The 144179-nt window shown below is 45.7% G+C and overlaps 1 long non-coding RNA gene across 1 annotated transcript; it reads left to right on the forward strand.

Annotated features, from left to right (window-relative positions):
• Positions 1-21034: 21034 nt before the first annotated feature.
• On the forward strand, positions 21035-84553 carry LOC140485506 (uncharacterized). The gene is made up of 6 exons (XR_011962369.1): positions 21035-21183; positions 22137-22252; positions 45592-45789; positions 65053-65265; positions 72956-73083; positions 84454-84553. It is a non-coding gene; the product is annotated as an uncharacterized lncRNA (long non-coding RNA).
• The last annotated feature ends 59626 nt before the right edge of the window (positions 84554-144179 follow it).

Genomic DNA, 144179 nt, shown 5'->3' on the forward strand with positions numbered 1-144179 from the left:
CCCTGCCAGACTAGTTACAAACTCACCAACAGAACTGGCAAAAGCCCCCACCAGATTTGTCTCAGCTCTGCCCGGGGTAACCGATCAGGCTGGTATAGGTCCCACCCTGAAACAGTCCCAGTGCCTGAAGAATCAAAACCCTTCTGTGGTACACCATTACCCCAGCCACACATCCAGCTGATCTACCTTCTCATTCCTGCTCTCATTAGCACATGGCACTGGGAGTAAGTCTGACATTATTACATTTCAGGAGCTACATTTTAATGTATCTCTGCTCTCCCTATGTCCAGCTTTCAGGCCCTCATCCCTCTGTTTAGCGATGTCGTTGGTATCTGTGTGTTGCACCACCACGGCCTGTTTACCCTCCAGCTCCAGAATGTCCTGCAGCCACTCCATGATATCATGGATCTTGGCACCAGGGAGATTACACACCATCCTGGATTCATGTCTGTGGGCACAGCAGTGCCTGGCTGTACCCCTGATTATTGAATCCCCTGTCACTATAGCCCTGCCACTCTCATTCCTCTTGTTCTGATCAGCAGAGCTCTCTGTGGTGTCATGAACCTGGCTGTTGCTGATTTCCCGAGAAGCCACCCCACCCATTCCCGCCCTTACAGAATCCCAAGTGGTATACAGTATCTGTATGAGAAGGGGATAACAACGGGGGACTCCTGTACTCACTTCCTGAGCCTTTTACTAGATCTGATGATCACCCATTCCCTTTCTGCCTGTGTAACCCTCACCTGCAGTGTGACTAACTCACTAAACGTGCTGTCCATAACATTCTCAGTATTGCAGATACTCCACAGTGAGTCCACTCCCAGCTCCAGCTCTGAAAAGCAGTTTCCCAGTAGCTGCAGATGGGAACCCTTGCTGCACAAATAGCCGTCAGGGACAATGGAAGCGGCCCTTATTTCCCACATTGTGCAAGAGGAGCACACCACGGGTCTGAGGGCTCCTGTCACAACGTCTCGCTACATTCATCTAGTTACTTCCATTAAGAGAATTTAAATGAGTGAGCAACCTTCCTACACTTCAAACATATCCATTATAATAACAAAAAATAACTTTACTTAAGCTGATATGTCATACTTTAAACACTTAAATACTCCACAGGTATCACTGACAAATTGGCTGTTCCCACTGGGACTGTGAATTTCTAAAAGGCCTGAATTAAAACGGAGTTTCAGCTTCACCTTCTCCCTGTCTCACCTCACTATTTACACCCAACTCCAAAACACTCTCATGGAGCCAAGCAGCACTCACAGTGTAGCCCTGTCATTTTCATTGTCTGCTCACACCTACACTTCCCTCAGCCTCCTGTACTGTTCCAATACAACACATTGGGAGCTCAGGGACAGCAAATCATCTTTCAATTCAGCCCTTTGTAACCCCAGAGTCAAAATGGACTTCAGCAGTTTCTGAATGAACAGACAGTTGTCAGAATCTGGAACATTCCACCTGAAATGGTGCTGGAATTTGAGTCCACAAGGAATTTCAATGAGAAATTTGCAGAGAATTGGAAGTAGGGAGTTTACAGTTTCACATTATAAAGTGGATGATTGAGACTAAATCTGACAGTTCCTGCAAAAAGACGAGGTGTAATTTGGATAAATCTGTGCTCTCTCTCAGGCCAATACCTCCTTCCACAGCTACAGGGCCAAGATTTGAACACATACCCCAAGGGGGATCCAACCATGAACTTGAACATCTTTCTGCTTTTGGCTAGACAAAAATATTGAAGATATGTTCCCACAGACAGAACAGACAAACCTTTCTCGTTCCACAGTTAAATGCCAATGATATTCAGATCCTGATGACTCCGCTGACTGTAGAAACATGTTTTTTGAGATCCCAGTCTCAATTATTCTCAATTAATATTCTATAAAATGAATTTACAAAACAAAGCTCACAGTCAGTGCAAGATGAACAGTGAAGGTAAACACTTCTCTTGGTATGTGTTGGATGTGTAAATGCTCCTCTTCAAATCACCCCGCCTCCACCCAGGAAGAGGACAAGTACATGCTCCTTACTGTACTTTGCCCCAAATAAAGATGGTGGCCATAACCCAGGACCTCTCACTGCCTGAGGCCCAAGCCATCTTCCCCTTTGCTGCAAATGTGGGACCAAGAGTTTCTAATTCAGACTAACTACCTGCACAGAGTGTAACTAAACCCACTCAGTCTACACTGATACATTTCATCCGGTTTCTGCTGCCACTCTCCCCTTTCCGCCTCCTGCACACACCATGGGTTATCGCGGGTCCAGTGACCCTTCCTCAGAACAGATGACAGCTGGGAAAATTAGAATCCCTTCAGGAAACAGGCCCTTTGGCCCAACAATTCCACACCCACCCTCCGAAGTTTATCCCACCCAGACCCATTCTCCTACTCTATTACTCTACATTTCCCCCGAACTAATGCACATCCCTGAACACTACGGTAAACTTAGCTGGGCCAATTCACCGAACCTACAGATCTTTGGGCTACAGGAGATAGGGGTTAAAGAGTAAATAATAGGTGGGCACAGAGCCCAAAGAGAGACAGGAACATTTGGAAAGATAAGGGAGTGGGAAGTTGGAAAGTTGTTAATGGAGGAGACAGGAAACTTCTAGCATTTCAGTGGCAGTGGTGGAAATGGTAGCTACATTGTGCCTGCAAAAAATACCTTGAGCTTCCAGTTGCCTGCTCTTTAACACACAAGACTGTTCCCTGTCCAACATCTCAGTCTCATGCTTACTGCAGTGTTCCAGTGAAGCTTGATGCAAGCTGGAAGAACACTTCAGAACATACCCAAATGGCTTCCTATTTCAAGGGTTGCAATCTCCCCTCACATGTTGTTAACAATGCCTTCCAGTGTATCTCCTCCACTTCCCACACCACTGCCCTTGAACTCCACCCCGTCAAATTCAACTAAGATGGAACCCCACCATCCTCACCTTCCACCATCAGATCCAAACACCTGAGATATATTTCCCTCCCCACCCCTTTCATACCTTCTGTGACTTCCACTTTAGATCCACACTCCCCACCAACCCACTCTTCACTCCAGGCACCTTTGCTTGCCACTGCAAGAGATGGAAAATCTTTGCCCAAACCCTCCCTTTAACTCCATCCAAGGCACCACTGGATCCTCCCACATCCAGCAGACATTTCCCTGCCCACCCAAACATCTCACCTAGTGTGTCCCTTGCTCTCGGGACGCCAAATTGTGGAATATTTCAGGGAACATATCTGGGACACATGCACCAACCAACCCCACCGCCCTGTGGCCGACCATTTCGGCTACCCCCCACTCCCTCCGCCACCATGCTGCCAAGGACATGCAAGTCCTCCATCCCCAAATCCGAGCCACCCAACATCTGGAGGAAGAACACCTCATCTTTGCCCCCTACCCCACATACCAGGCCTTGTTATTACGTAGCCTACCATTACACATTACCTATGGTTAGCCACTAACAGTCCCCATAAACAGCTATTCACCTTCCCCCCCCCCCCCCCCCAATATCCGATCATTATTCACTCCTTTGTCCAACTGCTCCTATCTCTCTCTTTGGACTCTATCCCCACCTATCATTTACTCCTTAACCCCTACCTTCTGCATAAAAACAGACTTTTTTTCTCAGTAACGTCAGTTCCTGAGGAAGCGTCACTGGATCGAAAATGTGGACTGATTTCTTTTCACAAATGCTGCCAGATCTGCTGAGCATTTCCAGCACCTTCTGGTTGTTGTGTGTGATTTACAGCATCCGCAGTTCTTTTGGTTCTAATTTACCCGGAGTATCTAATTCAGGTCCAGCAGACGGAAACAGTGTTTATCAACCTTCCCAGTCCACACTAACTCCATCTCTCTCCCAGTATCTGCTGTCTCTCCCACTCCTTCACATTCAGTCCCCCCCTCACAGTGACACTGCACCTGCTGGACCCACCCCTCATTCACTCCCATTGGCTGGAGGATCATGCCAACTCTCCTATTGGTCTGAAGCTGTGTCAATCAGCCAGGCCCCATTGTGACCTGAGTGGTGGGATCCTCCCAGGTGCATCAGAGGCTGAGGGGTGACCTCATGGAGGTTTATAAAACCATGAGGGGCAATGGGTAGGATAAATAGACAAGGTCATTTCCCTGGGGTCGGGGAGTACAGAATGAGAGGGCATAGGTTTAAGGTGAGAGGGGAAGAATTTAAAATGGATCTGAGGGGCAATTCTTTTCCCACTGAGGTTGGTGCGTGTATGGAATCTTCTGTCAGGAAGTGGAGGATGTTGGTACAATTAAACCATTTGGCATCTGGATGGGTATATGAATAGGAAAGGTGTAGAGTGATATGTGCCAAGTGTTGGCAAATGGGACTAGATTAGGTTGGGATATCTGGTCAGCATGGACCAGTTTAACCAAAGGGTTTATTTTCATGCTGTACATCTCTACAGCTCTGCCCTGTGATGAGCTTCATCATTCACACTGAATGGGTCAGTATCACAGAGCACAGGGACTGGAGGGTATTCAGCCCATTGGGGCTGTACTCTCTCTCTCTCTGGAGATGGTGCCAGTCAGTCCCAACTCACCTCCCATTTGGACAGAGCCCTCCAAATCCTTCCTTAAAAATGTTTAATTTCAAATTTGTTTTGACAATAACTACTGAATCTGCATCCAGCTGTCGGTCAAACTGTTCCAGATGCTCAGAACTTATTGAGTAAAATAATCTTCACATTTTTCTTTGCATTATTTGCCAGTTACCTGAAAATAGTTATTAAAAATTGTGACGTTAAAAATTTCTCACTCTGTCTCTCTGTAAATGAAATACCCTGGAAACAAATCAACTCCTGTTCGAAATCACTGCTTAACCTTCTCACCTCCAAGGAGAATTGTCTGACCTTCTGCTAACTCTCCATAAAAGAGAAACCTATCTTAATTTTAATTTATTAGTGCCATAGAGATGTACAGCACAGAAACAGACCCTTCAGTCCAACTTGTCCATGCCGACCAGATATCCTAAATTAATCTCGTCCCATATGCCAGCCCTTGGCCCATAGCCTTCGAAACCTTTCCCAATCACATATCCAGTGGGATGCCTTTTAAATGTTGTAACTGTACCAGCCTCCACACTTTCTCTGGCAGCTCATTCCATACACATACTACGTTCAGCTTGAAACTTTGCCCCTAATATCCCTTTTCAATCTTTTCCCTCACGCCTGTGCTTTCTAGTTTTAGACTCACCTAAACAGGAATAAGACCCTGGCTGTTTACCCTAGCCTTGCCCCTCACGATTTTATCAACCTCTATGGTCACCTCTCAGCATCCGATTCTCCAGTGAAAACAGCCTCAGTCTATTCAGCCTCTCCCTATAGCTCAATCCCTCAACCCTGGCAACATCTTTGCATCTTTTCTGAATCCTTTCAAGTTTCACAATATCATTCCAATAGCAGGGAGACCAGGACTGAAAGCAGAATTCCAGAAGTGGCTGAATGAATGTCCTGTACAGCCGCAAAATGATGTCACAACTCCTGTACTCAATGCACAGACCAATAAAGGCAAGTACACCAAATACTTTCTTAACTACCCTGCCTATCTATGATTCCACTTTCAAGGAACTATGAACCTGCACTCCAAGATCTCTTTGTTCAGCAACACTCCCCAGGACCTTCCCATTAAGTGTAGAAGTCCTGCCCTGATTTGCTTTTCCAAAATGCAGAACCTCACATTTATCTAAATCAAACTGCATCTGCCACTCCTCAGCGCATTTGATCGGAGTCTCATTGTACTCTCGGGTAACTTTGCTATCCATTGCACCTCCAATTTTGGTGTCTATTGTAAACCTAATAACCATAGCTCCTATATTCACATAGAAATCATTTATATAAATGGCAAAAAGCAGTGGACACAGCACCCAACCTGACAGCATATTGCTCATCACAGGCTTCCTGTCCAAAAAGCATCCTGCACTATGACACTGACTGCTCAGCAAGGTTAGAGCTCATGGCATACAGGGAGATCTAACCATTTGGATACAGAACTGGCTCAAAGACAGAAGACAGAGGGTGGTGATGGACGGTTGCTTTTCAGACTGGAGGCCGGTGACTAGTGGAGTGTTACAAGGATCACTGCTGGATCCACTACCTTTCGTCATTTATGTCAATGACTTGGATGTGAACATAGGAGGTATAGTTAGTGAGATGACACCAAAACTGGAGGTGCAGTAGACAGTGAAAAAGATTACCTCAGAGTACAATGGGATCTTGATCAGATGGGTAAATGGCTGAGGAGTGGTATTTTGGGAAAGCAAATCTTAGCAGGACATATACACTTAATGGTAAGGTCCAGAGGAGTGTTACTGAACAAAGAGTCCTTGGAGTGTGGATAGATAGGATAGTGAAGAGAGCATTTGGTATGCTTGCCTTTATCGGACAATGTATTGAGTACAGGAGTTATGAGATCATGCTGCAGCTGTACAGGACATTGGTTAGGCCACTTTTGGAACGTTGCGTACAAATCTGGTCACCCTCCTATTGGAAGGATGTTGTGAAACTTGAAAGGGTTCAGAAAAGATTTACAAGAACGTTGCCAGGGTTGGAGGATTTGAGCTAGGCTGGGGGTTGAATAGACTGGGGCAGTTTTCCCTGCAGAGTCGGAGGCTGAGAGGTGATCTTATCTATGTATATAAAAACATGAGGTGCATGGATAGGATAAATAGACAAGGGCTTTTCCTCGTGGGGGATCCCAGCACAAGAGGGCATAGGTTTATGGTAGATGGGGAAAGTCTTTAAAGAGACTTGAGAGGCAACGTTTTCACACAGAGGGTGGTCCGTGTATGGAATGAGCTGTCAGAGGAAGTGGTGGAGGCCATTACGATTGCAACATTTAAAAGGCATCTTCATGTGTATACGAATAGGAAGGATATGGGCCGGGTGCTGACAGGTGGGACTCGATTGCATTGGGATATCTGATCAGCATGTACTGGTTGGACCGACGGGTCTCTGTTTCTGTGCTGTCCATCTATGACTGACCTTCCAGCCAATTCCGTATCCAAACAGCTAGTTCCGCCAGAATTCTATGGTATTGAATCTGCTAACCAGTGTGTTATGTGAAACCTTGTGTCTTTCTCAAGTCCAAGTTAATGATTTCAATGCACAAAGCCATGCTGACTCTCCCGAATCCTTTCTTGCTTTTCCAATGACATGTAAATCCTGTCCCTGAGAATCCCTTCCAACAACTTCTCTGCCACTGACTTCAGGCTCACCCGTCTATAGTTCCCTGGCTTTTCCTTACCACCTTTCTCAAATAATGGCACCAATCTTCCAGCACCTCACCTGTGGCGATCGATGATACAAATATCGCAGCGAGAGGCCCAGCAAAAGCTTCCCTAATTACCCACAAAGTTCTGGGATACACCTGATCAGATTCAGGGATTTATCCACCTTTATGCATTTTAAGACATCCAGTACCTCCTCCTCTGTAATATATACACTTGCCAAGTTATTATTATTTATTTCTCCAACATCTCTAACTTCCATATCCCCTTTCAGTAAAAACTGACATGAAATACTTATAGAATCTCTCCCACCTCCTGCTGTTCCATAGACAGTCTTGTTGATCATTGAGGGTCGCTATTCTCTGCCTAGTTATTCTTTTGTCTTTAGTGTATTGTAGAATCTCTTTGGATTCTCCTTAAACCTATTTCCCAAAGCTATCTCATTTCCCCTTTTTTGCCACCTGGTTTCCCACGAGTATACTCCTACTGCCCTTACAGTCCCCTAGGGATTCACACAAACACAGTGATCTGTACCTGCCATATCCTCCCTTCATTTTCTTGACCAGAGCCTCAATTTTGCAGGTCATGCAGCATTCTCGACACCTCCCAGCCTTGGCCTTAACAGGAACATACTGTCTGTGTACTCTCATTGTCACAGGCCTATGGGGGCAATGGCAGATGAGGACAGAGAAAAAATCAATCATTATCAGTAAAGAGGTAGCGTTGGGAAGGCTAACAACTCATCCTTATCTCTATAATTCCTCTCTAGCCTCAGAACTATCACTATCTCTGCATCAAAAACATCTCAATCTCTGCAACATCCTCCAATTTCTAATCTCCTCCCGTCTCAACACCCTCCCTATCTTTAATCTTGTCCACCCTCACAAATCTCTGTGATATGCCTTTCTTTAATTCCAACCTTCAGTATAACCCATTTTTATTTCAGATTCCTGCACCCAGAGCTCCACAATGTCCCGCTTAATCTCTGTCACATTTTCCTCCAAAAAACCTTAATCAATCACGTATCATCTATTCTAATATCACCTTCTCTGACCTGGTTTCTATTGTGGCTGGTCATATTCCTATATTACGCGTCTGTGGTCTACGTGACAGAAAACGGTGTTGTGGTCCATCGGGTTTATGCTGTAAAGAAATCTCCCAGCTAACTATTTTAATCCCATTTTCCAGCACTGAGCCCATAGACCTGTCAGCCTTGGCCTTGCAAGTGTGTTCCTAAATAGATTTTAAATGCCATCGGGATTTTGGTCTCTCGGTCTCTTTCAGACAGTGAGGTTTAGTGCAACTGTTGCTCTATTCTATCATCCACAGGGTTCAGAGCAGCTGGGTCTGTGCGAACCACAGATCGCCCACACATCGTGAAGGATGGCAGGGTCCCTGAGAGGGGGCACAGGAGATTTACCAGGATGGTTCAAGGAATGGGGGATTTTAGTTGCAGAATTTGTGGGGCTTTTTTAACATTAATTGTTCACGTGACATGTGTGTTGCTAATACACATCAAGAATAACCATCCACAATTAATGGACTCTCCTTTTCAACCTCTCCCCTTGCCTGTGCTGTGGTAATATTCAGGTTAACCACTACCAGACATCTCTCTCTCATTAGAGAGCAGTCCTATGGTCAGGTAGGACAATGCTGACTTGATCTTTTACACAGTGATGCCACTGTGCCTCGAGGGAATGCTGAAGGTGGTGGATGGAAACTACTCAGGTACAGTGCTTTACCCTGGAGGATGTTCACTTTCTTTAATATTGTTGGGGGAGGGGGGGGGGCACTGATGCAGGCAAGTGGAGAATGTTCCAACACAACCCTGATGTGTACCTTATAGAGAGCAAACAGACATTGGGGAATCAGCGGTTTGGAAAAACTGAGATTGTTCTCCTTGTAGCAAAGGAAATTTGGGGAGCTGTGACAAAGCGGTTTACAAAAGTTACACGTTGTAATAATAAACCTTAGACCAATCAGCTCATTATACAAGGGTTACAGAACACATGTTGAAGATTTGGGAAGATCTATTGAAAGGATGGTTGGATTCAAAGGAGAACTTTTATTCAGCAAATGGTATTGATCTGGAACACAATACTCTCACACAATATGAATATCCATGTCCTGATGAATGGAGTAATTCTGTCAGAGTTTGGCGTTACAATGACTGAGATTACCATCTGAATATCTGCCTGTAATACAAGTTTATAAAATCCGTCACTGTCAGTTCAAGTTTGAAACTCATACAATCCCCTCCTCCTGGCCCAGGAGGACTGTACACATTACCCCTGGTGGAGGTCAGCAGGCACTTCAAGGGCAAATCTATGTGGGTTTCTATGAGTTTCCACATTGGGACTTCATGTGACTGAACATGAGACAGAATGTCCCAAGATTCAGTGAGATACGGAGAGCAGGATTTGCTTCCTTTTCTTTCCTTCCGTGCTGCCGCTGTGCCTCCTCAATAAGACATGGGGTGTGAAAGGCTCATGCAGCTTAAGGGTAAGATGTCTCCATTCTGACCAATGGGCAGCAAGCTCCTCCCAGTCATGAAACAGAGTATCCCTGAAAGATAGCCTGAAAGACTGCCCAATGCTCTCAGTACATGTTTCGAATAATGAGGGGGGAAATCTCCTAGAAAAGGCATAACAGGAAAGTTCCAAAAGGATTATAAACAGTTTACAGAGAGATATTCACAGGAAACCTGGGCAACAAGTTGGTAAATAGAGTATAACTTGGGATAAACTGTAGAAAGCTGCACCACAAAAGGGACTGGGGGAAAATGAGCAGGAAACACAAAGCTAGCACACAGTTACAACAGGGAATCAGGAAGGGGAATGGAATGCTGTCCCTTATTTCAAAGAGTTTGGAGTATATACCTTAGGGCAACTAAACAAATGACAAGTGAGACCACAACTGGAGTAAGCTGAACAGATTTGGTCACTTTAGTTCATGAAATAGAGCAGTTTATTGGAGGCATTTCAGAGAAGATCCATTGGGATGATCCCTGTTTTGAAGGGATTATGCTGTAAGCAAAGGCTGAACAAGTTGGGAATATACTCACTGGACTTTGGAAGAATGAGAGGTGATCTCTTTGAAACATACAGGATTCTGTCAAGGTTTGACAGGGTAAATATGGAGACGATGTGTCCCATTACGGGTGAGTCTTGAACCAGATTCTGGGTCAGTCGCGGAATCAAGGGTTCTGTTTCAGATTTCTCAAGTTAAAGGCAACACCGACACAGGTTAGGGTTTCAGTAGCAATGGAGCTGGAGTGAGAAGGAGACAAGCAACGTTTTAGAGATTGGAATTCGTGGTGTTTGTGATTGTGTAGATGTCTGATCAGGAGGTCACCTTGGGGTCAGATATGAGAGCAATATTGTGAAGAATGTAGTTCTGCCTCAGACACTTCCCAGTGAGAGGGAGGGACACAGCAGGAAGGGAAATGAATTTGGAATAGCAACTGAAGGCAATGGGTTTAACAATTACAGTGTTTCATTGGAGTGAATTGCAGCTAATCGAAGCGTGGTAAGCAGTTTGATAACTGAGTAATAGTGGAGTAATGGAGAGGGATGGTGGGGAGGGAGAGCTGGACATTGTCAGTGTACATGTGAAACCTAACACGGTGCTTTTGGGTGATGTCACCTCCTGGCAGTGTGGAGGTGAGAAACAGGAGGGACCAAGGAGAGATCCTTGAGGGACACCAAATACAATGAATTCAGAAAGGAAAGGGAGAGTGGAGATGGAGCAGGATTTTCCAACGATGGTGAGGTCAAATGTTAGGTTTTAGCCGAATGGGAGAGAAGTATATAACCAAAAAAGACAGACAGACAGAACAGGGAAAAATATCTGTGAATTGCAAGGGTGGGGGGTGGGGGGTGGGGTGGTGGGGGAAGGACGGACACAAGCAGGAGGATGAGACAGAGATTTGGAATGTCCATGATTTAGCTACACTAGGGTAAATGGTCAAGATGACCTCTAATAAGGCTTGACAAGGGACTCGAGGAAATGCAAGTTTAGGACTAAAATGAGGAGCACCCTTATGAGGCAGTGTGGCTCGGTGGGCTAGTGGAGAGGGAGGAAAGAAGCAGAGGCAGCTGATCGGATTGTCTCAATGTTATGGAGAGTGAAACTCCATGTGCTCCTCACTCTTGTTGTTGGAGGGGAGAATGGAGGAGACAGGATAATGGACATTCTTTTTATTTCCAAAACAATAAACAAAACCTGTGATAGTGATTCTAAAAATAAGTGAACAAACCTGTCGTATTTATCAAGAATATTAAAATATACAACTGAACTTCAGGTTTGAATCCCAAATTGGTAGAGGATGGCTCTGAATTCAAGAAAAAAAATAACTGGAATGAAGAATCTACTGTTTGCCATGGAACCATTGGGGATGTTTTTCTGCCATTGACAATGTCCTTGAGGGAAAGAAACCTGACAGTGGCCCATCAAATCACTCATTGTATTAATCACTGCACAGTCTCAACAAAGGAATGAAACTGGATGGACCACTTTACATCTCCAATGTACTGGAAAATACAACAACACAATCAGCCCTCTTGACCCTGCAACTTCCGCCTCACTGTGGACCGACAACAGCAGCAGAACTGTACTCCAGCCCAATCTGAAATCTCATGGCCTGATATCCCCCACTTAACCATTAACATCAAGCCAGGGGAATCAACCCTGGTTCAATGGTGAATGCAGGAGGGCATGCCAGGAGCAGTACCAGGCATACCTGGTGCAGCTACCAAACCTGCATGCCAAACACCACAAGCAACACCAAATAGAACTAAGTGATCCCATAGCCAATAGATTAGATCTGATTTCTGCAGTTCTGCCACACCTAGTCAAGAATAGTGATGGACAATTAAACAACTCACTGGAGGAAGCATCACAGATATCCCCACCCTTACCGATGGAGGGGTCTCACACATTCATGCAACAGATAAGAGGACAGCATTAGCAGCGATTTTCAGCCAGCAGTGCCAAGTGGATGAGCGTTCTCCATTGGTCCCTGACATCACAGATATGAATCGACTTGGTTGAAAACTCATTTCCAATCAGATCAAGAAATGAATAGGCAGTGTAAAGGTATGGGCCTTGCCAATATTCTGGCAATAATACTGATGGCTGTGCTTCAGAACCTGCTGCCCACCAAGGCAAGTACTGCTCCAGCACTGGCACCTACCGACTTTGTGGAACATTGCTCAAGGATGTTCCAACACAAAAACACAGGGCAGATCCAACTCGGGCAATTGCCCTCCATCAGTCCACACTCGCTCAGCAGTGAAGTGATGGAAGGTGTCATCAACAGTGCTGTCACGCAGCTGCTCAGCAATAACCTGCTCTGCGATGCCCAGTTTGGGTTCTGCCAGGGCCACTCAGTTCCTGAGCTTGTTACAGACTTGATTCACAAACGGACAAACAGCTGAATGAGGTGAGGATGACAGGCCAGACCCCCTCCAAGACCACTATTTTGACTTCATTGATATCACCTGACCTCACCACAGTCTCAGCTCATTTGCTGAAACTTTCATTCATTCCTTTTGTTGACTCTAGATTTCATTGTCTAAACCCACTCCTGGCCAGCATCCCACATTCACCCTCCCAATAATCTCAAGAATATTGAAAACTCTACTGCCGAAGTGCTCACTTGTACCAAAACTTGCTGATCAATCAAAAGACTCCCATTTGTAAGCAACAACAATTTACTTTCGCACCTTTGAATTAATTCCTGGCTGTAATCATTCCTCTCTCCCTGCACCACACACCCTTTCATATCTCAATAACTCATTTTAGTTCGGACTCTCAATGATGTGTTTATTTTTGAGTTCTCCTGTGTGAATGTTTCTATAGACTCCAAGGGAACATGGACTGGAATCCCCACTCTAAGCCTCTAAGATCTACTTTCTTCCTTTAAGGCATTCTTGAAAAACTGCTTATTTGGCAATGGTTTTGGTCACTGGATACAATATTCTCCATCTGCAGCCTTATGTCAAAACTTCCCAATAATATTTTTGTGAAATTAAAACCATGATGATTTGTACAGATATCTTCTACACTTCAATATCGCTGAGTGAATAATCTGTAATGTCTCTTACCCTACCACGTTGTGGGAGCACCTTCACCATACAAACTGCAGCAGTACAAGGAAGTCAAACATCACCCTCTCCACAGGCAACAAGGCTTTGGCATTGATCACTGGTTTCTGTGGAAGGAGAAATACACAGTTGATGTTTCAGGGAGTGCAATATGAATTACAGGGAATGAAAATGTTGCAGAATTTGACTGTCAGAAATTGAAGGAAAATGCACTCGCTTATTGGAAAAAAGAATTCTTGACTGTCAAAGATATTGTGGAAAAAATAACCTGATAATCGAACATCATACGGTCAGGAGCCGGGCAGCAGTGGACAATTCATTTACATTCCTGAAGAAGGGCTTATGCCCGAAACGTTGATCCTCCTGCTCCTCAGATGCTGCCTGGCCTGCTGTATTTTTCCAGCTCTACATTTTTCAATTCATTTACAAAACAGCTGTGAAAGTAATAGTAAAATACTATTTAGAGCAAAAATATACCCATGAGAGACTGAGGAAGCTAGATACTGAACAAGTGGACATCAGAGAACCCAGAGGTGAACCAGAGCAGAGTTCACTTTTATGATCCCACAGTCAAAGATGTCTAGCACAGAAACAGACTTCTTCGGTCCAACCTATACCAACCAGATATCCTAACCTAATCTACCTAAATTAAATCCTTTTTGCCACTCCTCCGCCCATTGGCCCATCTGATCAATATCCCACTGTACTCTGAAATAACCTTCTTCATTGTCCACAATACCTCCAATTTTGGTGTCACCTGCAAACTTACTAACTATACGGCCTCTATTCACATCCAAATCATTTAAATGAATGACGAAACAAATCCAGAAAAAAGATCAATTTCTGTGGGTTTGAATGTGCTCTGTGTAAATCCTGCCCTATGACTCTTTTTACCAGGGAAGGCTGTACAGACATCCCGCTGAACTTTGCCCCCTACAAAGCTGGCGGCCGCGCACGTGTCCAGTGACTCATTGCCCCGAATAAAGATGGCGGCGCTCACTCGGGCCGATTACTCAACGAGGCTTATTCCCATTTGCTGCAAAAACGGAGCTGTAAGTTTCGAATTTGTATTTTCCGATGTGTACCAAATGATTGTAAAACCTCTCAGCCCATACCAACACCATTTCCCTCCCGCTTCCTGCTGTTTATTTCTTTCCTTACCGACAGAACTCCGCACACACACATTCCAAACATCAGCGCCCACCGCGAGGATGATCACGTGGTACAGTCTAGTCCCGCCCTCATTCACTGATTGGTCGGAGGACCAACTGCCCAGACAGGTCCTCCAGCTCCGCCCCTGCCTTTCTATTGGTCCGTCGCTGACATCAATCACTTCTTCGGTCCAACCTGTCGATGATAACCAGCTATCCTAACCTAATCTCTCTAAATTAAACCCTATCTGCCACTCCTCAGCCCATTGGCCCATCTGATCAATATCCCATTGTATTCTGAGATAACCTTCTTCATTATCCACAATACCAACTGTTGGCTGGAGCATGCGCACTGCTTCGTGGCTTTTGTTGCCATTTCTCAGTTACAAGAGTGAGGGACAAAGTTAAAAATCACACAATCACCTGATGAAGGACCGGCAAAGTAGGGCTTCCAAATAAACCTGTTGGACTATAACCTGGTGTTCTGTGAATTTTAATTTTGTCCATCCTAATCCAACACCAGCATCTCCAAGTCACGAGTGATGGAGGCATGCAAAATACAAGAACAAAAGATCTAGGAAAAGGAGAAGGCCGTCCTGCCCTTCGAGCCTGCTCTACCATTCAATAAGATCATGGCTGATCATTTTGTGGACGCAGAACCATTTACCCACGTTCTTACCGTATTCCTTAATTAATTATTTCTCTTTTTAAAAAACTAACTTAGCTTTAAAAACATTTTCTGAACTAGCATCAACTATTTCGCTGGGCAATGCACTCCATAGAGGTCAAGAAGTTCCTTCTCAATTCAGTCCTAAATTTGCTGCCTCTACTCTTGTGGTGATGCCCTCTTGTCCTAGCTTCACCTGCCAGTGGAAACATTCTCTCTATTTCTATTTTATCCATTCCATTCATTATTTTATATCTTTCCATTCTTCTGAATTCCAATGAATATAATCCCAATCTACTCAGTCTCTGTTAAACCAAACTCCTCACCTCCGGAGTCAACATAGTTAACATCCTCTGCACTCCCTCTAGTGCCAGTACATCCTTGAGCAAGAAAGGAGATAAAAACTACATGCAGTACTCCAGGTGTGGGATCACCAGCACCCTCTATAGCCCACCTCTGCTTTTAAACACAATCCCTTCAGCAATGAAGGACAATATTCCATTTACCTTCTGAATTGTACCTGGTGACCAACCCTCATACAGAAGGATGTTCAGGTGCCTCTGCATAGCAAATAATGCATTTTTAAAAAATTCAAGTAGTAATCTTTTTACTAATATTACTCCAACCAAAGAGTATGACTTTACATTTATGAACATAATATTCCACTTGCCAAACCATTGCCCACTCACCCAATGTATCTCTGTTCCTCTGCAAAGTTTCCCAGTCCTCCACACACTTTGTTCTGCTACTCATCTTAGTCTCATATGCAAACTTTGACACCCTACATGTGGTCCCCAACTCCAAATCATCTGTATCAATTCTAAATAATTGCAGTCCCAACACTGATCCTAGAGGCACGCTACTAGTTACTGATTGCCAGCCAGAAAAAGGCTTATTTATCCCCACTCTTTGCTTCCTGTTAATCAACCAATCTTCTATCCATGCTAATACTCTATCCCATGCACCCTTATATAATACAACAGCCTCTTGCGTGGCACCTTGTTGAAGGCCTTTTGGAAATCCAGGCACGCCGCATCCACTGGGTCGCCGTTGTCCACCTTGCTCGAAATGTCTTCACAGAATTCCAAACGATTTGTCAAGCATGACCTGCCCTTCATGAATCCATGCTCTGTTTGCCCAATGGGACAATTTCTATCGAGATTCCCTGCTATTTCTTCCTTGATAATAGACCAAAGCATCTTTCCAACAACAGAGAATAAACTAACTGGTGTAGAATTCCCTATCTTTTGTCCACCACCTTTTCTTACAGTCCTTCCTTTTCACTGGAATATGTTTTTGCTGAGCACTTCCTTAAATGTCTTTAAAAATTTTTCACTGCTCATCAACTGTCCCACCTTAAAATCTTTGTTTCCAGTCGACTTTATCCAGGTTCTCCCTCATTCTATTTTAGTTCCCCGTGTTCAAGCACAGGACCAAGGTATTAGATTTTATCTTTACACTCTCCATTCTAACTGTTCTAACTTCAACCATACAGTGATCACTTCTTCCAAGAGGATCCCTAACTCTGAGGTCATTAATTATTCCTGTCTCATTGCACAGGGGCCAGATTTTGGATAGCTTGCTCCTTGTCAGTTCCATTTCATACTGTTCAAAAAAACTATCATGGATACACTTAATGAACTCCTCACGGCTACCCTGACTGAGCTGGTTCGACCAATCTACATGTAGATTCAAATCACCCATGGTAATAGACATACCATTTTTACAGGCATTAGTTATTTCTTTGTTTATTGTCCATCCCAACGTGACATTATTATTTGGCCTACACACTGTGCCTATCAGTGACTTTCTTGTTAACATTTTGAAAGCATCATTCTTGTTTCTCCTAATGCATGGCAATAAAAACAACTACTTGCATTGCATGGAATCTTTCACAACAGCAAATCTCCTAAGGTGCTTCATGGATGATCAAAACATTGATTAAAGAGAATGATTTTAAAATACATCTTAAAAGAGGAAAAAGAAGGATAGGGAGGGTCTTTCTGTCCTTGGCAGCTCCAATTGTGGAGTGATGCAGGTGGGTTGGGTTGGAAAGGGAATGTGCAAAGGGGAAATCGAGGAGTGCAGGCAGTACATAAGGTCTTAAGGACAGAGGAGGTTCTGGACTGAGTCTGTCTGTCATAGACAGTATGGCTGCCTCATGGAATTTGAAGCACCGCAATGGGCCCATGGATGTCATGTTAGTCAAGGATAGTATAACGGTGGCTGAGAGAACATTTGATGAGGACTTCTCCATTGAAGTAGTGTGGGCTGAGGTTAGAAACAGGAGAGGGGAGGTCATACTGCTTGCATTTTTTAATAGGCTGCTGCAGAGTTCCAGGGAGGGGGAAGAGAGGATTAGCAAAATTACACTGGGTAGGAGTGAAAGTAACATGGTGGTCATTATGGGGTCTTTAACTTCCCAAACATTGACTGAAAATGCTATAACTCTAGTATGTCGGATGGATCAGTTTTTGTCCAACGTGTACGGGAGGGTTTCCTGACACAGTATGTCGAAGGGCCGACAAGAGGGGATGCCACATTGGATCTGGCGCTTGGTCATGAACCGGACTAGGTGTTTGGTTCAGTTGTAGGTGAGCACTTTGGAGAGAGTGATTACAATTCAGTTATGTTTAGTTTAGCGATGGAAAGTGATAGGTACATGCCACAGGTGAAGACTTATCAATGGGGCTGTGGCAATTATAATGCGATTATGCAAGAATTAGGATGCATAGAATGGGGTAGCAAAATGCAGTGGATGCAGACAATGGAAATGTGGAGCTGGTTTAAGGAGCAGATATTGTGTGTCCTTGATAGGTATGTCCCTGTCAGGCAGGGAGGAAGTGATAAGGTAAGGGAACCTTGGTTTACTGCGGAAACTGCATCTCTTGTTAAGAAGAAGTAGGAGGCTTATGTGTTGATGAGGCAAATGGTACGAATGAGGCGATGGAGACTTACAGATCAGCTAGGAAGGATTTAAAGAGAGTTAAGAAGAGCAAAGAGAGGACACGAGCAGTCTTTAGCGAATAGAATAAAGGAGAACCCTAAAGCTTTCTATAGGTATGTGAGGAATAAACGATAGGGGAAGAATAGGGCCAATCAAAGACAGAAGTAGGAAGTTGAGTGTGGACACTGTGGAAATCGGAGAGGTGCTAAACAAACATTTCTCATTGGATTTCACTCAGGAAAATTAGAATATTGTAGATAATAATGAGGTAGAAGATGTTAGACTAGAAAGGATCGAGGTTAGTTATGAACAGGTGTTATCAATTCTAGAAGGATTGAAAGTAGACAAGTCCCCTGGGCTAGATGGAATTTATCCGTAGATTGTCTGGGAAGCTAGGGAGAAGTTAGCAAAGACTTCAGCTTTGATATTGAGTTGTCAATGCCTACAAGTTCAGTACCAGTGGACTGGATGATTGCAAATGTTATGCCGTTGATCAAGAAGGGCAGTAGAGATGACCCAGGTAATTATATACCAGTGAGCCTTACTTCTGTTGTAGGAATGGTTTTAGAAAGGATTATAAGAGACACTATTTGTAATCATCTGGCAAACAGCAATTTGATTTCAGATCGTCAATATGGTTTTGTCAAGGGCAGGTCGTGTCTCACAAACCTCATTGAGTTTTTTGAGATGGTGACCAAGCATATAGATGAGGGTAGGGCAGTTGACGTGGTATACATGGACTTCAGTAAAGCCTTTGATAAAGTTCCACATGGTAGACTGTTAGAGAAAATGCAGCGACATGGAATTGAGTGTGATTTAGCAGTTTGGATTAGAAACTGGCTTTCTGAAAAAAGGCAGCAAGTGGTGGATGATAGAAAATAATCAGCCTCCAGTGCGGCTATTAGTGGTGTGCCACAAGGATCTGTTTTGGGATCACTGCTGTTTGTCAGTTTTATAAAAGTCTTAGATGCAGGCATAGGTGGATGGATTAGTAAATTTGCAGACAACACAAAAGTCAGTGGAGTAGTGGACAGAGTGGAAGAATGTTGCAGGTTGCAGGGGGACTTGGATAAACTGTAGAATTGGGCTGAATGGTGGCAAATGGAGTTCAATGCAGCTAAATGTAGGGTGATGCACTTTGTGAAGAATAACAGGAAGGCAGAGTACTGGGTCAATGGAAAGATTCTTGGTGGTGTAGATGTGCAGAAGGATTTTGGAGGCCATTGCATAGATGCCTGAAAGTTGCCACCCAGGTGTACAGTACTGTTAAGGCAGCTTACAGTGTGTTAGGTTTCATTTGTAGATGGATTGAGTTCTGGAGCCGCAATATCATGCTGCAACTATACAAAACACTGGTGCGGCCATATTTGGAATATTGTATGCAGTTCTGGTGCCTATGTTTCTGGAAGGATGTGGAAGCATGGGAAAAGGCACAGAGGATATTTACCAGGATGTTGTGTGGTCTGGAGGGAAGGTCTTATGAGGAAAGGTTGAGAGACTTGAATGTGTTCTCATTGGTAAGAAGAAGGCTAAGAGAGGATTTGATAGAGACATACAAGATGATCAGTGGCTTAGATAGGGTAGACAGTGAAAGTCTTTTTCCTAGGATGATGACATTAGTGTGTATGAGGGGGTATATCTACAAATTGAGGGGTGATAGATTGAAGACAGATGTCAGAGGCAGGTTCTTTACTCAGAGTGGTTAGGGCATGGAATCCACTACCTACTAATGTAGTTAACTCAGCCACATTAGTGAGATTTAAACAAGCTTTTAGATAAGCACATGGGTGATTTCAGGATAGTGTAGGGGGACGAGCTGAGAATAGTTCACAGGTTGGCACAACTTCAAGGATCGAAGGGCCTGTTCTGCTGTATTGTTCTCTGACTATTGTGCTACAAGAGATTTTTATGGCTTAAACAGAGTGATGGATCTTGTATTGTGGGCTTACAAAGTGTCACTGATCTCTACCAAACATGTACGAGGTAGAGAATGCTGCCTGACCTGCTGCGCTTTTCCAGCAACACATTTTTCAGCTCTGATCTCCAGCATCTGCAGTCCTCACTTTCTCCATGTATGAGGTAGAGTTAGGGTAATAATAAGAGGCTGCAACCGGAGGGGGACAGTTAGCTCCATACAAAACCCGAATCCTTCTCAACTGTTTTCACCACAAAAACCGAGCGCCTTCCAGAAAAGCACCTCTATATCCCACCACTTTGCCCCACTATCGTAGTATCTGGCTGTGCACTAAGAGGAGTGCAACAGTCTGTACTGGGACCCTGAAACGCTTGGTAAAGAGTCAAATCATCTGAACATTGAAAGCCCCACCACATTTCATGCATTTTCTCTTGTTTTCACTCTGTTCCTGCCTTCCCTTGGTTTTCCTGATGAACCTGCTAAAAGTTGTGATTACATACATCTGCACAAGCTGTGAATTGAACCCAGGCCTCTCGGTCCAAGATTCGGGATATTTTCACCGCGTCAGAGAACATCGACTCGAACTTCCTTTGTCCCTTGCCTGCGAAGTCACGCCTGAATCAACTCTGCAATTGGGAGGAAGGGTCGGAACAGGAGGACGAGTAGCGACCGGTCCTTTAACCAGAGTGAATGAGGACAGAGCCCGGAGCATTCTCGGGAGTGAACGTTTCAACATTGGTCAGAGAGCAAACTATTTTGCAGGGATTTTTACATAGCTGGCCGGTATGGTTGATTTGGCCCAGACAATTTGCATGTTAGACATCTCTATGACTATAACTCGACAAAGCAATTGTTAATGACGAAAATTTTACCCATCAGTCTGTGCAGGTATGAATATTCTCTATGAACTCACTGATAACCTCAGACGCACGCGCAGTTTGGTTTCCATGCAGAGCATGCGCAGTGTCACATTGGTCAGGGCACAGAGAGAGAGAGACATGGAGCTGTTTTCTCCAGCTTCGGCTGCGATCGGCTTCAGAGAGCGGCGCTCAGAGCCGGTGTGCGGGAGCCTCGCTGGGAGAAAGGAGCGGAGAGAATTCACAAGTCCCGGATAAAGGTTAAAAATAACTCGAAAAAGACCCTCCAGGCCCGGGTAAGGAGGCGGCGGTCTCTGATCAGGGAAGGGGCCCAGGGTCACGGCCGCCATTTGTTTGAGGGAAGAGGGAGCGCGGGCCTGAGGGCCGCCATCTTGAGAAGGTCAAGGTGCAGGAGGGCGGGGTTATCGGGGTCTGTAGAACAATCAGAGGAAAGGGAAGACCCATTGTTATTGATTAATTCCACGAACACAGCTTCACTGGGCGATCCTGCAGGAATATCCTATCTCAGTCCTGCTGGGATGTTTCACCCCATCAGAACCAGCAGCTCTCCTCCTCTCTCAGCTCCCCTTCTGTCCTTCCTGCAGCATCTGTCCCCTGGAACATTGAGCTGCCTGTCCTGTCCCTCCCTCAGCTGTGTTTCTAAAATTCCTGTGATATCCCAGTCCCACCTTAGAGTATTTCACTAAAGACAGGAATGCACCCGATGGATTTTTCTTAACATCAGCAATTGTTTAATACTCACTTACAGGTTTTTAATTACATCGTTTTTGAAGCATTTACTTCACATTCTATCATTTGCAATGGTGGGATTTGAACCTGTGTCCAGAGAACATTTGCTGAGTTTCTTAATAAATTGTCACACAATAATACCACTAGGCCATCACTTCGCCTGCTCACAGTTTGTATATTCCAGAGCAACATGAATCAAAACCCTTTCTTCCTGCACAATTGTTTGAGCCGGAACTCTGGTGAAGTGACTCAGTACCTCTCCATGTGGTATCCCTCACTGTGTGGGTCTAATTGCTGCCTCTGTCAGCGTCTCTCACTTTTGAAGCTACTCCAGATCCTGAGCAAACAGAATTCTCCACTCCAGAGAGACGAGGCAGCACAGGTCAGGAATGTAGACTGGGATTTTCCAGATCTTTGTGGGCTCAGTGCCATTCTATATGTGTAACCCTCAAAGCATCAGTCTAATTTCCCATTCTGCCTATTTCTGTGTCTTCTACAGGTACTCATGGAGTTCCTGACTCAATAGACTTGCCAACTGCTAGTTGGGACAATGGTTGGTCAGCCAGAAAGACAACGTCAGGGAGGTCGGGAGTCTTCAATACATCCTGCTGCCAGGTAAGATCATTCCAGTGCACAGAGCAGACAGTAATAAGGGGGATCCAAACATCAGCTAACAAGACATGACATAGAGAAAGTGCTGGAGGGGGAGCACAGTACAGACACAACCCAGGCTCAATCACCACGCCTGCTGCAGGTTTTGTTGTAATGAGACAGCATCGCGAGTTCCCAGTTATCAGTCCAGGCCTGTGCTTTCTTAGGGAGCATCAGAACAACTGAGGGGAAAGCAGGCCTCCCACGAGAGGGTGGTAATGCTGGTTGGGATCTTTCTGTTCCCTGTTCCCTCTCCAACACTGTATCTATGGCTTGTATTGAGGACCAGTGTCTTCAATCATTCTAACTCCTATAACAGTTCCTATCTCTGTCATCTCCTCCCCTCTCACCAATTATTTCACATATTTGAAACCTCCAGTCCAGATGACCATCGTATCATTGTAACTTGCTTCAGTCTCTACAACATGCCTTGTCTCGATAGTCTCCTCCTCCAATAACTGGAGACATCAGGTCTGTTTCTGTGCGGTATGACTCTTCGGCCGAGGTTCCCTAAATGGAATGAGTTGCCTGTGTTTGGCTCATCTCCCTTCAAACCTTCTCCTCTCCATGTACCTGCCCGAGTGCCTTTTCCATGTTGTAATTGTACTTGTTTTCACCATTTCCTCTGGCAGTCCATTCCATCTTTGCACCATCCTCTGTGGATAATGTTGCCCCTCAGCTCCCTCTTTAAATCCTTGCTCTCACACCTTACGTTTATGCCTCCTGCTATGGACTCACCTACCCTTGGCAATTCACCTTACTTCGGCCCTACATGGTAAAAACAATGACTGCAGATGCTGAAAACCAAATACTGGATTAGTGGTGCTGGAAGAGCACAGCAGTTCAGGCTGCCTGAATTTCGGCCCTACATGGTTTCATAAACTTTTGTAAGGTCACCCCGTGGCCTCCTCTGCCCAGCAGAAATATGGACGACAGTGTTACCAATATCTCCAACTCATGGACTCAATGCTCTGACCAAAAAAGACAAGTGTGCCAATTGCTGCTTTCAACACCCTGTCACCCTGTGATGCCAGTCCAAGGTACAATGTAACTGCACCCCTTGGTCTCTCTCTTTTCTACAACACTCTCCAGGGCCCAATCATTACCTGTGTTAGTCCTCTCTGTCTTAACTAAATCCAACACCTGAATTAAATTCCATCTTTCATTCCTTGGCCCACTGGCCCAGTTGATTAAAATCCCCTTCGATAACTATATTCCCTGCCCACTCTTCCACTAATCTTGGTATCCATAAACATGCTAACAGGGATTGCTATCTTTTCACTCAGATTGTTTATGTAAATGGTGCACAACAGTGGTCCCAGCACCAATCCTTACAGCACACTGCTGGTCAGAGGCCTCAGACTGAACAACAACCCTCTCCCACCACCCTCTGTCTCCCACTGTCATCCCATTTTGTATCCAGTTGGCTAGCTCTAGATCCCTTGTGATCTCCCTTTACTAACCAATGTATCATGTTACTCCCTGACCAAGGGTTTGCGGAAGCCAGAAACAACGTCTGTTGCTCTGCCTTCGTCTATCTTTTTGGTCACATCTTGAGCAAACTCCAGTCAAGTTTGTGGGACATGTTATCCCATGCACAAAGCCATGCTGGCTGTCTGTAATCAGGCCTTATCTTTCCGAATGCATGTAAGGCCGACCTCTCAGAATGACCTCCAACAACTGACCCACCCTGATGTCTCACTCATCAGTCTGTAGTTTCCTGGCTTCCTCTTGCAGCCTTTCTTAATTAATGACGCAACATTATAATCATAGTCAGAGTCATACCACACTGTTCGGTTAATGCTAACCATACTCTAAAACGGATCTCATCCCACCTGCCTGTTCCTGGATCATATCCCTTCAAACCTTTCCTATTCCTGTACTAATCCAAATGTCTTTTCAACATTGTTATTGTCTCCATGCTCACCCCTTCCTTGGGAAGTTCATTCCACACACAACCCAGCCTCTGTGTAACAATGTGCCTCTCGTGTCTTTTTTTAAAAATGTCTTTCCTCTAAACTTAAAAATGTAGTGCCTTGTCTTGAAACTCCCCTGTCCATGGGAAAAGACAACTCCCATTAACTCTATCTATCCCCCTCATGATTTTATAAACTTCTATGAGGTCATCTGTCAACATTCAGGTTTCAGTGAAAAATACCAACCTATTCAGCCTTTCTTTATACTGAAGCCTTTCGTACCCAGCCACATCCCAGTAAATCTCCTCCCAACCCTTTCCAGCTGAATAATATCCTTCCTATAACTGGGCGACCAGAACTGGACACAGTATTCCAGAAGAGGACTCACCAATGGCCTGTATAATCTCAATGCGACTTCCCAACTCCTATATCCAAAGGACTGAGCAATGAAAGCAAGTGAGGCAAGCACCTTTTTTTAAACTATCCTGTCTCTCCATGTTGCAAACTTCAAAGAATTATGTAGCTGAACCCTGAGGTCCCTCTGTTCTACAACACTACCGAAGGTCTTGCCATTAGTTGTATAAGTCCTGCACGTGTTTGTTATTCCAAATGCATTACGTCGCATTTATTCAGATTGAACTCCATCTACTATTTTTCAGCCATTTCCACGTTTCATCAGGATCCCTTTGCAATCTTAGAAAATCTTCTTCACTGTCCACAATGCCACCCTCCAGTCTACCAGCCTATCACACATAGCTCTCTATGGTACAAATATCTCTGCTAGGGGCCCTACAATTTCTTCACCGGCTTCCCACAATGTCCTGAGATCCATTTGATCAGGTCCTGAGGATTTATCTACCTTTGTGTTTTAAAACCTCCAGCACCTCCTTTTCTATAATGTGGACTCATTTCAAGACATTGAGTCGTAGAGATGTACAGCACAGAAACAGGCCCTTCAGACCAACTCCTGCATGACGTTTCTAGTCACATTTGCCACAATTTTGCCAATATCCCTCTGAACCTTTGCGATTCATACACCCATCCACATGCCTTTTAAATGTATTTCTATCAGCCTCCACTATTTGCTCCGGCAGCTTATTCCATCCACTCTGTGGGAGCCAGTTGTCCTTTAGACCCCTTTGAAAAGTTTCCCTCGCCTGGGGAAATGACCTTGTCTATTGACCCTGTCGATGCCCACCATGATTTTAAACACCTTTTATCGGTTAACTCCTCAGCCTCCCATGTTCAAGTGAAAACAGCCCCAGCCTATTCAGGCTTTTCCCTGAAGCACAAACCCTCCAACCCTTGCACCATCTTTGGTCATTTCTTCTGAACCCTTTCAGGTTCCACGATATCCTTTCGATGGCATTGAGACCAGAATTGCACACAGTATTCCAATAGTGGTCAGGCCAAACATTGTTTAGTTCCCCGAGTGCCCCAGTCTTTATCCACAGTAAGTTCCAAAATGAAATATTTGTTTCGGATCTTGTCGTTTCACACATTGTTGGCTTCATTGATCATTAAGGAGACCGGGTTTGTCCCGAGCTCTTCTTTTGCTCTTAATACACTTGTAGAGTCTCTTTGGTTTCTCCTTAACGTTCTCTCCCAAAGCGATCTCGTGTCCCCTTTTTACATTCCTGATTTCCACCCTAAGTGTATTTCTACAGCCCCGATGCTCCTGAAGGGATTCCCTTGAGTCAGCCAGTTATATCTGAGATGTGACCCCTTTTTTCCTGACCACAGCCTCGAAACTCAGCCAGTGTTTCCTAATTCAGTCAGCATTGAGCTGCACACTAACAGGAACACACTGGCACTGAACGCTCCTTTTATCTCGGTTTTAAAATATTCCTACTTGCTAGACTTCCCTTTATCTGCAAATAGCCTCCCCAAATCTACTTTAAAAATTCCTGTCTAATACTATCTTGCTCCATTGAATAACTTTAACTTGTGGACCAGGCCTGTCCTGTTCCATAGCTATTTTCAAACTAATACAATTGTGGTAACTTTCCAAAGTGCTCCCCCACTAACACCTCAGTCCCGTTCCCGACCTTGTTTCCCAAGGGGAGGTCAGGTTTAGCCCCATTCTCCAGTTGGGCCACTTACATAATGACTGGGAGTTTTCAGAACACACTTAACAAATTCCTTCCATCCAAATGCTTAACTCAGTAGCAATCCCAGTCCAAGTTTGGAACGGTTATGATCCCCTACCCCTACAACCCTATTATTCTAACAGGTATCTGAGATTTCATGACACATTTGCTCGTTTATCTCCCATTGCCTATTGCTGTAGTATGACCGTAGCAAACTGATGAGCAATTTCTATTTCTCAGTTCCACCAACATCGCTTAACTGGGCGATCCTGCATGAATACTCCCTCTAGGTACTGCTGGGATCTTTCCCCCAATCAAAACCACCAGCTCTCCTCCTGTTTTGCCTCCTGTTCTATCTTTCCTGTAGCATCTGTCCCCTGGAATATTGAGCTGCTGGTCCTGTTGCTCCCTCATCTGTGTTTCTGTAATACCTACAACATCCCAGTCCCATGTTCCCATCCATGCTCTGCATTCATCTGCCTTATCTGTGCGGCCCTTTGCATTGAAATAACTGCAGTTTAATCCACCAGTTTTCCCTAATTGTCTGCTTGCCTTGTCTATTTATATTGCTCTCTTGAACATCTGTACCAGCCTCAAATTTCTTTCTGGCCTTACGACTGTTATGGGTCCCACACCCCTGCCAGATGAGTTTAAATCCTCTCGAGCAGCTCCAGCAACTCTCCCCACAAGGATATGGGTCCACATCCTGCTCCCAGTTCAGGTGTCTTCCCCACCCTGTCTACCTGTGCTGACACCTTCAGACATCCAGCGACTTGTCCACCAAGGTCGATGTGTTCCTCAGTATTCCAGGAGGACCTACAATTCATGATGGATATCGTTCACTTATTAACTTCCAACAGTGATCAGAAGTAAACTCAACCTGCCATTACTCTGCTCAGTTCATCATCTGATCAATATCAGACGACAGCCCGAGACAATGCTCCTCACTCTGGACAACACCCTTACATTTCATGTCATCTACAAACCTGCTAATGATACCTCCTCCTTTCACATCTGAGATATTAATGTACATATTAACCAGCAATGGTTCCTGTACAGATCCCTGTGGGACATCCGCTGGGAAAAGGTTTCCAATCGTGAACTACACGCTCTACCAATTGTGGAACCACTTTGCCAACTTGCCTTGGATCCCTTGTGCTCTTCCCTTTTTACCAGCCTTCCATGTGGGACCTTGTCAAAGACCTTAATAGACGCCATGTAAACCACATCATCTGCACTGCCCTCATCTTTATCAGAGGACAGTCTTCGACTAAATCCAAACAGACAATCCCTAATGTATTCCTGTCATTTTGAATATTGATTCATTGTGTCCCTCAGAATTGTTTTCAATAATTTTCTTCCCAATGCTGTCATACGATCTGTAATTACCTGGCCTGTCCCTGCTGCTCTTGAACAATGGAACCACATTCGCTATCCTCCAGTCATTTTGCACTTCACCTGTGGCCAGCAAAGTCTTAAATATATCCGCCAGGGCCCCAGCAATCTGCTCCCTTCCCTCCCATTACAGCCTGGGATATACTTTATTGTTACTGGAAATTTCTCCACCTTTTTGCCTGTGAATACATTTAACGCCTCCTTCTCATTGATCTTAACATATTCCAGAACCTCACCATCCCAACTGAAATCCCCAGCTACAATGCCTTTCACCTGTGTGAATGCAGATGGGAAGTATTCATTGAAGACTTCACCTACATCCTCTGGCTCCATGCACAGATTGTCCCTTTGGATTCTAACAGGCCCCACTGCTTAGTTGGGGATCCTCTTACTCTAACTGTACTTATTAAATGTCTTGTGCCTTATCCTTAACATTATCTGCTAAGGATAATTTGTGACCATTGTTTGCCTGTTGATTTTTAAGGTCCCCCCACCCTCACCCCCTGCGCTTTCTGTCTAAAGCCGTTTTTTACCTATTATTGTTAGCGTCGTCCATTTTGCCTGAGTTTTCACAAGGTTGTGAACCATTGAATGTTAATGTTCCACATTTTGTTTACCCTGTAACCATATCTCTCTGGTGTCTAAATCTCTTTCATCTGTGTCACAAATCCAGCTACCTTATTGAAGCGACTTTGTCTATGTGGAAAAAAAAAATCTTTACTTTTTCCCACAATTTCCTGTCAGAAACCAATTCGCTAACGTAGAGTTTTAGTTTAAACTTATCCCATCCTGTTCCTTTCTGCTTGTCTTCAGCCACATCTCCATCCTGTTCCGATGCATCACCTTTTCTATTTGGATTTGGAAAACACTTTGCTGTCGGTATGTCGTGCCGGCCACGTGAGGATGGGCAGATGTCCTTCTCGAAAGGACAAGTGTTTGGGATTTTTGTACATCAGCAATGGTTTCATACATATTTATGGATGGTTAATTATAATATTTGAATTTATTGATTTCAATTTCCACCATTTTAGACGGTGGGATTCAAACCTATCTCCCCTGAACATTAGCTGAGGTTTTGGTTACATGCTCTAGCAATAATAACACTAGGCCATCACTTCGCCTGTTCACAGGTTGCTCAATCCTTGACCAGTTATAGCAGTGCATCGTGAAGCTAAATCTATTCTTTTGTCAAAATTATTTGATCCGGACACCTTCCTGCACTCTGGTGATATCATTCAGTATCTCTCCATGTGGTATCCCTCACTGTGTGTGTCTAATTGCTGCCTCTGTCAGCGTCTCTCACTCTTGCAGCTACTCCAGATCCTGAGCTAGCAGAATTCTCCACTCCAGAGAGACGCAAAAGCACAGGCCAGGGTTGGACACTGGGATTTTCCAGACCTCTGTGGGACTCAGTGCCATGCTCCATGTGTAATCCTCATTGCATCAGTATAATTTTCCATTCCGTCTACTTGTCTGTCTCCTGTGGGTAATCATGAAGCTCCTGACTCAATTGACTTCCCAACTGCTGGGTGTCTCGTCCATAACCTCATTGAAGATGGTTGGTCAGAGAGAGAGAGACAAAGGGCAGGGAGATCTGGAGCCTTCAACTAACCCTGCAGTGAGGTAAGATCACTCTCAAAGCACAGAGCAGATTTCACTGAGAGGGCTTCAAACATCAGCTAACAAGACATGACATAGATACAATGCTGGAGGGGGAGCACAGCACGGACACAGCCCTGGCTCAATCACCATCCCTATTTTAACTTGTGTTATACTGAAACAGCAGAGAGAGTTCACAGTTATCAATCCAGGCCTGCACTTTCTTAGTGAGCATCAGTACAACAGAGATTAAAGCAGGCCTCCCACGAGAGGGTGGGAATGCTGCCTGGGATCTTTCTGTTCTGTGTTCCCTCTCCAACACTGTAGTTATTGTATGTCTTGTGGATCAGTGTCTTCAATATGTTTTAACTCCTATAACAGTTCCTATCTCTGTAAACTCCTTCATTCCATATAGGCCCTCCACATATTTGAAATGCAGTGCATTCCAGACTACCATCCCTATCACTATACCTTGCTTCAGTGTCTATAACATGCCTTATCTCCGTATTCTCCTCCTCTTTAACTGGGTACAGGGTCATGCTGCATGAAAACAGAACCTTCAGTCCAAGTCATCAATGCTGACCATTTTTCCAAAACTGAACGAGTCGCATTTGCCTGTGTTTGGCCCATACCCTTCAACCCTTTCCCTCTCTACGTGCCTGCCTAAATATTGTTTCCATGTTGTAATTGTTGTTGTTTCTCCCATGTGGCCCTGGCAGTCCATTCCGTCTATCCACCATCCTCTGTGGATAACGTTGCCCCTCAGCTCCCTCTTTAAATCCTTGGTCTCTCACCTCACGTTTATACCCTCTAGTTTTGTACTCACATACCCTTGGCTATTCTTCATTCTTACTCTCCGCATGGTTTTATAAACCTTCATAAATGACCCCTTTATAAGCCTCCTCTGTCCAAGGGAAATATTGAAGACAATGTTACAAATATCTCAACTCATGTATCAAAGTGCTGGCCAATGAGGGCAAGTGTTCCAAATGCCACTTTCCCCACCTTGGCAACCTGTGATGCCACTTCCAAGGAACAATGTAACTGCACCCCTCGGTCTGTCCCTATTCGACAACACTACCCAGGGTTGTACCATTAACTGTGTTAGTCCAAAACTCAATACCTGAATTAAAATCCATCTTTCATGCCTTGGTCCACTGGCCCAGTTGGTCGAGATCCCCTTTGATAACCGTATTCACTGCCCACTACACCATTAATTTGATCATCCACAAAATTACTAACAATGACTCCGATATTCTCAACCAAATCGTTTATGTAGATGGTGTACATCAGTGGACCCAGCCCCGATCCTTATAGCACCCCGATGGTCGCAGACCTCCAGTCTGAACAACAACCCTTTCCCACCACCCTCTGTCTCCTCCTGTCAAGCCAATTTTGTATCCAGTTGGCTCACACTCCCTGATCACATGTGATCTAATCATACGAACCAGTATATCATGCTAAATCCCGTCAAAGGTCCTCCTGACAGAAGTGTAAACAATATACGGTCACCACTAAACAAAAGCAATCAAGTTAGTGAGACCTGACTTTGTAAGCGCAAAGCCGCGCTGACTATCAATCATCAATCCTTTCCTAAGGTGTGTAACTCCTGACTGGCAGCATCATTTTGACAACTTACCCACCACTGACATTGGGCTAATTGGTCTTTAGTTCCCTGGGTTTCCATCGCAGTCATTCTTAAATAATGGAACAAACCCATATTGTTGTCAGAGCTGTACAGCATTAAACTGACCCTTTAGTTGATACTAAATATAATTTCAAAGTAAACCCGTCCCAGATGCCTGTTGCTGGCCCATAACCCTCCAACCCTTTCCTATCCACATACTTAACTAAATGTCTTTTAAACGTTGTAATTGTACCGACATCCACCTCAGAAATTTGATTCACAAATTTGATACACAAACCACCCTCTGTGTAACAATTTGCCTCTTATATTTTTTTTTAACATCCCTCTCTTCTAACTTGAAAAATGTGGCCCCTCCACTTGAGACTCCCTCATCCGAAGGAAAAGGCAATGACCATTAACTCTATCTATATCCCAACGTTTTTTTCTTAAGTTTCTATAAGATCACCTCTCAACGTCCAGGCTCCATTGAAAACAAACTCTGCGTATTCAGCCATTTTTCAGAACTCAAGCATTTCATACCCAGCAATGTCTTGGTAAATCTCTTCTGAACACCCTTCAGGTTAATAATATCCTCTCTATAACTGGGCGACCAGAACTGGGCAGAGTATTGCAGAAAAATCCTCACCAATGTCCTTACAATATCATAATCACATCCCATATCCTCCACTCAATGGACTGAGCAATAGTCAGGCATGCCAAGCACTGTCTTGTCCATCCTGTGATGCAAGCTTCAAGATGTATGTACCTGAACTTGAAGGTCCCTTTGCTTTAAAACACTAACGAGGCCCGAACATGAATTGTATAAGCTCTACCCTTGTTTGTTTTACCAAATGTATTACCTGGCATTTATTCAGATTGAATTCCATCGACAGTTTTTCAGCCCATTCACCCAAATCATCAAGATCCCTTTGTAATCACAGCAAACCTCATTCACTGTCCATGATTCCAACCTCCAGCCTTCCAGCAAATCACACATGGCTGTCAATGGTACAAATACCCTTGCTAGTAGCTTCACAATTTATTCCCTAGCATCCCACAATGTCCTGTGATACACTTAATCAATTCCTGGGGCATTCCATACCTTTGTGTTTGAAAACCACCAGCACCACCTCTTCTGTAACATGCCCTCTTTTCAAGTCATAGAAGTACAGCATGGAAACAGACCCTTCGGTCCGACTCATCCATGCTGACTAGATCTAAATAACACCATCACATTTATCAGCATTTGACCCATGTACCTCTGAACCCTTCCTATCCATTTACACATCCAGATACCTTTTAAGTGTTGTCATAGTGCTAGTCTCTGTTACCCTTTCTCTCAGCTCATTCCATGCACACATCGCCATGTGCATGAAAAGGCTGTCCCTTTTTTTAAGCCTTTCCTTAAACCTTTGCCCCCTAGTTTTGGACTTCCCAAACTCTGGGAAAAGACTAAATGTTTACCAATCCATGCCCCTCATGTTTATATAAACCTCTGTCAGGTCACCCCTCAGTCCCCGATGTTCCAGGGAAAATAACCCCAGCTTATTCAGCAACAACCCCGGCAACATCTTGTCAATGTTTTCTGAGCACTTTCAAGTTTCACAACATCCTTCCTATAGCAAGGAGACTAGAATTGCAGAGTACTCCGATTGTGGTCTAATGTATTACTCTTGTTCCCTTAGTTCTCCAGTCTTTGTCCACATTAAATTCAGGAGTGAAAAATTTGTTTCGGGTCTTAGCCATATCTGCGAATGAAAACCAACACACCATATGCCTTCTTAACACCCTCTCAACTTAGGTGGTAACATCAGGGACACAGGATCCCTCTGTTCGTGCACACTGCTAAGAATCCTGCCTTTAACCTTGTAAAGCTTTTCGACAGAATCCTCCAGTCTGAAACTATTCCTATCTATGTAACTTCCTACAGTCCCTACAACACAAACTATGAAACCTCCTCAAGTCCCTATATTCCTAATGCCTGCAAAATCCTCCAGTCGCGATATCCCTCCTTAACTCTGTAAATGCCACTGGGCTTCAGTGCCTTTCTGGGGAACATTGCAGCGGAAGGAACAGTTGTAGAAACTGGGCCATGTTACAGAGGCAGGAAGGGATGCAGAACCTGGAGGATGGTACTAATGTAGGAAGGGAAGTGGGACCTGCAGGAGTTTAGAGATAGCGGGACCCATACAGCCTGCATTGGGACCAAGAATGGGTTGTGGAAGCTGAAGGATGTTACGATTTGAACCACAAATCATCTTTGATTGGACCATTCAGCCGATCTTAGAGTCAAAGAGATTTACAGCATGGAAACAGACCCTTCTGTCCAACGCGTCCATGCCGACCAGATATTCCAACCCAATCTAGTCCCACCCACCAGCGTCTGGCCCATATTCTTGCAAACCCTTCCTATTCATATACCCATCCAGATATCTTTGTATCAGCCTCCACCACTTCCTCTGGCAGATGATTCCATACATGTACAACCCTCTGCACGAAACAAATTGCCCCTTAAGTCTCTTTTATATCTTTCCCCTCTAACCATAAACCTATGTCTTCCAGTTCTGGACTACCACACCTGAGGGTAAAGACTTTGTCTCTTTAGCCTCTCCATTCCCCTCATGATTTTATAACCCTCTCTAAGGTCACCCCTAATGATTTTATAAACCTCTATAAGGTCACCCCTCAGCCTTCGATGCTCCAGCGAAAACAGCCCCAGCCTATTCAATCTCTCTCTATAGCTCAAACCCTCCAATCCTGGCAACATCCTTGTAAATCTTTTCTGAACCCTTTCAGAGTTTCACAACATACTTCCGATAGGAAGGTGACCAGTATTGCACACAATATTCCAAAAGTGACCTAACCAATATCCTGTACAACCACAACATGACCTCCCAACTCCTGTACTCAGTATTCTGACTAATAAAGGAAAACATACCAAATGCCTCCTTCACTATCCTACCTACCTGTGACTCTGCTTTCAAGAAGCTATGAACCTGCACTCCAATATCTCTATATTCTGTCAGACCTGACCATTAAGTGTATAAGTCCAGCAAAGATTTGCTTTCGCAAGATGCAGCACCTCGCATACATCTGAACTAATCTCCATCTGCCACTTCTCAACTCATTGGCCCATCAGATCAAGATTCCATTGTAATTGGAAGTAACTTCTTTCGCTGACCACTACACTTCCAAGTTTGTTGTCATCTGCAGACTGACTAACTATACCTCTTATGCTCACATCAAAATCATTTATGTAAGCAATGCAAAATATTGGACCCAGCACTGGTCACAGCCTCCAGTTTGAAAACCAACCCTCCACCATCACTCTTTGTCTTCCATATTTGAGCCAGATCTGTACCAATTGACTAGTCATCCCTGTATTCCGTGAGATCTAACCTTGTTAACCAGTCTCCCATGGGGAACCTTGTTGAACGTCTTACTGAATTCCACATAGATCACATCTACTGCACTCCTCATCAATCCTCGATGTTACTTCTTCAAAAAACTCAATCAAGTTTGTGAGACATGATTTCCCACTCACAAAGCAATGTTGACCATCCCTAATCAGTCCTTACCTTTCCAAATACATGTACATTCTGTCCCTCAGGATTCCCTCTAACAACTTGCCCACCACCGAGGTCTGTCTCACCAGTCTATAGTTCCATGGCTTTTCCTTACTGCCTTCCTTAAATAGTAGCAAAACGATAGGCAAGCTCCGGTCTTCTGGCTATGATGTCCTGTTTCTGGATATCTTTACCGGAATGGGTGAGCACAGCTTCAGATTCTCAGGCTGGGAGATGTGAGTTCAGATGTGCATCTATTTGCCCATTCTATCTGTGTGCCTGACACTGACCTGGTGGTGCTCTGGTAGAAAGCACTCTCCTTGCATCTGGTACCATCCAGATCTAGAGACTGACCACAGCTCACCTCATCAAAGCCATCATTTAGAATGTTCTTTATTTTAATATTTTTAAATGGCAGTTTTGTGAGATGCAGGAATTGAGGAGTTGTCATTTTTGAAATAATGAAACTTTCATCATTGACCCTGACCCATGCAATGCGGATTCATGGATTCTGTTCTCTGCAGACTATCACTGAGAGGATTGTATCAACAGGGAATCTGAGTGCAGATCGTCTTTGCTTGGTAGAGTGTCAATTTACCAGTTTATGTCAGCTTGGACTCAGTGTTGCTGGAGAATGATTAACTGTGTAAATACCTCACTAACAGGTTTAGGGGTGAGTGCACTGGGCACTGAGAACAAGCAGTTAGTAAATCTCATCCTGATTGTATGTGGCAAAAGTGAGAATTGCAGATGCTGGAGATCAGAGTCGCGATTAGAGTGGTGCAAGAAAATACACTCACTTATTGGAAAAAAGAATTCTTGACTGTCAAAGATATTCTAGAAAAAAAAAATCTGACAATAGAGCAGCACATGGTCAGGGGCTGGACTGCAGTGTAAAGCTCATTTGCAAAGTGTCTATGAAAGTAATAGTAAAGTACTAAACAGATCAAAAATACACCCATTGTTCGAGACTGAGGAAGCTGGATATTGACAAAGTAGTCATGAGGGAGCCCAGAGGTGAATCAGAGCAGTGTTAGATTAGATTAGATTCTCTACAGTGTGGAAACAGGCCCTTCAGCCCAACCAGTCAGCACCGACCATCCGAAGAGTAGCACACCCAGGCCCACTTCGCTCTGACTAACGCACCTAACACTATGGGCAATTTAGCATGGCCTATTCACGTGACCTTAACATCTTTGGACTTAGGAAAATGGAGCACCCGGAGGAAACCCACGCAGACCTGGGGAGAATGTCTGTGTAGAGTTTGCACAGTCGCCAGAAGCTGGAACCAACTCATCCATGCCAACCAGATATCCTTCAACCGCAACAACATCCTTATAAATCTTTACTGAAACCTTTCAAGTTTCACAGCACCCTTCTGATAGGAGGCAGGCCAGAATTGCACACAATATTCCAAAAGTGGCCTAACGAATGCCTTGTACAGCAGCATGACCTCCCACATTCTATATTCAATGCTCTAATCAATAAAGAAAAATATACTGAACACCTTGTTCACCATCCTATCTACCTGCAGCTAGACTTGCAAGAAACTATGAACCTGAGTCCAAGGTCACTTTGTTCCGCAAGACTCTCCAGTGTCTTGCCATTCAGTATATAAGTCCTGCCCTGAATGCTTTTCCAAAATGCAGCACCCCACATTTATCTAAATTAAACCCCATCTGATCAATATCTCATTACACTCGGAGGTAACCTCCTTCGCTGTCCACAATACCTCCAATTTTGTATGACCCGCAAACTCATTTACGACACCAAACAATTTAAGTAAATGACGAAACAAATCCAGAAATAAGCATTCTTATTTCTGGGTTTGAATGTGCTTTGTGTAAATCCTGCCAAATGAGTCTGTACCAGAGAAAGGCTGCACATGCGCCTGGCTGCATCTTGCCCCCTAAAAGCTGGCGGCCAAGCACGTGTCCAGTGAATCGTTGCCCCGAATAAAGATGGCGGTGTTCACGCCGCGCTAACGGAATTCCCCATTTACTGCAAACACGGGACTGGGACGTTCAAATTTGTATTTTCTGATGTGCACATTTTGTTTGCAAAAAACTCTCCACTCATACAGTTTTTCTCCCGTTTCCCTCTGTTTATTTCTTACCTTACCGTCTCCTTTCACTTCATAACTTCTCGAGCATTCATTACAGCGATTCTGCGCCGGCGCAGGAGAGCGATCACGTGGATTAGATTAGTTCCGCCCTCATTCACTTTGGTTGGAGAACCACTCGCCCCTCCAGCTCCGCCCACCGTCCTTTCATTGGTCAGGTGCTGACATCAGTCACCCGGGGTCCCTTTGTTGGCTACAGCATGCGCAGTGCATCCTACTTTTGCTGATACATTGGGTAATGTGATGGGAGAAATCAACTCGGTAAAAACAATGACTGCAGATGCTGGAAACCAGATTCTGGAATAGTGGTGCTGGAAGAGCACAGCAGTTCAGGAAGCATCCAAGTAGCTTCGAAATCGACGTTTTGGGCAAAAGCCCTTCATCTTGATGAAGGGCTTTTGCCCGAAACGTCGATTTCAAAGCTACTTGGATGCTGCCTGAACTGTTGTGCTCTTCCAGCACCACTAATGCAGAATAATGTGATGGGAGAGTTTACTGAGGGTAAGGGCTTCTTTTGTGTGAGCTCTGCAGTAGATTTTCTTCATTCGTGGAGGGAATTTCTTTCTTACTCACGAGTCCATAGCTCTGAACGATGACACAATGCTGCCTGAATCAGTACATAAACACCCCATTTTCACTCCTTTTCACAACATCTGAGATCTTTAGCACATTGTATCACGCTCTTCTTTGGAGGCAAAAAAGTATGAAATGGAGCCTCAAAGAATTGGAGCAGGAGTAGGGCATTCATTCTATCAGATCATGGCTGGGCTAACCCAGGCCTCAACACCTCTTTTATGATTGATCCGCATAGCCCTCAACTGCTCAATATTTCAAAAGTCTTTCTGCCGTCTTTTAGAATAATTTGAGATAGAATCCTAAATTCCCTACTGTGTGGAAACAGGCCCTTCGGCCCAACAAGCCGCACTGACCCTCCGAAGAGTAACCCAACCAGACCCATTCCCCTCCCACATTTAACTTTCACAATTGTTTGGGCAAGAAAATTCTAGCCATTCACTGAGAGAAAAAAATCTTTACATTTTTTACAGAATGAATGTTCCCTTATGTAATGTCCTCTAGTTTGAGACTTCACTGGTGCTAGAAGATCTCGTCAACACCTACCCTGTCAAGCTCCTCAGAATCTTGTTTCTATAAAATCACTCCTTATAATATGTGGGTGGCACAGTGGTTAGCACTGATGTCTCACAGTGCCAGCGACCTGGGTTCAATTCCTGCTTCAGGTGACTCTGTGTTCGCACGTTGTCTGTGTGGGTTTCCTCCGGGTGCTACGGTATCCTCCCACAATCCAAAGAAAAGTGCAGGTTATGTGAATTGGCAATGCTAAGTTGCCTGTAGTGTTAGGTGTAGGGGAATGGGTCTGGGTGGGTTGTGCTTCGGTGGTTGGTGTGGACTTGTTGGGCCAAAGGGCCTGTTTCCACACTGGATGAAATCTGTTTGTCGAGATTCTATTGAATAATGACCTAACCTGTTTAGCTATTCTTGATAGGTCAAACTTTTAGTCCTCGAAGCAGCTAGCTGAATCTTTTTTTTTGAATGTTCTCCAATACTGGTTTATCCTTTATTAAATATGGGAGCTAACATTGTATACAGTACTCCAAGTGAGGTCTCAGCAACAGCCAGTGTGGTTAACCAATCCTCACTCCATGCCAATACGTCACCCCTGACACAGTGAGCTCCTGTATTATGGAATTAACTTTTCTGTAGCAACTTATCATTTGCATTTTTAAAATCTAAATACAGAACATCATTGGATTGCCCTTTATCAGCCCTGCTTGTTATCTCCTCAATGAACTGTCGCAAATTTGTCAGTGTCTCTTTCACAAAACCCAGTCTACCATGTTTAATGATAAGCTTTTCTAAATGTCCTGCTATTTATTACTTTAATATTTGACTGCTGTTTTACAAAACAGATATTAAACTAACTTGTCTATAGTTTCCTGATTTCTGTCTCCCTTCCCTTCTTGAACAGGTACATCAATCTGGAATATTCCAATCGATGCCTTGAATATCTCTGCAGTCAGTTGCCTTAAAAATGTTTGATCCAGGCCATTAGGTCCTGTCTGCCTTTAGTCCTATTAGTTGGTCAATAGTTTGTCCCTTGTGACAAAGACTGTTATAACATTTTTCTACTCATGATTAACTTGCTTATTTGCTACCTTTAGGATGATAACGGTATCCTCCTTCGTGAAGATCAATGTAAAATATAGGTTTAAATTATCTGCTGTTTCCTTGTACCCATTATCAATTCCACAGTCAGAACCTCCAAGGGTTCGATGCTGACTTTAGATACTCAATTTTTATATACCTGTACAACTCTTGCCATTCATTTTTGTTTCTTGTCAATTTAATTACATGATCAGTTTTCTCTCTTTTTAGTCATCCGCGGCTATGTCATTCTTTTCCTTGTGGGTACTGCTCTTGACTGCCTTTGTTAGCCACGGGCGGTTCACCTTTCTCTTCGCGTTCTCCTTTTTGCTTCAAATTAACTTTTGCTAAGAATTATGTAAAACAAAACTCATCATATTACAGTGACTGAGCATGTGATTTTTTTAAACATTGGATGCCTTAATGTTCTCATTGGGTTTTGCTGTTTCAAAGAAGAGCTGGGATCATCTGCAAAGGAGGTGGCAGCTGATTCACTGTTAATTTCCAAAATTAATTTGAATACTTGCTAAAAGAAATTATTTGCATTACTGTGAGAGCAGGGATCTAGCCAAATAGATATTTTAAAAAGGTGGCACAGTTGTGATGGGTTGAATAGGGGCCTCTGATTTCAAAAGCACAATGTGATCCAAGTTGTCTTCTAATCTGTGCTGTACTAATTCTTTCTGATTGAGATGATTGGGTTGGCATGTGTGCAGGTTGTAGCAGGATCTCTGACTGCCACAAACCGATCTGGGGGAACAGCTCCTGTGTCAGTGACAGTGCTGTTGGACTTATAGAGGCAACAACATTCAGACTTCATGAAGCAACTGTGAACCAGAGCTGCAAACCCACAATCCGAAGAACTGCAGGTTAGGTGAATTGATCATGCTAAATTTCCCATAGTGTCCAGTGATGCACAGTTTCGGTGCATTAGTCAGGGGCAAACATTGAGGAATAGGTTTGGTTGGGATACTCTTTGGAGGGTTGGTGTGAATTTGTTGGGCTGAAGGGTCTGTTTCTACAACGTAGGGATTCCATGCTCTGAGTAATTTTGGGGATCTAACAGAATCCTGGCATTCAGAGGGTTCTCTGTTAGTTAAAATAGTATTGCGCACTCAGCTTATGTTAACTTCTGAAGCAGTTTGAGGTAGACTGCTCTGTGCAATTTCACAACAGATGCTCTGGAACCAATCATGGAACAGCTATTTTTGACCTGATAATATGATTGATTAATGAGCTCAAAGTAAAAGACCCTTTTGGTAAGATGCAATGCAGCATGATAGAATCTAGCTGTAGGGTGAGGAATTTGGTTCTTCAATGAGTATCTAAACTTAAAGGCAATCACAAGGGGTTAAGGTAGTAGTTCACTAAACTGTAATGGGACTATAGTTAGAATGTTAAAGCAGAAGAATATATTCAGTTATTTTATAATTCTCAACAATATATATTAACTTGTAAAAGAAATGCACGATGAACAGCAGTGCATAGCTGAGGGAATTATGAGGGACATCAAGTTGAAAGAAAAGATGTACAAAACTGCAAAGATGATGGTAGACTAGAAAGTTTAAAAATTTCAAACTATCGAAGGATGAACAAAACAACAGATGGAAGATATGCTGTCCCTTGTCAGAAAGACTGTTGTAACATCTTTGTTCCCATTTAATACCTTGTTTATTTCCCAGCATTAGAGTGGTAACAGTCGCTTCTGGATTAGTAAGATAATTGGGCAAATTAACCCACCAGTTACTCAGCCTAAAACACAGTGCTCTTGTGATGCTGTGGTTGTGTTTCCAACTTTGAGCCAGAAGGCCTGGAACTGTCTCACCTGTTCCAGAGGTGTCATAATGCATTGAAATAGGTTGATTGGGAAAGCAATATGAGACAAACTTCAGTAATTGAATGGACAATCTTGATGGTCTCTGGGAATTCCAAACTTGACTGTTTTGTATCCTCACCTGAGACCTGATCTCAATTAATCTGCCTCATTTAAATGGAATTGCCTTTTCTTGTGTTGAATATAATTGAAGTTTGTCCTGTCTGCATGCCCCCTTGTGCAAAACATGTTGCAATCTGTCAAAGAATAAGATTGAAAACTCCGATCAACCTGTTCAAGGGCTTAAACCAGTGGCCTTTTGCACTGGGACAGTAGGCGCTACAGAATTGATCCCATTTCCCATTAAACTGAGACAGGTGGTGGTGAGCTTGCTGAAATGTCTTTCACTGAAACATTTTTGAATTAAAATAAATTACTTTGGTTGCGGTACAATTGAATTTAGACACTTAGTGGCGAGTATCGACTGTCATTTCTTTGTTTGTTTCATCGCAGAAGGAATGAGACCAGCCCAACGCCAGCCAGACCTGCGGAAAAACTGCCAGATATTAAAATGCATAACTCTGCTTCATTAGCCAGTCTGACTGAGTCATCCAGACTCAATCATCATGACTGGAGGTGGGCTTTTTGTGTTCACTGTGGATGCTTTTACAGAGTTCCAAATTAATGCATAACATATTTCTTGAGAACTGAAAACAACAAATACTGAAGATCACAGGAGGGAGCTGATGGCTGAGTGGTATTACTGCTAGACTGTTTATCCAAAGATCCAGGATGCATTCTGGAGAACCAGGTTCGAATTGTGTCACAGGAAATGGTGGAATTTGAATTCAGTGAATATCTGGAATTAAGAATCTCATGACCATGAATCCTTTGTCGGGTTACAGAAAACCCATCTGGTTCACTAACGTGCTTGAAGTAAGAAGCTACCATCCTTACCTCGTTTGTCCTACATGTGACTCCAGACATACAGCAATGAGCTTGACTTTTAACTGCCCATTGGGCAATTAGGGATGAGCAATGAATGCTGCTGCGCCAATGACACCCTCATCCCATGAACTTCTTTTTTAAAAAAAAAATTGATGGAGCGAGCAAGCTAACATTTTGAATCCAGATGATTCTACATCAGATCTCTGATCGAGTCATCGAGACACATCGTTAACTTGCTTAGTCTCCAGGGATGCTTTCTGACCTGCTGTCAGCTCCAGCATTTGCTGTTTTCAGTACAGATTCCACCATCTGTAGTAATTTCCTTCTATACTTCTTCATTATGTTGTTTATTAAATATCCACTAAATTGCAGCTACTACTCAACACCTTACCTACAGAGTACTGTGGCCCTGGTGTCAAAAGCCTCCATTAACTTGTTCAATTACACCATAGTTTAGGATAATTGCAAAATGCCACTGTGGCTGAAAAGAATAGAATCATAGTCACCAACATGGAAATGAACCCTTCGGTCCAACTCATCCATGTCAACCAAATTTCCCAAACTATGCCAGTGCAGTTTGCCAGCATTTGGCTTATATTCCTCAACCTATCCTATTCATGTACCTCCCCAAATGTCTTTTAAATGTTGTTACTGTTCTTGCATTTACCACTTCCACTGGCCGTTCATCCCGTGTCCCAACCAAACTCTTTGTGAAAATGTTAGCAACTGGTAGTTTCACTGTTGACTACGTTGCGTGAATCGCTGGGGATGATTGTTCGTTCAGGACCACCCCTGTCTGAGCACAGCTTGAATGTAGCTTGGGCCTCCTTGTGGGTTACCACATGCTGCTCAAGGCTTTGTGTTTGCGCAGCACAGCTGTCTATGGGTGGGGGTGTTGTGGAAGGAAGGAGGAGGCATGAAGGAATTAATGAATTTATGGAATGTGGGTGTCACTGGCTGTGCGAACATTTATTCCCTCATTCTAATGCCCTTGAGAAGGTGGTTGTGAGCTCCCTTTTTGAATCACTGCAGTCCGTGTGGGTTGTAGACCTATTGGTAGTGCTGTTGGGAGGGGATTCCAGAATTTTGGCTCAATGACACTTCAGGACTGCTGAAAGATTTTCAACTCCAGATGGTAGTGGCTTGGAAGGGAACCTGCAAGAGGTGATATTCCCATGAAACTGCTTCCCTTTTCCTTTTATTTGGTACTGGTCATAGGTTTGGAAGATGCTATTGAAGTGTTATGAATTGATGTAATGTATCTTGTAGATAGTACATAGTGCTGCTCTGGGCATCTGTGGAGGAGGGAGTGAATGTGGTGCCAATCAAGCAGTCTGCTTTTTCCTGACACTGTCAAGCTTCTTGAGTGTTCTTGGAGCTGCACCCAAACCTAGCCAAGTAGTGAATATCCTATTGCACTCCTGAGTTGATTCTTGTAGATGGTGGACAGGCTTCAGAGATTTGGAGGGTGGTTTACTTACCGTAATTATATGGAAAGTCCACTTCAATTTCTAGTCAATAGTAAACCCCCAGATTGTTGATGGTGGGGGATTCGGTGATGGTGGGTTTTAAGAAAGAGGCTGCAAGGTTTTTGGTCAAGGAGCTTCAGGCTGAAAGCTAGGGAGAGGGGAATAAGGTAGTGGCTAGAAACGGATAGGTGGGGAAAGATGCTTCAAAGGAGACATCACGGTCTTTTGTCTGTGCTGGGCCCAGACGGCCTGCTGACACTACTGTCGAGATATTGTGCCTCACCTCACCAAATCAAACAGCCTCTCACCATAGTCTTTCCAATACCATGCCCATTAAACACCTTGTATTAGTCCATTCCTCTTACTTCCTCCTTTTGAAATAAGAACATAAGAGCATCAGAATTAGGAGCAGGATTATTAATCCAGCCCCTTGTACCTGCTCTGCCATTTGATACAGACATGGTGAATCTCATCTTGGCCTGAACACCACTTTCCTGCCAGCTCTCCTTAACTCTTCAACCCATTACTAATTAAAAACCTGTGTGTCTCTTATTTAAATTTACTTCATGTCCCAGAATCCACATTGTTCTGAGGTAGTGAATTCCCGAGATTCACCATCCTCTGAGAGAAGTAATTCCTCCAACTTTCCCTTTATTGTAAACTTACGACAACTCATTGTAGATTGAATCATCCTCTCTGCATCTACTTGGTCAATCCCTTGACCATTTTATAGACCCTCAATGATACCACCTCTCATTCTTGGGCTCCAATGAATATGAATGCAAATAGTGGTTGGAGTTCAGCTTGTGACATTTTAATAATTGTGGCAGAGGATGTTTGTTCAAAACTGAGCTGGACAATTAGTGCTTTTCAAATAAGAAATAGTTGATGAGATTAAGTACATTAATATATTGGAGTTTTGTTTTTAGGAAGACTTACTGTTGGGAAGATTTGGTTAAGGGAATATTGCAGTCAAAGCTGTGGAAGATTAACCTCCACCCATGTGTGAGGTCGTACACTGTGATCAAAAGACTAAAGAGACCACTTCCTCTTTGGAAATATGTCCTTAAATAGGGCAGAGGGATCTGGAGATAGGAATGAGTCACTGGCAGCAAATGGCACCGGTTTGTGAGGTTAGATGGAGAAGTAGGTCATGGGTTTATTTCTGGGGTGACAGAATGGAAATGTGTTCGATATGTGTAGGACCATGGACAGATCACCCTTGGAGCACTGCACACTGTTCGGATCGGGGAAGGTAAAGAATAGTTACTGGAATTATATCCAAACTGAGTTTGAATTCAAGTAAGATTGGGCAGTCTTGTCTCATTGAAAAAGAGTGACATGGTCCAGTTACGTTTTATCGAGTAGACATGGAAAAGATGTTTCTGCTTGCGAATGACAGAATCTACTGGATCTGGGGATATAATTGTAATCACTATTAAATCTAATGGGGAATTTGCAGAGGGCGACAAAGTCTTTACCAAAAAGGGGTTTGAATGTAGAACTTACTTCATCAGGAATAATTGAAGCAAATAACAGATGAATTCAAGGAGGAGCTTGTGGGCGGCACGGTGGCACAGTGGTTAGCACTGCTGCCTCACAGCGCCAGAGACCCGGGTTCAATTCTCGCCTCAGGCGACTAACTGTGTGGAGTTTGCACGTTCTCCCCGTGTCTGCGTGGGTTTCCTCCGGGTGCTCTGGTTTCCACCCACAGTCCAAAGATGTGCAGGCCAGGTGAATTGGCTATGCTAAATTGCCCGTAGTGTTAGGTAAGGGGTAAATGAATGTGTGGGTTGCGCTTCGGCGTGGCGGTGTGGACTTGTTGGGCCGAAGGGCCTGTTTCCACACTGTAAGTAATCTAATCTAATACAAGAAATCGAAGAAAACTATGTTGATGGGTTTAGGTTGGGAAGGAAGCCTGTGTAAGTCACAAATACTGAGAACCTGTTTTTGTGTCCTGAAACTATACATCTGTGTTGTTCTGTGACATTTCTATAGGAGCAGCAGCGGCAGCAGTAAACAAGGCAGCTCACCCTTACCATTCTTGCAGAAAAGCAGAACCTCTGGTCACACAAAAGGGAAATAGCTCTATTGAGGAGGTGGTTCAAACAGTGACCAACGACTCGATCCGCAGAGACAGTGTGCCTTCATTAACCAGGAATGATGTTTTGTCCTTCCACTGATCTCATGACTTCAGCAGGGAAACGTGTCTCTTCAGTTAGATGATTTGAATCAATCAAATCTTTTGCTACGTGAGCACTCCTTCCCTACCCAAAGGATATGTTGGTCAAATAGGCACATGTCCTGCACTGATTTATTTCAAGATTCCTTCATTCAGTCATGTGCTTAAGCTATTCAATCCAACTTCCTTGTGTTTCCCTTGGATCTGTGGTTGTGCATAAGGAAACTTAAACAATGTCTGATTCAATATCAAAGTTGTGTTGAATCAATAATTGTAACCCAACTCTGCTCTTTGAGCAGATAATTAATCCAAAGATTCTAGCTCAGCCCCTAACTTCAAGTTCAAGTTCTAAACCTTTCAGTGAGCAATGGAAAATAACAAAGAACAATGTCAATCATTTATTGTCTCTCCAGACTCTGCTTCTGTTCCCACTGAGTACTCCCATGAGTTCGACAAGTCAATGACGAAAGATGAGATTGAAGAGAAATCCGTCCATTCCCTTCTGCCATCAGAGAGCCATCACCGCTTTAATATGGGGAAGGAACGCAGCCAGCAGCATGATTCAGATGAGGACATAGTGCGGGACCAATCGGCTTCTCCAATGGATTAGGGTGAGTGGTGGTACCAATTACTGGGATCTCGGTGCTTGGAATAGGTGCTCGTCTTCATGTTCGAGGGATCTTGCCATGAGATTCAGATGGAGAGGACGAGGACCATATGGTGTAACGGTTGGGCGGGGCCTGTGTTTTTGAAAAAAAAGCGAGTACCACTCGGTAACAATGTGCCCAGAGTTTATCAATCATGCAGGAGAATAAATATTTCACATTGTTAATCTTTGTGATCGAGTTCCCATGCAGTGAAGACAAAGATTAATATTTAATGGGATTCATTGCTCCCCCAATCAGATAAACACAAGGCAAATTTGATTGCGAAGAATGTCCCTGACTTTACATCTTTCCACTGTCCATTAAAGATAATAAGATGCAAAATATGTCCTTGCAGATGAATTTGATTTGAACAAGAAACATTTGTGTAGATAACAAGAGATATTCTAATTGGAAGGATATGGTTAGTGATATCCTGCACGGATCGATGTTGGAGCACTATTTATTCACTATTCATAATGAAAGGAAAGCCACATTCAAAATTTGGGGCCACTTTGCAGATTACTGCGATTCCAAGTGTAGATAGATGGAAGCATAGCATTAGAAAGCAATCTTGATAGATTCAGTAAATGAAAAAAAACGACAGATGAGTTTGTGTCGGCAAGTGAGAGGTTGGATCAAAAAAGGATATTTCTTGATTGTGAAAATAGAGAGAGAGTGATTTATCCAGCTGTATAGTTTATGAAAACGTAACAGACAGGTTCAGAAAAGTGATCAAATGGCCGGTAGAATGTTGACATTGATCTCAACAGAAGACGAGAAACCAAAGCATTAGAAGTCATGCTTCAGCAAATCCGAACCTTGTTAGACCAAGCTGTCAGGGCTGGGCACCATGGCTTCAGGAGAGTATCACTCTGAGTAGAAGGGCAGTGTAGATTTACTGAAGTGATATTTGGATTCCAAGGCTTAACGTAAGAAGAAAGATTAAACAGATAAAATGTTAGTGTCAGAACATTGAGTTGTGATAACGGGGAACACTTTTATACACAGAAATGGATAAAGTTCCACAAACAGCGATTGATTGGAAATCATTTGCAAATTTTAAATCTGAGATTGGTAGATTTTGAATGATTTTGATTATGGGACAAAGACAGGGATTTGTCATGATGAGGAAGATTACCATGATTTGGGTAAATGGTGGAATAGGCTCAAGAAGCTCAATAGCCTCCTCGTGCTCTGACTTTGATGTAACCATGGCACCCTTATTCTCTGCAAGTGCAACTCCTGTTATGTTTTTAGTTATTTATCAGAACCTGGCAGCAAGTTAGTGACTGGAGTCCTGACCAGAAAATCATCAGGATGAGGGACTTTGCCGGTCTTAATGTGTTTCACAGATGATGGAATGACACAGCCAGCACTCTCCTTCCCTCTCTCCCCCCTCTCCCACTCACTCCTCCCCTCCTAACCCCTCCCCAACCCTCTCGCGCGTCCCCAGCAACCCCCTCTTAACCCCCAACCCCTCTCCCTACCCCTCTCGCCCCCTCGCCCCCCTCTCGTCACCCCACCGGGCTACCCTTCCCGCCATTCACCGTCCCTCAACCCCCTCTCACCCCCCTGGCCCCCCGGGCCACCGTTCCCCCCATTCACCCCCCTCACCCCCCTTCTCCCACCTCCACCACTCTCGCCCGCACCATCGCCCCCTCGCGCCGTCCCCCCTCGCTGCCCCGCTCTTGGCCCTCCACCTTTCCGCCCCTTGCCCCTTCACCCCCTGCCCCCCTCGCACACATTCAACCCCATCGTCCCCCCTCACCACCCCCTCTCCCCCTCGCATCCCCTTCTCGCCCCGTTTCTCGCTGCCCTTCTCACCCCCTCGCCCTCTCCATCCCCCCTTGCCCTCCTCGACCACCTTGCCCCCACCCCTCGCATGCCTCATCCCCTTGCACCCCCCTCTCCCCCCTTGCCCCCCTCACGCCCCCTCTCGCTCCCCCCGTAACCCCCTCACACCCTGCCCCCCTCGCACCATCTCACATCCCCCTCTGGCCCCGCATCCCCCCTCTATCCCCTCCCTCTATCCCCCTCCCTCTATTCCCCCTTGCCTCTATTCCCCCTTGCCTCTATCACCCCTGCCCCATCCCCCCTCCCTCTACCCTCCTCCCTCTACCCCTCCTCCCTCTATCCCACTCCCTCTCTCCCCCTCCCTCTACACCCCTCCCTCCTCTCCCAACCCCCTTAACCCCCACCCTCCTCCCTCTACCCGCCCACCCGCTACCCCTCCCTCTACCCCCCTCCCTTTACCCCCCTCCCTCTACCCCCCCGCCTCCCTATATCCCCTAACTCTCCTCCCTCCATCTACCTCCCCTCCCTCTACCCTCCACCCTCTCCCTCTACCCCCCTCCCTCTACCCCCCTCCCTCTACACCCCTCCCTCTACACCCCTCGCTCTATCCCCTCCCTCGACATCCCCTACATGCCCTCCCTCTAAACCGTCCCTCTTCCCCCTCCCTCTCTCCCTCCCCCCTCCCTCTACACCCCCTCCCCCCTCCCTCCTCTATCCCCCTCCTTCTACACCCCTCCTTCTATCCTCCTCCTTCTACCGCCCTCTTTCTAGCCGCCCTCCCTCTCCCCCTCCCTCTGCCCCCCTCCCTCTACCCCCCATTTCCCCTTCCCATCTCTCTCACTCTCTTTCTTTGTTGCCACTCCCTCAATGCCACTCTGCCACTCTCACTCTTTCTCGCTCCCACGCTCCCTCGTTCCCACGCTTCCATGCTCCCACTCTGCCAATCTCGCTCTCGCTCTCTCTCGTATCTGCCCTCTCTCTCTTGCTCTTTCTTGCAGCTCTCTCTCGTGCTCTCTCTCTTGCTCGGGCTCTCTCTGTCTCTCAGCCCTCCCTCCCTCTCTCACACCCCTCCGTCTCTCATCCCTCTGTCTCTCACTCGCCCCCTCTTTCTCTTGCCCTCTCGCTGTCCCCATCTCTCTCTCTCTCTCACTCCTCTCTGTCGCTCTCCTTTCCCCCCTCTCTCTCACACCCCCTTTTACTCCTCTCCCTCCCCATCACTGTCACCCTCTCTCTCTCTTACACCCAATTTCGCCCCTGTCTCTTTCTATATCTCTCTCTTTGTTCCCCCTTCACCATCGCTCACTTCTCTCACTCTCTCTCTCTATCCTTCTTTCTATCACCTCTCCGTCTCGCTCCTTTCACTCTTACTCTCTCTGTCGCTCCTCTCTAACCCCTCCCTTGCTCTTTCTCGATCACTCTCTCCCTCACCCTCTCTCCCACACTCTCTCTCCCTCTCTCTTTCCCTCGCTCTCTCACTCTCTCTCTCGTATTTGCCCCCTCTTTCCCTCTTTCTTGCAACTGCAACTCTCTCCCTCTTTCTGTCATTCTCTCTCGCTCGTTCTCTCTCTCTTATTCACTCTTGGTCACTCTCTCCCTCTCTCTATATCACGCCCCCTCTCTCTCTCTCTCTTTCCGTCTCGCTCCTTTCTCTCTCTTCCCACTCTATCCCTCTCTCTCTCATGCTCCTCTCTCTCTCTTGCCCCTCTCTTTCTTTGGCACCTCTCTCTCTCTCTGTCTCGCCATCTCTCTCCCTCATTTGCTCTTGCCTCATTGCTCTCGCATCCTCTCTTCCCCTCTCACCCCTCTGTATCTGCCTCTCTGGGCCTTCCCTCTGTCTCTCGCCTCCACTCTCTCTCTTTCATCCGTCTCTCATTGCTCTAGCTCTCGCTCGTCCCGTCTCTCCATCTCACTATCCCTTCTTTCTCGCTTGTGCTCTCTCTCTCGCGGCTTCTCTCTCTCACTCTCACTCTCCCCCTCTTTATCTGTAGCCCTCTCTCTCTCTCTCTCTATCCTGCCCCCTTCTCTCTCTCTCTACCAATCCTCTCTATCTCTCGCGTGCACTCTCGCTGTCTCATTCTCTCTCTCTTGCCTCCTCTCTCTGGCACCTCTCTCTCTGTCTCTCTCTCTCTCTCTCGCCGCCTCATTCTCTCTTGCGCGCTCTCTCTCTTGCTCGCCCCCTTTGTTCATCTCTCTGTGTCTCTTGCTCTCATTCTGGCTCTCTCTCGCTGGCACCCTCATTCACCCTCCTCTCACTCGCCCTCCTCTCTCTCACCCCGCTCCCTGTCTCTCTCGCCACCTCGTTCTCTCGCTGTCTCTCTCTTGCTCGCCCCCTTTGTTCATCTCTCTGTGTCTCTTGCTCTCGTTCTGGCTCTCTCTTGCAAGCACCCTCACTCGCCCTTCTCTCACTCGGCCTCCTCTCTCTCACCCCGCTCCCTCTCTCTCTCGCCCCCCTCCCTCTCCATCTATCGCCCCCTCCCACTCTGTCTGGCCTCCTCCCTCTCTCTCTCGCGCACAACTTCTCTCTCTCGCCTGCCTCCCTCTCTCTCTCGCCCCCCGCCCTCTCACTCTCTTGCCCGCCCCCTCGCGGCCTCTTCATCTCTCTCTCGCCCCCATTCCTCCCTCTCTCTCTCACCACCCCTCTCTCTCTCCCTTGCCCCTCTCCCTCTCTCTATCTCGGACCGTCCCTCTCTCTCGACCCCCTCCCTATCTCTCGCCCCTCCCTCTTTCTCTTGCCACTCCCTCTTTCTCTCACCCCTTCCTTTCTCTCGCCCCTCCCTTTCTCTCTCTCGACCCTCGCTCTCTTTCTCTCCTCCCTGCCTCACTATCTCGCCCCCTCTCCCTCTCTCTCTCGCCCCCTCCCTCTCTCGCACCCTCCCATCTCTCTCGTGCCCCCTGCAATCTCTCTCTTGCCCCCTCTCTCTCTTGCCCCCTCCCTCACTCTCTCTCTCGCCACCTCCCTCTCTCTCACACCCCATCCCTCTCTCTCTCGCTCCCTCCCACTCTCTCTCTCGCACCACCTCCCTTTCTCTCTCTCACCCCCCTCCCTCCTTCGCGCTCTCACCCCCCCACTCTCTCTCACGACCCCCTCCCTCTCTCTCTCGCCACCCCTTCCTCCCTCTCTCACCCCTTCCCTCTCTCTCTTGCCCCCTCCCTCCCTCTCTCTCTTGCCCCCTCCAACCCTCTCTCTCGCCCCATCCCTCTCTCTCTCGCCCCCCTCTCTCTCGCACCCCCTCCCTCTCTCTCTAGCACTCGCTCCCTCGCCCCCTCGCTCTGTCTCGCGCCCCTCCCTCTCTCTCTCGACCCTCGTTCTCTCGCCTCCCTCCCTCTCTCTCTCTCTTGCCCCCTCCCTCCCTTGCTCTCTCACCCTTCTCCCTCTCTCTCTCTCGCCCCCTCTCCCTCTCTCTCTCGCTCCCCTCCTTCTCTCTCTCGTCCACCGCCCTCTCTCTTGACACCCTCCCTCTCTCTCTCGCCCCCTCCCTCTCTCGTAGACTCCCATCTCTCTCTTGCCCCCTCTCTCTCTCTCGCCCCCTCTCTCTCTCTCTCTCTCTCTCTCCACCTCCCCCTCTCTCTCTCTCGCTCCCCTCCCTCTCACTCACGGCCCCTCCCTCTTTCACTCGCCCCCTTTCTCTCTCGTCCCCTCCCTCTCTCTCTCGGCCCCCTCCATCTCTCTCTCGCTCCCTCCCTCCCACTCTCACCCCATCCCCCTCTCTCTCACCCCCTCTCTATCTCTCTCACCCCCCTCCCACTCTCTCTCTCTCGCCCCCTCCCTCTCTCTCTCGACCCTCCCTCTCTCGCTCGCCTCCCTCCCTTTCTCTCTCTTGCACCCCCTCTCTCTCTCACCCCCCTCCCTCTCTCTCTCACCCCTGCCCTCTCTCTCTCAACACCCTCCCGCTCTCTCGCGCCCCGCTTCCTCTCTCTCTCGCCCCCGCCCTCTCTCTCTCGCCCCCGCCCTCTCTCTCTCGACACCCTCCCTCTCTCTCTCGCCACCTCCCTCTCTTCACCCCTCCCATCTCTCTCTTGCCCCCTCCCATCTCTCTCGCCCCCTCCTTCTCTCTCTCGCCACATCCCCCTCTCTCTCTCTCTTTCTCTCGCCCCCTCCCTCTCTCTCTCTCTCTCTCTCTCGCCACCCTCCCTCTCTCTCTCACCCTCCACCCTCTCTCTTGCCCCCTCGCCATGTCTCTCAACTGCCTCCCTCTCTTTCTCTCGCGAACCCCTCCCTGTCTCTCTCGTCCCCTCCCTCACTCTCTCAACACCCCTCCCTCAAGCTCGCTCCCTCGCCCGCCATGCCTCTGTCTCTGTCACGCTCTCCCTCTCTTTCGCCCCATCCCTCTCTCTCTCGCCCCATCCCACTCTCCCGCCCCTCCCTCTCTCTCTCTCTCGCTCCCCTCTCTCTCTTGCTCCCCTCCCTCTCACTCCTTCGCTCCCCTCCCTCTCACTCTCTCGCCTCCTCCTTCTCTCTCTCGCCCCATCCCTCCCTCTGTCTCGCCAACTCCCCCTCTCTCTTGCCCCCTCGCTCACTCTCACCCCCTCCCTCTCTCTGTCTCTCACCCCCTTCCAATATCTCTCACCCCCTTGCTCTCGCCCCTCCCTCCCTCTCGCTCTCCCCCCTCCCTCTCTCTCTCGCCCCTCCCTCTCTCTCTCGCCCCCTCCCTCTCTCTCTGTCTCGCCCACTGCCTCTCTCTCTCACCCCCATCTGTCTCTCTCTCTCGCCCCCTTCTCTCTCGCCACCTCCCACTCTCTATCACCCGCCCCCTCCCTCTCTCTCATCCCCTCCCTCTCTATCTCGCCCCCTCCCTCCCCCTCTCGCCCCCTCCCTCCCTTCGCCCCCTCCATCTCTCTCTTGCCCCCTGCCATCTCTCTCTTTCCCCTCTCTCTCGCCCCCTCCCTTTCTCTCTCTCGCCGCCGTCCCTATCTCTCTCGCCCTCCACCCTCCCTCTCGCCCACCGCCGTATCTCTCTCGACCACATCCATCTCTCTCTCTCGCCTCCCTCCCCCTGTCTCTCATCCCCTCCCTCTCTCTCGCCCCCTCACATCTCTCTCTCGTCCCCTCCCTCTCTCTCTCTCAATCCCCGCCCTCACGCTCCGTCGCCTGTCCTACCTCTATCTCTCTCACGCTCTCCCTCTCTCTCTCAACCTCACTCTCTCTCTCGTCCCCTCCCTTTCTCTCTCGTCCCTCCCACTCCACTCGCCCCCTCCCTCCCTCTCTCTCTCTCTCGGTCCCCTCTCTCACTCTCTTGCTCCCCTCCCTCTCTCTGTCTCGCCCCCCTCCCTCTCTCTCTCACACCGTCCCCCTCTCTCTCGACCCCTCACTCTGTCTCTCTCGCCCCTCCCTCTCTCGCTCTCCCCTCCCTCTCTCTCTCTTGCCCCCACCCTTTCTCACTCTTGCTCCCTCCCACTCTCTCGCGCCCCCCTCCCAATCTTTCTCGCTCACCTCCTAATCGTTCTCGCCCCCTCCCTCTCTCTCGCACCCTCTCCCTCTCTCTCTCACCCCCCTCCCTCTCTCGCACCTGTCCCTCTCTCTCTCGGCCCCCCTCTCTCACTCGCCCTACTCCCTCTCTCTCTATCTCTCGCCCTACTCCCTCTCTTTCTCTCGCAACCCCCTCTCTCGCCCCATCCTTCTCTCTCTTGTCCGCTCCCCTCTCTCTCTTGCCCCATCTTTCTATCTCACACCCCTCCTTCACTCTCTCTCGCCCCCTCCCTCTCCCTCTCTCTCGCTCCTCCCTCTCTCTCTCGCACCCTCCATCTCTCGCCCCCACCCAATCTCTCTCGCCCCCTCCCAATCTCTCTCGCCCCTTCCTCTCTATCTCGCCCCCATCCCCCTCTCTCTTGCCCCCTCTCTCTCACCCCCTCCATCTCTCTCGCACCCCCTCCCTCTCTCGCCCCCTCCCCTCTCTCTCCCCCTCCCTCCCCCTCTCTCTCTTGCCCCCTCCTTCTCTCTCTCGCCCCCCTCGCCCCACCTCTCTCTCTCGGCCCCTTCCTCACTCTCTAGCCCCTCCTCCCCCTCGCCTCTTCCCTCTCTCTCTCACCTCCCTCCTCTCTCTCTCTCACCCGCTCCCTCTCTCTTTCACCCCCTCCGCTCAATCTCTCACTCCCTCCCGCTCTCTCTCGCCCCTGCCCTCTCTCTCTTGCCCCCTCCTTCTCTCTCTCTGTCACTCCCTCCTTCTCTCTCTCTCTCGCCCCCTTCCCGCTCTTTCTCTCGCCTCCTCCCTCTCTCTCTCTTGCTCCCTCCCTCTCTCTCTCTTGCCCCCTCCCTTTCTCTCTCTCTCACCCCCTCCCTCTCTCTCTCTCTCGGCCCCCCCTTGCCTCCCTCCCAATCTCTCTCGCCCGCTTCCTCTCTCTCTCGCCCCTATCCCCCTCTCTCTTGCCCCCTCTCTCTCTATCTTCCCCTCCCTCTCTCTCTCTCTCGCCACCTCCCTCTCGCCCTCTCGCTCTCTCGCTTCCCTCCATCTCTCACTCTCTCGCCACCTCGCTCTCGCCCTCTCGCTCTCTCGCTCCCCTCCATCTGTCTCTTGCCCCTCCCTCTTTTACTCTTGCTCCCACCCTCTCTCTCTCGCGCCCCCCCTCTCGCCCCATCCCAATCTCTCTCGCCCCCTCCCAATCTCTCTCGCCCCTTCCTCTCCATCTCGCCCCCATCCCCCTCTCTCTTGCCCCATCCCTCTCTCTCTCGCCCCCCTCTCTCTCGCACCCCCTCCCTCTCTCTCTAGCACTCGCTCCCTCGCCCCCTCGCTCTGTCTTGCGCCCCTCCCTCTCTCTCTCGACCCTCGTTTTCTCGCCTCCCTCCCTCTCTCTCTCTCTTGCCCCCTCCCTCCCTTGCTCTCTCACCCTTCTCCCTCTCTCTCTCGCCCCCTCTCCCTCTCTCTCTCTCGCCCCCTCTCCCTCTCTCTCTCGCTCCCCTCCTTCTCTCTCTCGTCCACCGCCCTCTCTCTTGACACCCTCCCTCTCTCTCTCGCCCCCTCCCTCTCTCGTAGACTCCCATCTCTCTCTTGCCCCCTCTCTCTCTCTCGCCCCCTCTCTCTCTCTCTCTCTCTCTCTCTCCACCTCCCCCCCTCTCTCTCTCGCTCCCCTCCCTCTCACTCACGGCCCCTCCCTCTTTCACTCGCCCCCTTTCTCTCTCGTCCCCTCCCTCTCTCTCTCGGCCCCCTCCATCTCTCTCTCGCTCCCTCCCTCCCACTCTCACCCCATCCCCCTCTCTCTCACCCCCTCTCTATCTCTCTCACCCCCCTCCCACTCTCTCTCTCTCGCCCCCTCCCTCTCTCTCTCGACCCTCCCTCTCTCGCTCGCCTCCCTCCCTTTCTCTCTCTTGCACCCCCCTCTCTCTCTCACCCCCCTCCCTCTCTCTCTCACCCCTGCCCTCTCTCTCTCAACACCCTCCCGCTCTCTCGCGCCCCGCTTCCTCTCTCTCTCGCCCCCGCCCTCTCTCTCTCGCCCCCGCCCTCTCTCTCTCGACACCCTCCCTCTCTCTCTCGCCACCTCCCTCTCTTCACCCCTCCCATCTCTCTCTTGCCCCCTCCCATCTCTCTCGCCCCCTCCTTCTCTCTCTCGCCACATCCCCCTCTCTCTCTCTCTTTCTCTCGCCCCCTCCCTCTCTCTCTCTCTCTCTCTCGCCACCCTCCCTCTCTCTCTCACCCTCCACCCTCTCTCTTGCCCCCTCGCCATGTCTCTCAACTGCCTCCCTCTCTTTCTCTCGCGAACCCCTCCCTGTCTCTCTCGTCCCCTCCCTCACTCTCTCAACACCCCTCCCTCAAGCTCGCTCCCTCGCCCGCCATGCCTCTGTCTCTGTCACGCTCTCCCTCTCTTTCGCCCCATCCCTCTCTCTCTCGCCCCATCCCACTCTCCCGCCCCTCCCTCTCTCTCTCTCTCTCGCTCCCCTCTCTCTCTTGCTCCCCTCCCTCTCACTCCTTCGCTCCCCTCCCTCTCACTCTCTCGCCTCCTCCTTCTCTCTCTCGCCCCATCCCTCCCTCTGTCTCGCCAACTCCCCCTCTCTCTTGCCCCCTCGCTCACTCTCACCCCCTCCCTCTCTCTGTCTCTCACCCCCTTCCAATATCTCTCACCCCCTTGCTCTCGCCCCTCCCTCCCTCTCGCTCTCCCCCCTCCCTCTCTCTCTCGCCCCTCCCTCTCTCTCTCGCCCCCTCCCTCTCTCTCTGTCTCGCCCACTGCCTCTCTCTCTCACCCCCATCTGTCTCTCTCTCTCGCCCCCTTCTCTCTCGCCACCTCCCACTCTCTATCACCCGCCCCCTCCCTCTCTCTCATCCCCTCCCTCTCTATCTCGCCCCCTCCCTCCCCCTCTCGCCCCCTCCCTCCCTTCGCCCCCTCCATCTCTCTCTTGCCCCCTGCCATCTCTCTCTTTCCCCTCTCTCTCGCCCCCTCCCTTTCTCTCTCTCGCCGCCGTCCCTATCTCTCTCGCCCTCCACCCTCCCTCTCGCCCACCGCCGTATCTCTCTCGACCACATCCATCTCTCTCTCTCGCCTCCCTCCCCCTGTCTCTCATCCCCTCCCTCTCTCTCGCCCCCTCACATCTCTCTCTCGTCCCCTCCCTCTCTCTCTCTCAATCCCCGCCCTCACGCTCCGTCGCCTGTCCTACCTCTATCTCTCTCACGCTCTCCCTCTCTCTCTCAACCTCACTCTCTCTCTCGTCCCCTCCCTTTCTCTCTCGTCCCTCCCACTCCACTCGCCCCCTCCCTCCCTCTCTCTCTCTCTCGGTCCCCTCTCTCACTCTCTTGCTCCCCTCCCTCTCTCTGTCTCGCCCCCCTCCCTCTCTCTCTCACACCGTCCCCCTCTCTCTCGACCCCTCACTCTGTCTCTCTCGCCCCTCCCTCTCTCGCTCTCCCCTCCCTCTCTCTCTCTTGCCCCCACCCTTTCTCACTCTTGCTCCCTCCCACTCTCTCGCGCCCCCCTCCCAATCTTTCTCGCTCACCTCCTAATCGTTCTCGCCCCCTCCCTCTCTCTCTCACCCTCTCCCTCTCTCTCTCACCCCCCTCCCTCTCTCGCACCTGTCCCTCTCTCTCTCGGCCCCCCTCTCTCTCTCGCCCTACTCCCTCTCTCTCTATCTCTCGCCCTACTCCCTCTCTTTCTCTCGCAACCCCCTCTCTCGCCCCATCCTTCTCTCTCTTGTCCGCTCCCCTCTCTCTCTTGCCCCATCTTTCTATCTCACACCCCTCCTTCACTCTCTCTCGCCCCCTCCCTCTCCCTCTCTCTCGCTCCTCCCTCTCTCTCTCGCACCCTCCATCTCTCGCCCCCACCCAATCTCTCTCGCCCCCTCCCAATCTCTCTCGCCCCTTCCTCTCTATCTCGCCCCCATCCCCCTCTCTCTTGCCCCCTCTCTCTCACCCCCTCCATCTCTCTCGCACCCCCTCCCTCTCTTGCCCCCTCCTTCTCTCTCTCGCCCCCCTCGCCCCACCTCTCTCTCTCGGCCCCTTCCTCACTCTCTAGCCCCTCCTCCCCCTCGCCTCTTCCCTCTCTCTCTCACCTCCCTCCTCTCTCTCTCTCACCCGCTCCCTCTCTCTTTCACCCCCTCCGCTCAATCTCTCACTCCCTCCCGCTCTCTCTCGCCCCTGCCCTCTCTCTCTTGCCCCCTCCTTCTCTCTCTCTGTCACTCCCTCCTTCTCTCTCTCTCTCGCCCCCTTCCCGCTCTTTCTCTCGCCTCCTCTCTCTCTCTCTATTGCTCCCTCCCTCTCTCTCTCTTGCCCCCTCCCTTTCTCTCTCTCTCACCCCCTCCCTCTCTCTCTCTCTCGGCCCCCCCTTGCCTCCCTCCCAATCTCTCTCGCCCGCTTCCTCTCTCTCTCGCCCCTATCCCCCTCTCTCTTGCCCCCTCTCTCTCTATCTTCCCCTCCCTCTCTCTCTCTCTCGCCACCTCCCTCTCGCCCTCTCGCTCTCTCGCTTCCCTCCATCTCTCTCTCTCTCGCCACCTCGCTCTCGCCCTCTCGCTCTCTCGCTCCCCTCCATCTGTCTCTTGCCCCTCCCTCTTTTACTCTTGCTCCCACCCTCTCTCTCTCGCGCCCCCCCTCTCGCCCCATCCCAATCTCTCTCGCCCCCTCCCAATCTCTCTCGCCCCTTCCTCTCCATCTCGCCCCCATCCCCCTCTCTCTTGCCCCATCCCTCTCTCTCTCGCCCCCCTCTCTCTCGCACCCCCTCCCTCTCTCTCTAGCACTCGCTCCCTCGCCCCCTCGCTCTGTCTCGCGCCCCTCCCTCTCTCTCTCGACCCTCGTTCTCTCGCCTCCCTCCCTCTCTCTCTCTCTTGCCCCCTCCCTCCCTTGCTCTCTCACCCTTCTCCCTCTCTCTCTCGCCCCCTCTCCCTCTCTCTCTCTCGCCCCCTCTCCCTCTCTCTCTCGCTCCCCTCCTTCTCTCTCTCGTCCACCGCCCTCTCTCTTGACACCCTCCCTCTCTCTGTCGACCCCTCCCCTCTCTCTCTCTCGCGCTCTGCCACTCTCTCTCACCCTCATCCGTCTCCCTCTCGGCCCCTCCCTCTCTCACCCCCTCCCACTCTCTATCACCTGCCCCCTCCCTCTCTCTCATCCCCCTCCCTCTCTATCACGCCCCTCCCTCTCTCTCTCTTACCCCCTCCCTCTCCCTCTCGCCCCCTCCCTCTCCTTTTCACCCCCTCTCGACTGCCTCCCTCTCTCTCTCGACGCCTCCCTCCCTCTCTCGCCTCACTCCCTCCTTCTTTCACACCATCCCTTTCTCATTCGCCCCCTCGTTCCCTCTCTTTCTCACCCACACCTTCACTCTCTCTCGCCCCTTCCTCTCCCTCTCTTTCGCCCCACCCATCTCTCTCCCGTCCCCCTCCCTCTCTCTCTCTCGCCCCTCCCTGTCTCTCCCATCCCCCTCCCTCTCTCTCTCTCACCTCCCCTCCCTCTCCCGCTCTGTCGCCCCCTTCCTCACTCTACCTCACCCGCCCTCCCTCTCTCTCACACCTTCTTCTCTCTCTCGCCCCTTCCCTCCCTCTCTACCACCCCATCATTCACTCTCTCTCGTCCCCTGCCTCTCCCTCTCTCTCTCGACCCCTCCCTCTCTCTCTCGCACCACCCTCTCTCTCTCATCCCCTCCCTCTCGCTCTTGCAGCCCTTCCCTCTCTCTCTCACCTCCCTTCCTCCCTCTCTCGCCCTCTTCCTCTCCCTCTCTCTCTTGTCCCTACCTCTCTCTCTTATCCCTACCTCTCTCTCTCACCCCCACCCTCTCTCTCTCGCCCCCACACTCTCTCTCTCTCGCCCCCTCCCTCTCACTCTCGCTCCCTTCCCTCTCTCGCTCTCGTTGCCCTCCCTCTCTCGCTCTCGCCACCTCTCTCCCTCTTTCTCTCGTCCCCTCCTTCCCTGTCTCTTCTTCGCCCCATCCCTCTCTCTCTCGCTCCCATCCCTCCTTCTCTCTCTCTCGCCCCCACCACCCTCTCTCTCTCGCATCCCTCCCACTCTCTCTCGCACCCCATCTTTCTCGCACCCTCCCTCTCTCTCTCTCGCCCCCTCCCTCTCTCACCCCCTCCCATTTCTCTCTCCCTCTCTCTCTCACCCCCCTCCCTCTCTTGCCCCCTCACTCTCTCGCCCCCTCCAATCTCTCTCTTGCACCCTCCCTCTCTCTCTCTCGTTCCCCCTCCCTCTCTCTCTCTCGGCCCCTTCCCTGATTCTCCCCCGGCCGCCCTCCCTCACGCTCTCGCCCCCTCCCTCTCTCTCTCTCTTTCGCCCTCTCTCACTCTCTCACTCACCCCACTCCCTCTCTCTCTCACCCCACTCCCTCCCTCTCTCACCCCACTCCCTCTCTCCCTCGCACTCTCATCGCCTCCCTCTCTCTCTCGCACCCCTCCCTCTCTCGCTTGCCCCCTCTCTCTCTCACTTGCCCCCTCCCTCTCTCACTCGCCCCTCCCTCTTTCTTTTGCCCCCTCCCTCTCTCTCTCTCACCCCCACCCTCTCTCTCTCTCAACCTTTCCCTCTCTCTCTAGCCCCCTTTTCTCTCTCTCGCACCCCCCCTCTCTCTCTCCTCCCCTCCCTCTCGCTCTCTCGCCCCCTTCCCTCTCTCTCATTCGCCCCCTCCCTTTCTCTCATCACCTCCCTCTCTCGCTCTCGCCCCCTCCCTCCCTCTCGCCCCCGTCACTCTCTTGCTCTTGCCCCCTCCCTCTCTCTCTCGCCCCCCACTCTCTCTTGCCCCTTTCTCTTTCCCACCCCTCCCTCTTTCTCTCTCTCGCTCCCCACCTCCCTCACACTCTCCCTCTCTGTCTCGCCACCTCCCCCTCTCTCTCTCTCACCCCATCCCTCTCTCTCTCAACCCCTCCCTCTCTCTCTCGGCCAGTCTCTCTCCCTCTCGCCCCCCTCTCTCTCTCTCTCCCACCTCCCTCTCTCTCTCGCCCCATCCCTCCCTCTCTCGCTCTCGCCCTCTGCCTCTCTCTCTTGCCTCCCCCTCCCTCTCTCTCTTGCCACCCTCCCTCTCTCTCTTGCCACCCTCCCTCTCTCTCGCTCCATTCCCACTCTCTCTCGCCCCCTCCATTTCTCTCTCACCCCCATCAGTCTCGACTAACTCTCTCTCGCGCGCCCCCTTTCTGTCTCGCACCTACCCCTCTTTATCTCGCCTCCCTCCATCTCTCTCTCTCTCGCCCCCTCCCACTCTCTCTCTCGCCTCCCCTCCCTCTCTCCCTTTCGCCTCCCTCCCCCTCTCTCTTGCCCACTCCCTCTCCGTCTCTTGCCCCCTCCCTCTCTCTCTCTCACCCCCTCTTTCTCGCATCCTCCCCCTCTCTCTCGACCCCCCCTCTCTCTCTCGCCCCATCCCTCTGTCTCTCGCCCCCTACCGTGCTCTCTCAACCACTCTCTCTATCGCCCCCCTCCCTCTTTCTCTCACCCCTAACTCTCTCTCACGCCCACTCCCTCTCTCTCTCGGCCCCTCCCTCTCTCTCTTGCCCTCTCCCTCTCTCTCTCTCACCCCCTCCGACTCGCTCTGTCGCCCCTATCCACTTTCTCATCCCCTCCTTCTCTCTCTCTCGCGCCTCTCACTCTCTCTCGCCTCCTCACTCTCTCTCGCTCCCCCTCTCTCTCTCACCCCTGTCTCTCTCTCTTGCCCTCTCCCTCTCTTGCCCCTCTATCCCTCTCTTGACCACTCCCTCTCTCTCTCGCCTCCCTCCCTCTCTCTCTCTAAACCTCTCCCTCTCTCTTTCTCAACTCCTCCCTCTGTCTCTCGGCCCGTCTCTCTCCCTCTCGCCGCCCTCCCCCTCTCTCTCTTGACCCCCCTCCCTCTCTCTCCCTCTCTCTCTCGCCCCCTCCCTCTCTCTCGTACCCTCCCTCTCTCTCACCCACTCCCTCTCTCATTCGCCCGTCCCTTCCCCCTCTCACTCGCTCGCTACCTCTCTCTCTTGCCCCCTCCTTCTCTCTCTCACCCCTCCCTCTCGCTTTCTCGCCCCCACCCTCTTTCTCACCCCCTCCCTCTCTCTCTCTCGCCCCCTCTCACTCGCCCCCCCTCTCTCTTGCCCCTCCCTCTCTCTCTTGCCCCCTCTCACTCGCATCCTCCCCCTCTCTCTCTCGCCCTTCCCACTCTCTCTCTCGCCTCCCTCCCCCTCTCTATTGCCCTTCTCCCTCTCAACCCCTTCCTCTCTCTCTCGGCCCGTGTCTCTCCCACTCGCCATCCTCCCTCTCTCTCTCTCGATCCCCTCCCTCTCTCTCTCTCTCGCCCCCCTCCCTTCCTCTCTCTCGCTCGCTCCACCTCTCTCTCGCCCCCTCACCCCCTCCTCCTCTCTCTCACCCAACTACCTCTCTCTCTCTCCCCCTCTCTCTCTCTCGAATCCCTCCCTCTCACCCCTCCTCTCTCTCGTCTCCCTCCCTCTCTCTCTCGCCCCTCCTCTCTCTCTCTCTCTTACTGCCCTCCCTCTCTCACTCCCTCTCTCGCTCTCTCTCGCCCTATTCCTCTCTCTCTCGCCCACTCCCTCTCTCGCCCCATCCCTTTCTCTCTCGCCCCCTCCCTCTCTCTCACCCCCTTCCTCTCTCTCACCCCCTTCCTCTCTCTCGCCCCTCCCTCTCGCCCCCTCCCTCTCTCTCTCGCCCCCTCCCTCTCTCTATCACCCCCTCCCGTCTCTCTCACCCCCTCCCTCTCTCTATCTCACTCCCCTCCCTCTCTCTCTCCCCCTCCCTCTCTCTCTCTCCCCCCCCTCTCTCTCACCCCCTCCCCTTTCTCTCTCGCCCCTCCCTCTCTCTCTCGACCCCTCCCCCCCTCTCTCTCTCGCCCTCCCTCTCTCTCTCGCCCCTCTCTATTGCCCTTCCTCTCTCTCTCTAACCCTTCCTCTCTCTCTCGGCCCGTGTCTCTCCCACTCGCCCTCCTCCCTCTCTCTCTCTCGATCCCCTCCCTTCCTCTCTCTCGCTCCCACCACCTCTCTCTCGCCCCCTCACTCTCACCCCTCCTCTCTCTCACCCCACTCCCCCTCTCTCTCTCTCCCCTCTCTCTCTCGAATCCCTCCCTCTCAGCCCTCCTCTCTCTCGTCTCCCTCCCTCTCTCTCTCGCCCCTCCCCCTCTCTCTCTCTCTTACCGCGCCCCCTCTCTCACTTCCTCTCTCGCTCTCTCTCGCCCCATCCCTTTCTCTCTCACCCCCTTCCTCTCTCTCGCCCCTTCCCTCCCTCTCTTGCCCCGTCCCTCTCTCTCGCCCCCCATCTATCTCGCCTCCCTCCCTCTCTCTCTCTCTCATTGGCCTCCCTCCCTCTCTCTCTCTCGCCCGCCCCCTCCCTCTCTCGCCCCCTCCCTCTCTCTCGCCCCCTCCCTCTCTCTCCTCCCCCTCGCTCTGTCTCGCCCCCTTCCTCTCACCCACCCTCCTTCTCTCTCTCAGCCCCCCCCCTTCCTTCTCTGTCTCGCCTGCTCCTTCTCTCTCGCCCCTTCCCTCTCTCTGTCTCCCCTTCCCTCTCTATCTCACCCCCTCAATCTCTCTCACCCCCTCCCTCCCTCTCTCACCCCCTCCCTGTCTCTCTCACCCCTCTCCCTCTCTCTGTCTCCCCTTCCCTCTCTCTCTCACCCCCTCCCTCTCTCTCGCCCCTCCCCCTCTCTCTCTCTCTAGCCCCCCTCCCTCTTTCGCACCCTCTCTCGCTCTCTCTCGCCCCCTCCCTCTCTCTCTCGCCCATTCCCTCTCTCTCTAGCCCCATCCCTTTCTCTCTCACCCCCTCGCACTCTCTCGCCCCTACCTCTCTCTGTCTCTCTCTCTCGCCCCCTCCCTGTCTCTCTCGCCCCCCTCTCTCTCTCTCACTCCCCTCCCTCTCTCTCCCCCCTCCTCTCTTTCTCTCCCCCTCCCTCTCTCTCTCTCACCCTCCCTCTCTCTCTCTTGCCCCCTCCCTCTCTCTCTCGCCCCCACCCTCTCTATCTCCCCCCTCCCTCTCTCTCGCCCCCACTCTCTCTCATGCCCCCTCCCTTTCTGTCGCCATTCCTCTCTCTCTCTCTCTCGCACCTTCCCTCTCTCTCTCACCCCCTCCCTCCCTCTCTCTCACCCCTCCCTCTCTCTCTCACCCCCTCCCTCTATCTCTCACTCGCCCCCACCCTCTCTCTTGCCCCCTCTCTCGCCCCCTCCCTCTCTCTCACCCCTCTTTCTCTCTCTCACCACTCCCTCCCTCTCTTGCCCTCTCACACACCCATCCCTCCTTTGTGCCCTTCCTCTCTCTCACCATCTCTCTCTCATCCAGTCTCTCTCTCCCTCTCTCTCTCACCTCCATCTCTCGACACAGTCTCTCTTCACACCTCTATCTAACTCTTTCTCTTCCCTCCTCTATCTCTCTAGCCATCCTACTTTCTCTTGCCTTCATCTCACAACCCCTGTCTCTCTCTCACCCCCTCATTCTCTCTCTCTGTCCTGTTCTTTTCTCTATCTCTCATCTCCCCTTCTCTCTTGCCCCCTTTATCTCTCTCGTCACCCCTCTGTCTCTGTCTCTATTTCTCTCTTGCCCCCTCCCTCGACCCTCTTCCAGTCTCACTCGCTCCTCTATCTCATTATCTACTCCCGTGTCTCTCTCTCTCTCCCTCACCCTAAATTTCTCTCCCCCTTCTTGCTCTCCACCTCCCTCGGTGTCTCTCTCTGCCCACCTCCCTCTTTCCCTCTGACTGAATGTCTCTCTCTTCTGTCCCTCCCTCCCTCCCTCTCTCTCGGACATATTCTCTCTCCCTTGTCCGTCCCTCTCCCTCTGACCCAGAGACTGGGGGTTTTTGGGGGTGAGGCTGCGTGTGGGGGGGTGGGGGTGAGATGTGGGGAAAATGGGGTAGAGATGGAATTGTGGGAGGGCGACAGAGACGGTATGAGAGAGGGGGGAGAGGGTAGAGTGGAGGCAGGTGGAGAAACCGTAGTTGGGTGGGTGGGTGTGTGTGTGAGAGAGAGAGAGGGGGACGAAGGAGAGGGTTGAAAAAGAAAGTGTGTGATGAAAGAGAGAGAGGGAGAATTGAGGAGAAAGAGTAGGGGAGAGGTAATGGCGAGGCCAGGCTGCAGTGGTGGGACAGAGGGAGTTAAACCCAGCTCCTGAGCTCAGGGCGCGGTGTACTCCCCTTCCCTGAGGACCAGGACTTGGGGCTGAGTCTGTCTCTCTCCAGCTCAGCTTCTCCAACACAAAGACACAAAACACCATCTGTCACTCTGCTGCTCGGCACGGTTTAATCAACATTTTTATTGGTTACAAATGGAAGTGATGGATACAGTCAGTGGGATGGTGCCTTTTCTCACTGGCCCCTGAGTTGTGAGAAATATTGAAATGTTTCCCTGTAACCCCCCTGTGGGATAAGGATGGACAAACCAGCGCTACCCTCAGTCTGTTACCAGAGCGACAGGCTGCTCCATCGCTGAAACACTGAACTGAAATGATAAAATCCCGGATGGATTGATTAATGAGGGAATTTGATGGATGGATGGATTTGGGTGAAGGGATATTTCAGCACATTCTTCAGCTGCTGCCTGAACTTAGTCTGAGTCATGGCAAAAATCGCGGTGTTTGTGCAGCAACTGAGGAGCTGCAGCATGAAGCCCAATTCCTGCACAAAGTAATGGAGATACACAGACCGATACCCAAACTCATACATCCGGAACCATATAGAATACAGCATGAACGTTGACCATAACAGGATGAAATTGGCCGAGATCACAAACAGTAAAATGATGGATTTTTTTCGGTGTCTCATTTCAGTGTCAAACTGAGCGTCCCCATTGGTGTGAGCGCGGAGTCTCCTGCGGGCTCTGCTGGTCACTAAAATGTGTCTGACGGTGAGAACATTGAGCAGCAGAATCAGGAGAAATGGGACACACGGGGTTAGAATGTGGTGGAGGAACTCGATTGTGACCCAGACAATGGAGAATAGAACAGCGTCTCTTACATCACAAAACCAGGGGTGGTTCACCAGGTAATACTGAGCCGTGAACATAAAATACCAGAAAATGTTCTTTAAACAGCTCAGCACAGTCACTGCTCCCAGAACCACAGCCGCCGTTTTCTCACTGCAATATTTACTTTTCAGCTTCTGGCAACAAATGGCCACAAACCGATCAAAGGTGAAAGTGACGGTGAACCAGACAGAGCAGTCAGTGGCTGCATAAAGGAGGACGGCGTGGATATTACACACGGGGACGGAGTCCAGGAAATAAAACTGTTCCCCATAAACAATGGGAATGTGTCTCAGGATCAGGTCGAGGATAATGACCAGGAGATCCGCCGCTGCCATGGCCCCCAGGTAACGTCTGACACATGGAGACAATCCACAATCTTGATAAAGCAGGACGTAGATGGTCACTACGTTAACTGTGAGAAGGAAAACAAACCCATTATCCATCAGCCTAGAGGCAAAGGGACCCGTTTGATCGGGGACCCAGTGAGATTTTCAAATGTGTCCCTGTATTCAGGGATTTATTAAAATAATTGGAGCTGGAATAACAAATGGGAAGATCGGAGTTACTGACAAAAATGTGACATAAACCACAAGAAGCCCTCCCTCCCCAAACACACAGAGACACATCCATAAGGACAGATGGTTTCTAGAACATTCCCACACTCTCGATCACTCAAGAGCAGACACAGGTCACTCCTTACCAGTTCCTAATACGGAGGGTGGGAACTTTGCTGTCCCGAAGGATTCTCTCCCAGTTTCCAGAAGACAAACGGAGTTTGGGAATTTCTGTATTTTGGTCTAAATTGTGGTCAATCCTGTGCCGTGAAGAAACGTAAATGCAGGGAAAACGTATTCACCCCTTTAATTGCCTGAGGGACCTTCGGAACAGTGTCTCCTTCTCCCTGGAACGGGATCTCTTCCCTCGGGATCTTATCATTTGTTCAATTCACTGACGTCCGTCCGTTCACAAACAATGTCAGGGACAGAACGTTCCGGGGAATGTCAGTTTTAGAATGTCAGGGACAGAACGTTCCGGGGAATGTCAGTTATAGAATGTCAGGGACAGAACGTTCCGGGGAATGTCAGTTATAGAATGTCAGGGACAGAACGTTCCGGGGAATGTCAGTTATAGAATGTCAGGGACAGAACGTTCCGGGGAATGTCAGTTATAGAATGTCAGGGACAGACCGTTCCAGGGAGTGTCAGTTATAGAATGTTTGGGGGAGAATGTTCTGTAGAGCTCCGTGACCTCTCCATCACCGTTACCCCGTACCCACCCCACCAACATGATGTACTGTGCACATGCTACATATCTGTCCAGCACCGGGAGTTGTGCAGACCACAGCAGAGCACTATTGTGTGAACCTGGAACAAAATATTCATCCAGCATGGGGAGCTGCACAGACCACATCATTGTATTATCTATAAACCTCAACCAGATAGTCTGACCAGCACAGCGACCCGTGCAGTGATCACCCGTGAATTAATCTGTAAACTTGGAGCAGTTACCCTCCCATCATGTAGGACTGTTTACACCACCCCAGTGCATTGATCGGTAAACCAGGAGCAGTTACCCTCCCATCATGTAGGACTGTGTACACCACCCCAGTGCATTGATCTGTAACCCAGGAGCAGTTACCCTCCCGGCATGTAGGACTGTGTACATCACCCCAGTGCATTGATCTGTAACCCAGGAGCAGTTACCCTCCCAGCATGTAGGACTGTGTACACCACCCCAGTGCATTGCTCAGTCACACTGTGTTAGATCCCTGCCCAGTGTGGGGGAAACTTGCAGCCCGGGCTGGAAGTGAAAGGACGTACAGCTCCCACCAATTTACCGCTCCATATCTCCATTGTATCATGACAAGGGGGTGCTGTGGGTGAGAACATCACTGCCAGGGAGAGATGCCTGGGGAATCAGTGTAAATATCACCACATGGGAGGGGTTTGGGGTATAGACAGAGAGGGGGAGACTGAGAGACAGTGTCATGGAAGGATGTGTTCCCAGGTTCAGAATGCTGAAATGTAGACACTTCGATAGCATTCTGTAACATGAGCCAGTCTACCCAGGAAAGATGGGAAAAAGGGTTATTGGTGTGAGGTGAAATGATGGAGCGTTTTGAATGAGCATTTGTTCTACAGCTTTGTAAATGGGAGTAGTTTCAACAGAATCTATGACTCACTGAGCTGATTCTAACAATAATTTGCCTCAGTGTCATTTTCATTGAGTGTGACAGAGAGATTATCTATATGAGGTCAAGCTAGATTCCTGGTGCTATCTTATCAAACTCAACTCATTGGATACCTCGCCCCCATGGTGTCCCTCTCATTGAATACCAGCCCGATTCTCCCACCCATCATGGCGGGTGGTACTCACCATTGCCCGGATGCCCCTGGATATTCTGTGATCAACTGACACTGGGGCCATCTTTGAAAGGCCAATGGGCACAGGGGTTGAGCATTCTCAGCTTGGAGCTGCGCCGCGCAGTTTACCCCGAGCATGGCAGATAAGGGGCGATGGCATCACGGTTTGTCGACAGGGGCACGGAGGTCCTGGTGGATGGGCTAGTACAGAGGGGGACCATTCTCTTTCCAGAGGCGGTCACACCACCAGACCCCCCGAGCATAGTCTGAGCTCCCCACCCAGCTCAGTGCAGTATCTGAAGTCTGAAGATATGTTCCGTAAAACAGGACAAACATCAATAACCTTACCCACTCTGTCAGGATAAGGGTCACTGCATTCTCTCTGCTCCCTCACACTCACTGTGTATCTGTTATTGCACCGACCCCCGAACAAGGCTCATGGTCCACCACACTCACTGCCGCATGCAGCACCTTCTCTCTCTCTCTCTCTCTCTCTCTCTGTCATTCTCTGTCTCTCTCTCTCTCTGTCACCCCGTCCACTTTACCCCCCATATCAATTACTCTGCATGGATACAACACTGTCGACAGACTCCCTCTGAAAACCTCACGATTAGCCATTATCCTCACCTGCACCATCACTAACAGCAGGGACACCCCTCCCCACCTTCCGTCCCTCATTCCCTTCCTCCCATTCCAGGAGAAACAGCCTGGAATAGGTCAGAAAGGGCCTATCCGGGTGGTGGAGTGCCCGATATCCATTCCCTTACCCCCCTCCCCCCGCCATGTGGGGAGGACACTGGTACGAGCCGGAAAGGACAGGGACACCTCGTGTGGAGATTCTGAACATCCACGTCCCACCGACTGAGTAAGGAGCAATGTTCAGTGAAGGACAGTTCTCACTTTGAACCCACTGGCAGCTCCGTTCCCCCCCCGGCACAACTTAGAAGCTGTGGCCCTGATGCCATCTCCCTTTTGTGTTGAGCTGATACAAATGGAATCCCCATGGTCTCGGTGGGCAGAAGGGTGGGCTCATAACACATCGTCACCACCACCTCCCAGGAAGGGAGCACGGAGACTCCCTCCTACACCTCCTCCTCTAAACAGCTCAGATACTGAAACTAATCTGTGATAGTTACTGTTCTACCCACTTGTCCAGACATCTTCAACAATCTGTGCTCATATACACCAAGCGCTCTCTGTTCCTGCAGCCCATTTATAATGGCATAGCCTGTTTTAAACTGTCTTTCTTTATCTTTCATACCAAAGTGCATCACCTCACACTGCTCTGCAATGATCCCCGTCTACCAGCGTATCACTGTCCTGTTAGAGTTCCAAACTGTCCTCCATAGACTTTACAATTCTTGCAGGTTTGGTACCATTTACAAACATTAAGATTGTCATAGTATCATAGTCCCCATGAAACAACTGAAATCCTGCCCCACACACAGGAGTGTGAGCAAGTGAAATACTGATATATTCCCATGGGCAGAGTCGAATAATGACATTCTGTCAATGGAGCAACAAAAATCCTGACATTTACTAGACAGAGTAGATGAAATATTGACAAACAGCAGACCAAGAGAAATCCGGATAGGTTCCACTTATCGACATTCATCAGGGTATAATGGGATGAAGTTGAAAGTGTGTACTGTACCTTTAAGAGAGAGTGAATGCTGCCCCGAAATGACAGCTTACAAGCACCTGTGATATGAGAGGATGGCAGACACAGTATATTGGTGTAGAGCTGGAGTCGGGTTATGAGTAGTTAAAGGATAGAGGGACTTTCAGTGTTAAAAAATACATTGTTGTTTTTATTTCAACAGTGGAATTTGGGAGTTCTCTCACTCATATTTTAATAGTTTACAAGGCGAATTGAGCATTTATTTATGTTTATTTTAAATTACCAGATGAGCTCTATGCCGTGTCCTAACAATTGCTGTGCGTCTATCTGTGTGTCTCTGTGTGGGGCAGGTCTGGGTGTCTCTGTGGTGCTGAAAGTGATGCAATGCCACCCTCTGATGGCCTCCCCATGCCACTGCACCGGCATTGGCAGAGGGTGAAAACCAACAGGGATTCATTCAGAGAGGGGGAGGGAGAGGGCAGCTGCTCACAGCACCATCCCAACTGATGTCTTATCCATGGACTGGTCTAAATGTCCTTTAAACGTTGCAACTGTCCCTGCTTTCACCACTTCCTCTGCACGTTTATTCCACACACAAAACAGATTCTGTCTAATATAATTCCCTCTCATGACTTTCGTTAATCTTTTTTCCTCGCACCTTATAATATCGCTCAGTTTTGAATCCCCACCTCTAGGGAAAGGACATCAGCCCTTCAGCTTATCTGTTCCCCTCATTATTTTATAAACCTCTGTAAAGTTACCCCTTAACCTCATACTCTCCAGTGAAAAATGTCCCAGCATACCCAACCTCTCCTTATCACTCAATCCCTCCATTTCCAGCAACATCCAGGTTAATCTCTTCTGAACACTCTCCAGCTGAATAATATCAAGATCAATAATATCAAAGTGAACAGTCAATATATTTTATAAGTGTAGGGGACTCCAAAACTAGAGGACATAGTTGAAAGGTAAGAGGGGAAGCATTTAAAAGTGTCCTAAGGGCAGCTTTTTCACCCAGAGGGTGGTGTGCCTATGGAATGCGAGGGCAGGATGTCCAAATTGGACACAGTATTCCGGGAGAGGTCTCACCAATATCCTGTACAACCACAACATGACATCCCAATTCCGATACTCAATGGTCTGACCATTGAAGACAAGTGTGCAAAACACCTTCTTAATCACATTATCGAAATGATATGCAACTGTTGAAGAATTATACATGATGGCCGAGGTCTCCGTTCTACAACACTGCCAAAGGCCCTACGTTTAATTGTGTAAGACCTACTTTTGTTTGATTTACCAAATCCAATACCTCGCATTAATCCAAACTAAAATCCATCTGCCACGCCTCGGCCAGTAAGTGATATTACCACCTCCTCTCCTTCCCCGTTTAATTTTAAAATGCCCACCCCTCTCCAGGAGGCCTGCAATTCCGGCCTTGATTTTCACAAAGGCTCTGAGCTTGGTTTCCCTTGTGTGGTTAGAGGGAGGAGGGACAGATTGCAGACACAGTCAGTGGGGAGGAGAGGAAGGACAGTAATCAGTGGCGTGGTCTCATTTCATGGTTTTAGGCAGAGGACAGACACATGTACGAGTTGGGTTATACTGATCGGTGTTTTGGGACCAGAAATTATGGTCTTTCTCCGTGTCTGGCATTCAGTAATTAATATCGACTTGAGACCCTTCATTGGGCAGAATATGTCTGCAGGATTTCTTTCCCAAATATTGCAGACTACAGATAATAGCAATTAACGATGTTCATAGTTAATTTCGATCTTGCACTTGTTTAACAATACAAAATGTTTTGTGTAGTTCGGTAATGGTAACCTGATTATAATAAATCCACACCGAACTGAACGCTGCCGCTTAAAATGTGACCCAAAATCTGGGTATAGTAGTGTAGTGGGTAGTGTCCCTGCCTCTGAGCCATGGCTCTGGGTTTGATTTCAATTCCTGAAATTGTTTGGTAGTGTTCCTAGCTCTGGACCAGAAGGTTTGGATTCATGTCCTGCCTGTTGCAAAGGTATGTCACAGCATGTCATAACAGGCTGATGAACAAACACACAGGAGAATAATGCTGCAGCCGTATGGGTATTGCCAAGTGATGCTCGTGTCCCTACCTCCGGGCACAAAGGTCTAGGTGTAAATCCCACAGAAGTGTCTCCGAATACATCTGAACAAACTGATTAAACTGGTTTTAGAATTGTGACTTGATGGAAAACGAACAGGTGTCGGTGTTGAATTTCAGCATTTAGGCCCAGGATGACTGAAAGTACAGCCATTCGTGTTGATTGGAGTCACATTTCGCAGTAGTAAAGGTTTATAAAATCAGAATGGCCACGAATAGGTTGAGTCGTCAGGGTTTTTCCCCAGGTTTGGGGTGTCCAAAACTAGAGGATATTGGTGGAAAGTGAGATGGGAAAGATTTTGAAGAGGCCTAAGGGGCACCTTTTCAGACAGAGGGTGGTGTGCGTATGGAATGAGCTGCCAGAGGAAGTGGTGGAGGCTGGTACAATTACAGCATGTAAAAGTCATCAGGATGCTGACAGACCTGCCGAGCTTTTCCAGCAATTTCTGCATTTGTTAAAACAAAACATTCATTTTAACACAGGTATCTGTGTTAGCTGTCTGGATACAGAATTGGCTGGCAAACAGAAGATAGTGAGTGGTAGTGGAAGGAAAATATTCTGCCTGGAAGCCAGTGGTGAGTGGTGTTCCACAGGGCTCTGTTCTTGGGCCTCTACTCTTTGTAATTTTTATTAATGACTTGGATGAGGGGATTGAAGGATGGGTTAGCAAGTTTGCAGATGACACAAAGGTTGCAGATATTGTTGACAGTATAGAAGCTGTTGTAGGCTGCAGCGGGACATTGACAGGATGCAGATATGGGCTGAAAGGTGGAAGATGGAGTTCAACCTGGACAAATGCGAGGTGATGCATTTTGGAAGGTCAAATTTGAAAGCTGAGTACAGGATAAAGGATAGGATTCTTGGCAGTGTGAAGGAACAGAGAGATCTTGGTGTGCAGGTACATAGATCCCTTAAAACGCCCATCCAAGTTGACAGGGTTGATAAGAAAGCATATGGTGTTTTGGCTTTCATTAACAGGGGGAATTGCGTTTAAGAGTCGTGAGATCTTGTTGCAGCTCTATAAAACTTTGATTCGAACGCACTTGGAATACTGCGTCCAGTTCTGGTCACCCAGAAAGGATGTGGATGTGGATGCTTTGGAGAGGGTTCAGAGGAGATTTACCAGGATGCTGCCTGGACTGGAGGGCTTATCTTATGAAGAGAGATTGACTGAGCTCGGACTTTTTTCATTGGAGAAAAGGAGGAGAAGAGGGTACCTAATTGAGGTATTCAAGATTATGAGAGGCATAGATAGAGTTGATGGCTAGAGGCTATTTCCCTGGGCAGAAATGGCTAACACGAGGGGTCATCGTTTTAAGCTGGTTGGAGGAAAGTATAGAGGGGATGTCAGAGGTGGGTTCTTTACACAGAGTTGTGAGAGCATGGAATGCGTTGCCAGCAGCAGTTGTCGAAGCAAGGTCATTGGGGATATTTAAGAGACTGCTGGATATGCATTAGGTCACAGAAATTTAAGGATGCATACATGAGGATCAATGGTCGGCACAATATCGTGGGCTGAAGGGCCTGTTCTAAGCTGGACTGTTCTATGTCCTGTGTTCTATGTATTCTGAATACATTAAACATTTTATGTTTTAATGACGCAGGGACATATAAACATATCTTCAAATCGACTGAGACCATTTTCTGCTCAGGGTATGGCTCTGTAAATGACAGCAGTAATGATGCACCTACATGGAACAGGAATTGTGATGGAGACATAGTTTGGACAATGTACAAGGAGACCTCACATGGTCCAGTTTGGGAGAGAATGTGATTATTGTGTGATTCAACTCAGAGAGGGAGAAAATGTCATCTGCCCGAGAAGAAATGCACTCTCTCTCCTTCATTATTCCTCATCACAGTAATGTGTACGAGCTAAAACAAAACTCTACTGTTATTATTACCATTCTTATTTTTATAGAATCCCTGCAGTGTGGAAACAAGCCCTTCGGCCCAACAAGTCCATACCTACCTTCCAAAGAGTAACCTTCCCATGCCCTTACCGTTACACTGACGAGTGCACAAAAGTAGAAATCGCTGAACAGCTGTGTGAGTAGAATATCTTCAGAAGCCGAATCACATTTTGGACAATCTCTCAATTTTTCCTTTAGTCATAACTAACAATGATATTTGGAAAAGGTTCTTTCAACTTGAAATTGCAGAGATTTTGTTTATTGTTGTGTGTGTGTGTGTGTGTGTGTGCGTGTGTTTAGAAAGGGAAATATCGGTACTTTATTTGCAATACCCAACAGTTGACCATTCATCTTTCCATCATAGTTTGAGTAACATTACTCTGGATCATAAACGTGCTATTTGAGCAGATTAAATAAACTAGCCTGACTTGTTCCTAAAACTGACCTTGACCTAGTCTGACACCAATATCATCGGCCATATCACCGACCCAGTTACATTTAACATTTGTTGTGAGCAGTGGAGCAGTGGAAAAGGAAACAGTGACCCCAAAAAGCCGGGGAACTATAGACCGGTGTGCCTGATATCAGTGGTGGGTAAGTTGTTGGAGGGGATTCTGAGGGATAGCATTTACATACATTTTCGAAGGATCAGAGTAGACAACGTGGCTTTCTGCTTGGGAAATCATGTCTCATTAATTTGGTTGAGTTTTATGTAGAGGTGACAAAGAAAATTGATGAAGGGAGTTTGGTTGACATTGTCAATATGGACCTCAGCAAGGTGTTCATAACATTCCGATTGGTAGGCTGATGAGTAAGGTTTGGTTACATGGGATACAGAAGAAGCTCGTCACAATTGACTTGAAGGAAGAGGGATATTTTTCAGACTGGAGGCTTGTGAGCAGCAGTGTGCTGTAAGAATCAGTACTGAGTTTACAGCATTTCATCATTTATGTAAAGGACTTAGATATGAATATTGGGGCCATAGTTCGTAAGGTTACAGACAACATCAGAAAGGTGGTGTAGTAGATTATCTCAGAGTACAAAGAGACCACAATTAGATTGGACAAAGGGGCAAGGAGTGACAGATGAAGTTTAATTTAGATAAATACGAGGTTACGCATTTTTGGAAGGCAAATCAGGGCAGAAATTATACACTGAATGGGAAGGTCCTGGGGAGTAATGTGAAACAAATGGACATAGGGCTGCAGGTACATTGTTCCTTGAAAGTGGAGTCGAATGCAGACAGTGCGGTACAGAACACATTTTACAAATTTGCCTTAATCAGTCAGAACGTTGAGTATAGGAGTTGTGGTGGCATGTTGTATCTATAAAGGATGTTGGTGAGGCCACTTTAAGAATACTGCATACAATTCGGTTGTCAGCAGAAAAGATTTACACAGATGTCCCAAGACTGGAGGTTTGAGCTTTAGGGAGAGGTTGATTAGTTTGAGGTGTTTCCCCCTGGAGTGTCAGAGGCTGAAGGGTGACATTATAGAAGTTTATAAAATCATCAGGGGCATGGATATTCTGAACAGCCACGTTCTGCTCCCCAGGGTAGGGGAGTCCAGAACAAGAGGGCATAGGTTGAAGGGGAGAGGACGAATGATTTAGAAGGGACCTGAAGATAAATATTTCACACAGAGAGTCGTGTGTGAATATAAAGCGCTGTCAGAGGAAGTGGTGAAGGCGGTTACAATCGCACATTTAAAAAGTATCTGAAAGAGAAGGGATATTGGCCAAATGCTGGCAAATGAGGCTAAACCAGATTTGGTATCTGATCGGAGTGAACAGATTGGACTAACGGGTCTGTTTCTATTCTGCATGACTCTGATTCTATAAGAAGGATGACGAATAATTCTGAAAGTACCTTTCAAATCAGAATCCTCTTCACTGGAGGTTTATCATGCCTCTATGTTCACATTGATTGAAAGTTGCGTTAGTGAAAAATTTGGCAGAGAACTGAGTCAATGATAATGGGACGCAGACAGGAAATTGGGACTGAGACCCCAACCTGATCAGCCACAATCTTAGTGCCTGGTGGAGAAGTGTCAACATATGTAATGACTCACTCCTATCCCTCAATCCCATGTTCCTGTGTTCCATTCAGGCCATTAAACCTGTTAGGCAGGAGCATTTAGAGGCTAATTACTTATATAACTTGGTGCACAGAAACAGAGGAGATCATTCGGCCCTTCAAGACTGTCCCACACGCTTTGAGGTGATTTGAGTAATGTAATTGTAAAATCCAGGCTGGGTATGAAAGAGGCCCCCCATCTATAGAACATAGAACATAGAAGAATACAGCGCAGTACAGGCCCTTCAGCCCTCGATGTTGCGCCGATCAAAGCCCACCTAACCTACACTAACCCACTATCCTCCATATACCTATCCAATGCCCGCTTAAATACCCATAAAGAGGGAGAGTCCACTACTGCTACTGGCAGGGCATTCCATGAACTTACGACTCGCTGAGTGAAGAACCTACCCCTAACATCAGTCCTATATCTACCCCCCCTTAATTTAAAGCTATGCCCCCTTGTAATAGCTGACTCCATACGTGGAAAAAGGTTCTCACTGTCAACCCTATCTAACCCCCTAATCATCTTGTACACCTCTATCAAATCACCCCTAAACCTTCTTTTCTACAATGAAAACAACCCCAAGTGCCTCAGCCTTTCCTCAGCTTCCCCTCTCTGAAATTTGTGCACCATTTGTTGGTCATGTTGTAGACCCAACTTCACTATGAATACAGCCCACATAACTCACCAATCAATGGCTCACAACATCCTCTTGTCTCCCTGACGGCAACATTCAATAACAGAACATCCATGAAAATAACACCCACTAACTTTCCAATAACAGAATGGGAGAACATCAGAAACAGGGGCATGTCGTTCACTCCCCAAGCCTGCCTTGCCCTTCTTTAAGATCATGACTGATCTGCTCTTGGTCTCAAATCCTCTTTCATACCCAATTCTTCATCGCCCTCAACTCTCTGAAAGGTCAATAGCGATCTACCTCCTCTTCAAATACTTTCAGTCATTTGGCTCCCCGAACACTCTTGAGAAGAGAAATCCTGACATTCAATCCCACCTGTTTGAAGAAAACACTTGCTGCTCCTATATCATGGTTTATTGATATGGTCAAAAGAGGTTGAGACAAGGGTTCAGGTAAAAATAACTGGCCCTGATATCAAGGCAGTGGTTGACTTCTGTTGATATCAAGGAGCTTAACAAAACTGGACTTAATGGGAATCAGAGTAAACTCTCCAGTGTTTGGAGTCAAACATGGCACAAAGGAAGGTGTTCATCATCTCAGTCCTGGGTCACCTCTGTGGGAGATCCTCAAGGCAGCTTCCTCTTCACAAACAGTTCCAGCTGCTTCATCAATGTCTCCCTCCCCCAACCTCCCCACCATAAGATCAGAAGTGGGGATGGTCACTGAGGATTCCACAATTTTCAGAATAATTTGACGCCCCCATCAGCTTCTGAAGTGGACTGTGTCCATGTGCAGCAAGACATGGACTCCATTGAGGCTTGTGCTTTTAAAGAGTCGGGAATATTCATATAAAGGACTGTCTGACACTGCACATTGCCACAGTAAAATAAGAGATCATTCAGCACCTCACGCTGGTTACACAGGAATATGAGGAGGTCGTTCAGCCCATTGACACTATTGGAGAAGAACAGGGATAGCCCACTCAGTGCCTCCAGCCTATTATTCAGGAAGAGAAGGATTCTAGTGTGATGGGCCACACCAGAGCCCCTCGACAATATTTGAAGGTGGGAGCCGAGACTCTAATGTTTTCTTATTTTAAAGAAATAGTCAAGTGTCTGTTCCAGATGCAATGTGACCTGTCAACAACTCGGTGTGAGGCATAACACCATTTACTAAAACACGATAGATGAAATAAAACCAAAGAAAGAAGAATTTAGAATAACATAATTATATTGGATGAGTTAACAGAATAATAGATCGAGGAACAAATACTAATGAACTGTTTCAATACAGGAAAATCACATGAACACAGCCCTTGGCAAAAAGGAATATTCAGACACTGAATGACACAAATATTTCTCCAATTCAGGATTTAAAAACAGCACCAAGAGAAAATTCATAGAGAGTAGCTGCCAGGAGACATTCACTGAAGTTTTCAACTCGGTGGAGACCCCAATAATTTTTGATGTCACTGAGAAACCAAAACCGAGTGATCCTAATCTGTGAGAGCTGGCCACACCCATTCAGGCCACATTAAAATAAATCTAAGGCCTCACTAGTTGTTTACTCAAGTGGTCTTAATTGGCCAGCGTGGTAACGGTCATTCAATCTCTCTCTTAAAAGAAACCAGAACAAAATAACATCTTAAAGCTACAATATCATCACACTAGTCAGCACATCGAGCTGTCATACAGGAACCAGTGGTAACCCAATCCGGCCCTTGACCCTGTCCAATCGGACGAGGAAGAAGCCTGTCAGTTCCTTGAATCACTTATACAGGAACAGTAGGAGGCCATTCCCACCTCAATACACTTACACAACGGTGAATGAGGTAATTGATGTTGATCCTGATGAATGGCTTATGCCCGAAACGTCGATTCTCCTGCTGTGCTTTTCCAGCAAACCACTGTCTACTCTGATCTCCAGCATCGCAGTTCTCACTGTCTCCTAACTGATGCTTTAACATGATGAACAAGTAGAGCAGAGGCTGCACAGACAGACTGCTACATGTTGTTCCTCGTAGCTCCGTCTGTCATGATGCACACGTGGGACTTTAACGTGGTTTTCTAGTGGTGAGGAGGGAAGCCATATGTCTTGTGTGCAGTCTCAAGAAGGCACCTTCCATCTCCGAGAAGCCAGCCTGGTGTTCGCTATGTAGGGTGGAAGCTGGTGGGAATGGCTACCTGTTTCAGACGGAAGGTATTGTGGCTGCTGTTGGGGATTGTGAGCAACATGACGTTCAGTACAGGGCTCACAGGCCGAATGCACAATAACATGGGGAGAGTTGATTTAGGCAAATAAACTATTAGGAAGGCCACGTTAGACTGATGAATGGACTCTCTAAGTTCAAATAATGCTGATCTTGTTCATGTTGACCTTGTCTAGTGCATGTCCTGTTCAGTGTAACCTGTATTCCTTACTCTGTCCAAGTCTGTTTCCACCCTATGATCTGTCTGGCCATGCTAACTATGATCTTCCTCCACTGCTCATAAATAAAGTGTTTCCTTGTACTGAGGTACACGTGACAATAAATCAAAACAATCAATCCTGGGTAAAGTATGGAATTTCTCACCCTGTCAATGTCTCTTTTGGAAGTAAGTGATCGCTGCCACTCCTCGTGTTTAACGTCACGATTTCTTCTTCTCTCACAACTGTAATGATAAAACACTCCGCTTCTTCACTCTATCCCCATGATACCATTGCCCCTTTCTGTGGTAAGGAGATCATTCCTTACAAAGGACATCAAATCCATAGATAGTGTCCCAACCATGCTCTCAGCAAGTCCCTACAACAGCAAGAAGATGACATCACTTATGTACTTGAATAATCTTACAATGAAGGACAGCATACCATTGTCTGTATCCATTACTTACACAGGGTTTGATTCGGAGCAGTCAGCATAGACTTGTCAGTGGGAGATCATGCTTCCCAAATTTGTTAGACTTCGTTGTTGAAGTGACCAAGAAAGTTGATGAGGGCCAGGCGGTAACCATAGTCTCTATGGATATAAGTAAGGCCTTTGATAAGGTTCCACATGACAGGCTGCTCTGGAGAGTTACATCACGTGGAATGCTGGGGAACTGGCCAATTGGATGCACAGTTGGCTTGATGGTAGGAAGCAGAGGGTTTAGTGCAAGGATACTTGTCAGACTGGAGGCTTGGTCCATGGCTGTTTGTTATCTATGAATTGGTTGAGAATGTACATGGCATGATTATTAAGTTTGCAGATGAGACTAATATAAGTGGGAGCATGATCAGTGAGGAAGTTTAGCAGAAATTGCAGCAGGACCTTAATCAGTTGAGGAAGTGGGCCAAGAAATGGCAAATGGAATTTAATATAGATGCGTGATGTTTTGCATTTTGGAAACTCAACTCAAGGTAGGAGTTACATAGTGATTGGGAGGGCCTTAAGGGGTGTAGTGGGCAGAGAGACCTTGGCATTCAGGTTCACGGTTCTCTGAAAGTGTTGTCACATGTAGACAGGGCAGTGAAGAAAGCTTTTGACACACTGGCCTTCATCAGGCCGGACATTGAGTATAGAAGTTGGGAATTTATGTTGCAGTTATACAGTACTTTGGTCAGGCCGCACTTGGAGTATTTTGTTCAGGTTTTGTCACTTTGTCATAGGGAGAATTTTATGAAATTAGAAAGCGTGCAGAATAAATTCCCATGGACGTTGCCAGGACCCAATGGTCTGAGTTATAGGGAGAGGTTGGACAAGCTCGGATTTTTTCTATAGAGTGTAGGAGACTGAGGGGGGAACCTTATAGAACTGTAAAAAGTCACAACGGATATGGATAGGGTTAATTCTCTCAGTCTTTTTCCAAGGTGTAGAGAATCGAGGACGAGATGGGATCAGTTTAAGGTTAAAGGGAAGGAAAAAAAGGAACCTGAGGGGCCACGTCTTTACACAGAGGGCTGGTACGTGGATGAGCTGCCAGCAGATGTGGTTGAGATGGATACATTAACAACATTTCAAAAGCATTTGGATACGTATGTCGATGAGAAGGATTAGAAGGATGTGGGCCAACTGCAGGGAAATGGGGTTAACGTGGATAGACATTTAAAAGGTGGAGTCCAACCCCTCTGTTAATTAAAACCAAACACACAGAAAAGCTCGCCTCACCTCGTAATCTGTTAAAATATGAGCAACATCGATCTCCTATATTCCACTATTTAAACAAAAATTCGCAAATTAGTTTCTTAACTTTGATAGTGAACACTGAACAACAGGTGTTCACAAATACAAGCCCTCCTTTTCTTAGCTACTTACTATCTGTTTCCAACTCTGTAAAAATATGCTGTTCTACCAACCCACATATTCAACAATACAATCTCAAGACCACACATTCTCTATCTTCCCCGCTGTGTTACTCTTCCAGCTGCTGATCTCCCTGGGTCACATTTTTTTTTCTCCAAGTAGGTTTTTCATGAACATGTATCTTTAACAAAACGTGTTTGAGATTGTCAGTTAGCACTCCTGCTCTGCAGCAGTTACTCTGTTGGATGGCAGTAGCTCTCTCCCGAGTGTTCAAAATGCTGAGTTTACTTACTCTACGTGATACAATAATTCTCAGAATTTGATTGCTTTCCAGCTGTCCAAACAATATTATTCTAATTCAGTTGGCTTCTGGTATTCTGAGCATTATTTAAACTACTAACACATCATCCCCACCTGCTTCACTCTATGCTGTGTCCTCTTCAGGTGCTGTTTAGTTCACTCACCTACTCGCTCTAATCTCTCCCTCACCTCACAGACATAATCTAAGTGTGAGATCTCCGACTTCGGTCCAGTCAATTTAGATTTAATTAAATTCAAAGGATTTCACTTCATGTACGAAGATTAACTCAAAGGAAGTAAACCGAGTAGATTTATTTGGGGCATCTTTGATGATAAGCAATTTAATGCGGCATCTTTATTCCAATTATTTGGCCAATCCTGACAGTACGCTGTTAACATAGTCTTCAGTGTCTGATGCTAACTTTTCAATGATTCCTGGGATTCAGGATGGGACGCCCTTGATTTGAAGTGCTGTCTGTCTAAGCTATCCATGTCTTCCTCAAACAGCTGAGGAGTAAAATGAGACCCTTGGTCTGACTGAATCTCTCTGTGTAGCCCACAGCGAGTAAAGAAAGCTATAAACCCCTTCCCCTCCCTTTTTGCCTTAACACTCCATAATGGAATTGCCTCTGGAAATCTGGTAGACACATCCATTATGGTCACCAAATATTGGTTTCCACTTTAACTTCAGAAAGGGGAGCTCCATAATTAATCACAACCCACGTGAAAGGTTCTTCGAATGCAGGAATTGGCAACAAAGGTGCTGGCTTTTATTGCCTGTGACTTCCCTACCATTTGGCATGTATGGCATGTAAAACAAAAAATAACCACGTCCTTGTGCATTCCAGGCCACTAGAAATGCTTCTGTACCTTAGCCTGAGTCTTCTGTCCACCTAGGTGACCGCCTGCAGTTAGTTTGTGTGCTACCCATGACATGGTATGCTCCCAGTCAAACGATCTAGTGCATTTTGGCCCATTTCCCTTCTGCACTAAACTACCGTTTTTCGCCACATTCAGGTTTTTCCTGTACCGTGACATCAAACAGGGTGTAAGTTACCTGAACATCAACTCCTTTGTCTTTTTCTTTCGCTTTTCCTTCCTGCTGTAACTTATGACAGTGGGATGTTGTTACTACACAGTCTGGAAAATTCCTGGTTATATTTCTTTTAACTCCTCAGTCCCCTCGTTTTCATTTGACTTCTCCAACATAAGAGGTCTCTGCCACCTTGGATCCTATTAAATCGTTCACAAGAACAAACTGCATTCCTGGAACTGACACTCTGTCACTCACTCTCACTGTTACTTCCCCAATACTGATTTAGCACTCCAATGTGATGTTTCTGTCCCCAGCCATAATTTCTGCCCCAATTCCACAAATTATCACGCTCTTGAGTAACATGTCAGAAAGAGTGAAAATCATTCCATATCTTGCTATGAGGGGCTGAGAGAAAGTGAGGACTGTAAATGGAGGAGATCAGAGTTGAAAAGTGTGGGGCTGCAAAAGCACAGCAGATCAAGCAGTATCTGGGAGGCAGGAGAGTTGACGTTTCAGGCACAAGTCCTTCATCAGATAACTGGGGGGTAAGGGAGGGGGAAGGGGGCTGAGAGATAAATAGGAGGATGAGGGTGGAGCTGGGTGGGAGGTAGCATGCAAGGCGATAAGTAGATGCAGGTGGGGTGTGATGGTGATAGGTCGGAGAGAAGAGTAAAGTGGATAGGTGGTAGGAGAGCTGGACCCCTCAAACTATACAGCATTAACATCGACTTCGCCAATTTCCAAATCTCCCCTCCCACAGCCTTATGCCAGATCCAACCATTCAAATTAGCACTGGCCTCTTGAACTGTCTTAATTGTCTATCGTCCTTCCCAACTATTCACTCGATGCTCTCCTCCGACATATCACTGTCACTCCCACCTACATCTTCCTATCGCCCTCCCAGTGACCGACCCGCGAGTCCTGCTCCTACCCTCCTATTTATCTTTCCGCCCCCTTGTCCCCCCGCCACATTCCTGACGATGGGTTTATACCTGATATGTAGATTGTCCTGCTCTTCAGCTGCTGCCTGATCTATTGTGCTTTTCTGGCACCTCACTTCTCAACTTTTCGCGACAGAGCAGATTCCGTATCTCAGAAAATTATATTTTATCGTCCTCCCCTCCCCCCACCTTCTGAGTAAACTTTATCCACAGAGGAGAATTCTATATAGGACCAGGCACTGACTCTGTACCTAGGCTGTGCACTCTCCTACAGCTCCTTGGAAACTTGGGGTCTTCTTTAACAGTTTCACTAATGCCACTAGCTTAGCCTCTTCTACCACATCTTTTCCCAAATTGTCTTCCTTCAACCCACAGCATGGTGTGTCACAGCTTACTGCAATGAAAGTTCCTTTTCCCAGTGCCTTTCTTAAACCATTGACACTGTAATTTTTTGTGTTTCACACCCTAATAGTGAGAACACCTGAGGCCTTTCACTTCCTTTCAACTCCCTTGCGCTTCTTTTTTCACCTATAGTAAACTATTGTGCCTACTGTTCGCTTTGTAATGTGTGACCTCCCCTTCTCCCAGTTTCTATCCTTCACAGGATGAAAATCCTCCCAGGAGCTACACTTCATCTCATGCACCAATGCAAATTTACCTGCCATTTCTGCAGCGCTTCTCACTTCTTGAAATTTCTAATCATTCACATTAATTTTTACCATCTCTGGAAGTGAGTCTTTAAACTCCTCCAGCAGTATTATCTCACTTCGAGCCTCACAGGTCTTATCCATTTTTAAGGCCAGGACCCATCTACCAAAATTACTGTGTTTAATTCTTTCAAATTCAACATAAGCCTGACCTGGATTTGTCTCTATATTTCTGAACCTCAGCCTATATTCTTCTAGTACCAATTCATAACCAACCAAATATAGCCAGTTTGACATGGGCATAATCTCTTGACCCCTCAGCTGACAGCGTTGCAAAAACCTCACTCCTGTGCCCACCAGCATAGTCTGAACGAGCATTACCCACAAGTTCACTGGACACACCATCTGCCGAGCCATTTTGTTTTTCAAATGAAATAAAAACAGACATTGACATTTTTCTCATTGAAATATGACAATGTATTATCATAGCTGTATACATCCCGTAATCTCTATCCTCTGTCGAAGACTGAGAGGGATCTGATTAAGACGTAAAAGATTATGAAAGGATTGGACACTCTGGCAGCAGGGAACATGTTTCCGCTGATGGGTGAGTGCCGAACCAGTGGACACAGCTTAAAAATACGGGGTAGACCATTTAGGACAGAGATGAGGAGAAACGTCTTCACCCAGAGAGTGCTGGCTGTGTGGAATGCTCTGCCCCAGAGGGCAGAGGAGGCCCAGTCTCTGGTTTCATTTAAGAAAGAGTTGGATAGTGGAATCAAGGGTTATGGAGATAAGGCAGGAACAGGATACTGATTAGAAATGATCAGCCATGATCATGTTAAATGGCGGTACAGGCTCGAAGGGCTGAATGGCCTACTCTTGCATCTATTGATTAGTCTATTCTGTTAATTTAACTTCCTTGTCTAATTCCGAACTTCCGAATTTCAAATTCTCTCTCTCTTTTCCTCTCTTTCCCTTTCCCTTTGTTCTCTCTCTGTTTCCGTTCCTATTTTCACCTTCTAACTCCAGTTGCCATATTTGCAATTTAAGTTTTTTCTAACTCTACTGCGGTTGCCTGTTTCTCTGACACACCAAAGTGCTTGACCAACTCCATTACAATTTCAGTTTTCCTTTTGTCCCTGTTTAAACTCAATTCCAACCTATTTGCTAATTCTAAAATTATTCCTTCTTCTGACTTTGTAAACTTCCTTGCCAAATTTTGGAACCTCATTAGTAATGTTAAAAAGCAATTCTTTCATTTTTACTTTAACCAACCACAAGTTAACAAAATTAAATGAATTTTCCCAACGGTTTTATTTGAAGATGCAGGTGACTAATTGCAATGTGTTGGAATCTGCTGGGACCTTTTGTACCACAAATTTGTTCACGTCTGTCCAAGTCCCCAGCAAGGCCCCAAACTGTTATGACATCAATGTCAAACCTCTCTGTTAATTAAAACAACGCACCCAGAAAAGCTCACCACACATCATAATCTGTTAAAACGTGGGTGACAGAGAACTCCTAAATTCCACTAATTAACGAAAAATAACAATTTATTTATATGCAAGTTAGCTCACTAAGCATGAATATTTGTTTTCAGATGTTTCATCACCATGACTAGGTGACATCATCAGTGACAGTCTCCGCTGAAGTGCTGGTGGTATGTCCCGTCTCTCTATTTATGGGTTTTTCTTTCTTAAGGTGGGTGATGTCATTCCCGGTTTTTTTGTTACAAGAGAAGGTAGATAGGATTCAAATTGATGCATGTATTGATGGACTTCTGGTTAGAATACTATTCCTCTAAGAACGTCCTTGCGTGTCTTAATATGTACGTGTGTTTTTCCAGTCAAAGTGATGCCCTTGTCTGCTTGTATTATGGAATATAGTGATAATGGGTCATGTATTTTGGTGGCCAGTTGGTGTTCATGTATCCTGGTAACATGACGACAGAACCATTTCAATGGCAGAAAAATGATTTTGTATACATTGTTTAATCAATGTGTGTGTGGAGATATTTTTCATATGTGCACAACATATTCTAAATGAACAACGGAGGCACAGTTATTGAAAAATGACGTACATGATGTATAAAATTTATAAACCATTATTTGATGCTCATCTATTGTGACATGTTCCCCTTCTCGTAGTGTTCCCTCCTTTTCTGGAATTCTCTACTCTAACTTCTCATTCTTATCAGGTTGTGTGTTATACATTCTTTCTTCTGGTGTCCCAACTTATTTCAATTAATCCCCTTTCTACTGGGACTTCAATATATTGGCCTGCTGGGTGCTTTCCAAAGCTAGTGTCTGTCATATTATTGGAGATAAAAGTTCTGGCATCAGACCCAACATTTGAACACATAACTCTGTTGTAATTGCACTGTTTAAAGGACCACAGCACTCAGGAATTGCCAAAACATTGAGGGATGTGCATCTACTTCTTTCAATAATCTAGTTTACTCATTTTCCACATTTCCCCATCAATATCTTCTATCTCGCTCTCTCTTTGTATCTAGTCAAAAAAATTGCCAATTATTCTTTATATCCCATCTCTCAAAACACGTTATTTCGATTTATATCTCTGGCTCTCTTCTTGATGTAATGTGATTATAATTGAGCAATGTCACTACAAAGACATGAGGAAGAAGCTGGCTAAAGTTAATTGGAAGGGGAGCCGAGCAGGGAAGACCACGGAGCTACAATGGCAGGAATTTATGTTGGATAATTTGGAGGATATCAGAAATTCTCCCAAAAAAGATGAAACATACTCATGGGAGGACAAGGCAGCCATGAGTGATGAGGCATCGAACCAAAAGAGGAAACATACAATGTGGTGAAGATGATTGGGAATCTAGAGAATTCATTGGCTCTGAAACTACATAAGGCTGGCATCACTGACACTGCAGAACTCTTAATCATGGCCAGGGAGAGAAACAGAGGGAAACACATTCACTTTAAACACAGAAGCTGGTATTACTCAAGGAAAAAGATTCAGATGAATTAAACCATTGAATTAAAATCCGTTAAATGTTTTAATGGAATGTGTCAGATTGGAAGCATGACCTCAGCAGAATGAGAATATGAAAATGAAAGTGTTACCACATCAGAAACCAGAGTAGGTCACTGAGTACAGGCCTGATGGGTGAATGGGTCTCAGTGAGAATTGGGGGACAGACAGAAGAATTGCATTTCAGATATTGCAGTTCAAAGCTGTATATTCATGTCGTGCTGTAGAATACAGCAGCAGGAGAAGCAGAACACCATTCAAACACCACCTGTAATATCTTACCCAGGGATAATCTCCTCAGTCTGCCATTACAATCAACACGATCTATGTATCAGTAATGACTGTGGGTGAACATGTCAGGGTCAGAACCACGTGAAACTAATCCTGCTTTTCGCATCAGAGAGCGTCAGGAGCTGGGCGGAAGTGAAGTCGGAACACAGTCTGTCGGGAAGGTAAGTGATTGTTATTTGAGTGGAAGTGTTGAAGAGGGGAGCCGTGGTCTTCCCTGCTCGGCTCCCCTTCCAACACCCTCCACAGTTGAAGAGGGTGAAGACATGACTGCCAAGCTGGTTTAGTGTGCTACGTGCTTGATGTGGGAGGTCAACGACTCTGGTGTATCTGGTTTGTATAAGTGTGGAAAGTGTGTGCACTTTCAGGTACTGACAGAGTATATTGCAGCACTGATGAAAGAACTCGAGGACCTCAGGCTCACCCGAGGGAAGGAGATTTTTCTGACCAAGACCTTCAGCAAGGTTATTACATCGATCATACCAGAAGAGAGCAGAAGAGAGCTGGCGATAAGGAAGGCAGCGAGGAGACAGGTGCAAGAGACACTTGGGGAAGTACCTGTCAGCAAAAATTTGAATCTTTTAGAAACAGTAGAGACAGTTGACAGTGCCAGTCCGCGAGGCGGCCAGGTCTGTCGATCAAAAGTTGGCGCAGAGGCAGAGCGGAAGAGTCTGACAACGCACAGAGCCGTGGTAATAGGGGACTCCATCGTGAGAGGAACTGCTCGAGGTTTTTGTGGCAGCAGACGGGCCTTAAGGATGGTGTGTTGCCTTCCTGGTGCCAGGGTAAAAGACATCACAGACAGAGTGCAGGAAATCCTCAAAGACGAAGGTGAAGAGCCAGATATGGTGGTACATGTCGGCACAAATGATGTTGGGAGAAGAGGAGGAAAATACTACAGCCGGACTTTGGAGAGCTAGGAAGATGGCTGAAAAGCAGGATGTCCAGGGTGGTTATCTCCGGTTTGCTTCCAGTTCCTCGGGCAGGTGAGGCCAGAAACAGGGAGATAATGGACTTGAACATGTGGCTGGGGAACTGCTGCCGGAAGCAAGGATTTAAATTCTTGGATCACTGGGGTATATTTTGTGGGAAGCATAAATTCTACACGAGAGGCACGGTTTGCACCTTAATAGGTTATGGACCAGCATTCAGGCAGGCAGGTATTCTACTGCAATACCGCTACATTTAAACTAAGTAGCGGGGGAGGGGGGGGGGAGCGGACAAACTGGATGTTTAAGAAAGAAATTGGAGGGAAAGTTAGAACAAGGGAAGTCAAGAAAGACAACTGTATCAATGAGGCAGAAAACTCAGAAAGGGATCATGCTGTAAGGTTGAGTGAAATAAGAGTTGATGGGAAGGGTGAGGGCAGTAACAAATTTAAAATACTATACATGAATGCACGAAGCATTAGAAATAAGATGGATGAGCTTGAGGCTCTTTTGGAAATTGGCAGATACGATATTGTGGGGATAACTGAGACGTGGCTTCAAGTGGACAGGGCCTGGGAAATGAATATTCAAAGCTACACGTGCTATCGTAAGGACAGACTGACGGGCAGAGCGGGTGGGGTGGCCATGTTGGTAAGGGATGCTATTCAGTCCCTTGCGCGGGGGGGGGGACCTAGATTCAGGGGATTTAGACTTAGCGTGGATAGAGCTGCGAAATACTAAGGGTAAAAAGACCCTCTTGGGAGTTATCTACAGGCCCCCAAACAATAGTCTGGATGTCGGATGTAAGTTCAATTCGGAGCTGAAATTGGCCTGTTGCAAAGACGTTACTACAGTTGTTATGAGGGACTTCAACATGCAGGTAGACTGGGAGAATCAGGATGGTATTGGACCTCAAGAAAGAGACTTTGTGGAGTGCCTCAGAGATGGATTCTTAGAACAGTTGGTGCTGGAGCCGACCAGGCGAATGCAATTCTGGATCTGGTATTGAGCAATGAACCAGAATTGGTCAGGGACCTCAAAGTGAAGGAGCCATAGGGAAGTAGTGACCATAATACAATAAGCTTCAATCTTCAATTTGAGATGGAGAGGGTACAATCGGAAGTGACAATTTTTCAGTTGAGTAAAGGGAACTATGGAGCTATGAGGGAGGAGCTGGCCAAAGTTCAATGGTGCAATACCTTAGCAGGGATGACAGTGGAGGAACAATCGCGGATATTTCTGGATATAATGCAGAAGTTGCCGGATCATTCCAAAAAGAAGAAAGATCCTCGGAGGAGGCATGGGTGGCCGTGGTTGACGAGGGATGTTAAGCATCATATAAAGTTAAAAGAGAAAAAGTATAACATAGCAAAGATAAGTGGGAAAACGGAGGACTTAGAAGCTTGTAAAGAACAACAGAGGATTACTAAGAAGGAAATACGCAGAGAAAAAATGAGGCACGAAGGTAAACTGGCCAATAATATAAAGGAGGATAGTAAACGTTTTTTTTAGGTATGTGAAAGGTAAAAAAAATGGTTAAGACTAACATTGGGCCCTTAAAAACAGAAAGAGGGGAATATATTACGGGGAACAAAGAAATGGCAGAAAATTGAATTGGTACTTCAGATCTGTGTTCACTGGGGAAGACACAAGCGATCTCCCTGTGGTAACAGTGGCTGAAGGACCTGAACTGAAGGGAATTTATATTTGCCAGGAATTGGTGTTGGAGAGACTGTTAGGTCTGAAGGTTGATAAGTCCCCAGGGCCTGATGGTCTATATCCCAGGGTACAGAAGGAGGTGGCTCGAGAAATCGTGGATGCATTAGTGATTATTTTCCAGTGTTCGATAGATTCGGGATCAGTTCCTGCGGATTCGAGGGTGGCTAATGTTGTACCACATTTTAAGAAAGGTGGGAGAGAGAAAGCAGGAAATTATAGACCGGTTAGTCTTACCTCAGTGGTGGGAAAGATGCTGGAGTCTATTATGAAGGATGGAATTATGACACATCTGGATATTAGTAACAGGATAATCAGAGTCAGCATGGCTTTATGAAGGGGAAATCATGCTGGACTAACCTTCTGGAATTTTTAGAGCATGTAACTCTGAAGATAGACGAGGGAGATTCAGTAAATGTAGTGTACCTGGACTTTCAGAAAGTTTTGATAAAGTCCCACATAGGAGGTTAGTGAGCATAATTAGGGAGCATGGTATTGGGGGCAAAGTACTGACTTGGATTGAACGTTGGTTGGCCAATAGGAAGCAAAGAGTAGTGATAAACATCTCCATTTCGGAATGGCAGGCACTGACCAGTGGAGTACTGCAGGGATCAGTATTGGGACCATAGCTTTTTACAATATATGTGAATGATATAGAAGATGGTATTAGTAATAACGTCAGCAAATTTGCTGATGATGCTAAGCTGGGTGGCAGGGTGAAATATGATGAGGATGTTAGGAGATTACAGGGTGACCTGGACAAGTTAGGTGAGTGGTCAGATGCGTGGCAGATGCAGTTTAATATGGATAAATGCATGGTTATCCACTTTGGTGGCAAGAACAGGAAGGCTGATTACTACCTAAACGGAATCAATTTCGGTAAAAGGGCAGTACAGAGAGTTCTGGGTGTTATTGTACACCAGTCAATGAAGGTAAGCATGCAGCTCCAGCAGGTAGTGAAGAAGGCTAATAGCATGCTGGCCTTCACAACAAGAGGGATTGAGTATAGAAGCAAAGAGGTCCTTCTGCAGCTGTACAGGGCCCTGGTCAGACCACACCTGGAGTACTGTGTGCAGTTCTGGTCACCAAATATGAAGAAAGATATTCTGGCTATTGAGGGAGTGCAGCGTAGGTTCACGAGGTCAATTCCTGGAATGGCGGGATTACCTTATACTGAAAGACTGGAGAGACTGGGCGTGTATTCCCTTGAGTTTAGAAGACTGAGAGGAGATCTGATTGAGACACATAAGATTATTAAAGGATTGGACACTCTGGAGGAAGGAAACATGTTTCCGCTGTTGGGTGAGTGCCGAACCAGAGGACACAGCTTAAAAATACGGGGGAGACCATTTAGAACAGAGATGAGGAGAAACATTTTCACCCAGAGAGTGGTGGCTGTATGGAATGCTCTACCCCAGAGGCCAGTGGAGGTCCAGTCTCTGGATTCATTGAAGAAAGAGTTGGATAGAGCTCTCAAGGATTGTGGAATCAAGGGTTATGGAGATAGGGCAGGAACAGGATACTGATTAAGGATGATTAGCCATGATCATACTGAATGGTGGTGCAGACTTGAAGGGCAGAATGGCCTACTCCTGCACCTATTGTCCATTGTCTATTGATGCTAACCCATTAATTTTACCGTACTTGAGCAACAGATTAGATTAGATTACTTACAGTGTGGAAACAGGCCCTTCGGCCCAACATGTCCACACCGCCCCGCCGAAGCGCAACCCACCCATACCCCACGTCTACCCCTTACCTACATTACGGACAATTTAGGATGGCCAATTCAACTCACCTGCAGATTTTTGGACTGTGGGAGGAAACCAGAGCACCCGGAGGAATCCCACGCAGACACGGGGAGAATGTGCAAACTCCACACAGTCAGTCGCCTGAGGCGGGAATTGAGCCCGCGTCTCTGGCGCTGTGAGGCGGCAGTGCTAACCACTGTGGCACCGTGCCGCCCACAAAGATCTGATCAAAGCTCCTCAGTCCTGCCACATTAAGTCATAAATGGTGATGGATGATTAAACAAATGCCTGGAAAAAGGGATCCACAGACATCGCCATCCTAGATAATGGGAACAGACCTACATACCAGTGTAAAAGGCAATGATGTAGTATCTGCGCCATCCTCAGCCAGAAGTGTTGAGGCGATGATACACACCACTCTCACCATAATGCCCACAGAATCACAGATGCCAGTCTTTAATCAATCTGATTCGCTGCCCGTGACATGAAAAAACAGCTGAACATAGTAGATACGACAAATACAATGGGCCCTGACTCCATGCCTGTAATAGGACTGAAGACCTGTGCTGCACAACAAGCCGTGTCCCTGGGGAAGCTGTTTCATTCCAGCTCCTACTCTGACATCTCCCTGGCAATGTGGAAAATTACTCAGCTATGTCCGGTCCCCTAAGAGGGGAATAATTACAATCTGACCAATTAACTCTACCTTGGGACAGTCACGATAGTCAAGTTGGTGGGAGTTCTTTTTGACAGAGCTGTCAAGCAGCTCAGAAATAACCAGCTCAGTGTTGTCTCTGATAGGTCCCCATGTAGAGATGGTGCTGTTGTGGAAATGTTATTGGATTACTAATCCAGACCAGGCTAATGGTCTGGCAGCGGGTGGAAGTTTAGAATAATTAACAAAATATTAAGATGCAAAATCTGGTGTCAGTAATATGACCTTGAAGCCAATATCGATTGTAAACACGAATTTGCTTCCCCAATGGACTTTCAGGAAGTAAATCTCCTGTGCTTTCCTGTTCTGTCTAAAACGTGACTCCAGACACATAGATATATGAGAAACGTTTCAATGGTGTCTGAGTCGACCCAGCAGATAATCTATTGTTTCAAACTGCTCCGAGGTCTTATAGGATAAAACCAGACAGAACACCCGGCACCAACATCGGTATCGGAAAAGGGAATGGTAAACACAATCCTGTCGCCCCTGCAGAGATCTCCTCCCTAACATCTGAGAGTCTGTGACAAATTTCCCACAGACTTCACAGAAACACCGGTAAAGGAGGATTTTGTAAAACACATTGAGCCTCACCCATTCCAGTTCATGTTCAAACATCTCCTCAATGTATTTATCCCACACTATGAAAATATCCATTAATGTGAGTAACCTTGGAAAGCTATAAAATAGGAAATGCAGTGCTCCCTTTGGTCCATCAAGTTTGCTACCCAATTCAATATAATGGTGGCTGGCCCATTATTTCCACACCGTACTCCTGCTCTCCCACCATCCCTTTACTGTCCCTAAATCCTTATTTATATGCAGTGTCTTGGCTACCAGATGTGAGCGAATTCCCAGGGTCACCGGGGACTGCGTGCAGATATTTATTTTCATCTCAATGCAGAGTGTCCTGCCTGTATCTAATACTTTGGCCCCTTGTTTTAGACATACCAGCCAGGGGAATTATCATTCCTGCTTCCAATCTGTCTCACCCTGTCCGAGTGTTATATATGTTACTGAGATCTCCACTCATTTTCCTAAAGCCCATTGAATACAGGCCTAGTTGCCCCAAACCCTGCTCCCCTACAACAAGCCTGTCATCCCAGAGATCAGTATGGTCATCCACTGCACTCCCGCAATGTCAGGTTTATCCTTTATTGGGTAAGGAGTCCACAACTGCACACAATACTGCGCAATGTTCAAGATGGGGTCCCAACAAGGCCCTGTATAGTTGCAGTAAGAAACTCTTACTCCTGGACTCAAATCCCCCTGAAATGAAGGTCAATGCACCAGTTACCTTCCTAACTGCTTTCTGTTCCTGCAATATTGTTTTCAGTGACTGGTGTACAGGGAGATCCAGATCCTTTTCAATGCTACAGCTCCCCCCTTGGAGGGTCTATGTACACTGGTCATCGTGACAATGCCATTCCCAGTATTGACCTCTGGGTAGAGGAAGCACTGCGCTGCAGGGACCTCGGAGGGTTGCTCAGAAGGGAACAACAAAAACGAGCATACATCTCTTTGTAGATCAACATGGTTCAAACATAGGCTGCCAATCTCTTGTTCCCACCAAAGGATACACCGTCACCTCTACCCACCATGGTCTCCATCTGCCACGTATTTGCCCATTCACTCCGCTTGTCTCAGTCACCTTGGAGCTTTTTTACAACCTCCTCACCCACTCACAATCCCACATCCTTTTGTACTATCAGCAGGCTGGGATTTGATTCCTGTAACCAAATGTTTAATGCGTATTGTGAACAGCTAGGGCCCGAGCACCGATCCCTCTGATACCTCAGCTACCTTCCTCTGTTAAGTTTATTTTTCTGATTTATTTATTTCGTGAATCTGGGTGTCTCTGGCTGGGCCATCATTTATTGCCTGTCCCTAGTTGCCCTTGAGCAGGTGGTGATGAACTGCCTTGTTGAATTGCACTAGTCCACCTGTCCCACAATGCCATTAGGAAGGGAATCCCAGGATTCTGACCTGGTGACAGCGAAGGGACGGTGATATATTTCCAAATCAGGATTGTGAATGGCTTGGAGGGGAACTTGACGATGGTGGTGTTCCCATCCATCTGCCGCCCTTGTCCTTCTGGGGAGACGTGGTCGTGAGTTGGGAAGATGGTGTCTGAGGATCTTTGGTGAATCATTTCAGTGCAGTTGCTGACCACTGCTGCTGCTGACCATTGATGGTGGAGTATTGTGGATGAAACAACGCTCAAACTGTCTGCTTTGTCCAGGATGTTATCAAGTTTCTTGAGTGTTGTTGGGTCTGCAATCAACCAGAAAAATGGGGAGTAGTCTGTCATTCTTCTGACTTATGCATTGTAGATAATGGACAGTCTTTTGGAAGTCAGGATGTGAGTTACTCCCCGCGGAATTCCTAGCTTCTCACCTGCTCTTGTAGTTACTGTGTTTATGTGGCGAGTCCAGTGAGTTGCTGAGCAATGATTATCCCCAGGATTTTGATACTGGGGGATTCAGTGATGGTAACACCATTGAATGCCAAGGAACAGCGATTAGATTTTATTTTAGTGGTGATGGTCACAGTCTAGCATTTGTGTGGCGTCACTATTACTTGCCATGTGTCATCCTGGATACTGTCCAGAAATTGTTGCCTTTGGATATGACCTGTTTCAGTATCTGAGGAGCCACAAATGCGGCTGAATATTGTACAATCGTTGGCAAACAACCTCACTTCTGACATTATAATAGACGGAAGCTCATTGATGAAGCAGCCCTGAAGATAGTTGGACCTAGGGATTCCTACAGACTTGTATTGGAGCTGAATTGTCTGACCTTTATCAAGCATAACAATCTTCCTAGGTGTCAGGTATGATTCTAATCAGTTGAGAGTTTGCCCTGGATACCCATTGATTCCAGTTTTGCTAAGGCCCCTTCATGCCACACTTGATCGAAGGCAGTCTTGTTTTAAAGAGTTTTCGCTCTCACCCCACCTCTGGAATTCAGCTCTTTTGTCCATGTTTGAACCAAGGTAATGAGGTCAGGAGCTAAGAGGTCCTGGTGGAGCCCACACTGGGCGTCATTGACCAGGTTATATCTGAGCATGTGCTGCTTGAAAGCACTGACACCTTCCATCATTTTACTGCTGATCAAGAGTGGACTGATGGGTTGGCAAATGGCTGAAATGGATTTGTTCTACTTTTTATGTACAGGAGATACTTGGGTAATTTTCCATATAATCGGGTAAATGTCATTGTCGGAATGGTAGTGGAACAGCTTTGCTAGGGCAGTGACAAGTTCAAGAGCACAAGTTTACAGTACTATTGCCAGAATGTTGTCAGCATGTGTCCCCTTTGCAGTATCCAGTGTCTCCAACTGAATCTGGACATCACGTGGAGTGAATATAATTGACTGATGACTGGTATCTGAATTGCTGAGGACCACTGGAGGAGGCTGAGATGGATCATCCACTCAGCATTTCTGACTGAAGATTGTCGCGAATGCATCAGCCTTATCTTATACACTGAAGTGCTGGGCTCTTCCATTATGGAGGAAGGGGTTATTTGTGGAAACTCTTCCTCCAGTGAATTGTTTAATTGTCCCCAGCTTTTCTCGACTAAAAGTGGAAGGACTGCAGAACTTAGATCTGATCCGTTGCTTGTGAGATCACTAAGCTCTGTCTATCACTGACTGCTTTTGCTGTTCAGTGCACACGTTGTCCTGTTTGGTGGCGTCACCAGGCTGACATCTCATTGTCAAGTGTGCCAAGTGCTGCAATTGCTCTCCTGCACTCTCCATTGAACTAAGGTTAATCCTCTGGATTGATGGTAATTCTTGTGAGGGGGAAATGCCACGACATGAGGGTGTGCAGGAGTACAATTCTGCTGCTATTGCTGACCAACAATACCTTATGGAAACCCAGACTTGAGCTGTTAGAACTGTTTGAAGTCTGTCTTAGTAAACACATGGACAGTGCCACTCAAACTGATGGAGGTTACTCTCAATGTGAAGGTGTGACTTGTCTCCACAATGACTATGCGGTTGTCACACTTCCCAATATTGTCATGGGCAGATACTTCTGCAATTGAGAGAATAATAAGGATGTGGTCAGGTATGTATTTTGCACTTGTTGGTTCCTTCACCGCCTGCCACAGACCCAGTCTAGCTGTTATATCCTTTAGGATCCGGCCAGCTCGATCAGTAATGCAGCTGCAGAGCCACTTTTGATGGTGGCCATTGAAATCCCCCACCGAGAGTTCATTTTGCGTCCTTACCACCGTCAGTGTTTTCTCCAAGTGTTTGTCAGCATGGAGGTGTACTGATTCATCAGTTGAGAGAGGCTGGTACATGGTAATCAGCAGGACGTTTCCTTTCCCATGCGTAAACTAACGCCATGAGGCTTCATGGGATAGTGAGTCACTCTTGAGGATTTCCAGAGCAATTCTCTTCCAGCTGTATCCCACTGTGCCGCCATTTCTGCTGTGTCTGTCCTGCTGGTGAGATAGGAGATATCCGGGGAAGGTGATGGGGTGTCTGGGACATACTCATACTCACAGAATCATATCTTGCAGGCAATGTCAGGTTGTTGCTTGACGAGTCTGTTTATTTCTATTCACTGTTTCCTGCCAGATGTCCCATTCTGGAAACATGTCTAGATATTAGCCCTAATCCACTAATATTTAATTTTGCAAACTAGGCTTGGCGCTTTACCATAGTTTTTGCTGAAAATCCCAATGTATTACCTCCCTTGCTTCTCTTTCATTTGTCCCCCAGTCTGTTTCTCAATCATAATTCCCATTTCATAAATCTAGGTTAATATTGTCTATGACCATTATTTTCAGTCCTATTAATTTCCACTAAACCATTTACTTCCATGTACTGTATCCTTTTTCCACACCATACTTGGTTTCCCTAGTATTGTTAGAATGTTCTGTGAAGACAGAACTGAAGTAGTGGTTTAATAGTTCTGCCATTTCCCTGCTCTCCATTGCCCCTTCTCTGGTTTCAGATTGTAAGGAAGCTGCACTTATTTTGTCATACTTTTCACACTGACAGGATTTAATAAGCTATTAAAGCTCACTCTTATAACCCTTGTGAATATACTCTTCACAAACTGATCAACTTCATCTGCTCAATAACTGACCTTCCACACCATACACTCACAGGAGTATAGACCCTGTGCCAACAGAAATACAGCACGACCTATATTGGTCCCAGTTTCCAACACCAGGTCCATAGCCTGGAATGCTATGACACTTCCAAGTGCTCGTCCAAGCACTTTTTAACGGTTGTGGGGCTACCCATGATAACTCCCCTCTCAGCAAGTGCATTCCAGACGCGAACACCCTCTGGCTGAAAAAAAATAAATCCTCTCTGTACCTCAATCTCTTCCCTTTAAAAGTGTGCTCCTTTGTTCTTGACACTCTAACTAAAATCACCTTATGAAACTCAAGATCACAGGCTGAGTTTCCCCATCAGATAATCCTGTCATTGCAGGGATGAATCTGGATAATACCGTTTGCAGTTCATCTGTAGTCATTATATTCCGTTTTGGATTGGGACTCCAAACGGTACACGATACTTTAAGTTTAGTCTCACCAACACTCTATGCAACTGATGCACGATATCTTCTACATTGCAATTACATCACATGAATATAAACCTATTTTTAAGTGTCCCATTTGCATATATTCTTCCCAATACCTTGTGCTACAATTTTTCTTATGAGCTTACTGTGTGAGTTCTTTAAAAGGTTGTTCCTGAATATCCAACTATACGTTATCCATTGGTTCTTCATTGTCTATTTTGACAAGAATCATCTTCAAACCATTCCAAAAAGTCTTTGCCACTTATGGCTTTCATTTAATCGATGCGTTATCATACTTCCCAGTTTTTCCATTCTCTTCTACATATCTAGCAGCACAGACACCCGACTGTGGATGACAAGTTACCGGTCTGCAGTTCACTGCTCTCCACCTTCATCCTTTCTTAAACTGTTGGATGACATTTATAACTTTCACCTTATTCAGATTTGCTAAATGCCGTTCAGTAATGTGTAGAGAAATACCATGAAAATCCGCAATGCAAGCATTATGTCTATTGCTGCTTCATCAGAAATTCTTGTATGAACTACATCTGGTCTGTCAGATTTATCAATACTCAATCCAGCTGTCTTTTCAAAGACGACCTCATCACTGATAAGAATGATCTTAGACTTTGCTTACACAAGTCCCATGGTCTCTTTGTATTTCTGGAAGAATTTCTGGATATTCTTCCTTGAAGATGGACACAAAAATAACTGTTTCTTTTCCCCGTGATTTCTCTGTTCTCTATAATAAATGATCCTGTCTGCACACTCACTGTCCCACATTTGACCTTTTTTTACTTGTGTTTCATACATTGATCGACGCTTTTTAGCAGGCTTTATTTTTTTGGTTGCATGCTTTACGTTTTTGATTTTCTTCTCAGTTTCTTGGTCATCCTTTCCTGGGCCTTACCTTTCTCTGAATCCACTGGCTTACTACAACACTTGGCATTTTTCTCAGCTACCTTCTTTGATCTAATAAGTAGATGAAGGTGAGGTTGATGGGATAGAATGTGGACACATAGGAAAGTTCAAAAGGGCGGTGCTGAGTTGGATGTTTGGTCTGGGATAAGGTGGGGTTTGGGGAAGTGGGGAAACTGGTGAAATCCACATTGACCCCTGTGGTTGGAGGATCCAAAGGCAGAAGATGAGGCTTTCTTCCTCCATGCTAGGGAATGGAGATGGAGCAGGCCAGAACCCTCATGCCCTTGACAGAGTGGGAAGAGGATTTAAAGTGTTCAGCCACAAGACGGTAGAGTTGGTCAATGTGGTTGTCCCAGCGATGTTCTTTGAAAGGATCCATGAGTTGGCGTCCTGTCTCGCCAAAGTAGAGAAGACCACATTGGGTGCAAAAGGTGCAGTAGATGAGGCATTCTGTCTCCGTTCATCACCTTTCACTTTCAGCCCCTCTTTCATCTACCTATCATATTCCCAGCTACCTCCCCCCGCCACACCCCCTTCTCATTTATCTCTCAGCCCCTTTGGACCAAAAGCTGCATTCCTGATAAAGGGCTTATGCCCAAAACATAGATTCTCCTGCTCCTAGTATGCTGCCTGACTATGCTTTCCCAGCACCATGCTCTTTGACTCTGATCTCCCGCATCTGCAGTCCCCACTTCCACCTTACACCTTCATGGCTTGCATGACTCAGATTTATAATGGTTATTTCAGATAAAACATAAATTGTTGTGTACCCAAACATCATTAATGAAAACAAATGCATTGTGGTCATTGGTCCCAAAAGTTCCTTGCCAGCAAAGTTTTCAATTAGTTCTTCTGATCATTCAACACCAATTCCTAAATAACCTGATCTCGAGCTCGGTGGTCGACATAATGTTAATACAAGCCATCTCACACATGCTCATGAAATCCATTTTCCCATCATTAGCATTCAGTTGGGTTCACACAGCTTAGATATAATTTAAACAGCACATTATTACTGCAGTAGCCACACACGTGCATATCTTATTTTCATGTTTTATAACATAACCAGCATTTGTATTCCAGCTTTCACTTTGATATATAACTCCCATCAATGTTTCCTCCTCCTTGCTGTTTCTGAGCTCCACCTTATTAGGTTGTGTAGAATCTGAGCGATGTGGTCTCTGGGTAAATTAATTTTCGCGATCATCTCGCCACATCATTTATGCTCTTCTTGAGATCTTCTGTTATGCCGTGGAGTAGAGAAAGACAACGACCTTTCAACAACGTTGTGTATTTCCCCTGAGACTGCTGAAACCTCGTTGGGAAACATACAGCAAGCTGATAAATTGTTGCTCCTGCTGTAAAGGGTCTCAGTGAGATCACATCTGGAGCAGTGTAAACAGATTTAATCTCCTCACTGAGGAAAGGATTTTGTTACATTGGAATAGATCGTTCCCTCAACTGATTCCTGTAATGAAGGTCTTCACCGATAAGGAAAGGATCATCAGGTTGAGTTTAGAAGAATGCAAGATGATCATATTTTTACATCGAACACCAGAAGGAGTCAGCAATAGAAGCCAATTACTCAATAAATGGAGGAATCCATTCCACTTCTCCAGCTTGATACACAGGAACAGCTGAAGAATATTCACGCCTTTGACCCTTTTACAACAGGACAGGACAAGGATATACAGCCCTGGAGCTTGATATAAGGTTACAGGAGGAGGCTAATCCGCCCCTCGATTCAAAACACTTGACCCAGAGAAGGCCATGCTGCACCATTATCCTGTTACACAGCAACAGGATCGGTCCATTCAGCCTCCTAAAGTCTGTAACACAGGAACTGGAGTTTTGGAAAACAGGAGGTCATTCAGCCCCGCCGATCCTTTGTAGGAGAATTAGACAAGGATACAAATTATCTGAGAATATTTTTAATGAGAAAGTTGGAGGTAATTCAGTGTCTGTTATATAAGAACAGGAGAAGACCAATCACTCCCTCAGTTCCATCTCAGGAGTGCATGAGGAGACCGTTCAGGATCTCCAGCCTCTTATGGAAGAATATGAGAAGATCCATCATCCCCTCAAAATATTACACAGCAATAGGAAGATTCCTTAACCCCCCAATGCCCTAACACATCAACAGGAGGAGGTCATTCTGGCTTTAGAGATGAGAATATTGGAAAACCAGAAAGACGTCAGCCCATCGAGTTTGTACACCAGCAGGATGATGAATCCATTCAGCCACACATACCCCTTACACAGCAATTGGAGCAGATCTCTTAAAACGTGTGCTGGTTAAACGGGAATTCAAAGAAAACATAAATGTTTTCAAAAGGGAAGAACTTATAATAACTGTATACATTAGGGAGTAAAACGTAACGATAAAGCTATTGCAATTTAAGGCAAATTATTAGAATCCGTTGTTGAGGACATTTTCAAAGCTAAACCACAATCCATAACGGTTTTACAAAGGATAAACCGAATATGAATTGTTTGCTTGAGTTACTTAAGGATGTGACAAACAAGGTGGATAGTAGGATTCCTGGAGATGGAATTTATCTGGTCTTCCTGAAGGCATCGGATATGTCGCTTCTCCACAGAGTAAGTGGTAAAATCAGACAACATGTGTTTAGGAATAATTTATTAGCTTGGATGGAGGATTGGTTAACCAAAAAAATGCAGTCAGATGGAATAAATGTGGCATTTTCTTTTGGCAAATGCAACTTGTGGGGTGCCATAGATTTCAGTACTCATACCTCAATTATTTGAGTTCGATATTATTACACGGTTGACAGGATGGAAAATACTATTGGTTCGAAATTACTTCGGAATGAAGATAGAAGAGATATAAAAAATAAATATGTATAGGTTGGTCGAAAGGGCCATTATTTGGCAATGGAAATTAAATTGCATACATATGGGTTATTCAAGTTGGCCAGCATATTAGAAAGGCAAATTATTATCTAAATGGAGAGAAACTTTAAAGTGCTTTGCAGAAGAGGGATACGGGTGTCCGCTTAGACATCAAAGAATACCTGCATGCGGGTACTGCAAGTAATGAGAAATGCAAGCATAATTACAGTGTTTATTTGGAAAATGACAGAGTAGAAAGATGGAATGTGTTACTGTAGCTATGCAAGACATTTGCGAGGCTGCAACTGGAGTATAGTTTGGGTGCGCTGACTTGTGGAAGGATGTATTTGCATTGGAGGTAATTCAGAAGAGTTTCATTAGACTGATTCCAGAGATGAAACATTTGTCTAATGAAGAGAAATTGAGCAGTTCAGCCCTATATTCTCAAGTTTATAAGAATTAAAGGAGATCTCATTGATGTCTGAAAAACGTTAAGGGTAATGGAAGTGCAGAAGTGGAATGGATTTTCTTTTCATGTGGGGCAATCTACAGCGAGAGAGCAGAGTTTTAGGATGGAGAGATGACAGGAGAGTGGAACAGAGGCCGCAATGAATTCAGCTAAGCTTGTATCCAATGGCGGAGCAGAGATGACATCAGTCATGTTTGTATCCAATGGCGGAGCAGAGATGACATCAGTCATGTTTGTATTCAATGGCGGAGCAGAGATGACATCAGCCATGTTTGTATTCAATGGTGGAGCAGAGATGACATCAGCCATGATTGTATTCAATGGTGGAGCAGAGATGACATGAGCCATGTTTGTATTCAATGGTAGAGCAGAGATGATATCAGCCATGATTGTATACAATGGCGGAGCAGAGATGACATCAGCCATGTTTGTATTCAATGTCGGAGCAGAGATGACATCAGCCATATTTGTATTCAATGGTGGAGCAGAGACGACATCAGCCATGATTGTTTTCAATGGCGGAGCCGAGATGACATCAGCGATGTTTGTATTCAATGTCGGAGCAGACATGACATCAGTCATGTTTGGATTCAATGGCAGAGCAGACATGACATCAGCAATGTGTGTATTCAATGGCGGAGCAGAGATGACATCTGCCATGATTGTATTCAATGGGAGAGCAGACATGACATCAGCAATGTGTGTATTCAATGGTGGAGCAGAGATGACATCAGCCATGATTGTATTCAGTGGTGGAGCAGAGATGACATCAGCCATATTTGTATTCAATTGTGGAGCAGAGATGACATCAGCCATGATTTTATTCAATGGACGAGCAGAGATGATATCAGCCATGATTGTATTCAATGGTGGAGCAGAGATGAATTCAGCCAAGTTTGTATTCAATGTTGGAGCAGTGATGACATCAGCCATGGTTGTACTCAATGGCGGAGAAGAGATGTCATCAGCAATGATTGTATTCAATGGGGGTGCAGAGATTACATCAGCCATTTCTGCATTCAATGGCGGAGCAGAGATGACATCAGCCATGATTGTACTCAATGGAGGAGCAGACATGACATCAGCCATACTTGTATTAAATGGTGGAGCAGAAGTGACATCAGCTATATTTGTATTCAATGGTGGAGCAGAGATGACATCAGCCATGATTGTTTTCAATGGCGGAGCCGAGATGACATCAGCGATGTTTGTATTCAATGTCGGAGCAGACATGACATCAGCCATGTTTGTATTCAATGGCGGAGCAGAGATGACATCAGCAATGTGTGTATTCAATGGTGGAGCAGAGATGATATCAGCCATGTCTGTATTCAATGGTGGAGCAGAAGTGACATCAGCAATATTTGTATTCAATGGTGGAGCAGAGATGACATCAGCCATGATTGTTTTCAATGGCGGAGCAGAGATGACATCAGCGATGTTTGTATTCAATGATGGAGCAGACATGATATCAGCCATGTTTGTATTCAATGGCAGAGCAGACATGACATCAGCAATGTGTGTATTCAATGGCGGAGCAGAGATGACATCTGCCATGATTGAATTCAATGGCAGAGCAGACATGACATCAGCAATGTGTGTATTCAATGGTGGAGCAGAGATGAGAGATGACATCAGCCATGATTGTATTCAGTGGTGGAGCAGAGATGACATCAGCCATATTTGTATTCAATAGTGGAGCAGAGATGACATAGGCCATGATTTTATTCAATGGAGGAGCAGTGATGATATCAGCCATGATTGTATTCAATGGTGGAGCAGAGATGAATTCAGCCAAGTTTGTATTCAATGTTGGAGCAGTGATGACATCAGCCATGATTGTACTCAATGGCGGAGAAGAGATGTCATCAGCCATGATTGTATTCAATGGGGGTGCAGAGATTACATCAGCCATTTCTGTATTCAATGGAGGAGCAGAGATGACATCAGCCATGGTTGTACTCAATGGGGGAGCAGACATGACATCAGCCATGTTTGTATTCAATGGCGGGGCAGAGATGTCATCAGCCATGTTTGCATTCAATGGCGGAGCAGAGATGACATTCGCAATGTTTGTATTCAATGGCGGAGCAGACATGTCATCAGCCATGTTTGTATTCAATCCCTGAGCAGAGGTGACATCAGCCAGGATTGTAATCAATGGTGGAGCAGAGATGACTTCAGCAATGTTTGTATTCACTGGTGGAGCAGAGATGACATCGGTCAAGTTTGTATTCAATGGTGGAGCACAGATGAAATCTGCCATGATTGTATTAAATGGCGGAGCAGAAGTGACATCAGCCATATTTGTATTCAATGGTGGAGCAGAGATGACATCAGCCATGATTGTTGTCAATGGCGGAGCAGAGATGACATCAGCGATGTTTGCTTTCAATGTCAGAGCAGACATGACATCAGCCATGTTTGTATTCAATGGCGGAGCAGAGATGACATCAGCAATGTGTGTATTCAATGGTGAAGCAGAGATGACATCAGCCATGTTTGTATTCAATGGTGGAGCAGAAATGACATCAGCCATATTTGTATTCAATGGTGGAGCAGAGATGACATCAGCCATGATTGTTTTCAATGGCGGAGCAGAGATGACATCAGCGATGTTTGTATTCAATGTCGGAGCAGACATGACATCAGCCATGTTTGTATTCAATGGCAGAGCAGACATGACATCAGGAATGTGTGTATTCAATGGCGGAGCAGAGATGACATCTGCCATGATTGAATTCAATGGCAGAGCAGACATGACATCAGCAATGTGTGTATTCAATGGTGGAGCAGAGATGACATCAGCCATGATTGTATTCAGTGGTGGAGCAGAGATGACATCAGTCATGTTTGTATTCAATGGCGGAGCAGAGTTGACCTCAGCCATGTTTGTATCCAATGGCGAAGCCGGCTTGAGGGGCTGAATGCCGACTGATGCTCCTCGTTCTTATTCAGCCCCTCGAATGTGTTAGACAGGAATGGGGATGATTTGTTTTCATACAGGAAGCAGGCACTCCGGATAAATCAGTCTTCATCAGTGGACAAGTCTTAAACTCTTGAGTCATATAGCGACCACCGATGGCACCTCAACTATTTACAATCTATATCAATGATCCGTGGGATGGAACAGATGTATTGATACTGAACTTGGTGATGTCGCTGTGATAAGGAAGAGATTATATTTTCAAGAGGGGGTGGAGAGTCTGCAAATATAGAGTGGTAAAAGCAATGGATAATTGTTTGGCAGGTGGTATATAACATGATATAACCTGTGATTCCACTTCCAGGAATAATGGAAGGCAGTATGTTCCCGAAATGGAGAGGAATTACAGGGATTAATGATACTGTGTACTGGGGGGTTCATACCCGTTCAGACATGGGAGGTTTTGTTCCATCCCCGATTGTCTGCTCTTTGACGCTCCATATGACCCCATTGCTCTCCGTACACATGGAATATTTTGTTGTGGTTGATTGGTGGTGTGATGATGTTTTCAAATGTGTATCAAGGGGACGGCCTTTATGCAAGATACATTCATTCCTTTCTACAAGGAGTCCCGAAGACGCTAAGAACGGCTGCCTACTTCTGAATGAATGAACTGTGGCTGCTGGCAGGACAGGGGTATTCACCAACATGATGTACTGTGCATGGACACACTGTAACATTAATAGAGAGAGAGCTCCTTCAGTTCCTCGACCTCTTCCCATTGGCATGACTACTCCGAAAATGACATGTACACCATCCGGAATCCCACTATACTGGGAAAATAAGGATTCACCCGATAGCTCCCTGCTGTGGGAGAAACAATGTGTTTACCTAATCCACCATATACATCCTCCGTCACTGAATGGTGACATTGATATTAAGATACTGGGAGATGATTGATATGTCACCCAGTCCTGCCTGGAAAGTTCCGGATCATAGAAGGTGAATGGAATTGTGACCCCAACAGCCTCTGGCAGCATCGTCCTCCCCCTGATGTGAAGCTGCAGGTTGTGTTGAAGGAGGTGACACCATTCTATGAGCAGCTCGTTGTTCAATCAGGATCCCCTCATACTCTGATCCTAGCTTAAATGGAGCTTTTGAAGGTGTTCCAGGAAATCCTGGGGTGGATACAGCAGATCCCTTTCCCCAAACACACTCACTGCGTAGTTTCAGAGCTTCTCCTCTCTGCAGCCTATGCTTCATTTGTTGTTCATGTTGCAGGCTCACATTCTGTAACTTCAGTCCCCATGCTCCATCCAGAGTTGGGTCACCAAATCCTCAGGTCTCCCTGAATGTCTGAGGCAGCTCACAGTACAACCTTCAGCAAACCAACTCCAGCCCCTCCACTAACTTTTCAATTACAGGAGTCAGTCAGAAACCCCTCGGCTACAAGTGTTATGGACCAGACCAGATCCCCGCAAAATATTTTAAGAAGGCTGCTTAGACACAAACCTTTCTTTATTTTGAATATAGATGTGAAGTATGCGTTCCAGATATGTTGTGACTGGTCAAACCACTTGACATTAAGCAAAATATAATCTATTCATCTGCTTTAGTTCAAATACAATCAAAGAAAATATTATTTTTGGATAGCTTATATGTTGGAATACTTACACAAACAATAGATACCGTACCTTCTTGGTTTACACCGCTTGGTAAAAAAATATATTCAAATACAGATCCTTACAGCAGTATTCCAATCCAAGAGGAAACAACATCAACAGAGATCTCAGAGAGAAAAGCAGCTGGGGATCATGTATTGAAACTTCCAATCCTTTTGGGATGCCAAGCAGCTTCTGAATGCTGCAGCTAAAAACAAAACGCGGAAACCCGATCTGAGAGAGCTGGCCACTGCCCTTCTGTTGTTATCACTGTTTTAATGAAACCTGAAATTTTTCTCAGTTATTTACTTAAACTGTTTTCAGACAGCAATTCTGCACCTCTGCCTTTAAAATCTCTTTAAAAAACCCAAGAGAAAATAACCTTTTTACAGTGATAGTATCCTCACGACTCCACCTTTAATAAAATGATGATCAATATACAAAGGGAGATCTCCTCATCTTTCTCTATTAGTAAACTGCAATGTATACATATTACATTGACTCTGAGCATGCAAATGTTCAGAACTAGTTCCGATTTCAGTCATTTTACTCCTGCCACAAAATTCCTTTGAGTTTCTACATCCAAGTCTCCACAACGTGTCAAAACTTAGATTTTCTCACCCTATCACCTGTATAATATAAAATTGAATGGCAGCTATAATAAGCTCAATCGAAACAGACTCGTATTTTTCTCCCTAAACTTCTCCAAAAACTTTAAGGGGCCACAATCAGTGATAAAGATTTGTCTCATGGACGTTATTCGCAATTTAAATGCTGAAATGTTGGAACGGCAACACCAAGCTTAAGGCCTCCTTCCCCATTGTGGAATAAATCTGTTGATGTTTCCACTGGACTCTCCAAGCACACCTTACATAATGGAGCATTTCTCATCTCTCCAATAATCCTTCTGAATGACATAGCTCCTCATGTCTAAGCATAAAAAATTACATACTTCTGCACCTCTTAATGCTATAATTTCTTTAACTGCTACTCCTGGCCTATGCCAGTAAACCTTACTTTCACAGATATATGTTTTAAGAAAATCTCGCACATTCTTCTCAATCTCTCACAGAAACCAAACTTTAATTTCTGAACCCAATCATCACCATCAGCCATTTCAGCTTCTAATCTTGCCATTGTTACTCTCTGCTCTTCCACACGAGTTCTCACGACTGCAGGAAGTGAAATGTTGAACTTCTCCAAAATAAGAATCTCTCTAAGAGTGTCATAGGTTTGCTCAGTTTTTAATACCCTTACCCACTTTTCAAAATTACTTTGTTTGATTCTTTCAAACTCAATGTGCCTTTAAACCGGAACACTTTTTTAGATCCCTGAGATGCCGTCTGTCGGCTTCTGGAACAAGCTCATCTGCACTTCAGATGGCGTTCTTCACTTCCTCATACTGACCAGATACCTCCTGATAGTGATGCAAATACCGACCAGCTTTCGTTGGATCAACTAAATCCACATGGTCACTGGCCACTGCATTGTTTAGCCACTTTCTCAAATGAAATTCAAAAGGCTTCCCCAACATTCTCATCAAATTTAGATAATGCTTGGATGTATTTAAACAGAACCCCATTAGGCTTTTGGCTCCTATAAGTTTGATCAACCTTACTAACCTCCTCACCCAGTTTATGGTCTACCTTCATCTCCGCCTTCTATGTCAACGTTCCTCTCTAATTGTTAACTTCTTAAGTTGAAACTCTCTGCTCTTCTTCTCTCATACCTTCTCTTTCTTCTTCACTTCCTTTCCTTTTATTTCTGCTTTTCATCATAATTCAAACTGTTTCAATTCCTTCTCATGTTGAAAGTGCCTCATTTGAAATTGAATTCTAGCCATTTCCAAAGAGTTTAATGGTGGTTCCACCAAATGTAATTGCCGAGCGATAGCTGTAATTATCTCTCATTTTCTCACAGACAAACACAACCCCAACTTCAGCTTGTCTGTCAGTTCCTACAGCTTTGTCTTCATTACCTTTTGTAAACCCCCCAACTTCACTTTTTCCACACCCAGAGAATTCTTAGTGACTGAAAGAATCTTTATTCACATAACACTGTTTAACCCAAACGAATTCAACATCCGCAACTAAAACTGACAACTGCTATATGCGACCTTTGAACCCAATAGTCTCCCGATGCATACTCTCCAGTGTCTGCATGAGCTTATTCTGGATTCGATGGTTTCCTCCCAAAATCCAAAGATGTGCATGTCAGGTGAATTGGCCATGCTAAAGTGTTTGTAGTTTTCAGGGATGTTTGGGTTAGGAGCCTTTGTCCGAGTAAATATGCATTAATAGGGGAGAGAAATGGGTCTGGGTAGGTTACTCCTCGGCGGGGTGGTGTAGACTTGTTGAGTCCAATGGTCTGTTTGCACACTGTAGGATGCAAACCAGACAAGAGTCCCCAGTTTGCTATAGACCAACGAAATGCCTCAAACTATTTTAGGAGGGTAGCTTGGATGCCAGACTTTTCTTATTTGAAAGGTAGATGTGAAGTGGGTGTTCCAAATGTGATGCAACTAGTAAAACCCACCCACCATTAAGTTAAACACAATATATGTAAACACTGTAATAAAAATCTATACAAAATGAAGACTAATTTAGAATAATTTAACTGTTGGAAAGCTTAACCGAATAATGGATACAGCACCTTCTACAAATGAACTGTTCCAATATACTAACATCACATAAACACACCCTTTGGCATAAAGGAACATTCAGACATACATTCTCACATACAGTTCTCCAATCCATGAAGACACAGTATCAAGTCAGATTTCAGAGAGAGTAGCAGCTATGGATCAGTTACTAGGCCGGTGTTACTTCTATTTATTAAAAACCCTAAAAGCATTGTACGTTATTTACTTGAGCTGTTCAGTAGGCAGTTTGGTCTTTAAGATCTCTTATTTTAAAAAAAAACGGAGAAAATAATCTTTTTTTAAAAGTGACAGCATTGTCACACAATTTAGATGCCTGGTCCTTTACTCTAGGGGCTTTCTCGTGTTACTGATCGCAAGGTCACCTGAGAGAGACAAATTCAGCTACAGACCAAGTTACAACGATGTGTCCCATAACTTCTGAAACACGCTTGTCCATGGACCATCACATGGAACATACTGGGAAGTGAACAACAGTCTGACACACACCGTTCACTGTTTCTCAGTTTCTATTAAAGAAAGGTTCCTATTAAAGACAGAAACAGACAGTTGATGAAGTGAAAAGATGTTGTGGAAATATGGAGAAAATGACAGGGCAGTGGGACTAACTGGAGAAGTGAGATCTTCGAGAGTAAAATTACAAGAATGAGAACATTGATTTAAGACATCGTTCGATCAGTTGAAATGGTTTGTTGCATCAAATTCTGCATCTGCTTGACAGAACACCACCAACAAAATAAGGTGAAGCCCAGCACTGAGAGCTGTACAGACCCTGCTAGTGTATTGCTCAGTAAACTGTCAGAGGGTTGCAAACTTTACGATCATGTGCTAACTATACTCGCGTCAGATTACTGCCTGCAATGGGAAGATTTGACGTGTGTGTGTTTTCATCAGAGGTAGAGTGCGCTTGGCGTGGTTGAATGCAAAACTCATTGTTTGACAAGGAACGTGCATGAGGAAACTATTTTAATTACAAACAACTGGGAGACTTTTTGTTAATCGACAGAGAGAGAATGAGAGAAGCTTCATGAACAGATGAGACAAAGTGTTTGAGAATATTAAAATAAAGGCATTACCAGACACAGTAGCGATATAAGTCGACTTGCGCATGAATGACAGATGGATGGGAGTTAGAATCAGATTTGCTTGGGCAGGTTTGATGCCGGGAGCGTCAGCAGCAGATTATTAGCTTCATTAAGACTGTATTTCATAGCTCAAGGTTCAAACAGCAGATGGAATATACCAGTGAGATATATTCTGGATTGGTGAGTATTTCAAGTTAGACATGGTCAGGGTATGGTGTCAGGAATCAGCTCATGATCAAAGGGATCTCCCACAGTTTTGGCTTGTCTGTTTCAGTCGCAGATATTGGCCAGGGATGGGGTGGAAGTGGAGTTTGTAACCAGAACTGTAGAGAGTGACTTCCTTGCTCTTAATGTTTAAATAACAAAGGCAATGATACAATAAATTGTAGTTCTCTACTGAAACTGAGTAGGTCAACATAGAGACCCGTGAGTAACACTGCCAGAGCAGAGAGAGAGAGAGAGAGACAGTAATAGAACACCTCCTGGATGTAGTTAGTAGTGGTCTGTAGAGTGAATATCTGGATTGAGATTTTCAACAGGAAAATAATAGTGACCAGAAGTGTACACTATATGAAAGAACAGTCATACAGTCATAACCGGTTTATAGAAAAACAAATCTGGACAGTGACACTTACCAGGAACACCAACGATAGCCAGTCGAGGATAATAAAAATATTGAACAATGAGAAGAGCGCAATAGATCCGCCACGATAATGACCACCAATAAAATGCAAAAGATACCAAACATCATCAGATAACTTCCTGTCTATTGTTGGAACGTGCCAGTCTAATGTTCTCAGATTCTGATCTCTCCTCCCCCTCTCTCTGGTCGATCCCTATCAGTGCTGTCGGTGATGTTCCCGTCCATGTTATGGAATAACACATTGAACGGCGCCCATTTATCATCAAAAGATGGAAACCCTCCACTGGACTGGGATAATTAGAATCCATGGAGATTGCCATTAATCACAGTCACTGAACAATCACTCAGAAACCGAGCAAAGGCTATGTCAACGGATGAATGGGCAGCGCACAACAATCAACAGACAAGAGTGTTCCCTCCCAGTTGGGGAACACTTCAGTGGTCTAGGATATTCAACTTCGGACCTTAGGGTGACCATCCTCCAAGGTGGACTTCAGGAATGCAGCCGCGAAAAGTGGTCGAGCAGAGGCTGATAGTTAATTTCGGTACCAATAGGGAGGGCCTCAACCGGGACCTTGGGTTCATGTCACATTACAGGTGACCACCATTGCACTATACCCACACACATACACACGGACACACATGTACACAGACACGCATACAGACACTCACACAGACCTTTACAGACAAACACACTCCCACACTCACACGGGCATCCTTTCAGAGACTTAAGACACTCTATATCGCTACACACACATGTACATTTTCTCTCACACTCGCCACCACCCAACCCAGACAGACAGACAGACACAAACCGACAAAGACCCACATGCACACATTATTTTGTGGGGTAAGTTTGCACTTGCAAAGTTACATTGTACTTTGCTCAAAAACTGCATGAATTCATGTAAATCTCTGAGCTCAAAACTGCATGAATTCATGTAAAACTTTGTTAACTCACTTTTCAGGTTAAAATAAATCTAAACATCATTGCATAGACAGGGAATGCAGGGGGCTAACACCTTCAGCACATTGCCCACCTACCACTCATTGTTACAGCTAACCTGAGATGCAATTTAAAAAAAAACGGTTTTGTGATTTTCACATGAAAGAAGTGAAACTATCATGGTATTCAAACAGATTATCAACAGATGATCAAAATAGATTTCAATGCATAATTTCAGTTAAATCACACTAAAAAGTTTTGCTGTAAATTCTGAGCCTTAAAAGTGTGCCCTCCACTATCACCTGATGAAGGAACGGCGCTCCGAAAGCTAGTGTGCTTCCAATTAAACCTGTTGGGCTATAAGCTGGTGTTGTGTGATTTTTTTTAACTTTGTACACCCCAGTCCAACACCAGCATCTCCAAGTCATGACTTAACAAATAGGCTCAGTTGACCAGTTCCACGCATCGTTTTTTACATCAGTATAAAAGGGATCATTTACTGTGTTTGGATGGAATGGGTGAGGGTTGCTGAGGGAGGGATCATAAATCTTTAAATATTTTAAATATTTTTTAACTTGTAAATGAGAGTATTAACAGAACACTGCAGGGGTCTATATGTGTTCCACTCTGTTTATGAAAGGAGGCAGTTATAAAATAACAGATCGGCTGCATAAAAAAAGTCGAGTGGGCAAGTTTCTAGATACCTTAACCCAAAGTATGATGCTTATTGAGCAGTGTGAGGCTACTCCTGGTTTCAATTGCCTTATTATCAAATCCTTTCATAACCTTGACACAGAGCATTGAGACTGCTGCACAGCAACAAGCAGAAGCAAGTATGTCCCTATAGGCCTCATATAGAGGCATAAGAGATGGCCATTCAGCTCATATTAGCCTGCTGCTAATTGAAAAGGTGGAACTTTAGAATATTGGCACATTTTGCCAACAGAATCATTCAAAACAAAGAGATGTGTCGCTGCAGCTGTATGAGGTTGTTACTGAGAGTGCACCTGGAGTACATTGTGTTGGTTGTGTTTCTGTAACTGAGAAGGGATGTGTCTCTATTAGATACAGTTTAACGGCTGCTCGTAATCCACGGGTTGCTGTGGCATATAATGTCTCGGGTCTGTTACACAAGGACAGGAGGAGGCCATTCAGCCTCTCCAGACTATTACAGAGGGCCACGAGGAGCCCATTCAGCCTCTCGAGCCTGTTACAGAGGGTTAGGAAATGTTTATTTATCATTTCAAGTCTGTTCCACATAAATATCAGTTTTAAATTAGTTGTGGAGTAGGAAAGATCTGATGTAAACATTAAAGTTCTAACTTTGAACAGGGCCAATTTTAAAAGTGTTAAGCGAGCCCTGTGAAAGATTGGTTGGAATACCCTATTCACAGGTAAAGGGATGGTTGGAAAATGCAAGGCCATCAAAACCTGGTTTCAGAGGGTCCAGAGCCAACGTGAGAGGGGTAAGGCTGGTGGGTGCAGGGAGTGCTGGATGGCTAGATATATTGATGCCATGGTTAAGGTAAGGAAGCAGGCATTGGTCAGGTAAACAGAGCTGAGATCAAGTGAATCCTGAGAGGTGTGAAAGGGCAGTAAGTGTATAGTCAATGGGGAAATCGGGCCAGAAAAATGTGGACATGAGATGGCTTTAGAAATAATGTTAACGAGGCATTGAAGCTACTCTACACATCCTTTAATAGCAAAATATTAACTCGGAAGAGAATAGGATTCGTTAAAGATCAGTAAGGCTACCTAGGTGTGGAACCATAGGAGATGGAAGGGATACTAAACAAGTATTTCTCCTCAGTATTTAATGTAGAGGAGGTTACAAGAGTGAGAGAATGAAGAAATATATGGTGATATCTGGAAAAGTATCGATATTATAAGGGGATGTTGGACATTTTAAAACACATAAAGGTGAACAAATCCCTGGGACCTCATCAGTTGGATCCGAGAAGTTTGTGGGAAGCTAGGAAAGAAATTGCTCAGCATTTTGCTTATATATTTGTAACATTGAGTTCCACAGGTGATGTGTCAAAAGACTGGAGGGCTGCTAACGTGGTGTCATTATTTTAAAAAGTAAGGAAAAACCAGATAACTATAGACCGGTGAGCATGACGTCAATGGCGACTAAATTGTTGGAGGGGATTTGAGGGAAAGGATGTATATGCATTTGGAAAGACAAGGACTGAAGAGGGCTTTAAATATTGGAGATCACCTCTCACTGACTCGGTGGCAGTTTTTGAGGAAGTGATGAATATGATTGATGAAGGCAGGACATTGGATGTTGTCTTTATGGAATTCAATAAGAAAACAAAAATGTTCTACATGATAGACTGGTTAGCAAGTTTAGGCTTCCTGGAATCCATGGAGAGCTCGCCATTTAGAGCCAACATTTTCTTGAATATTGAAGACAGGGCGAGACAGTGGATATCTGTTCATTGGATGTGGAGACTTGTGACCAGTGGCGTGCCGCAAAGATCAATAGGGGGTTCACTGCCTGTTGTCACTTATACAAATCATTTTCACTTGAGTATATGAAGTACGGTCAGTAAGTTTGGAGATAGTTCCAAATTTGGTGGTATATTCGACAGGGAAGAAGGATATCGCAGAATATAATGGATTAGGTGAGCCGAGGAGTGGCAGATGGAGTTTATTTTAGATACATGTGAGGTGTTGTATTTTAGCAAGAAAAATCAGGGCAATACATATAGGTAGAGTCCTGTTGACAGTTGCCAATCAAGGATAACTCCGTAGAAATTATAGAATCCCTACAGTGAGGAAACAGGCTCATCGAGGCCAAACCGACCCTCTAAACAGTATCCCACTGGACAAACCCCTACCCAATCCCTCTGAGCCTGCATTTCCCATGGCTAATCCACCTCGCCTAAACATCTCAGGATACTACGCGAAATTTAGCATGGCCAATCTACCCTTATCTGTATATCTTTATGCTGTTGGAGGAAAACAAAGCACGCAGAGGAAACTCACACGGACACGTGGAGAATGTGCAAACTCCACACAGCCAAGAATTAAAGGATGGAATTCAACCCATCTCGCTGCCCTGTGAGGCACCTTGTGGTGCAGGTTCTCAGTTCCTTGAAAGTGCCATCAAGGTAGACAGCATCGTGAAAAAGGCACTTGGTGATCTTCCCTTTATTGGTGCGTGCTTTGAGTCTAAGCGTTTGAATAACATGTTGCACCTGTCCAGGACATTGGTTTGACCACTTTTGTCATATTGCCTTTAATTCTGGTCTCCCTGCTGTCGGAAAGATGTTGTCAAACTTGAAAGGGTGCAGAAGAGATTTGAAAGACTGCTGCAGGTGTTGGAGGGTTAGAGTTACAGGGAGCGTTTGGATAGGCTGGGACTATTTTCAAGTGTTGAGGCTGAGCCGGGCCCTTAAAGAGGTTTATAAAATCATGAGGGGCTTAGATAAGGTAAACAGTCAATGTCTTTTCCCAGGATAGACGAGTCCAAATAGAGAAGACAAAAGTTTAAGGTGAGAGGAGACAGATTTAAAAAGGGACATGAGGGACAACATTTTCACACAGAGACCGCTGTGTGTATGGAATGAACAGACAAAAGAGGTGGTGGGGGCAGGTACAGTTACACCATTTAAAAGGCATTTGGATGGATTCATGCATGGGAAGTGTTTAGAGGGAGATGGGCCAGTTGCTGGCAAGGGGGACGAGATTAATTTAGGATATTTGGTCGGTATGGATGACCAGAGGGAACGATCTTTTTCTGTGCTGTACATCTCTGAGAGTCTATTGACACTTGAGTGTTTAACATAGGAACAGAAGGAGGATATTCAGCTTCTGAATTCTGTCAGTCAGCTTGTTTGCTCAATTACAGAGAGTCAAATACAAAAATAAATCATTCAGATTTTGATGGTGTTTTACAGAAATAGGCTTTTAGTCAAGAAAAGCTGTAAAGAATGTGAATAAACCATTCAGTCCCTCAACTCCATTCCACAGAAGCAGCAGGTGAGCACATAGCTATTGGAGCCTGTTACTCAGGAGCAGGAGGATGACATCTGTTTTCACAAAACTTGGATTAGGAGGCAGTCACCCAGCTGCTGAAGCCTGGAACACAGGAATAAGAGGCAGTCACTCAACTGCTCGAGACTGGGACACAGGAACAGGAGGCAGTCATTCAACTGCTCGGTACTGGGGCACAGGAACAGGAGGCGATTATTCAACTGCTCGAGACTGGGACACGGGAACAGGAGGCAGTGATTCAACTCTTCGACACTTGGACAAAAGAACAGGAGGCAGTCACTCAACTTCTCGAAACTGGGTCACAGGAACAGGAGGGAGTCATTCAACTTCTCGAGACCGGGACACAAGAATGGGAGGAAGTCAATCAATTGCTCGAGACTGGGACACAGGAACAGGAGGCAGTCATATAACTGTTCGAGACTGTGACACAGGAACAGAGGGCGGTCATTCAACTGCTCGAATCTGGGACACAGGGAACTCTGGAGGCTAGTGAGGCCCGAGGATCCTGTTACACAGGAACAGGAGGAGGTGCCTCACTCCCGACCAATATGGGACACTGGGAGAGAAGGGGAGTTTGCTTGGAACACATAGAAATATATGAATAAGTTGCATTAGTGGTCCACACAATCCTGCCCCACTATTCACTAAGAGCACGGCTGATCTGATTGAGATTCCCTCATTCCATTTCTACGGATTCTCCCCTCTCTGCAGCCTGTGCTCCATTTGTTGCTCATGTTGCAGACCCAGATGCTGTAACTACAGTCACCATCACTTATCGAGAGAGGCAGGTCGAACCGGAAAGTCAGGATTTGAAGGATCAAATCACAAGAATGAAAACAAAAAATAAAGGTATTTCCAGATGTTTAGTTCTCTCACATTCGCAATCCAACTCACATAACCACTCCATCCATTATATATACAGGATGGAGCACTGTGTAGATCTGGCTACCGTACTTCTGAATGCAACCCAGCAATATCCAGAATGGAACTCTGTGCAGCCCACACCAATACTTGATCTATAATCATGGGCTAAATATCCAGCTTGGGGAGCTGTGTAGACCGCACTGGTTCATTCATATATAAACACAGATTGTTGCATTGTTCGGTAACACTGCGTTAGATCGCTGCTCAGTGTAGGAAAAGTTGCAGCCAATGTTCGAAGTGACAGGATATGCAACTCCCATGCATTTACAGCTCCATAACTCCACTGTACCTTGACAGGTGTGCCATGGATGTGAAAATCACTGCGATGGAGAGATGTAAATGGAAACAGTTTAAATACCAATAGTACTGATTAAGGCGAGTATCACACCAGTATTTAAAGGTGAAATAACTGAGATAATATCCAATGAGGTTTTGTGAGTGGTGCAAAGTAGTTATAGGGGGATGGTAATGTTATAGTGGTTGCAGTATAAGCATCCAAATCATCAATGGAAATTAAAGGAAGAAATATACAGGGAGACTGGGGAGACTTGCGGGATCAATAGGGTTGTTATAATCGGTGATTTTAATTTTCCGAACAAAGACTGGGACTTCCAGATGGTTAAGAACTTAGATGGAATTTAAGTTGTTAAGCGTGTTCAGGAAAGTTTCTACAATCAATATATAGAATAACCTACTCGGGAAGGGACAAACTCGACCTACTGTTGGGAAATAGAGCAGGACAGGTGAAGGATAAAAAGTGGGGGAGCATTTTGGGAAAAGTGACTAGAGTTGTTTTAAGTTTAAAATAGTTATGGGAGGGACAAAATTGTTCCACAGATTCAAGTTCTAAATTGTGGCAAGACAGGGGATTGCAGGGGATGATTGGAGTAGTTTGTTTCGAGGTAAAAGGATCCCGGGCAAGTGGGAGGGCTGTAAAAGTGAGATAGCTCGAATTCAAGGTTTCCATTTTCCTGGGAGGGTAAAGGGAAGTGAGACTGGAAGAGAGAACCCTGGATGTCAAGAGATATTGAGGTTTTGACCAGAAAAAAGGAGGTGTGGCTCATGTTCAGGCAGCTCATATCAAGGGAATCCCTGGAGGTATATACAGGGCATAGCGGAGTTTACTGAAGAAGGATATCAGCAAGGCGAAAAGGGAGTATGGGATAGTCTTGGCTGAAAATTTAGAGTGAATCCAAATTCAGTATATAAAGATAAAGAACAACTAAAGAGAGAATAAGATGCTTTAAAATCCAAAATAGGCATGCATGTGTAAAACCTCAAGAGATGGGTGAAGTCCTCACCCCTCTGTGTTTAACATGAAGAAAGACATGAAGACCTGTGACCTTTGGGAGGTTAGTTGGCATATCTTGGTACAGTCCATATTACAGTAGAGTTGCTGTTGGACATATTAGAATGCACAAAATCATACAAATCTATTGGTCCTGACCAGATATATCCAAGAGCACGGCAAGATTCGAGAGAAAAAGCTTAGGGACCAAGATACCGGAAGTCTGGGCGGTGCCCTTATTCAAGAATGGCTGCAAAGAAAAGCCTGGGAAATATAGACCAGTAAGCTTCACACCTGTTTTCGGTAAACCACTTGAGAAGCTTCTGAGAGATAAAACATGCATGCATTTTCAAAGACAGAGTTTCACTTGGAGCAGTCAGTATGGCTTTGTGCGTGGCGGATCATGCCTTACAAATTTTGCCATAGATTTTGAAGAAGTGACCAGGAACGTTGATGAGGGCAGGGTGGTAGACATATAGCATATGGATTTCATTAAGGCCTTTGATAAGGTTCCACACGGGAGGTCGCTCTGGAAGGTTAGATCACATGGACTCCAAGGTGAACTGGCAAATTGGCGACACAATTGGCTTGATGTTTTGAAGCAAACGACTATGGTGGAGGTATACTTGTCGGACTGAAGCCTGTGACAATTGGAATACCTCAGGGGTTGTTGCTGGGCCAATTGCTGTTTGTTATCTATAGCAATGATTTGGACCAGAGTGCACAGCGCAAGGTTAATAGGTTTGCAGATGACACTAAAATTAGAGGCATCATTTCCAGCGAGGAACATTATCAGAAATTGCAGTAGTACCTTGACCAGCTGAGAAAGTGACCTGAGAATTGGCAATTGGAGTTTAATATAGATTAGTGCGACATCTTGCATTTTGGAAAGTCAAATCCAGGGAGGAGTTTAATGATGAAAGAGAGGGCCTTAAGGAGTGTAGTGGAACAAAACGACGTTGGGGATCAGGTGCACGGTTGTCTGAAATTTGAGTCACAGATACACAGGACAGTGAAGAAGGCTGTTGGCACACTGGCCTTCATCAGGGCATTGAGTATAGAAGTTGGGACGTTATGTTGCAGTTGTACAGGATGTTGGTAAGGCTGCAGTTGGAGTATTGTGTTCAGTTTTGTTCATCTTGCTCTAGAAAGGATATTACTGAACTAGAAAAAATGTAGAAGAAATTTAGAAAGATGACTCCTGGGCTAAAGGGTTGAGTTATAGGGAGAAGCTGGACAGATTAGAACTTATTTCTTTACAGCGTAGGAAACTGAGGGGGTTCTTATGGAAGTATAGATCTTATCAAATCATGAGAGGTGTGCATAGGGGTGAATACTTCAAGTTTTTTTTTGCAAGGTTGGGGAATCGAAGACGAGAGGACATCCGTTAATGTTTGGAGAGGGAAAAAATAAAAAGGAACCTGAGGGTCAACTGTATTACACAGAGTGTGTGGTACGCATATGGACTGAGCTGCCAGGAGAAGTGGTTGAAGTGGGTACAATAACAACATTGAAAAAGAATTTGGACAAATGCACGGATAGAAAGGATGAGAGGGATACAGAGCAAAGGCAGAGAAACGACAGATTGGCAGATAAGGGGCAATTACACCATGGTTTGTTGACGGGGCAAGGTGGGCGTATTGGATGGGCTAGTACAGAGGGAGAATATTTTCTTCCCAGAGGGAACCGCACCACTAGACCCACCGAGCATGGTCTGAGTTCCCAGATCAGCTCAGTGCAGTATCTGAGGTCTGAAGAAATGTCCAGCAATAGAGTATCAAGGATCAATAACCTTCCCCGCTCTGTCAGGATAAGTATCACCGTATTCTCTCTGCTCCCTCACACTCACTGTATATCTGTGATCGCACCTACCCACGAACAAGGCTCATGGTCCCTCACTCTCACTTCTGCAAGCAACGCTTACTCTCTCTCTTGCCTTTGCAAAACAAGCTACACAATTATTGAGTATTGTGGAGAATGCCGATTATGGAATATTCCAGATAATGTTTCAAATAATTCCCAGTTTCAGGAAAATGGCAGTGTCCCAGTGTGTAACACATAAGAGGAAGGAGTAGAGAAGTACGTTTTTCAAATCACACAAAATTCAAACCATGCTGAGGCCACTCAGTCCTTCAAACGTGCTCTAGTATTTAATAAGGTCCCCGCTGAACTGATGGTCTTCTCAGCTCCATGTTACGGGAATTTTCAGTCATTCAACCCCCTCGGATCCTGTCCATGGCTAGACAGCACTCAGGCAGTTTTATCCCGGTTCTTTTCAAGCGCCTGCTTGAGGGCATTTCCCATGGGGACAGACACTCTTAACAATATATTCCATCATCTTTACACGTTCACGCAACGGTCAGCATGCTTTACACAGACCAAACAAAAATCTACACTTACTTTATGGTTATAGATATCCAATGACACTTCGTAATTCTGGTAATTTCACTTGACTCCCCTGAACGATATTGAACCAAAGACAGCTTCTAAACCCATCTTGTTATAAAATACAATTGCAAACAGAGAACGTTTTTACCCCCAGCCATTATCTTGACCATTATCTGAATTGTACAACTTTCCTTGTGATGAAAGTTTCTCTTGCCCTTTGTCTGTGACTGTTTCTGTCTGTAACAGTTACACTGCCTCCCAGTCAGTTGGCCGGATGGCTGGTTTGTGATGCAGAGGGAAGCCAACAGCGCAGGTTCAATTCCTCGCACTGACAGAGGTTACCATGAAGGGGACGCTCTCTCAACCTCACCCCATCACCTGAGATGTGGTGACCCTCAATATAAACCACCATGACTGGTCTCTCTAATGAGCTTCCTTTGGGACACTATTCTATCAATGTTAGCATTCCAATCAAAAAACAGTTTTATTGATGAAGAGATTTTTAATATTGTAATAAACCAATAACAACACAACTAAAATAACTGAAAAAAATACATCCAATTGCATGTACATATAAAATAAGTTAAAACACTACACAGACAGAAGAAAAACAAAGCTTAACAAAAAATAATGAATAAATAATACAGCTCAGCATAACATAACGATAGCTCTTGTTCATCAAGAGCATTAAATGATACAGACTTTTATGTTCATAGTTCTTCGTCTCTGGATATTAAATTCATTAGACAATATCATCGTGGCTATATAAAAGCTCTTCTTGGAGTGGCAGATAAGCCTGTATCGCAGTAACCCAAAAATGACTACCATGTCTTATATTAGTCTCTGTTTTTTGGCGCACCATACTGGTGAGAATTTCCAAAGGGATATTCTCCATGAAAAGCTTATGATAACCCAACAGACCACCCCCCCCAAAAAAATGCCAAATGCCAAATGATCAAATGATGTCATCCTTTCTCCCTCAAATAAAACGGGGTGGATCAGTAGATAGCACTGCGGCCTCACAGCACCAGGATCCAAACATGTGTAGGTTAGATGAATTGGCTATTGATAAATCACCCATAGTGTTCAGGGATGTATAGGTTGGGTCATTAGTCAGGGTAAATATAGGATACTAGGGGAATGGGTCTGGGTGGGCTACTCTTCAAAGGATCGAAATGGACTTGCTGGGCCCAAGAGCTTGTATCCACACTGTAGGGATTCTACTAATTCTAAATCACTCAAGCAAGACACACCCCTGGCTGCCCACAGTTTAAACATGAAATCATTTATCTCCGGATGACAACTCGGTATACCAATCATAGAGGTAAGAAACATAATTTTGGCTGTATTGTCCTCGAACTGACACATTGTCATTCATGCTTTAACTTAATTGATAATTATTGGGTTATGACAATACTCCATAAATGTTGTCATTTTGTCAAAGAACAACAGATAATAAGGATTCACTTTGTCTGAGAGAGTGTTCAATATCTAACCGTATTGACGCCGGGTTCTCAGCGGACAAGACACTAACATAGGGTAATAAAAGGTTGAATTGATAGCTTTTAATCTGGGAGATCTGCTCCCCACAATCTGTGGGGTAGTTGCAATTTGGTTAGCTTGATAAAGAGTCGCTTACGATGCCAAATAAAAGAGCTAAACCAGCCATTGAGTCTCCTAAATAACTGTCTGGGAAACATCAATGGAAGCATTCACATGGGGTATAACAAATAAGGAAGGACATTCATTTTAAGAACAGCTATCCGTCCTCGCCAGGATATTAGAAGTGCCTCCCATCTTTGAAGTTCTTGTATAATTTTGTCAAACAAATGGACATAGTTCAGATTAAGTAAATGATCAAAAAAACGGATGTAATCAATATGCCGAAATAGAGAAAGCCCCCACTCCCGTGACCATTTAAAAGGAAACCAGGATTTGCCTTCATATCAGGTATTTCCCTAAGCCCTCCCATAGGCATGGCCAGATTGGGAGGGGGGTGGGGTGGTGCTGGGTGCATGAACCATTCAAAATACAGTATTATTTCCCATAGTTCAAGACTTTGGGGATTATGATCCTTCCGTGAGTGTCTAACACAACCTAGTAATTTAAATGGAAGATTCTTCTTCTTTAGTATGGCTTCTCCCCTACTCCTAGTATTAAAAGACGAGAAATAAACCCGATCAAACCCACCCTGCTGTAATGTCAAATCTTCCTTGTCATCAAGGTGCATCTCCTGAAATAGGACAACATCCACTCTCTCTGTTTTAAGATGAGAAAGTACATTTTTCCTCTTGACTGGCAAATGACTCCCCTTAATGTTCCAGGCACACCATTTAAGCACAGCATTATACATAACACATTGTAGCAACATTTCAACTCTAGAGTTTCACATCGAATTACACATCACTGGTCATTAATGAAAAAAAAACTCCTAGAGCCTAAAAATGTACAAACTAAAACTACTAAAACTAACATGCTCTCAAAACTTTCCTAAACAAAACACATTAAAAACCAAAGAACAAAATAAAATCCAAAGTTCAAATGACAATCGAAAGGGGAATTTACCTCCCCTGCCAACTGGGGAGGCTTACATATCTTAAAACTTTATCTTCTGCCCGCTGCCAATATGGAATACAAGGCTATTAACCAAAAAAATGTCGGTATTGAACTGACCTTCGGTCAGCAATTAGTCATCACAACTACCTTTGTAACCCGCTCCGGCTTGAGCTAAACCCCAGATACAAGCAAAGAAAGAGATAAAGAGTAGTAATACTAATGAAGAAGTTAAAAATGAGTACTTGCGTGGAGCCTTTCCTGCACCTTTTGCGAAGGAGGTTGCCGGGGCTGGTTCTGTGCGGCGCGGGCACGGGGGTGGTCCTCTCGGCCTACGCCAACTACGTGCTCCTCACTTTCACCGACCCGGCTGACCTGGGGAGGATGCACGAGTGCCAGGCAGTGTACTCGGCGGTGTCTTCCGCCAGGATCAACTGGGCCAAATGATCCGGTCTACTGGTCGTTCCGTGGCGGGTGGAATCTCTGCCGGACGAGTTACGGGGGTTCAGCTGGAGCACCACCCATCTCCTCTACCTGGGGGTCTACCTCAGCCCAGCTGAGGAATCCTGGCCGGCCAACTGGCAGGAGCTGGAGGCCAAAGTCTCGGCTCGCCTAGGCCGCTGGACAGGACTGCTCCGAGTGCTATCTTATAGGAGTCGAGTGCTGTCATAAGCCAGCTGGTGGCCGCCATGTTGTGGTACCAGTTGGTCACTTTGGTCCCTCCTCCTGGCTTTGTCGCTGACATCCAGAGAACTTGGTCAACTCCTTCTGGGACAAAAAGATGCTCTGGGTCGCCGCGCAGGTTCTGAGTCTCATTTCTCCCTCCAACTCTATTTTGATTTAGTCCCTACCCTCCCCTTCACTGTTTTGGTCACAGCATTGCCCTTTGGTTTGAAGGGCAGTGCTTGTCACTGGCCACTCGGGTGTTTTCTTATCTTCCTAGTGGTGGCAATTGAATAAAGATTCGTGCACTTTGTGTCTTTCACTGTGTTTCACACATACACACACACACACACACCATGGGTGCTGGGGAAAAATAAGCATTACCGCAGTTAGGTGGTAGTGTGGGGGAAAAGAAAGAAATTTTTTTTTAAAAAATTACCAGAGGAGTGCTTGTCACTGGCCACTCAGGTGTTAAAAAAAAGAAACAAAATGAGTACTCTACCCATCCCCGACTATAATCTAACACTGGTTAAGACCAGGAACATCCAACAAAATTTCTTTAAGGAGAAACTTAATTATTTAAATATCCAGCTTACTTTAAAATGTCCACAAAGTTTTTGCTTTCTCTGGAGAGTCAGACGAGTTCGTGGATCCATTGAAAGCAATACAGAGCGCCGCTGGGTACCGTAAGGAATACTGAATCCCGAGTTCCCTTAGTCTTATCTTAATCTCATGAAAAGGTTTGCTTTCCTGAATCACCGCCGCTGAAAAGTCCTGAAAGAACATAATCCTGGAGCTCTCGTGAATTAAACCAATCGGATCTTTCCCCTGGGTTCTGAAAGCTTCCATCAGTCTTTGTTTGTCCCCATAACTATGTAATCGCGTAATGACGGGATGAAGGCGTTAGTCTGAGTCTGACTTCCGCGCTGTAACCCGATGAACTGTCTCACTCTTCACCCGTCTCACCTCAGTTTCGAAGTGAAGGGATCGCTGCAGCCAGTTCTTGAAAAAACTCACAGGCTGACCACTTTCTGTCCACTCCAGCAAACCGACGATGTGAATATTCTTCATCCTACCCTGTCAAGTTGCTGGTCATGTTTTTGGAGCACGGCTGAGAGCGGCTCTAGCCACGGCTGAACGGTTCTTCAATCATGGCTTCAATCATTTCACGTAGCTTAATGAACTCAGTGACCTAGGCCTGGTGAGTAACTGGGTCTATTGAAGAGCAGAGGAGGTTACAGCTACAGCCTCAGGCATGCTCGATGCTTCTGATGGGTGCACCACTTGTTGGGACATACTCGATCCTTTCCCCATGATATGTCATTGCCCTTTGACAAATCGGGATTTGTAAAGATTCTGTCGCTCTTTTAGTGTTGAATTTTAAGTAAATGGCTGGGATGAGGTGGATTAGAGAACAAATTTGCCTGTGTGTTGATGCAAAGCCCAGCAAAGTAGACCTTCTGAATCGCCGCTATCTTGTATTCCCCGTTAACATTTTATCGATATTATCATTTCATTTTGCATTATATTCCAGGAGATTCTGAAGCCGTGTTATTTGATACCACTGTCTACATTTCCCCCCACACTGCACATTGTTGCCCATTCCTCGTTAATCCTTGACTCTCTTGTTATTTATGAACCTTCCATCTGTGCTTCAAAAATATGCAATATCTCTGCCACCAATGTTCTGTGGGGAAGAGTGTTCCAAAGACTCACAGCACTTTGAGAAAACAATTATAAACATTATGATCCGAGTGTGAGATTAGTCTTTTGTGTCTCCTTATCTGAGAAAGGATATAATTACATTGGAAGCAGTTCAGAGATATTTCATTTCACGTATTCCTGACCTGAAGGGCTTATATTATGAAGGCCTTAACAGGTTACTGTTGGAATGAGAATGAAATATACAAGACCTTGATAAGAGTGGATTAGGTATATACCCACTGGGTGTTTGTATAGGCCAAATTTATTGGCATTGTCATAGAACCACTACAGTGTGGAGACAGGACATTCCATCCATTAAGTCCACACTTACCCACCAAACATCTTCCCACCTGGACGTGCCGCCTATCTTATCCATGTAACCCTGCATTTCCTATAACTAACCCATCTCACCTACACATCCCTGGGCACGATGGGCAATCCACTTTCAACTGCACATATTTGGATTGTGGCAGGAAACCCACACAGGCGTGGGGAGAATATTCCAACTCCACATACAGGTCGAACATACTCCTCCGTTAGTTCTGTTCGTAACTTGTGGCTGATTAAAGAAATCTGCCTGACTTGTTCTTATCACTTAACCTGACCCAGTCTGAGACCTTTATCATCGGCCATATCACCAACCTGGTTACATTTAAAATTTGTTGTGAGCAGTGCAAGCGTGGGACTAGAAAAGGAAAGAATGACACCCACGGGAGTTTGTGAAAGGGAGATCATGACTCACAATTTTGTTGCAGTTCTTTGATAAAGTGACCAGCAACGTTGAGGAGGTCCGGGTGGTATATGTAGTCTAGATGGATTCCAGTAAGGCCTTCAATAAGGTTCCACATCATATGACGCTTTGGATGGTGAGATCGCGTTGAATTGAGGTGGAGTTAGCAAATTAGGTACAACATTGCTTGATGGTAGGAAGCAGAGATTAATATTGGAAACATGCTTGTCAGACTGGAGGCCTGTGGCTAGTGGAATGCGTCAGGGGTTGATGCTGGTACAACTAATATCACATATATCCATGATTTACATGAGAGTGTAAAGGCATGATTTGTAAGTTGGAAGACGGCATTAAAACAGGTGGCATCATGGAGAGTGTGGAAGGTTATCAGTAATTTCAGAAATTATAGAAGTACTTTGATCAGCTGGGAAAGTGGACTGAGAAAATGGCAAATGGATTTTAATATTGATCAGTGTAAGTTCTTGCATTTTAGAAAGTAAAATCAAGGTTGGAGTTTAATGGTGATTGGTTGGTCCTAAGGAGTGTAGTGGAACAGAGGGACCTTGGAATTCAGGTGCATGGTTCTCTGGAAGTTGATTCAGAGGTAGACAGTGAAGAAAGCTTTTGGCACACTGGCCGTAATCGGTTTATATCACTGAGTATCGAAATTAGGGAGTAATGCTGCAGTTATCCAGACTGCTGGTGAGGCCATATTGGTAGCGTTATGTTCAGTTTTGTTCACTTTGCTATAGGAAGGATGTGATTATACTGGAAAGAGTGTGGAAAAAAAATTACAAGGATGTTGCCAAGGTGTCAATGGTCTGAGTTATAGAAAGAGGTTGGACAAGCTAGGACTTTTTACTTTAGTGTGCATGATGCTGAGGGAGGATCATATTGAACTTTATAAGATCATGTCAGGCATAGATAGAGTGAATGCACCCAGTCCTTTTTTCCCAGGGTTGGGCAATCACAGACTAGAGGACATCAGTGTAAGGTCAGGGGGAAAAAATAAAAGGGAACATGAGGAACAATTTTTTTAACACAGGGGCTCGTATGAATATGGAATGAGAAGTGGTTGAGGCGGATACATTAACAACAATTAAAAGGCATTTGAACAAATACATGGATAGTAAAGGATTAGAAAGATACCGGCAACGGCAGGGAAATGGGTTTCGCATGGATGGGCATTTTGGTCGGAATGGACCAGTTTGGGCTGAAGGGCCTGTCTCCGTGCTTTCGGACTCTGTGACTCTAACAACCATTGCTTGTCTCCCACTGAATGTTATATTGTACTTTGTAAATTCACTGTAGATATCTTGACACTCTAGCCTCCAGTCTTCCATGATGTTTGACTAGAATATTCAAGCATTCTATATTGTATGTAGACACATTGTAAAATACACCTTATAAATGCCATTATTCCTTAAAAGCTGCTTCAGACCAAGGTTAATAATTCGTCCTTCTGACCACACAAAATCAAATCCGAAATAACCTGTTCTCCAGTTTGCTTCACAACATACTCTTCAACCCACCTCTTGTACATTTACGGAACTTATTTTTCACATCTCCAGCTGTCACTTAGTTAACGTAGTTTAGATACAACTTGAGACAATCCAATAAGAATGTGGTATCCACAATACTTGCCTGTCTAATTTCCAGAACATATGATGCTCAGATTTTCTGCTACCGTTTTCGTTTTGATATATAACACACCAATATTTGCTTCTCCTTGCTATCTGTAAACTCTAACTAAACTGATTCTGTGGAATCTGAGGGACAGGTCTGTGTCATTATTATTGATTAATCTGGACAAAACGTTCAGGAAGGCTCACCTCAACGCTGAGATGATCTGAATAAATGTCCCACAATACTGGACAAGCAACAATATCTTCCTCGCTCTGTTAGAATAAGAGTTACCGTATACTCTCTGCTCCCTCACACTCACTGTGTATCTGTTATGGCACGCTCTGTCTGCAAATGCGGCTCAGGCACTACTAATCTCCCTATTGAATTCAGCAACTAATAATACTATATGGATTCAAAACTGTCGTCTGACTCATTCCACACACCTCACAACTCCCTCCACCTACACCAGCACAAACAGCAGGGTCACCCATACACACTCTCCATCCATCCCTTTCTCCCATTCCAGGACAAACATCCTGGAATAGGATATAATGGGCCAAGCCGGGCAGTGGAGTGCCCAATATCCGTTTCCTCACTCCCCTCCCCCCACCCTGTGGGGAGAACTCTTGAAGAGTTGGAGAGTACCAGGACACCTCGTGTGGAGTATCAGAAATATCCACGTCATTTTGACCAGCTAAAGAGCAATGTTCAGTGAAAGACAATTCTCATTTTAAACCCACTGGCAGTTCCAACAACAGTCCTTTCACTTCCAAAAAAAACACAGATATCCTCACTGCACAGAGATGCAGACACCGAAATACACAGACGAACACACACAATACTTACAAGGAGGTAGGTATGCATACACGTATAAACACACAAAAACATATACAGTCACATACAAATCGACATAAATACAGATAGAAACACAGGCTGAAACACAGACAGATTGTCGACACACAAACACACAGATAACAAGCACATGAACACACACACGCACACACACACAAGCAAACAAACACATACAGACACACACAGACACATGCACAAACACTTACTCGCAGACCAATCCACAGAGACACAGACACTAGTCCTATTAAGACACAAATTGATATGTTTTTGATTTGTAAGGAGATCAAGGATTCTAGGGAGAAGGCAGAAGAATGAGGTCGAGGTACACATAAGAAACAATTGAACGGAATTTCCGACTTGATTGGCTGACTGGCCTCAATCTGCTCATTTCCTTAATGCTTCTGCGGTATTATGCTCTCAGGCATTCTCTTCCTGGGACAGCAGCAGAGGCTGGGTGTGATACATGTTTGATTGGAAAGGGTCATTGGAAATGTGCGATAGGTTTGGAGTCCAGAATGGATTATGTTCCTAACTATTCCTAATTATTCTGTCCTTATGTCTGAAAAGAGGTGGTGATTTGATGATCAGTTAACACAATTTTAAAATAACAGTCCCACAATGAAATAAGGACTTCCCTTTCACATTAGTTTTGTGCTACCTGTGGTGTCCTCATCCTCAGAGAGCAGGGAAGACTCGGTTATTGAAGATATTCAAGGTTGAGCTCGACTGGTCTTTACTGGGCAGGAGAGTCAATGTTTATTGGGAACAGACAGGAAATAGATGGGCAGACACACTCGGATCAGCCATGAATATTCTGAACTTTTGCCCCTATCCCATGTGTTGCTCACTTAATCCACCCTCGATGCCGTAACAGAGATAAACCGCTGTCCCTACCCCATGTGTTGTTCCCTCAATTCACCCTGGAGGCTGTTACAGGGTTGGGGACCATTCCATTCTGTCAGACCGGATCGTTACAATGACACAGGAGGAGACCATTCCGCCCCTCTAAGGAATTACACAGTAATATAGAATGAAGTAATTCAGCTCATTCAGTACACTACACAGTCCAGGAGGAGGCGATTCAACTCACCTGAGCTGCTGCACAGGAATAAGGAAGCTTTCGTTTACAGCAAATAGAGACTAGAGACAAATGTTTATTTTCAGGCTGCAAAGCTGTAACTGATGGAGTGCCTCAGACATCTCTGTGGGGTCATCAATGATCAACAATCTGTATTAAAGATCTGGAGGGAGGGGAGGGAATGACTTGGAGCTCAATTAGCTTGTACACCAAGATGGTCATTCAATGTGTCTTCAAATGGAGATAGTGAGTCTGCAATGTGACCAGACAGGGAAGGTTAGTGAGCAAACCTTCAGCAGAAATAACAACGTAAGTTGTCTATTTTGGCATGAAGGTTAAAACAATGGTAAACAATTTAAATGGAGAGAGATTGCCGAACTCTGTGATACAGGAGGTTTCCATGTTCTTGCGATATGAATCATACGACGTCAGATGCAGCAAGTGATTTGGAAGGTATTTGGAATGATGCTGGTTTTGGCAAAAGGTATCAGGTTTAATTGCAGGAATGTTTTACTGCATCTGTACAGGGCATTGCTGAGACCATACCTGATGCACTGTGTGCAGGATTGATCCCCAAACTAAAAGAAAAAGACATAATTATTTTCGAAAATTTTCAAAGCGGTTTCCCTTTACTCATTCCTGGAATGCCGGCCTTTTGTTATGCGGGATTATCAGTTTTGATCTTATCTGAGAAATAGTAATAAACCATGACTTTCTAAAAAGTGTATCAGCTGGATGCATATTATCTCCTGTCAGAGAGACGAAAGCTACAGTATAAACTTTAAGAAAAAGATGCATTGATATTAACACACATACTATGAGAGACACTTACCAATATTTACAAATTACACAAACATATGTAAGCATGTCTTCAAATTATAAAGTGGGGACTTTTTTTGCGATTGGAAGGAATTGTGCACAACAAGAGAAATGACACACTGCATATAATCCGTAATCAGGTTTTCCAGAGAATGTTCCAGGAGATCCCACATGGTCCAGTTTGGTGTTCAGTTGACAAAATTGTATGTTCCAACACAGAGAGGGAGAAAACTGTTCCCTGTCTGAGAAGCAGCAGCCGATTGATCCCTCTCTCTTTATTTTGTTCCACCACATAGCAAAGTGTGAGACAATAAAATCCTTGCGTCATCTTTACTACTTGTGAAGGATTCCTGGTGAGGATTCATTGAAATCTCTCCACTGCCTGAAATGAAGGGAATTCAGCCAAATCCCACTGTTCCAGAAAGAAATCCCACTACCAGTAGCTTGTGTGAGCAGAATAATTTCAAAGGCAGGATAACATCTTGGGGAACTCTATCATTTTACCATTTGTTATGAGATCAACTTTCTGTGTCTCACATTTTTCTAGAAAATGGCGGAGTTTGAGATCTAAATCATTGGCCACCTTACTAAACTGACTGCATTTAAGATGGGTGTAACCAGTGGAAGATTGGGACTGGGAAAGGACATAGTGACCCTCCAACATTTGTTGGAAAACAAATGAGAAATTCTCAAAGGGCTGTTCAAGTGGAAATTCCATTTCCCAGAGGAGTATGGTGCCTGGATGTTTGCATTTACTCAACGTTGTTTTTTGTATATAGTAAAATGGTATACAGACAGAAACCTGCTGCTTTGAGCAAAAGCACATGAAGCCCACTCCTGCTGCTCAGTCCTGTGTTGCTATGTTCTATTCAACCCCTCACATCTCCTGAAAGGAGCAGATGGAGGCCACTTGCCCCAAATACCTGGTCAACAGTAATACATGATCTAATGCAGTCCCTCAAGACTGTCACACATGGTTTGGTGTCGGTTGGAAAATGTTATTTGTTTCAACAGAAGCCTCTGGTCTCTTTACAGAGTGTTTCCTCTCTGCAAAATGTGGTTCATTTGTTGCTGATATCATAGAACTAGATTCACCGTGATTACAGTCCCCATACCTCAACCATAGATGACTCACAAAATACTTTACTCGCTGATTGCAACTTTCCACAAAAGAACATTCAGAAAAATTACAGTCATTAACTTTGCAATCACTGAATATAAGGACAAAAGGAACAGGATCAGGTAATTCAGATTATCAAGCCATTGTCTGAACCGCTGTCTTTCTCTCTCTCTCTCTCTCTCTCTCTCTCTCTCTCTCTCTCTCTCTCTCTCCCCCCCCCCCCCCCCCCACCCCCAGCTCTCTTTATCTCTCTGTCTCAGTTGAAACAGGGAGTGGGGATGGTTGAGCCGAACGTTCTCAGAAGCTCTTAAACTATGGAGAATCATGTAATCTGAGTGGAAAAAAAGCCATTGAATTTATCAGTGTATCATTGTCTATTTAGAACATCATGAGTGATCGTCCATCACCCTTAAGGTTCAATGCAATCACCTCTTATTCTCTCACTGAGCTTCACTCACTGCTCATGGTGCCATCATCCCAGGGATTAGTCTGGTGAAACTTGAGATAAAGTCTATCCACTTACCCGAAATACTGCCTCAACAACACTCTCAGAGATTGTCAAAAAACACTTTTCTCTCACTTAGACATCACCATTTTTTTCCTGAGCCACAAAAGGCCATTCCTTCTCTATGCACTATGACTGACATGGAATTTATAACTCCCTTACATTCATATATCAGCATCAATAAAGCCAACACCAGAGATACCTATGTAGATGTGCATCACTCTCGGGGAGAATTTCAATGAGATTGAATACACCTAAAATAGGGGATGATCACGTACCTGATTGGAAATGAGATGCAGCAATACAGAAAACGGGCAGAGAAATGGAGCTATCTTTACCTTTATTCTTCTCTCACAGGTTGTATGAAGCCCTCATCGGGTAGTTCGACCAAATGTTACATTATATCTATTTTTCAGAACTCTTGGTGCTGTCAGGTAATTATTGTTGGTGTTTAATTCTCTCAAAGGTACAGTACACCCACGTGTTTATCACAGAAGTCACACGGACACCTGACGATGGAGGCATGACACATTGACTTCCCAAAAGGACTTGAGGCAAGCAGATTGGTTTATATAACAAATGATAATGGTTGCTTTTCAACTCCCCAATTTCCTTCATGTGATATCAACAGACCATTATTCTGTGGCTCTAGATTATCAGTTAATGTTTTGACCACCGTAAACTGTCTTCCCTTATGTGCAGAGAACAAGTTGAACATTCTCAAGAGCAATTATTTAGTAACGGACATGTGGTCACAAGGAACGTGAAACTGTTGCATCCGGAATGAACAAAGGCACAAATGGTTTATTCAGATATTGCACTGAGACTGAGGATGAGACTGGGATATCATGATGGTGGTATTGGACAGGATTGGTGAGTGTGGAGGACATGGAGATGTAAATCTGTGAAGGATAAAATGGATTATGGAGTTGAGAAGATTCTGGTTCCTTCTCGCATATCAGTGAGTAATTATAAATCGTAGCTTGATGGTTATAAACTATAAGGAAATGAATTTTTGTTTGGAACTGAAGATATTCACTTGCACTCTCCAAAAGATACATATCATGAGCAGAAATCCAGTTCAACCCGGGTTAGTAGACAAACATAAGGACTTACCAGGAACACCAACTATCGCGAGGATGGGATAGTAACCGCCTTGAATAATCCAAAGGATATCCTGGATCCGATATGCTAATGATATCCAAGGCTGAGAAAGATAGTAAAGACCCAAGGATAAAATCCTGTCCATTGTTGGAACATTCCAATGTAATGTTCTCAGATTCGGATCCATTGTTGGAACATTCCAATCCAAGGTCCTCAGATTATGAACAATTATTGTAACATTCCTGTCTAATGTTCTCGATTCTGATCTCTCCTCCCCCTCTCTCTCGAGCTGCTGGTCCCTGTGAGTGCTGTAAGTGATGTTCCTACTCAAACTATGGGATAGCACATTGAACAGAGCCCATTTATCTTTCAACGATGGAAACTCTCCACTGGGATAATTAGGATCCACGGAGATTGACATTAATCACAGGCACTGAACAAATAGCTCCATTTAACCCCTTTGAGTTCAATATTGATTTTATTAAAATTCAAAAGGACGTTAAAATTTACTCATTTAGCTTGGGCTATGTGTGGGTCGCTGAGGAAAGGAATATTGGAGATGGTAGATTGATTGCGTGTAATCATTCAATCTGTCTTGGATATGGGAGTAATGTCAAAGGATTGTCAGGATAAACAAGTTTCTCCATTTATAAATGGAAACATAAAGTCTGTACCTACTGATCAGTGATTATAATGTCAGTAAAATATGGAGAGAACTTTTCTCGTCCATAATCTGACAGGAAAATGTGCCTACGACAACATGAGTTACAACAGACAAATGGCATGAATATGTAAACAGAGAATATGATGTGACACACAATTCAGATGGTTATTCGAGGATTAAAGAGGGCAGGTGAGGGTCATGCTGTTAATGTTGTCGATGTCAATCAACTGTGATTAAGTACCATGCACTGGTTTTCAATTTGAGTGTGATTATGATATTGGGGACATGGCTGCAGAGACTGGAGAGAGGGAACAGGATATTTACCAGTCATCAGTACTGGGATGTTACTCTTTATAAATCATAAGAAAATCAAATTACAGGATACATCTCCAATGAGGAATGAGGAGAGCCAATATTAACCATATGACCAGAAGTCATTGGAGCAGAAAAGTGGCTATTCAGCCCATTGAGCCTGCACCGCCATTCAATGATGGCTGTTAAGCTTCTCAATCTCATTCTTCCGCTTTCTATCTGTAACCCTTCAACCCCTTTACAAGGAAGAACCTATCTGTCTTACTCTTAAATATACTCAATTACCTGGCCTCGACAGCCCTCTGTAGGAGTGAATTCACTAGATTCACCACTCTCTGGCTGAAGAGGTTCGTCTTTATCTGAGTTTGAACAGGTTTTCTCTTTACTCTGTCCCCTTGGGTCCTAGCCTCGCCTCTATTGGAAACATCTTCCCAAAATCCACCCTGTTCAGGTCATTCAATGTTTTGTAAGTTTCAATTAGACCTCCTAACATCCTTCTGAACTCTATCAAATATAGACCCAGACCCCTCAGATGTTCTTCATATGTTAAGCTTTTCATTCCTGGGACCACTTTCATGAATCTCTTCGGAAAATGCTCCAGGGCCAGTACATACTTCCTAAGATATGGGACCCAAAACTGTGCAGAATAATCCAAAGTAGCCAGACCAAAATCTTATAGATCCTCAGAAGTACATCTCTGCATTTATAATCCAGTCCTCTTGAAATAAATGGAATCATTTTATTTGCCTTCCCAACTGCTGACAACCTGCAGGTTTAGCTTTCAAGATCCTTGGACTAGAACCCCACACCACAATACACCCCCCCCCCCCACCCCCTCTTCTGAACTTGCTCGCTATTTAGAAAAAAGTCTATGCCTTTATTTTTCCGGGGAAACCGCATGACCTCACACTTGCCCACGTTATACTCCACCTGCGACTTCTTTGCTCACTCCCCTAACCTGTGCAACTCCTTCAGCAGGAGAAAGTGAGGACCGCAGATGCTGGAGATCAGTGTCAAAAAGAGTGGTGCTAGAAAATTAGAAACAGTCAGGCAGACGCTGAGGAACAGGATAGTCGATGATTCAGTCAAAAAGCCTTTATCAGGGATGAAGTGGGTGGGCGGAAAAAGGGTTAAGAGAGACTGGGCGGGGCTGGGAGGAAGGTAGCTTGGAAGGCGATGGCTAAATGAAGGTGAGAGTGGAAGGTGGAGTGGCTAGATGGGAAGGAAGATAGATAGGTAGGACAGTTCAACATGCGGTACTCAGTTGGAGGGTTAGATCTGGGATAAGGTGGAGGGAGGGGAGATGAGGACACTGGTGACATTGCGGTGGGTACCGTGTGGTTGAAGGGTCCCAATTTGGAAGACAATGCGCTCTTCCTCAGGCGTCTGGTGGCTACAATGTGGCAGTGGAGGAGGCCAACAACTTGCGTGTCCTTGGAGGAGTGATAGGGGGAGGAGAAGTATTCAACCACAGGGAAGTGGGGTTGTTGTGTGTGTGACGGGGAGTGTTCCCAGAACCTTTGTGCAAGTTGACGTCCTGTCTCCCAAGAGGAGACCAGGAGCAATGGACAGAGTAGATGAGGTGTTGGATGCACAGGATATTCTCTGCCTGATGTGGAAGGATCCTTTGGACCCTTGGATGGAGGTGAGGAGGAAGTTGTTGGCTCAGGTTTCATACCTCTTGCATGGCAAGGAAAGGTGCCAGGAGTGGAAGGTAGCTTGTTGGGGTGTGGGAGGGGGGACGTGTGAACCTAACGAGGCAGTCGTGAAGGGAATGGTCTCTGCAGAATGCTGATTGGGGTGGGGAGCGAAGTATATCTCTGGTGGTGTGGTCTGACTGTTGGTGGCAGAAATGGCGGAGGATGATGCGTTGTATCCTGGAGTTCGTGGTCTGGAAGGCGAGCATCAGAGGCGTGATAGAGGGTGCTACTGCATCCCCCTGCAGCCGAACCACCTCTTCAATACTACCTATCGCTCTATTCCATCTTGCACTGTTTGAAAACTTAGCCGGAATGCCCTCTGTTCCTTCATGTAGACCATTAATACACAAAGCGAATTTTATGGTCCCAACACTGAATCTTGAGGAATACCACTTGTCACTTGATGCCATACTGAGAAGGACACTTTTATGCCCACTCTCTGCTTTCCGTCAGACAACATGCATCTATCCAGGCTAGCACCTTGCCTGTAACACCAGGGGCACTAAGCTTTCTCAATAGCCTCCTGCGTGGTACCTTATCAAAGGAATTTAGAGAAGCAGGTGGATAAAATCTACTAGTTCTCCTTGGTCAAATCTGCTTGTTACTGCCTGACAGTATTCCAGCAGATTTGTCAGGCATGACCTCCCATTGATGAAACTATGCTGACTTTGCACTATTTTACTAAATACTTGCAAGTATTCAGAAATCTCATCCTTCACGGTGGATTCCAGGATGTTACCCACAACCAAGGTTAGGCTAATGATTAGTCTGTAATTTTAGGTTAGTCTGTAATTTTCCATCTTCTGCCTAATTCCCTTCTTAAATGGAGTGTCACGTTAGCAATTTTCCAGCCTTTACTGATTTTCGTCATTCCTGAAAGATTACCACTTTCACTTTCACTACTTCAGCTATCTCCCTTACAATGCTGGGGTGTAGTCCATATGGTTCAGGTGATTTATCCAAATTCAGGTCATTCAGTTTTCTAGCATCTTCTTCTTGCTGATGCCCACCATACTCAGCTCTGCCCTCTCACTCCCTTCAGTTGTTGGGAAATTACTCGTGTCTTCCATCATGAACATTGATGCAAAGTTCCTCATTCTTTTCTTTGTTTTCCACTACCGTCTCTCCAGCATCATGTTCCAGTGGTCCATATTCATTTTTGCATCTCTTTTGCACTTTATATATCTCAAGAACCTCTTACACTCTCCTTTCAATTACTCGTTAGCTTACTCCCATATCTAATCTTCTCTGTCCCTTGTATTTGCCCTCTGTTAGTCTTTATACATTTTCCAATTCTCTAGTTTCCCACTTCCCCTCACCACATTATATGCTTGCTCTTTTGCTTGTATGCAATCCCTGACTTCCGTCGTCAGCCCTGGCTGTCTCGTCCTCCCTGTACCATGCCTCTATTCCTCGGCAAGAATCTCTGCTGTGTGTCCTGAATTAATCTTGGAATCTGCTCCATTGCTGTTCCCCTGTCTTTCATGCTTGACTTCTCTCCCAGTCAATTCTACCCAACGTCTCTCTTATGCCTCTGCAGTTGCCTTTATTCTGCTGAAATACTGTTACCTCTGATTCTATTTTCTCTCTCTCAAATTGCAGAATAAATTAAACCATGTTCTGTTCATTGCTTCCGAAGTTTCCCTTCACCCTAATCTCCCTGACGAATCCTACGTCTTTAAATCCAGTATCATTTGTTACCAGGTGGACTCCACTAGAAGTTGCTCCAAAAAGCTGTCTCATAAACATTCCTAAATTTCGTTTTCTTGTGAACCACTACCAATCTGATGTTCCCAGTTCCCCGCATACTGGAATCACCAATGATTACTGTACTTTGTCTTTCCTACACTTCTTTTCTATCTCCTGGTGTATCTTGTGCCCCAGCTCCTGACTACTCTTTGGAGCCCTGTACAAGAATTCAACTGTGGTTATCTTACCTTTGTGGTTCCTCAATTCTATGCACGGAGATTCTACACCATCTGACCTTCCTTCCTTTCTTACTATTGATTTAATTTCATTTCTTAATAATAATGCAAATCGACTCCCTCTGCCCACCTCCCAATCTTTTCGATAAGATAAATATCAATCAATATTCAGATCCCCTTGCAGCCACATCTCTGTGATGCCCATCGCATCATAAAGGCCGATTTAATTCTGCACCACAAGGTCATTTACCTTATTCCTTATACAGCATGCATTCAGTTGTAATCCCTTCAGTCCTGCATTAACCGTCCCTCTTCTCATTGACATTCATTTGTGCAGTGTACTTGAAGTTTGATATGTTAAACATTTCCAGATGCTCTATCCTATTTGTGTCTGTGCTGGAGATTTTAATAACCTCTCCTGAGTTCTGTACTCTTACCTCCTCTTTTAATTCGGCTTTTCTAATTAAACCCTATAACTGCACCCCCACCCCGCACACAGGCACACTCCTAATCAGTTTAAAGCTCTGTCTACAGCCCTGGTTATGATTCACTCGGAATCTGGTCCCAGCACAGTTCAGATGACGACTATCCAATAGGAGCAGGTCCTCTCTTCCTCAGTAATAAAATGTGTGTATTCAACACAAAATACAAGGATAAAAAAGCTTTTCTGTACATACCAAAATATGAAAACTACAAAAAGACATTATTGTTAATATACACTTACTGTGTGTAGCTATATAAATTGTAATGTGAATTCCAAAACCATGGAATTGGTGTGCAAACTTTATCAATCATTATTTGACCCACATTTGAGATCCTGATTCCCCCTCTGTCAGTGATTCCCTTCACTGAGATTCCACCCTGCCTCTCACACAGTGTCTAGAGGGGCTACAAGTTCCTGTTCGTGGAGAATATTTAAATTAATCCACCTTCTCCCTGGAACCAATCTATTGGTCTATTGGATTATGTTTAGCTGTCAGCAACTCAGCTCTGGGATGTTATTGGCGATAAATGATCTGGGATGAAAGCCAGTATCAGCATGCTGCTCACAGGGTATGGCACCAGACAAAGGGCTTACAATCTGTGAGAGTTTCTGAGAAAGGTTTCTGTGTATTTCCTTCATGTTGTCTCCTGATCTAACTTCACATTCGTTTGACACCCCTTGCTCTCACTCACTCTGTCGCTGTTTTTTTTTCACTCTCTTTATCTCACTTCACTGTCTTTCCCTCTGTTTATTTCTCTCCCTCTCAGTCTAGCTCCGATCATTCCCTTTATTTTCAAGTTCTCAATTTGGAGAGCTCATGGACGCATGGTGGACGATATGGCCTCCTTCTGTGTTGTATTAATTCTGACGTTCTCTGACCCACAGTAACATATTTTGGTGCTTGGAGAGAAAAGCTGGTCCAGTGAAGGACACAGTGGACAATTAACCATGATCTCTACCTATTTTCTGACATGCCGCAACATCGATATATCTGTTCAAACAAACAGATTCCTCATATTAAAATCAGCACACTTCAGACTGCTAGGCCACTGTGTTCAGTACCTTTTTTTTTGTTGGTCCTAGCTGTACTGGGATTAATCTCCAACTCCTCCTCAGTCACTGTACCTGTGGACCTACTGCTGTGCTTCCACATACCCCGCCCCTACCGCCGCCACACACTAGTTTAAACCCTCGTAAAGGACAATAGCAAACCTGCCTGCCAGGAGATTGCAGCCAGTTCAAGTCCAAACCGTTCATCTTGTGTACATCCTACCAACTCGGGAATCCCAATGATGCACATATTGGAAGTGCTGCCTCCCCTACCAGCACTTCTTTAACTGTGATACCTTACGATTCCTAATCTCACTCGACCTGACATATTCTAATGTCTACAAAATTCAAATATCCTTTCAGCACAACTCTAGCAAGGCCTTTTATTAAACTGGATAGACTTGATCAGAAAAACTTAAGTGTGACGTCAGGAAATTGAGACCACTGAATCAATCCAATGACCACCGGATCTGATATCTATCCCCACTACTAAACCCGTTTGACAAGGCATACATATGGACAATCTATTTGCAGATGGACGAGGATAATCAGAAGATTAGAAAATGTTAGAGCAGATGGATGTAATTAAGCCTATTTACTCAGCTTTGCTAATCAATTGGATTCGAGTTATTCTGTTCCTTTCAATGGCAGGATCTTTATCCAGCATCCCGAACGGGTCAGAAAGTTCCCAGTGTCGTTGTGTGCACAGTCCTGTGAAGGGAATATCCAGTGCCAGGCAATGGGGTGTGGGAGTCCCAGGGATGGAACAAGGAAAAGCTACATGTAGTGACGATGGACTAATGGAACTGAGAGAGATGGAATGGGTAACCAGGGGCACTGCACTCAGCCAAGTGGCCGGGCAAGACTCCAATACACCCAGGGAACCCGAGAACCACAGCTGCTTTTAACAAAACCTGTCACATTTGCTACATTTCTCCATCGAACAAAAGTAAAAATACTGTAGATGGCAGAAATCCGAAGCAAACACAAAGAAAAACTGTGGACTGAGAAAAGAGTTAATGCTCCCAATGCAGACACGGGAAAAATGTACAAAGACAACACAGAAGGGTCCAGAGATTGGAAATGAACCCAAGTCCCTAGTACTGTGAGGCAGCATTGCTGTGTCAACAGGCTGGCCAATGCTGGATAATTGGGGATAGTGTAGTTAAAAGCATAGATACTGTTCTCCGTGATCGGGATTAAGAGTCCTGAAGGTTGTGTTGCCTACTTGGTGCTCGGGTTTGGGATATATCATCTGGATTGCAGAACTTGAAGCGGGAGGGGAATGATCCAGTGGTCAGGGTCTGTGTAGGTACCAAAGGCTGGACAAACAAATGACAATGAGAAGAGAGACGGGTAATACAGGTTGAACTATTATATCGGAATGCATGCAGTATAAGGATTAAAGTAAATGAGCTTGTGACTCATCCATAAATTGGCAGGTACGACATAGTGGGCATTACAGTGATATCGCTGCAAGAGGATCAGGATTAGAAGCTGAATATTCAAGATATTTCATCCTATCGGAAAGATAGGAAGGTGGGCAGAGAAATAGAGTTGTCTCAGTATTAAGAATGGAATTGAATCAATAATCAATAAAAGAAATGAATTAAGGTCAGATGGTATAGAATGTGTGTCGGTAGAATTGAGGAATCAAAAAAGGTGAAATAATGCGACTGGAGCTGTGTACAGTGAGCTGGCGTGTAAAATACACCAGGCGCTATAAAGATCGGGAGGAAAGGCAAAGTTACAGTGATCATGTGGAATTGTATTATGCAGATGGACTGGGAATTCAGATTGATAGTGGTTGGCAGGAAAAGGAATTTGTGGAATGACGACAAGATGGGTATTTGGAGCAGCTTGTGCAGGCAGAGTAGATGAGGGGAGTTTAAGGTGAAGGAAATCATAGGAGGCAATGATCATAATATGATTGAATTTATCCTGCAATTTCAGATTGAGAAGAGGGAATCAGAAGCAACGGTATTACACCTGAATAAAGTCAATTCCAGAGACATGAGCGAGGAGCTGGGTAGAATTGACTGGGAGATGGGCCCAGCAGGAAAGACAGTGCAACAGCAAAGGCAGGAGATTTTTGGAGTAATTCAGGGCACAGCAGAGATTTATCCTGAGGTAAAAGAGGCTTGTATAGGGAGGCTGGGACAACCATAGCTGACTAGGGAACTCAGGTACAGCATAAAAGCAAAAGAGAAATGATATAATGTGACAAAGTGCAGTGTGAAACCCGAGGATTGGAAAGCTTACAAAGACAAAACTGAGGGCAAACAAAATAAAATAAGGAGGGAGATTATTAAATATGGGGGTAAGCTCGCCAGTAACATAAAGGAAGATTGTAACAGTTTTTTTCGATATATAAAGTACAAAAGAGCGGCAAAAGTGAACATTGGACTGCTGGGAAGTGATACTAGAGAGATAGCAGTGGGAAACGAGAAAATGGCCAAGGAACTGATTAATTACTTTGCATCAGTCTTGACTGTGGAAGACACGAGTAATACATAAAACATCCAAGATTTTGAGGGGCGAGAGATGAGTATAATGGCCGCCACCATGGAGAACATGCTAGAAAAAAATGTAATGGCCCGAAAGTGGTTAAATACCCTTGGCCAGATGGACTACATCCCCGTGTTAGAAGGGAGATAGCTGAAGAGGGAGTGGAGGCGATCGTGGTGATCTTTCAAGAATCACCAGAGTAAGGAACGATCACGAGCTCAGAAAACCCACGAGCGTGACTCCCCATTTTGACAAGAGAATAAAGAAAAGGACAACAACAACCCACCATGAATAGTTTAAACTCAGTCGTGGGTAAGATCCCAAAATTCATTGTGAAGGATAAGATTTCTGAATACTTGAAAGTGTTTGGTAAAATAGGGCAAAGTCGGCATGATTTCATCAAGAGAAGTTCATGCCTGACAAATCTATTGGAATGCTTTGAAGACGAATGAGAAGGCTCGACCAAGCACAGCCAATGGATGTTATCCACCTGGACTTCAAGAAGGCATTTGACAAGGTGTTACACAGGAGATTACTGGTTTTGATAACGGTCCGTGGTGTTAGAGCGAGGTAGTGGTATGAATAGAAGCTTGTCTGTCGAGCAGAAAGCAGAGAGCGGGGATAAAAGAGTCCTTCTCAGGATGGCAGCTGGTGACAAGTGGTGATCCAGAATGCTCAGTGTTGGAATCATATCACTTACTTGTTACATTAACAATCTAGATGAGGGACTTGAGTGCACTCTGGCTAGGTTTGCAGACGATACAAAGATAAGCAGATGGCCAGGTCGTATTGAGTAGGCAGAGAGGCTGAACAAGGATTTGAACAGGTAAAGAGATCGGCAGATGCATTCCAACATTGGAAAGTGTGAGGTCATGCACTTTGGCACGAAGAATACAGGCATGGTCTATTTTCTAAATGGCGAGAAAATTCAGAAATCTGAATGCAAAGTGACTGGGGAGTTCTAGTGCAGTGTTCTCTCAAGGTAAGCTTACAGGTTGAGGCAGTAGTTAGGAGGGCAATGGTAATTATGATTGGGAGCATTTACTGCGAGAAGAATTGAATATAAGAAGAGGATGTATATGGCTCTGATCAGACCACATCTGGAGTATTGTGCTCACTTTTGAGCTCCATATGTCAGGAAGGATGGACTGGTCGTGGAGAGTGTTCAGACGATTTTCACGAGAATGGTCATAGGAATGAAAAGCTTATTGTATTGAGAAATGTTTGAGGACTCTGGGTCTATAGTCGATAAAGTTTAAAAGGATGAGAGGGAATTTAATTGAAATATACAGAATACTGAATGTTTTAGAACAGTGATATGGAGAAAGTTATTTAACCATAAAATGGTGACTATTTGAAATGTGTTGCCACAGAAGGCCTTGGGATCAGTTCATTAAGTATATTTGAGATGGAGATAGATAGTTTTTGATTATCCAGGGGATGAAGGGTTATGGGGAGAAGGTCAGAGAATGGGTTTAAGAAACCGATCAGCGATGATTGAATGACGGAGCAGACCCGATGGGCTAACTGTCCTAATTTATGCTCCAATGTCTTATAGTCTTCTGGTCTAAACCTTAAGGAAGTACCTTGTATCTCTGAGAAGATAGATTCATGCTCTTCATGAATGTCAGAAGCTGTTGGGCATCGTTAACTGTTTTAGAATGAAGGTACAGTGGCTGCTGGCGGGTTGGTGGATAATATGACATTCAGTGCAGGATCACACACCAACTGCATTGTATTAATGTGCTGAGACTGTGTTCAAAAACTGGACCTCTCTGTCTCTCTCAATGGGGAGTCGGTTTTGGGGTGGTTGGGCGTAACATCCTCCCATGCATTTCAACTATCCTTAATCATGATTCCTGAGTGAAACAGCAGTCATGGAATTTATCACCTTCCCATTGTCTGTTTCGAATATAAGGAGTGATTGTCCATCCATCTCAGGGTTCAATGCAATCACATCTTATTCTCTCACAGCGCTACAGATCAACCTTCACTCACTACTCATGGTGCCATCATCCCAGGGATTAATCTGATGGAACTCCTCTTCACTCTCTCTGTGGTGTGGAGATCACTCCATTTCAAGGAAAGAAAATCTGACCACAATACCCCAAATTCTGATACAACAACACTCTCAGGTTTGATCACATTAATTCCTTTCCCTCACTTTGTTGGCTCAATTTCTTTCTGTTGACACAGGAAACCATTCATTTATTAAGCACTGCCACTGATGGGGAATTTAAAACATCCTTACATCTGGAGGTCAGCATCAATACAGCCAGCACCAGAGGTGCCCATAGAGATGGACATCACTCCTTGGAGAGACTCAATCACAAAGAATCCATCTAAAACAGTGAATGGCTACCTACCTGAATGGGAATGAGCCATTGGAATGTGGGATGCAGGCAGAGGAAGGGAGCAACCTTTCCTTTTATTCTGCCCTCACGGGATGTGTGCAGCCCTGGTCAGGCCAGCGTGTTATGCCGATCTTGAACTGAGTGGCTGTTTCAGCTGTTTCACAGGACAATAAATAGTGGGACAAATTGCCGTAGGTTTGCAGTTGAACAGAGAGTTGACCAGGGAAGGCTGACCCACTGCCTTCTCTAATGGGCATAAGGCAAGCTGATTTCAACAGATTATCATTCCGTGGCTCTAGAATACGAGCCAATGACGTGCTCCACCATACACTGTCTGACATCTTTCAGATTTCGTGGAGAGACAACTTAAGCAACTCAAGTGAAATTATTTTGCAATGGGCACGTGGTAAGAAGGGAGTTGAAACAGATGAATCTGGAATTAACAAAGGCACAAACGATGGTTTATTCAGGAATTGAACTGAGGTTGAGGAGGAGACTGGATCGCCTTAATGGTAGTATTGGACAGGATTGGTATGTGGGGAGGATATGAGATGTACACTTTTCAGGAGAAAATGAATCAAAGAAGTTGAGAACAGTGTGTTTTATCCTCGCATATCGGTGAGTAATTTGTAAATAATAATTTGTGAGTCATAATTTCTAAGGAATGGTATATTTGATTGGAACTGAAAACGTTGGTTACACCTTTCCAAAATCTACATATCATGACCATCGATTCAGTTCAAACCATTTCACTAGACAGACAGAGTGACTTATCAGGAACACCAAATATAGCAAGGATAGGATAGTAACTGGCGTGGATAACCATCAGTACATCTTCAATCCGCGACA

This window comes from Chiloscyllium punctatum, chromosome 14, assembly GCF_047496795.1.
Source record: "Chiloscyllium punctatum isolate Juve2018m chromosome 14, sChiPun1.3, whole genome shotgun sequence".
Lineage (NCBI taxonomy): Eukaryota > Metazoa > Chordata > Chondrichthyes > Orectolobiformes > Hemiscylliidae > Chiloscyllium > Chiloscyllium punctatum.